Source organism: Panthera leo, chromosome C2 (genome assembly GCF_018350215.1).
Source record: "Panthera leo isolate Ple1 chromosome C2, P.leo_Ple1_pat1.1, whole genome shotgun sequence".
NCBI lineage: Eukaryota > Metazoa > Chordata > Mammalia > Carnivora > Felidae > Panthera > Panthera leo.
Window position 1 is genome coordinate 147,526,711 of NC_056687.1, and position 128,041 is coordinate 147,654,751.

At 44.7% G+C, this 128,041-nt stretch overlaps 1 protein-coding gene across 2 annotated transcripts; it reads left to right on the top strand.

Annotated features, from left to right (window-relative positions):
- The first annotated feature begins 4,422 nt into the window (after nucleotides 1–4,422).
- Nucleotides 4,423–113,150, top strand: CMTM8 (CKLF like MARVEL transmembrane domain containing 8). 2 transcript variants are annotated; one of them, XM_042955969.1, is made up of 4 exons: nucleotides 4,423–4,669; nucleotides 100,319–100,492; nucleotides 110,504–110,620; nucleotides 112,217–113,150. In XM_042955969.1, the coding sequence occupies exons 1-4, from the start codon at nucleotides 4,523–4,525 to the stop codon at nucleotides 112,298–112,300; spliced, it is 522 nt and encodes a 173-aa protein (XP_042811903.1). In that variant the 5' UTR covers nucleotides 4,423–4,522; the 3' UTR covers nucleotides 112,301–113,150. The 2 variants fall into 2 exon arrangements, with proteins under 2 accessions (XP_042811903.1, XP_042811904.1); XM_042955970.1 differs by lacking the exon at nucleotides 4,423–4,669 and adding an exon at nucleotides 75,237–75,377.
- Nucleotides 113,151–128,041: the final 14,891 nt, after the last annotated feature.

Genomic DNA, 128,041 nt, shown 5'->3' on the forward strand with positions numbered 1-128,041 from the left:
CTGAGAGATCGTGACCTGAGCGGAAGTCGGACGCTTGACCAACTGAGCCACCCAGGCGCCCCTCATTATGTGGAATTTAAAGAACAAAACAAAAGAACAAACAAAAAAGACCAGACCGTTAAATACAGAGAGCAACTTGCCAGAGAGGAGAAGGGCGCGAGGATGGGTGAAATAAGAGAGGGGAATGAAGAGGTACAGACTTCTAGTTAACAAAATAAATAAGTCAGGAACATGAAAGGTACAGTAATAATACTGTAATAACATTGTATGATGACAGATGATAACTACACTTACTGTGGTGAGCACTGAGTCAACGTATAGGATTGTCATATCACTATGTGGTACACATCCAACTATTAAAACACTGTATGTCAACTATCCTTTAACAATAATAAAAAAAAAATGTACTTTATAAATGACAACGGCCTTTATTCCTCCCTCAGGGAGCAGCTAGAAACCACAAGCTAGCCACTTATTTCATTAAATTATTAATGGGCCCTGGGCCCGCATGGAATGGCCTGGGCTCCACGGGCCATTGAGAGTTGTATGTCTCATAACTTGCTTGTTGGGTGATATGGCCTTATGGAAACCGTATCTTATATTCTATGTAAACCCTCTACCCTACTGCACCTCATGCAACTCCTTTATTCCATGCAGAGGTTGTCTTAAGATTCCTCTGTGTCTATCTGCACATGGTCTGCTCCTCCTGGCATTTCCGATATCACTTGGGCTATTCCTGTAGGCTGGGATGATGTACCACCTGTTTACCTCCTCCTCTAGTTTTAAAAATTATACACTTCCCACAAGTCCCCACTCGAAGCTTTGTTCCGCATGAAGTCTTTTATGGGAGGGTAGGGCCTACATTTTCTTTCCTCGGTATTTTTCTGCACTTAAGAACAAACTTGGGTTTCAGTATTCATTCAATACCTCCTATGGTGGGGGGGAGGCCAAAAAGATTAATTCCTAGACCCTCAAGAAGTAGAAAAGAGAAGTGCGTAAAATTAATGAATTCTAAAGCAAAGAAGAACAAGCTTTACGGAGATCCAGAGGAAATCACAGAAAAGGTAGCATTTGACATGGGTCTTGGAAGATGCAGATTTTGAGCTATGGGTGAAGGTTTAAGAAGCTTTCTAGGCCGAGAGCAAAGCTGGTTATGGGCATAAAGTGGTCGCACCTACAGAGACATATGAAAAGGTATTTGGGGCTGGAATGGGAAGCCTTCTGGACTGGTTGGAAAGAGACGGGTTGAGCCACTGTACAGAGGCCCTTACGATGTGCACAGTGGGACACTAGCCCAGCTTTGAGCCTGGGATTTCAGGATAATAATTTTTGCAGGAAGAAGAAGGGGAGATTGGATAAGGATGTTACTGGAGGCAGGAATACCAACCAGGAGAGTTCCAGACAGAAGATGAGCACCTGAACTTAGGCAGCAGTTGGAAAGGCGCAGCCCCTCTGTCAGCAACCAGTATACAATTGCTTCTTTGCAATTCCAGAATCTGAAAAGCTAAAAACTAATAGTTTGTTCTCAAGTTTGCAGAAAATGTATTTTATAGAAAACCTGACCTCCACCGATGTGATGCTATTTATGGTTGTTATTTATCCCACTTCACGGATTAAAAGATGGCCACAGTTCTTTCCCGCTTCTCCCATCCCCAGGAGGTATGTATATCCCCACTGTTTGAATCCAGGCTGCTCTTGTCACTGGCCTTGACCGATAGAATGTTCTGGAAGTGATTCTGTGTAGCTCTCAAGGCTGGGCCTTGAGACACCTACAGCTTCTGCCCCTTTTGGAGTATTCTCTTCTGGAAGACAGCTGCCATGCAGAAGTCCAACTACTCTGCACCTACCATGCTGTGAGGACACTTAGGTTTCCTGAAGGGAGAGAGGCTACATAGAGGATCACTGAAACGCCAGAATGGGAGGCAACAGAATGTCAGTGAAGCCATCTTGGACTTTCGAAGGCTGCCCATCTTGGACTTTCTGAAGCTCATCTTGGACTATGAGCTGAAAGCAGCTGAGTGAATGGCTAAGCAACACCACACGAGGCAGAAGAAACTGCCAGCCAAACCCTGCCCAAATTCCTGACCCACAGATTCATGAGCAAATAAGACGGTTGTTATTTTAAACCACTAATGTTTGGGGAGTGTTTACTATGTTGCAATAACCCAAACACACACTTATGTCATGCATGTATTTTTATTGCAGAAAATTACTGCATTTGATTAAAGTGCCTCTCTAGACCTCACCGAGGGTGTTATGTAGTATATGGCTGTGTATATTTTACCTTTAAAAAAATTTTTTTTTAAATGTTAATTTATTTTTGAGAGAGAGACAGAGCATGAGCAGGGAAGGGGCAGAGAGAGGGGGAGGCACAGAATCCGAAGCAGGCTCCAGTCTCTGAGCTGTCAGCACAGAGCCCAACGCGGGGCTCGAACTCACCAGCCGCGAGATCATTACCTGAGCCAAAGTCGGAGGCTCAACCCACTGAGCCACCCAGGCGCCCCTATTTTACCTTTTTAAGTTTAAAAAAATCTGAAGTTTGAAATCCACCTGGCCCCAAGAGGTTTTTTTTTTTTTTTTTGAGAAGGAACTGTCCTTTGTATTACAGAAATAGAGTTGTCTAGACTTCCTTCCTGTCTTCCTGCATTCACTAAATGTCATGCGTGATGTCGTAGATTGTTTCCCAGCCATTTCAGTCATGTACCTGATTTCCCTCAGCTGCATTGCCAGTTTCTCTGAACCAGTAGCTATCCAACTAAAGTACGCATCCGTCTCTTAGAGGACCCATTCAAACCCAACTTCTTGGGTTTTGTCCTCAGAGTTTCTGACTCAATGGGTCTAGGGTGGGACTTGAGAACTTGCATTTCTCACAAATTCCTAGGTGAGAGAACCATTGTTCTAGGGGAGAGTGCCTTATTTTTTGTTGCATTTACCCACGAGCGCAAGGTGCTTAGTAAATGCCCATGGCTGGAAGTTCTCCAAAGCTTCGTCTTTATAACTTAGCTTTTGAAGCCTTAGCTTTTACTCCCTGAGGTCTTCCTGACTAGGCCCTAGACTCAAAAGAAAGAAATTCCTTGTTTTGTTATTAGATTTAGTTTTTGCTTTCTTCTCACCTGATAGGACCTGGTGAATAAAGTGTCCCTTCTGACCTCTTGTTTAACCTGTCTTGGAGCAGATCGGAAGGAATGCCTTTCCTGTGACCTGGAAGCAATCCTCTATTTGTGACCAAATTATTCTTCCTTTCTTTTTGGTGGTTTCTGAATAAAATAACGTTTCTTGCCAGCCTTTCACAAAACAGGAGGAGGGACCACTCAGAAGATGTGTTTGGCAAAGCCTGCATTTTACAGATGGCACCACTGAGGCCCAGAGAGGTGCAGCCACTGGCTCGTGGTCATAGAGCGGAGAAATGCAGGTGCCACGTCGCAGCTCAGGTCTAGCTTGACCCTGTAAACGGGGCGCTCGCATCCCCTCCCCCATCCCAGGAAAGCACGCCCGTTTATCCTACACTTCGCTTTGCACAACCCACACTTTCCAAGCTTTTTTTTTTTTTTTTTTAGACATTTCCTTCCGAGGGTGACGGGACGGTCACGCTGATTGGTCTTGACCAGGGACCCCAAACAGCTAGCCGTCACCTAGACTCCACGGATCCCCGTAGAGCCCCTGCGAGCGCCTGGAAGCGTCTCGCCCTGCCCTCGAAGCCCAGCGATTAAGTCGGTTCCTCAAATTGTTCCCGACCGGAGGAGCAGGAAATAACACCGGCCTTTGGTGGCGGCCACAGCGGGCGGGGGAAAAGTTCAGGCCTCTCCCGGGCAGTCGCACAGGCCTCCCATCAATCTCGGGTCTAAGGTCCGGCCGGGCCCGGGTTCCGGCCGCTCTTTCTGGCACTCGAGTCACCACCCGACCTCCGGCCTCGGTCGTCGCCAGGGGCCCGGCTTTCCCCGGGGCCGCTCGGCCCCCGCGCGGCCGCCAGGTGGAAGAAGACAGGTCAGCGGCGCGGCGCGCGCCAGGGGGCGGGGCGGGGCGGGGGCCGGGACCCCCGCGCCCTCTCCTCCGCGCCGCCCGCCCGGCTGCCCGCCTCGCGGCCCCCGCCGCGACCGGCGCCCATCCGGCCGCGCGGTCCCCAGCAACAGGTGAAGAGGCCGCCGACCCGCGGCGCCTCTGCGGGGCGGTCCTTCTCCCTCCCGCCTCGCGCCCGCCCCTCTCCACGCCCCCTCCCCTCCTCCCGGCCTCCGCCGCGGCGCTCGGCGGCCCGGCGGTCTCCCCTGGCGCCGTCTCCTTCTCCTCCCGGGCCCCAGCGCAGCCCGAGAGCCCCGCGCCGCGGAGCGAGGGGCGCCGAGCGCTCGCACGACACGCGCCGCGGCGCCACCGGCCCCGGGGGGCGCCCCCCGGCGCGCCTCCCTCCTCGCGCCCGCCGCGCTCCCCTCCCCCGCCGCCGGCGGCCCCCGGGCTCCGGGCCGCGCGTCCGGCCCCCGACGCGCTGGGGGGCTCCGGGGAGGGGCCGGCCCCGCCGAGAGGCGCGGCGATGGAGGAGCCGCAGCGCGCCCGCTCGCTTACCGTCACCACCACTGCCAGCTCCTTCGCCGAGAACTTCTCCACGAGCAGCAGCAGCTTCGCCTACGACCGGGAGTTCCTCCGCACCCTGCCCGGGCTCCTCATCGTGGCGGAGATCGTGAGTGCCGCGCGCGCGGGGGGCGGGGGAGGCGCCGGGGGGCCCGCGCGCGGTGCGTCCGCCGACCGCCTGCCCGGGACGCCTTTCGCGCGGGCTCGCCTTCTCCCCGGCGTGCGAAACGCGGGCACCACCGCTCTGAGCGAGGTCGGACCACCTTGCGCGCCTGAGCCGCGGGATGTCTGCTTGCTGGGTCCCGTCGGGGGTCGTGCCGGGTCTCGGGAGCAGGGCGCTCGGTGGGCGTTCGTTCGGTTTGGGTTCACGAGTGTCACGGACACCTGATGCCTTCCTTACCTGATCTCCAGGTGGATGGCCTCCTCCCTGAAAGCAAAGCCTTCCAGAACTCAGGGAGAGGAGAGGACTTTTTTCTTCGCCTGCTTCTCTCCCCGGTGTTAAAATTGAGGTGAATTAAGAAACTTGTACCGAGAAAAATAAGAGGGCCTCGACCGCGTTGGGGACCGGAAGGTCTCCTGCAGGGTGCTGTGCACCTCCTGGGCTCAGCGCAGTCCTGGGGAGGAGGGCTGGCGTGCGCATTCTCCTCTTGACCGGACATGGAGGCTGAGAGGTCTAGTGATTTCTTCTAAGTCCCGGCCACTCCTTCTTGGCTGGAGGGAGCCCTGTTACCAGCTGGTGGTGGCCACTGTTTCACCATGTGCCGGGGCCTCCTCAAGACCTTTAGTTGGCCTTGTGCCCTCATGCAGGCCACACAGCAGCCCTATCCTGTGTGCAATTATTATCCTATTTTGCATGAGAAGAAATTGAGGCACAGAGAGGGGAAGTCCAGGGTGGGGGTGTGTGTGGGGGGGGGGGTGTCTGGACTGTGATTCAACCCTGGGCCTGGCACACCCCAGGGCCCTGCGCTTAACTGCCAAGGAGCATCCTTCCCAGCCGCCTACCCTTTCCACCCGATCTCACACCCATTCATTGGAAATGTGTGGAGTTGAAATCTAGCTTGTGTGGGTTTGGAGAATGGGAGCCATGGTGGTACAGAAGTGGCTGAAGACCCAGATGGTTTCTCTGAGAAGCCCCCGACAGAACCTGGGTACATCAGGTAGCTGACTCGCTCCTCCGGCGTCTCAGGCCCCGCCCCAGACGGACGGAATCGATGCCAATGCACGTAAAGTTTGCACAGTGTTGTCTGGGCTCATCCCCCAGCCAGTTCCCTTCGCTGGTATTGAGGACATCAGGAGACCCAATTAAAAAAAAAACAAACAAAACAACAACGAAGGTATTGGAATCACCTTGCAGGGCCTGGCTTATAGGAATTCGGCAAATATTTGCTGTGTGCGTTAAGTAGTTGGCAACTTCCTTGCTCCAGCAGAGCAAACAGAAACTGAAGCCGGACATGGGGGCTTCTACCTGGGGGTGGATTTGGACCCGGCACGAAGTAAAATGCCTCTTGTTTTTGACTGGTGATCCATATGCTCTGTGTTCCACGCTTTTTCGGAAAATAGCAAAGCGAAGGACACAATGCAAATGGCCCATAGTCCTGCCAGTAGAAATAACCACTGTTGATATTTTGACATGTGTCTTTTAAAATTTCAATAAATTAAAAAAAAATTTAAGGTTTTATTTTCTTTTTAAATTAAAAAAATTGTTTTAATGTTTATTTTTGAGAGAGAGAGAGAGAGAGAGAGGGACAGAGCACGAGCGGGGGAGGGGCAGAGAGAGCCTGGGAGACACAGAATCCGAAACAAGCTCCAGGTTCTGAGCTGTCAGCACAGAGCCGGACAGGGGGCTCAAACCCACGAACGGTGGGATCATAACCTGAGCCCAAGTTGGACGCTCAGCCGACTGAGCCACCCAGGCGCCCCTCAGTAAATGTTTTTAAAGATGGAAACACATGTAAGAAAAATTTCCCTTATCACTCCAATAGTTCAATTTTGATTTTTGACAACTGTGCACGTTTTAAGGAATAAAACAGTCTTAGAATTAGAAGTTTGCCCCACTGTCTTCATACCTAGAGGTGCTCACTTTCAAATCTCTTAGAGCCCTAAATAACATATTTATAATGCTGTTCCTTGATCCCCCCCCCCATTGTAGGTGTTGTCTTTGTCTTTCCACTTCCCCCTCTGAGAGATGTGGCTCTAACCCTCTCAGACCACCTCTTAGATATCCCATCCCACCCCCCTATTATACATATACTCTTTCTGTCTCCTACTATATTTTGGGTTAAATCAATACCCATTGTTGACCTTAGGACACCATAAACACTGTTCACAGCCCAGCCACCGAGCAGTCTGTGAGCACTTTTCTTTTCCTGCCCAATTTGTTTCCTTCTCTTTTTCCATTTCTTCTTTCTCTGTTTAGTCACTAATTTTACCTTCATTGTCTAAATCTCTTATCAGGAAACTGAGAGACATCGGGATTCTATCAAGGTCATCTCATGGCCAAATCCTCTCTGGGAACCTCTGACCTCCTCCCACCTGTCCTGCTCATCTGGGCACAGCTGACATCATGGGATTTCCTGCAGTATCACCATGGGGAGTCTTTGTCTCCACTTCTCTCCCACACTGGGTCCCCTGCTTCTCCTGACCGCTGTCCTTCTCTGTTTTGCCTCACTTCTGGGGGGGGGAGGGGGACCACACAGACTTTAGTAGTTTCCTTAGAAAGGATGCATGTATGAATCGAGATTTACATCTTTCAAAATGTCTTGATTTGAGGGGCACCTGGGTGGCTCAGGCTTTAAGCATCTGACTTCGGCTCGGCTCATGATCTCATGGTTCGTGAGTTCGAGCCCCACATCGGGCTCCCTGCTGTCAGCGCAGAGCCTGCTTTGGATCTATTCCCCTCTCTGTCCCTCCCCCGATTGTGCTCTCTCTCTTAAAAAAAAAAAAAAAAAAAAAAAGTCTTGATTTGACTGTTACACATAATTAATAGTTTGACTGGTAAAGAATGTTAGATTGTAAATTGTTTTCCTTCAAAATTTTGAGTGTTCTTCCATTATCATTTAACTACTCTGATTCCTGTTTTCATAAATTTCTATTCCTCATCCTTTTTTTTCTTTCCTTTCTGGAAGCCTGTAGGACCTTTCTCCCAAGAGATCTATAAGATCCCAGCAATGTGCCTTCATCTGAGTCCATTTTCTTCCATTATACTGAGGACCTACCTGGTGTGTTCTCTCAATCAGGAAAACTCGTGTATGTGTGAGGGGATTTTTTAAAATTGTTTTTTACCTTTCCGTTTTGTTTTTTTTTCTGAAACTCCTTGTACACTTTTTTTTTTTCTATGCATGCATTTTCTTATAATCTTTCTCATGGGTTCATGATATGCTGTGTTCACTTGCCATACTGTAAATGCTTCTCAGGAACTTGGATCTCTGTTATCACACTGTTCTGTTGCAAGGAAATGTCTTTGATTTCCTCTGTTTTCTATTTTAAAACTAACATGTTCCTGGGTTTCACCAGTATAGGTAGTGCCATAGCACTCTTCCTTCTTTGTTCCTCTTCCCACATTTATCCAGTGATTTTCTCAAGGGAAGGTTCCTTTAAGTAGAATTGTGTGTCAAAGAGTACTCACATTTAAGAGTTTTGTTACATATTCTGAAATTCTCTTTCTGCACAGTTCTGCTGGTTTAAATTACTATCAGTAGTGTGAGCCTATTAAACTAAAAATACTTTTTTAATACTCTCTGAAATAAAAAAGGTGAAGAACCACTTAAATGATATATGCTGATCTAAGGTACTTTTTTTTTGTTCATGTTGTAACGTCTAACTCAGGATGTGGCTTACTGTGGATGGTTTCTTGGAGGTAATGCCATATGGTACCACCGATTCTTTATGGAGGTAGCGGGAAGCAGCTCTCAAACTATTGGCCTTCCCAGCCCTGAGACTAAGATAGACGTGCCCCAGAAAAATGTTACTTTCTGCCACGGAAAAAAAAACAAATACTGAAACAAATAATTACTAAGATTACTTAGTGATTACTTCAAATTACTAAGAATTACTTAGATTCTGACTTCCCGCTGGAACCTAGGAGAAATGAAATAATAGAGAACAAAACACAGTGTTTCCTCAAATCTGTTGTCAAAATCGCTAGCCCTCGTTTTCCCACAGGAGTGAGTGGTGGTAGCTAACCTACTCAAACACTTTGGGCAGTGCCTATGTAACCTTCTGTTGAAACCAAATTGTGGCTGTTTCCTTCCGTTTAAAGTTTTACAACAAGCTAGAAGCAATCCAGTACTTGACCTGTGACTTGTCGGATGCTCTGATCTTATAACAATTACAAGTACTTGAAGAATTAACTCAGAAGCTGAGTTAATTGTACCCTTCCTGTTATTGGTGACTTCAGAATGAATTATAGCATCCGTGGAATAATGTTAGGTCACCTGTCATATACTTACGGTCATGAGCAGACTTAGGTGGGGAAAGATGAATAGTTTACTGAGAGCTGGAATCAAATTATTCTATCCTGTTGAGTTCTTATTAAAAAAAAGTGAGGGGCGCCTGGGTGGCTCAGTCGGTTGAGCGTCCGACTTCAGCTCAGGTCATGATCTCGCGCTCCGTGAGTTCAAGCCCCGCATCAGGCTCTGTGCTGACAGCTGGGAGCCTGGAGCCTGCTTCGGATTCTGTGTCTCCCTCTCTCTCTCTCGCCCTCCCCCGTTCATGCTCTGTCTCTCTCTGTCTCAAAAATAAATAAATGTTTAAAAAAATGAAAAAAAAAGTGAACATAGTTTCCTTTTCAGAAAACAATGCCTAGTCTTTGTAGAAAAAATAGAAAAATGTAGGTAAGTAAAGAAAACCCCATGTAATTTTTTGCCCCCATGGTGGTTCTTAACAGGCATGGTACTACCCCATGCCTAGGATTTTTTTTTTTTAATTTTGGTTATTGTAATATTTGAAGCTTCTACTGTTGTTTAGTTTCCTGGGGGGTCAGGGTTGCTAAATGTCCTGATGTTCATGGGACAGTCCCCTACGATGAAGAGTTGCTTTACCAGTTGCCAACAGCACCACTGTTAAGGAACTTTGAGTGAACTACTATTTAATTTTTTTTTAATGTTTATTCATTTTCGAGAGACAGAGACGAGTGCGAGTGGGGGAGGAGCAGAGAGAGAGGGAGACACAGAATCTGAAGCAGGCTCCAGGCTCTGAGCTGTCAGCACAGAGCCCGATGCAAAGCTCGAACTCCTGAACCGTGAGATCATGACCTGAGCCGAAGTCAGACACTTAACTGACAGAGCCCCCCAGGCACCCCTGAGTGAACCACCATTTAGCACTGAATAAACCATTCCAGAATTTTTCAAGTCGTTCTGTATTATTATTTATCTGTAATTTTTTAAATGCAGTCACTTGTAAACTATTTTGTTTACTGCTGTGGCCACCTGTGCTGGCTACCTCCCATTTGTCCCTCAGAGCCACTCTCCACCCCTCTCTGTTCTCCACCCTAAAGGCTGATTTCCACGGACTGTCTCGAGGGGCTCCCCTCTGATGTTTCACTGCAGTCATCCAGGGGTGGTACCCGCAGGAGGCTGTGGGGTGAGAGGAGAGCAGGCTCCGGGTATTCAGTCCCTGGGATTCCTAAGTGCTGGCTCTTAGCAAGTTGACCGTGTCCCTCCATGGAAGGCGGGCTGTCTGGCCACCCTTGCCACACAGCTATTTTCCCTGGCTCTGATCGCTGTTCACTCCCAGCTGCTTACTATTGCCAGGCACTGCGCTATCACTGTGGTTTTCCGGCACCCTGCTTTATAAATAATGCCTTTACTAAACTCCATTCAGATTACCCAATCTGAAAGTGCCCAGTGCCCTGCTGAGACCTGATAAATTACCTTTTCCTCATTAATAATTAATTTCTTATGACATTCTCTTTTTTTATGGGTCTATCTTATGACATTTTTTTTTTCTTTTTTTAATTTTTTTTTAACGTTTATTTCTTTTTGAGACAGAGAGAGCATGAACGGGGGAGGGTCATAGAGAGAGGGAGACACAGAATCCGAAACAGGCTCCAGGCTCTGAGCTGTCAGCACAAAGCCCGACGCGGGGCTTGAACTCACGGACCGTGATATCCTGACCTGATATCAGGACGCTGAAGTCAGACGCTTAACCAACTGAGCCACCCAGGCGCCCCTCTTATGACATTCTTAATGGCCACATAGTATTCCATAAATGTCCAACTCCTACTATTCAGTTTATGTTTCTTTCCTTTAAAACTGTGACAAACTTCCTTTATACTAACTCCTCCTGGTTGTTCTTTAATATTTTCTAAGGATGAGTACTTAGAACTGAATTAAAAGGTCTATGCATTTTCTTTAAAGTCGAGTTTTTTGAGGTATACGGTAAAATTCACCCTTTTTAGTGTAGAGTTCTAAGAGTTTTAGCACATGCCTTTTTAAGAAGTGGCTTTATGGAGATATATCATAAAACTGACCCTTTTAAAGTATACAATGCAAGGATTTGTAGGATACTTACAGAGTTGTACAACTATTTTAGAACACTTTTGTTACCTCAGAAAGAAACCTATTAGCAGTTACTTCCTATTCGTCCCTTCTCTCACCCCTCAGTAACCACTAGTCTGCTTTCTGTCTACACTTGTCAACATTCTGTCTACTAGGCTACATTTGTCTCTTCTGGACACTTCATAAAAATGGCCCTATAATATGTGGCCCTTTCTGTCTGGTTTCTTTTACTTAGCATAATGTTTCCAGTGGTCCTCCATGCTTATAGTATGTATCAGGACTTCATTCCTTTTACTAACACATAATATTCCATTGTAGTATATATATATGTGTATATATATATGTATATATATGTGTGTGTGTGTGTATATATATATATGTGTATATATATATGTGTGTGTATATATATATATATATGTGTATATATATGTGTGTATATACACACACACACACACACACACACACACACACATATATATATATATATATGATTTTGTTTACGCATCAACTGATGAACATCTGGGCTGCTTCCACATTTTGACTATTGCACATAATGCCACTATGAGCCTTCATGTACAAGTTTTTTTGGAGACATATGTTTTCACTTCTCTTGGGCACTTATGTAGGATTGGAATGGCTGGGTCATATGGTAACTCTTTGTTTAATATTTTGAGGCACTGCTAGACTGTTTCCAAAGTGGCTGCACTATACTGCAATCCCACCAGCAATCTGAGTTCCAATTTCTCTACATCCTCATTAAGATTTTTTATTTTCTGTCTTTAACTCTGGCCATCCTACAGGGTGTGAAGTGGTATCTCATTGTGATTTTTGTTTGTATTTCTTTTTTTTTTTAATGTTTATTTATTGGGGGGGGGGTTGAGAGAGAGAGAGAAAGAGAATCACAAGAAGGCTCCATGCTTAGTGCCAAGCCCAGTGCGGGGCTCAATCCCACAAACCATGAGATCATGACCTGAGCTGAAACTAAGAGTCAGAGGCTCAACTGACTGAGCCACCCAGGTGCCCCTGGTTTGTATTTCTGTAATGACTAATGATGTTGAATAGCTCTTCATATGCTTATTGGTCATTTGTATGCCTCCTTTGGAGAGATGTTTATTCAAATCCTTTGCCATTTAAAAAAAAAGTTATTTTGGGGCGCCTGGGTGGCGCAGTCGGTTAAGCGTCCGACTTCAGCCAGGTCACGATCTCGCGGTCTGTGAGTTCGAGCCCCACGTCAGGCTCTGAGCTGATGGCTCAGAGCCTGGAGCCTGTTTCCGATTCTGTGTCTCCCTCTCTCTCTGCCCCTCCCCCGTTCATGCTCTGTCTCTCTCTGTCCCAAAAATAAATAAAAAACGTTGAAAAAAAAATTAAAAAAAAAAATAAATAAAAAAAGTTATTTTATTTTTGAGTTGTAAGAGCTCTTTACATGTTCTGGATACAAGTCTCTTATCAGATATATTATTTGCAAATATTTTTCTTCCATTCTGTGGGTTGTCTTTTCACTTTATGTGATGGTGTCCTTTGAACTACAAAGATTCTTAATTTGGTAAAGTCATACACACACACACACACACACACACACACACACACACTATGGCTTATGCTTTGGATATTGTATCTAAGAAGACTTTGCTTAATCCAAGGTCATGAAGATTTACTTTTGTTTTCTCCTAAAAGTTGAATAGTTTTTTCTTACCTTTGAGTCTGTGATGCATTTTGAGTTAATTTTTTTTCTTTTAAAGTTTATTTTATTTTATTTTTTTTGAGAGAGAGAGAGAAAGAGAGCAAGCAAGCAAGCAAGGGCGGGGTAAATAGAGAGGGAGACAGAGAATTCCCAATCAGGTCCTGCATCGTCAGCATAGAGCCTCCTGTAGGGCTCAAACCCATGAACTATATGATTATGGCCTGAGCTGAAATCAACAGTTGGATGCTCGGGGCACCTGGGTGCCTCAGTCAGTTGAGCATCTGACTTTGGCTCAGGTCATGATCTCTCAGTTTGTGAGTTCAAGCCCTGTGTTGGGCTCTGTGCTGACAGCTCAGAGCCTGGAGCCTGCTTCAGATTCTGTGTCTCCCTCTCTCTCTGCCCTTCCCATGCTCATGCTCTCTCTCTCTCTCTCTCTCTCTCTCTCTCTCTCTCAAAAATAAATAAACATTGAAAAAAAAAAAAAAGAGTTGGGTGCTCAACCAGTTGAGCCACCCAGGTGCCCGGAGTTAATTTTTGTATATAGTGTGAGGCAGGGGTCTAAGTTGATTCTTTTCCATATGGATATCTAATTGTCCCAACACCATTTGTTGAAAAGACAGTTTTTCTCCCATTGAATTGTCTTGGCACCCTTGTCAAAAATCAAATGTAATATAAGGGTTTATTTCTGGATACTCAGTTCTATTTCATTGATCTCCATGTCCTTACAGCAATACCACACTGTATTGATTACTCTATCTTTGTAGAACATTTTGAAATCAGAAGTTGTGAGGATACCAAGTTTTTTCTTTTCTCAAAATTGTTTTTTGGCTATGAGTTCCTTGCATTTCTGTATGGATTTTAGTATCAGTTTGTCAATGTTTGCAAAAAGGGGTAGCTGACATTTCAACATGCATTGTGTCAAATCTGTAGATCAATTTGGGGGGTATTGCCGTCTTAACAAAATTAAATTTTCCAATTCGTGAATATAGGATGTCTTTCCATTTAATTAGGTTTTCTCTCATTTCGTTCACAAATGTCTTGTAGTTTTCAGGACACGTGTCTTATATTTCTTTTAAATTTATTCATATATTCAAATATACATTCAAATATTTTCAATATATTCAAATATTATTCAAATATTTTCTTCTTTTTGATGCTCTTGCAATGGAATTACTTTCTTAATTTCACTTTCAGACTGTTCATTGTGAGATCACAGAAATGCAATTGAGTTCTGTGTCCTTGACCTTGTATCCTACAATTTTGATGACCTCCTCTATTAGTTCTAATAGTTTTTTGTGGCTTGACATATGTGTATTTAAGACTTTTGATACAGCTGCCAAGTGGTGCAGAAAAGTGTACACAAGTTTACATTTCTTCTAGTGGTGTTTTAGTGTGCAACAGGGTTTGTTCCTGCAAATACTCAAACCTTCTTTTAATGTTTGCCAATTTTGTTGGACTGGGAGATACTCAAAATGATAAAAACTAGTTTGGCATGGACATCCCTACTCAGAACATCAGCTGATATTTAGGGGAGCCTTGGACATGTGAAAAAGAACAAATTGGTTTTTTGTCTTTTGTTTTTTAAGTTTATTTATTTTGAGAGAGAGAGTGCCTGTGGGGGAGGGGCAGAGAGAGAGGAAGAGAGAGACTCCCAAGCAATCGCAGGTGCTGAGCTGGATGTGGGGCTCCATCTCATGAACTGTGAAATCATGACCTCAGCCAAAATCAAGAGTTGGATGCTGAAAGGACTGAGCCACCCGGGTACCCCAGAACGAATTGTTTTTATTTGCATTTCCGTGATTATCAAAGTTGAATATTTTCAATATGCTCATTAGCCATTTATTTCTTCTTTTGGCAACTGCTTGCTTTTTCTTCATTTAAAACATGGGGCTCTTTCTTTCTTTAAAAAATGTTGTGGCAATATAAAAGAGAGAGAAAACTGAAATGAATATTACCTCCCAGGAGAGAAATAAGATTGGTTTGGGGAATGTGTTTGAATGGGATGTTTGCTTTGTAACTGTTTTGTCTTTTTATAAGTTTACATTTTTTTAGAATGAGAATATATTTATAAGTTAATGGAATTAAAGAAGCTTGCAGCAAAGGAATAAGTGTTCATTGTAAAGATAAACTTCAGATCATTTATGTATAGAATGGAAACTTAAAGTCTCTGCTGCCCCACATGTTTGACTCCCTCCCTCATCCACCCACCTGCCTTGGTGTACTTACCATTCACATTTCTCCCAGACCTTTTTCTGTGTATGTCAGATACATAGTATGACCCACATATGTGGATGAACATATTACATATATTCCGCAGCTATTTTTTATCTACTAATATCTTGGGGCACTTGGGTAGCTCGGTTGGTTGAGCGTCCAACTCTTGATTTCGACTCAGGCTATGATCCCAGGGTTGTGGGATTAAGCCCTACATCAGGCTCCACGTTCAGCTCAGATTCTCTCTCTCTCTTCCTCTGCCCCTCTCCCCCATTTGTGCTCTCTCTCTCTCTCTCTCTAAAATAAAGAAAATAATATCTTGATATTTTTCTATGTTTCGTCTTTGTCGATTTGTAATTTTCCTATATACTATGGGTATTAATTTTTTCTGTCACTTGTTACATATCAATCATGCCATTTGTATCAAAATAAGTTTCTAATTCGCATGAAATCTAAACTGTTATCTTTATTTCGCCTTCTGGGGTTCACCTTGCTTGAACATGGCTTCCCTACCCCCAGGATTATACAAATATTTGAAGAAATTATAGGATAATTTTTTTAAGTGTTAACTGTATTTACCATCTTAAGCTCTAAGTTCTTTTTGTGTGTATAAGGTAAGAATGTGATTTCACTCTTTTTCCCCAAATGGACATGTAGTTGTCTTACCATTAATCATATCATATTCCCATATATGTGTAACTGTTTCTTGACCCTATTCTCTTCTATTTCTGAGTCAACTCCAAACCTTTTTAATTACTGTAAGCTTCATCATGCATTTTAATATCCAGTAGAGTAAGTCCTACAAATTTTTATGTTTCTTTGCTATTTTTGTATATTTCAACTAACACAAGTGATTTTCAGAATCGGTGTTTCTTAAACCCCATTACAACTTTGATTGAGTTGCATTAAATTTATAAGTTAATTTGATAATATAATTATGTAAATTAATATAATTAATTATAATTAGTGCTATAAGTTAATATGATATTGACTCTTATCACCTAGGAATATTGTGTCTCTCTATTTATTTGGGTCAGTTTATGCTTTTGAAGTCCTAAGGTTTTTTCCAATGAATCTTATGTATTATTAGAATTAAGAATTCTCAATTTTTTAAATTTGTTTTTTTATTTATATCCAAGTTAGTTAGCATATATGGAATTCTCAATTTTTTTACAGCTTATTTGTATATTTTGAGAGAGAGAGAGAGTGCATGCGAGAACATGAGTGGGGGTGGGGCAGAGAGCGAGGGAGAGAATCCGAAGCAGGCTCCTCGCTGTTAGCACAGAGCGCAATGTGGGGCTCTATCTTATGAACTGCAAGATCATGACCTGAGCTGAAATCAAGAATCGGATGCTTAACTGACTGAGCCCCCCAGGCACCCTCGAATTCTCAATTTGTCAAAATTGAGATTTGTCAAAATGAATTGGATTTATCAATTTCTGATTATTTGTGGTTTTATAAGGAAGCTCTTATTTTTCTTATTTTAATCTTGTGTGTAACCATCTTATTTGAGGTACTAGTTCTAATAGTTTTATTTATTTTATAAGTAAATTGTAGTGGTATCTGTAAATAAGGGTTGTTTTTCTTTTCCTTTTTATACATATGTATATATATATATATATATATATATATTTTTTTTTTTTTTTTTCCCATTATTGCATAGGTTGGGACTACCAGTATCTTGCTGAGTGATTGGGATGATATGAGTATCCTTGGCTAGCTCAAAACTTTCAGTGGGATGTTTCCAATGTACTAATTGTAGTACAGATTTAACTATAGGTCCTGATAGATATTCTTTGTTGAGTTAAGGGAAGTTTACTTGTACCTATTTTAATCAAGAATGATTGTTGAATTTAGAAGATAGGATTTGGGGTGAGGAGCGTTTATTGATGTGATCATCCAGGGTTTTGTTTCCCTTAATTTGCTAATGGGGTGAAATATATTAGGAAAACTATTGTTGAAGTGTTCCTGTGATCTTGGAATACATCTCTACTTAGTTATAATGTATTCCTTTAATAGTCTAGTATATTTTAAGACTTTTTTTATTCTTGAATTTAATTTGTTAATATTATATCTGAGAAGCTGTTTCTATGCTCATATGTAAGACCAACCTTTTTGATTCTTTTGCTGTGATATTTTGTCTACTTTTTTGGCTAACATTTGTTATGTTCTGGTCTCTTTATTTTATTTTTTTAAATGTTTATTTATTTATTTATTTATTTATTTTTTAAACGTTTATTTATTATTGAGAGACAAAGACAGACAGAGCACGAGCAGGGGAGGGGCAGAGAGAGAGGGAGGCACAGAATCCGAAACAGGCTCCAGGCTCTGAGCTGTCAGCACAGAGCCCGACGTGGGGCTCGAACTCACAAACCGCGAGATTGTGACCTGAGCTGAAGTCAGACGCTTAACCGACTGAACCACCCAGGTGCCCAATGTTTATTTATTTTTGAGAGAGAGAGAGAGAGCAGGGGAGGGGCAGGGAGGGAGGGAGACACAGAATCCAAAGCAGGCTCCAGGCTCTGAGCTGTCAGCATACACCCCAGTGCGGGGCTCGAACTCAAGAACCTTGAGATCGTGACCCGAGCCGAAGTCGGACACTCAACTGGCTGAGTCGCCCAGGCACCCCAGCATCCAGTGCTTTTAATAAGAGACCTGATGGTCTGGTAGACCCTAGGCAGACCTGTTAGGTTCCTTGTCCATTTCCTGATTGTACATTCCCAGACTCAGCTGCAGTCCGGCCTTGCATGAAGTGACTTGCATGTTGTATTACCCAATGTAGAAAGATGTGGAATGTAGAAAGATGGCATTGGTGGTGTAGCAAGAAATTGTAGATGGAATGTTGTTTTATTGGGGTGAAATAGTTTGTGAAAGGTAGTTTTTCAGGATACGCAGTAATTAAAGTGGAGCTTCAGGTTGTTGTGGGTGGGAGTAAAAGAAGATGGTTAAACCCTTCCTTGGAGTTTCCTGACTACTGGTGAGGTCTCTCCCTGGGCAGACAGGATGCTGGTCCCCCAATCTGGGATTGATTGAGAAGACCTGAAGTCCCTCTTTCAGGACAGCTCTAGCCTAATGTCCCCTGGTGTTCCTGCTGAGAATATGTCCTTTGCAAATCTACTGCAGAATATAACATTTATAATATTTAAGTCAGAGGGCTTGTTTGCTGTAGGCTATAAACCCACTGCTCTGTGGGAATAATGTTCTCATTTCCTCTGAGGAACCAAATGGTGTTTTAAATCTCCCTAGAAGCTTTTGGAATTTTCTATCTTTAGAGATCCGTAGAGGTCATGTACTTTAACACTATGTGTCTAGAAAGGCATTCTTTATTCGTCCTCAGCCTTCATTGGACCCTATGTAACTAATATCCAAATTGATCTTCAGCACAGAGAAATTTTTTTTTTGTATTTCCTGCATCTGTTCTGTTTTCTCCTTCCAAAAAATCTTTATTCAGTCTAGAAGTTGCAGGAGAGATTAAACTGTCTTTGGTCTCTTTTCAGTTTTTTTCCTCCCAAACTTTTCCTCTCTTTGTTCTTTTGTAGAATTTTAGAGAAATAATATTTCCAGCCCAAATTCAGATTTTTTGTTGGGTATGGTTTTTTTTTTGGCATATATATACATGCATCTATCTATCTATCTATACACGCATATATCTATCTATCTATTAACGTTTATTCATTTTAGAGAGACAGAGCATGAGTGGGGGAGGGGCAGAGAGAAAGGAAAACACAGAATCTGAAGCAGGCTCCAGGCTCTGAGCCGTCAGCACAGAGCCCAGAGCCCCATGTGGGGCCCGAACTCACGAACCCCAAGACCATGACCTGAGCTGAAGTCGGATGCTTAACCAACTGAGCCACCCAGGCGCCTCTTGGCTTTGATATGTTTAATTCCCAACAGTTTGTCTTTCTTTTTACTTTGTAGCCTGATCGCTTCTTCTTTTTATTGAATCATTTTAAGAAACTTTAGTATATTTAAACTTTGCTTGCAGAGAGACCACTTCTGCTTGTTGACTCTGTTGGCCCCTTACATGGCTGATTTCCTCCATCATTTGGTGATTCATGATTGTCTGTCTGTAATTGTAGATGAGATGAGATGGCTGAGAGTGTTTGCTCAGTGTGAGTGACAATGCCTGAACCCCTGGCAGTGAACACAGGTTTTCATCACATGACCTGTATCTAGTGGGTTTGGTTTTGTGTCGTTACCAGAGGAGGAGAAACATTAATCGGGCAAAGAGAGGATATCAGGAAAGAGTGTAGCTGCGTGGACTTTTCTCTGAGGTGTGCATGTAGCCTGTTGAAGCATCTGGCAGTCTTGAAACTTTGTCTTGAGGGCTATTTCCAGAAGTAACTGCTGGAGGAAATAGGGGAGAGGATGATTAACTTGGCAGCTTTCTTATTCTTTAAACTCATCCTTGGCAAATGACTCTAGACCTATTCCTTCTCCCACTTCTCTTGTTACCTCTAGTCTGGACTTTTCGGAGGGTCTGTTTGGAAGGTCACCTTTTCGATGGGTCCTCTGTTTTCCTTTTCAGAGCCAAAGGCTAGAAACTCCACTGTTTATCATCAGTTTTCCCACGTCCCTCCCAGGAATCCTGCACTGCTCTATCTAGACTGCCCCACCGCTGCTCTATTTACCTTTTCAGCACTACTCTGTATTTTTAGACAGCATAGAGCCTGACACGGGGCTCCAACTCACAAACCGTGAGATCGTGACCTGAGCCAAAGTCAGGCGCTTAACCGACTGTGTTACCCAGGTGCCCCTATAGGTATTTTTAACATACAGACGGAATATTGACCTTCTTTCTGTATTACAAATATTTTTCCCGACTATCATGCTGTAGTTTTATTAATGATGATTTTATTTATAAGAACCAAAGTTTATCCTCAAATCTATTCATCTTATTTTTCCTCACATTCAACATGCTTAGAAGTTTGTACCTCACTAACAAACTAAATATAATTAAGACATTAGTATTTAACCTATCATTTTCTGTGCTCACTTTGATGGTACATACACTAGCCTGTTTTCTTCTTTTAGTAATTCTTAATATTTAACCTTCATACTGAAATTGATTGTAGCAGAAGGTATAAATTTGAGCTCTTTGTTTTCAAATATCTACTCAGTTGTCCCAACATGATATATTACCAACTATTTTTCATTCACTAATGTGGATTGCTTAATTTGTTTCATTTACTTAATTCTTGTATCTTTTTGGGTTCAACTCTGTACTTTCTAGTCTATTCCAGTCTTTGTTCTCGTGTTTTAACATGTTTTAGTTCTAGGATATATCTTAACATCTGATCAAGTAAACCACCCCAGACATAACTTATAGAATTTTGTTAAGTCATACACTGCTGTGTCCCCTGTCTTCTGTCAAATGGTATTGGCTTTTGATTGGCTTTTGATTGCATGGATTAATTTTGAGGCAAGGGATTCACATTACTTGAGTTCCTAAGAAGAAAACTCCTCAACAATCAAATTTGTGTTGGATATTTATTGTGTGCCAGAATCTGTGTCTGCCATTTAGAATATAGCGGTAAATAGTACCTTTCTATTTTTATTCAAACAGCTGATCAGTGACAGGATGTAAGATATACAAAGAAAAATATGCTTAGGGAGATGCCAAAAGGTAGTTTAAAATTTCAGATTTTCAAATTTGAGCTGGAATTCAAAAGGCATTTATTCCTTGTAGGCCTTGGTCTGTTACTCATTTCACAAATCTAAAATTTAACAGATGCAAAGTATAGTTTCTTTTTTTGGCCAAGATTTATGACTAGAACTATTCCCAGAAAGGTAGCAGCACTTCTCCCTAGACGAATATTTTACCTGTAACTTTCATTTAAAACTAAGTGAATTTTCACGTTTATTATCTCGGTTGATATTAAGTCAGCCCAGGTTTTGGGGAATCCCTTCCTTTATTGACATTCCTAGTTGGTCTGAGAAAACAGTTCCTAAGTTACACGTGAGTGGGCCCACCACACTCGTGGAGTGCAAGATGAAACAAACCTCCCCTGATTGCTTCTCCCTCGTCTGTACCCACCCATCAGGTTCATGGTAACCTGTCCAGTAGAATCTCCCTTCTGTGGGAAAGCAGGATATCCATTGTCTTGGCCACAGTTCAGTTGCAGATGACAACATCCACGCTGGCTGGTTGAAGCAGCAAGATTTAACTGGCTTCCAAAAATTTTGGTAGGGCTGGAAGAGCAGGCTCTAAGCTAAGCTTCCAGCAAAACCTTTCTGAATCACACTGAGGAACTCCCCTATCATGGGCAGAAAGGCCACGAAGTAGGGTTTACTCTCAGCACTGCTGGATCCTGGGCCTCCACTGCTTCCAGTGTGACACATGGCCCAAATGTCTGCTCCAAATGTCCGTTGGTCTCTCAACACTAGGAAGCAAGGGATGGGACCCTGGGATTTCAGTACAGATGCTACAGACAGTCCACTCCTTGGTTGACTTTGCAATGGGAATACAGAAGCAGCCAAGGCATGTGTAGCCCCATGATGTTGTCTTTTGCTTTCTAAGCCTCGGATGAGTGCGTCTGCCAAAGCTACATCGTGTGTGGAACCTGGGCTGTAGACTGGTTTCCAGCCTCTGGTGAGCAGGAAGGCGTGTGCTGCAAGGGTCACGAAGTGGAGCTGAGTGGATCCACGTGCCGTGCTTATCACGGCCACTTTCGTTGGACTCTACTAGGCTCATTGTGTTGGAAGTGAAAGACCTGTGATTTTTCATACTTCTAGGACACTCTAAGGGCTTACCCTTTTTCAATTTAGACGTGCATTCCATTTCTGGCTGTGTGACCTTGCACAACTGGCCTGATAGTTCCTGAACTTCCATCTCTAATAATGAGAAGGGTGATGATGACTTCATAATTAGCAGAAGAGAAAATGAGCTAAAATACATGTAAGCCCTGTCCCGGAGGTAAACACTAGTTTATTTCTTGGCTACGTATCGATTTCTTTCTTTCCTCTTTTCTCAGTAGATGCAGAGTATGTAGATTAATCCCACTTGGACAGGGCTGCATTGAGAATGAATGGCCTTGTCTTAGCTTCTAGGATTTTTTTGTGCACCCAGTGATGAGCATGAACGTAGAATTTAGCTTCTGTGGTATGTACTGAGGTTAGGGATACGATGATACTTCTAACTAAAGAAAGCTTAAGGCTACAGTAAGAACCACAAAGCCCTGCTTATTTTAACTTTTAACATGGTCAGTTCACTTAGACTGTGAAAGATTAGGAGAATGGCCTAGGCACAATTATGAACGATGCCAGCTTCGTAGGTGCAGTGGAAACATTTCATCAATTTATGTTCCTGTGTAAACGCTATTCAAAGAAGGTCTCAAAAGCTATGGGGTAGGTCAGCTTTCCGGAGGTCTGGGTTTAATGGCCTGTTTTGGAAAAACATGCTAAGTTCTAACCTTCTTATCTGGCCTTACGCTTTCCTTCATCTTTCCAAAACCTAATTATAAGTGGTGCCACTTTCTGGAGGGAAAATAATTCAGAGGAGAAAAACCTCTTTGTTGTTGATTTATAACCCACCTTGTTTCCAGAAGGGGCTTGATGTGGGACAGACATCTTTAAATTGAGGGTACAACAAGAATCTATACAATCTTTATCAGTCAAGGATTGGCAAACATCAAAGATCACTTTAGAAAGAAAAACTTTGTCTTAAGTACTTAACTGAGAGCAGACGTGAAGGGGCATTCTCGAACAAGATTCTTTAGACAGAGGAGTTGTGTTGCCTGACATCGTGTGACAGTCAAGAGGAGAAAATATCTAGGACTTGTCAGCAACTCTGCCTTCAAGTTTAGGGGAAAAAAAGGTCCATGTGCTTTGAGGCTCTGGCCTCCTTCTGGTGTCACAGACCCAGAAATTTCCTTAGAGATGGAGATGTTTAAGAAGAACCATAATCGCTGTATTTAATATTCTACTAGCTCATACTTTGGAAATAATGTCTCAGGTTCCTTTAACTGTGACATGAATCCTGAGTGGTTTTCCTATTCATTCACATTTCAAATCACGAGCTTATGTTCGCGCTGCCCTGGGAAGCTAATGTTGGATTTTTTATTTTTATTTTTTAACTTCCCTTTATGTGATTAAGTTGATTAGTGAAAGGTGGAAGACCAAAGCTCAGTTCACTAGGTCACTGGTTAGTACCAGCCTGGCTTAGCTGCTAGCCTGTGGCAAGGGAGCTCAGATGGGAGGTAGTATTTGGGTTTCCTTTCTCTTGGGGTACTTGAAAAGGTTGAGCCACAGTCATTCTATTGCTGACTTGCATGATTAAGACGTAGGGAAGTGTCTTCTGCAGACTTGTACCATGCCCCTGGAACTAAGATTCCTTAAAACTTTTTGTACGTGGGGCGCCTGGGTGGCTCAGTCGGTTAAGCAATGGACTCTTGACTTTTGCTCAGGTCATGATCTCACAGAGCTCATGGGTTTGAGCCCTGAGTCAGGCTCTGAGCTGACCATGCTGAGCCTGCTTGGGATTCTCTCTTTTCCTCTCTCTCTGCCCCTGCCTCACTCACTTGCTCGCTCTCTCTCTCTCTCTCTCTCAAGGTAAATAAACATTTAAAAAACAAAACAAAACTTTTTTGTATGTGCATATTGTACTAAACTCATATACTATTTAAAGAATAATAAAACAAGTAACCATATGCCCACCATTCAGTTTAAGAAATAGAACTCTGCCATATCTTAGAGGCATCTTGTGTGCCCTGTCCACTTTCCCAGAGGTAACCCCTGTCCTGGCTTTGTATTCTATAAAGTTCAAAGTGTTACAGCCATTGTTTAGCCTTGACTCATTTTGAACTTTGCAGAATATAGAATCACATGATGCTTTCTTCTGTTACTACTTTTCTTCTGTTGCTACTTTCATTCATCATTGAGTGTTTTCCACGTTGACACATGTAGCTGCTCATTAACTTAAAATTGTCTTCCGGTATAGGAATGAACCATAATTTGCCCCATCGACATAGAAGGATGTTGATGGCCGCCAGGATTGCCATGTTTTGCAATGATTCAGTTTTCCTTTTTGTATTTCTTATCCTTTCTTTTTTTCCTTCTGCTTGTTTAGAAGTCACGGTCTGTCTATTCTTTAGTGGATTCCTTAGCTATCTTAACATGAATATTTAGGGGCGCCTGGGTGGCTCAGTCGGTTGAGTGTCCAACTTTGGGTCAGGTCACGAACTCACAGTTTGTGAGTTCGAGCCACACATCGGACTCGCTGCTGTCAGTGCAGAGCCCGCATTGGATCCTCTGTCCCCCTCTCTCTCTCTGCCCCTCCCCTGTTCACACACTCTCTCTCTCAAAAATAAAAACAAAACAAAAAACATGCGTACTTAGTCTGCTATCCAGGTTAAAATTAATGCCTATTTTTAACCTGCTTGTAAGCAAAAACAAAGACCTCAGAACTCTAATTCAGATGACATCTCTCACAATTTGTAATATTTTCTAGTCATTTAGCGCTGTACTCTTTTCTACCTACATGTTAGGCATTATAATTTTTGTATACAGTCAACAGTTTTGTTTTACCCACAACCCACACGGTTGCCTGGTATCCTTGCTCATTGTTTTTTCTTATATTTCAGGCCTACCATCTGTTTTTATTTTTATGAAAATCTTTTTTCTTCCTCATTCTTGAAAGATAATTACACAGATTATAGAATTCTAAGGTGTCCATTTTGTCTCCATTCATTAAAGGTGTTATTCTTTTGTTTTATTGGTTTCCATGGCTGCTACTGAAGTTGGCAAATTACAATTTGCCTTTCCTTTTTTATTTGGCTTCTTTTTCTTTTAAAATTGTCTTTGCCTTTTTATACAACAATCTCATTATATGTCTAAGGATTTCTTTTTATTTATCCTTGTGTTTAATAGAGATTCTTGGACCCAATTATACATCTTTCAACAATATTGGAAAATTTTCAGCCATTATCTTTGAAATGTTGGAAATATTGTCTTTCTCATGTTATTTCATTTTCTTCTAAAACTCTACTTAAATATGTATTAGATCCTTAGATTCTATCTTCTATGGCTTTCAAATTGATAACTTCCAACTCTGTGTTCCTGGCCTGCATTTTATTAATTATTATTATTATTATTATTTCCTCTATTTTAATAATTATTTTTTAGCTGTTTAATCCATACATTCAAATTTTAATTTCAATCCTTTACATTTCTAGAAGCTTTTTAACTTTTCCAGATCTACTGTGCTCTTTATATCCTAACTAGACTTAGACCCAACCCAAATGAGAGACTGAGTGTGTCCAAATTGAAAAGGATATTTTTTGCTCTCTACCCTTTGCCAAGTCTGAGATAGCTGTTATCTTGCTGTTCCCTCTGGACAGTGAGTTAATTCTTATCTGAAGGGATGTCCTTTAAGATTCCAGCTTTACGTAGGGTGGGGGTGGGAGGTTGTTTCCTGTTAAAATTTTCACCTTGTGTGGGCCCTTGGCTTTAATCGTCTTCTGCCATCTTGCACCAAGATGGAAGCTCTGCAAAGGGTTTGAATGGCAGTTTCTTAAAGAAAATATACAGAGAAAATATGCCAGTAGGCACGTGAAAAGATGCACTTTCTCCTCAGTCTTTGGGGAAATGCAGATCCAAAGCACAGTGAGATATCTCTTCACACTCCGTGAGATGGCTTTAATTAAAAACACAATAATAAGGCCCGGTGAGGATGTGGAGGAATTAGAACCCACAGGTACTGCTGTTAGGATTGATAAACGGTCTCTGTGCTGACAGCTCAGAGCCTGGAGCCTGCAGCCTGCTTCGGATTCTGTATCTCCCTCTCTCTTTACTGCTTCCCCGCTCGAGCTCTGTCTCTTTCTGCCTCTCAAAAATAGAGAAACTTAATTAAATTAACAACAATGACTGATAAATGGTGTGGCTACTTTTGGAAAAAAAATTGGCAACTCTTCAAAAGGAAAAACAGTTATTATATGACCCAACAATTCCATGTCTAGGCATATACTCAAAATAATCTAATAAAACAAGCTTCCATAGAAAAAATTGAACATGAATGTTTACAACAACTTTAATCACAATAGCCAAAAGGTGGAAACAACCCTCATGTCCATCAACTGATGAACACTACCTGATAAAACCTAATATATTCATAGAGTAGATTATACATTTAGCAATAAAAAGGAATGAAGTATTGATACATGCTACAGCATAGATGACCGTTGAAAACATTATGCTGAGTGACAGAAGCCAGACACAGAAGGCCACATGTTGTAGGATTCCATGTATGTGAAGTGTCTAGTGTAGATAACTCCATAGAAGTAGAAAGTAGGTGAATGCTAACAGGGCCCGGCTTTGGAGGGGCGGGGGAAGGAATGATTGAGAGAGTGACTGCTAATGGGTATGGAGGTTCTTTTGGGGATGATGAAATGTGCTGATCTTAGATACTGGTGATGGTTGCCCGGCTTGGTGAGTATACTGAAACCCACTGAACTGTACATTTTGAACAGGTGAATTCTATGGTATATAAATTAGATCTCAAAAAAGCTGTTAAAAAAAAAAAGATGGAAGCTCAAGGTCCCCATGAGGTTCAACAAACTGTCAGCATGAAAACTCCCTTTGGCATTCAACTGTTCCCCGGGATTCCCACTTTATTTCATTTTTGGCCTCTTACGGTTCTTTCTTTTCATGCCAGCTCAGCAACATGTTTAAAAATATTTAATGTTTTATCTATACTTGTTTCATTTGGGAAGATAACCAGCGTGTCATATCACTAGAAATTGAAGGCAGAATCCTTTAATTTAAAATTCTTTTTAGTAAAGACATTGAGCACCATTTATTTTTTTATTTTTTTATATTTGGGGGGGGGAGGGGCAGAGGGAGACAGAGGGAGAGAATCTTAAACAAGGTCCACACTGAGCATGGAACCCGTTTTGGGGCTCAATCTCACAACCTTGAGATCATGACCTGAGCCAAAATCAAAAGTTGGCAGCTTAACCGACTGAGCCACCCAGGCACCCCATAATTTTTTAATTTTAAAAAAGTTAAAGTTGCTAAGGAAATTGTAAGAACAGTACAATGAATTTCCTCCTCCGTTCACGGTGATTTCTCAAATGTAAATATACTACTTCATCCTCCCTCGCTGTCTATTTAATATTTTTGTGGAACCATTTCAGAGTAGGTTGCAGAATTCATGACCACAGATACCCCAGATATTTTGGCTTGTGTCTCCCAAGGACAAGAATATTTACCTATGGAACCATAGTATAACTGTCAAGTTCAACAAATGTACCCTTGATACTAAGACAGTTCACACTTCAGTTTTACCATTTGTCCCAATAATGCCCTTTATATTTATTCACTTTTTCCCTATCCAAGATATATTCCAGGGTCATGCATTGCATTTAGTGTCATGTCTCTTTAGTGTCTTTTAACCTAGAACAGTTCCTCAGTCTTCCTATCTTTCATAACTTTGACACTTTTGAAGAATCCAGGGGAGTTGTTTTGTGGACTGCTCCTTGAAGTGGGCCTGTCTGATGTTCCCACGTGAGTAGATTCAGGGTACATTGTCAGAAATACCACTGTAGTGATATGTGCCCTTCCTGGTGCAGTGTATCATGAGGCACAGGTCACTGTGGAGTCTCCTGATATTGTGGAGTCTCATCATTAGTAAATCTAATTTCTAACCTGAAGCCTTTTCTTAATGCTAAACATGGCGTATTTCTGAGCAGAAATGGCAGAATTTGGAGTCCAACAGATCAAGCTTTCAGTCTTGGCCTAGCAGCTATTAGCTCTGTGATCATAAACAAAATACATGACATTTTGAAGCCATCTGTAAAACGTGTCAAATAATACCAACTTCTTGAGACTATTGAAAAATTAAATTCAAATTCATGTAAGTTGTTTAGCATAGTGACTGGCACAGGAAGAACTCATAACTGTTGTTTGGGGGGAACTGATGTTACCCAGGTGTGATAGGGGCCTCCTTTTCCCTCAAGGGCATTGGTGAAACTACTCAGAATCTCAGGATAGGAGCCTGAAGGCCTCCCATAGGCTTCCCTAATTCACAAAGAGCCAGTGTGCTCTTTGTCTTCTCTGCCTTCTCACCCACATCCCCTGACCCTGGCTATTCCCATTTTCAGCGTCCATAGGAAGCCCACTTACCCGAGTGTTGGGCTAGTTTCAGGCATTGACCAGTGATGGGCAAGAGGCTCTTGGCAAATGCAAGTGGACCTCCCACTCCGTTCTCCTCTCCCTCTTGTTTTGTCACCTTCCCTCCTGGATTACTCATCCTCCTTACCTCCAAATCCTTCTCCCTCTATTATGCAGGGAAACTCTCCAGTTTCTACCTCCAAATTTGTGTATCTCTCCCAGTGGGAACACCACAGAACAGAGGCTCTTCTCCCAACTGGACACCAGCCCCCTAGAGGGCAGATGGTGTCATGAGTAGGAACCTCTTTTCCTGGAACGTGATCTTTTTTTAGTCTGTTCATTGTGCTGCTTCTGCAACAGTAACTCCATGGTATTTGTCTTATCTTTAAATCAGCTTGCGAGGACAGTGCGCAGTTTGAACCTGTATGGTGAGTACCTTCAAGGAGACGCTGCCCTGCTGGAAATTAGAGCAATCAATTGCCTGTGGCTAGCCTTGGACGCCATGGACGTTTGCATAGGCATTTAAGCCTGAATTCCAGGGGAAGATGGGCTCAGCTGAAGTTGTATCACACAGGATTTTACTTTGTAGAAGTGAGTGTGAGCGAGGGCCCTGCAGAGTGATGATGCCACCTAGTTTATTTCCTTATAACCTGTCTCATCGATGGGTCCCACAAAATGAGCATTGGATGTTGCATCTTCCGCGTCTTATGCCACCACCCACTCCTTCTCCAGGGAGTGGTTTGTCTGGGTGAACTTGTTTGGTGAGGCTACCAGACCTTCTGTATGAAACTGAGGGATGTCTTTTTCACCTTTGATATTTTTTGCATCAGTGGGTGATATTTGCATGGTACTGTTGTCCATTCCTATCTCATGAGAAATTCCTTAATCTTGAAAAGGAGGGGGAAACGAGAGACAGAAAGGGGCAGTGTTCAGCCTGGTAAAGGCCACTGGTATCCCGGGAGGCTGTGCAGTAGGCCACGGGCAGGTAAGACCTATGGTTGTTGCTGCTGCTGACTCACAGGCTTGGGGAGTCCATGCTCTAAGGAATGGAGCCACCTTGGAGACTGTATTTGAGGGTAATGAGGATTTGTGAGAACTCTCTTGTTTTGCCCAAGCTTGCAGGACTCTGAATATCTTGTCATTGTTATCACCCTAAATTGTGTTGTTTTTTTCTAATAAAAGTCTTCGTTTCAGAGAAGCCTGTGAAACAGAAATGAGAATGGCCCCCAGACTGGTTTTGTTGGCCTGAATAGTGTTGAAAATCAGAATTAGTTGCCAATATGAAAAAGATATTTTAAGAAAACCTACATTTCCATGTTCTCTTGGAAAATGGACAAATGTACAGCATTGGACTCACTGTCCCTCTTGGCAATAATTCTTTGGAGCCAAGAAATGGCTGCCACCTGCATGTAAGAGTGTTGGTCAAGATGCACGTTTGACTGTTGTGACAAAGACCAAAGTAAGTGGCTTAAACAAGATAGGAGCTTGTTTTTCTCTCATTTGACAGTCAAAGTGCTAGTTGTCCAGGGCAGATAGAGTGGCTCCATAGCTCCAGAGTTCCAGCAGTTTCTGTCTTATTTTCTCTCTGTCTTCCACAGTGGGTTCTATCTCGTGGCCCCCGATGCCGCTTTGTTTCCCACCATCACGTCTGCTCAGTAGGAAGGGGAAGGGGAGGGTGCACCATTCAAGCCCCAACCTGGAAATTGTGTGTATCATTTCTTCTCCCATCCTGTTGACCAGAATGTACTGGTGTGACCGCATTTGGCTGCAGATAAGGCTGGAGAAGCATGGTCTCCATCTCAATGGCCACGCGAATGGCTAAAATCCAGTTCTCACTAAAGTAGTGAGTAGGCGAGAGTGGGTGTGTGGACAACTAGCGTTCTGTGCCGCCACAGACCAAGAGTCATTGCCATTCACTGCTTTAATCCTGATGTGTTTCATTCAAGGATGTTACCTGTTTGGTCCCTGTAAACAGTTGAGGTTCCATTCTTAGCTCTGCCTTGATGTTCTCATGCAACACACTTCTGTGTTTTTATACTCTCTGCTGTTTAGAATTCCCTTCCTTCTCTTTTGGGCCTGGCTAACTCCTCCTCAGGGCAACTTGCCCCTTCCTTCCCTTCCCAGATTGAGTTTTCTCTTTGTCTCATCCTAATACATAAATGCTGATTTCTACATTATACCTTTTAGTTTACGTACCTTTATATATTCAGTATACCAAGTGCCTGGCAAAACGCTTGGCACATCACAGACTAATGATCCCTACCATTTACTGGACTTTGGGGTTACTGTCCTAAATTTGGTCTCTTGTATCTGACCGGATGTGCTTCTTATCTCCCCAGCTGTATGCACAGGAATGCCAGGGCTCAGGCCTTCCAACATTTCTATGCTCTGTCTACCCTCATTCCCTCAGTGCTTTCCAGAATCATGGCTTTACACTCTCTATGTCCAGGACTCCCAGTTTCTACTTCCAGCCTGGACCTTTCCCCCGAATCCCAGATTTATAATTGCCGACACACCATCTCTCCTTGCGTGTCTCACAGGCAACTCAACCCCAAGTACCAATTTTGGGGAGATGCAGGGGACAGAGAAAACTGTAAAAGAACCTCTGAGAATGCAGTCAGTAAAATCCAGACTGTGTCATTAGGACAGTTTCTCCAAAAAACAAATTTTAAACTAAAAAAACAGAAAAGAGTAATGGAGGAGAAATGTATAGATTAAGAGAGACTTAAGAGACAAATGTCAATCGGTTGCAATATAGAGACCTTACCTATTTGGATGCTAATCCAAAGAAACAAATGATAAAAAAAATTATGAGACAATCCAGGGCTATATGAATATTAATAAGTTTCGATATTCAATAATTATTAATTTTTTTAGCCGTGACAGTGGTGATTTGGTTGTGTTAGAAAAAAAAGTTCTGAAAAAATCTACCCAGAGTGTTATCAGTACTCATCACTTCCAGAATTTCCACCCTCAGCCAAACTAACATCCTCTCTTATTTTGACAATTGCTCTCTTTTTTTTTCAAGCTTGTTTATTTTGAGAGAGGGGTGGGGAGGAGGGGCAGAGAGAGAAAATCCCAAGCAGCCTTCGCGCAGTCAGCACAGAGCCCAATGTGGGGCTTGAACCCATGAACCATGAGATCATGACCTGAGCCGGATGCTCAGGAGTCGGATACTTAACCAGCTGAGCCACCCAGGTGCCCCGACAGTTGCCTCTTCACTGGCCTTTGATCCCCCAGTCTTGTTCTCAGCAGAGCAGCCAGAGACCCTACTAAGATGTGTCACATTATGCCACTTCCTGCCTCGTTTGGAGTCAGAACCCAAGGTTATTCAATCTGCAAACTCCCCTCCTGGGTCAGCCCCTCCAGCCACTGTGGCCTCCTGCAGTCTGGTTTACTTTTCATGACATTTATATCACCATTGGATGATCCTATCTTTTTTTCCTGATACTCCCTTTAGAACGTGAGCCATGTGAGGGTAGGATCTGTATTGTCATGACTGTATCTCGAGGGCTTAAAAGAGCTCCTTGCTCATAATGGTCACTAAGTAAATGTTCGTTTAAGGAAAAAAAAATTTTTTTTTGATGGGAAGAGGAGTGGAGGGCATTAGGAAAGAAGTTTTTTTTTTTTTTTTTTTAGCGTTTTTATTTATTTTTGAGACAGAAAGAGACAGAGCATGAATGGGGGAGGGGCAGAGAGAGAGGGAGACACAGAATCGAAAGCAGGCTCCAGGCTCTGAGCCATCAGCCCAGAGCCCGACGCGGGGCTCGAACTCACAGACTGTGAGATCGTGACCTGAGCCGAAGTCGGACGCGTAACCGACTGAGCCACCCAGGCGCCCCAGGAAAGAAGTATTTTTACAAAGGCTCCTTGGAGCGAAGAGGCAATAATGAAAAAACAAAGCTGTACGTAGCCCAAACTATGAGGAAGCACGTGGTCATCTAGAACCTACTCTTGTCACTGTATTTTTCTTTGCTCTTTTCCCACCGTGGGACAGTCTGTGTTGTTTTATCTATGACATCTAGTTGTCAAACGGGAAAATTGCTAATCGGCTTTCAGTGGCGAAAGGCCATTTGAATTTCTTTTTGGGCTGAACCACTGTCCCTTGAGCTCTTCGTGTGTGGCTAATACTCCACTAGTTGCAATGGGGGCCCACAGGAGGCGGCGTGCTCTGCCCTCTGGAGAAGTCGCAGACTTGCAGAGACAAGGCTCCCGCCCATACTGGGCGTATGCCAAATGAGCAGCGCACGGTAGGGCAGTTAGCTTCCTTTCCCATATGTGAGCCAGGGCATGAAGTAACTGGGCGGGGTGCCATCTTCCATGGGACATTCAGCATTTCAGGCTGGGCAGTTGACTTTTGTGCGGGACTGTCCCTTCCGGGGCAGGATATTCACCATTTATGGCTCCAAGGATTTTATCTCGACAGCAAAAACATTTTCAATATGTTTCGCACATGGGCACACATCTCCCCAACTTTGAAAGCTGAGGTAGCAGAGGAGGAATAAGGAAGATACGAAGGCAATCCGTTTCAGAGACTCAAATACACCATTAGTTTGTGGCCAGAAAATGATGCTCTAGATATGTTGAGGTGCCTCTGGAATCTTTTCTGAAATTGTTTGTAATAATTTGTAATTACAGCCCACTTCTTTCCAAAAAGGGTGTGAAGGGGTTCCTGGGTGGCTCAGTCAGTTAAGCATTCGACTCTTGATTTCAGCTCAGGTCATGATCTCATGGTTCATGAGATCAAGCCCCACGTAGGGCTCTGTGCTGACAGCTCAGAGCCTGCTTGGGATTCTCTCTCTCCCACTTTCTCTCTCTGCCCCTCCCCCACTCATGCTCGTTCTCTCTCTTAAAATCAATAAATAAACCTAAAAAAAAAATTAAAAAGGGTTTGAAGTGCTTTATGAGTACATGTAAACCCCCATTTAAATATACACTGAAATTTAACAAAACAGAAGTGGAAAAATAATCTAATTTGAGAGAACAGGAGGAAGGAGGTAAGTGAGCCCAAGGGCTAGGACAGGGCCTCTGGTGGGGGACCACATGCTGCCTGTCACACACTCTCTGGTGCACAGGCTGGGGGGATCTGTCCTTCTGTGGCCGCCATACTTTTTCTTATCATGCCTATTATTTTTTCCCCTTTAGTCCTCACATTGTATTATTTTTTTTTAATTACGTTCTACACCCAACTTGGGGCTTGAACTCACGACCCCAAGATCAAGAGTTGTATGCTCCACCAACTGAGCCAGCCAGGCACCCCCACATTGTATTTTTTATTGAAAAATCTAAGTGACTGATTCTATGACATTATTTTAAAAGTGGAAATAAACAGTAGACATTCTAGATGCTTCGTGTCTGTCTTCAACACCAGCCTGTGATCTCAGCTCACAGAGGCCACGAACTGTGTCTATTCATCTTCGTACTCCAGTACCTGGAAGATAGGAGGAACTCGATAAATATTTTATTGAATAAATGAATGGTGTTACAGTTCTTCTTACTGGAAAGGAAGGAGCCAGTCAATTGAGGGAGAGTTTTTGTTTTGTTTTGTTTTGTTTTGTTTTGTTTTGTTTAATCCTGAGTCTGTTTTGAGAGTTCTCTCATGTGGGCAGTTATTTTTTTGTTTTAAGATTTTAGTTTTAAAGTAATCTCTACACCCAACGTGGGGCTCGAACTTACAACCCTGAGATGAAGCGTTGCATGCTCTACTGACTGATGCAGCCAGGCGCCCCTCATGTGAGCAGTTATGTCAGGAATGTCGAATGGCGTCCTGGGTCTTGTTCTCAAGAAAACGTGGGAGAAACTTTTTAGGATTCATGTGGCCTTTACTTGTAGAGGGGAAGTTGAAGGCCTGACACCGAAGGGCAGTTTGGTTTAACAGAGGAGAGTCTCCAGGGCCCCAGCTAACGCAGTCTAGGTGCATACCTTCTGGTCATCTGACCTGATCCAGGAAGGGAGCTTAGAACCCTTAGGGAGGGTGGAGAACAGTCCCTAAGTAAACTGCTTCCAGGGCAACAGTGTGTATACACTCTAGGTGGTTCTGTTTGAGGTTATGTAACATAGCGGAGAAGAGCAGGCACCTTGCATAGAATTCTATACAAACGTACACCCCCGTCCTCCTAAAAAAGGCTGTAGATGCAAAAGTGGGTGAAACCCGTAGATTCCGTAGACTCGTTAAGTATACTGTGCCTATATCAGTGTCTTCGTTTTGGCAAAGCGCTGTTGTTACGTAAGCCCCCACTGTTGGGAGAAGCCGGGCCATGGGTACAGAAGGCTTCTGTCCTATTTTTGCACCTTCTTATGAATCTGTGATTAATTCAAGATGAAACCTTTTTTAAAAAAAGCAGGGTCATTGGCAACAGAGCTGGATTCGGTGCCGCAGTACCCCGTGCTGAGTGGTGACTCTTCTCTTAGCACGTACCGGGACTGGAAAGTGCACATTTGCTCTTTGCCTCGGGAATACAAACTCCATGAAAGGGGAAAGGGATCCATTTTGTTCACTGCCAAATTCTCCAGTACCTAGCATGGGGCCTGGTGCCCATTTTTTTTGTACTCGAATGTTTGAGTGATTTAAACTCTCAGAGTGTTCTGTCCTTGTTACAGTGAGAACAATGCCACTTCCTCAGGACCTTGGGAGAATTAGAGGTATGTAGTGTTAGTAAAGCTCAGGGCCTGCTGGAGAGCAAATGCTCGACTCCAGAGGTCAGCAGACTTTCTGTAGTGGACCAGTCGGTGTATTAAGCTTTGCAGGCAGTATAGCCTTGACTGCCCCTACTCACCTCTGCCACTGTAGCACAAAAGCAGTCATAGATAACGTGTCAGTAGTGAATGTGGCCATGATCCAATGAAATCTTATTTGTGAACACTGAGACTTGAATTTCATATACTTTTCGGGGCGCCTGGGTAGCTCAGTCGGTTGAGCATCTGACTTCGACTCAGGTCATGATCTCCCTGGTTTGTGAGTTCTAGCCCCGTGTTGAGATCTCCACTGTCAGCACAGAGCCTGCTTTGGATCCTCTGTTCCCGCCCCCCCCACCTCCTGCCCCCCGCTTACACTGTCTCTCTGTCTCTCTCAAAATAAATAATAAACTTTAAAAAAATAACTAAATGAATATCATACAGTTTTCAAATCATGAAGTATTCTTTTTTTTTTCCCCAGCCATTTAAAAATATAAAAACCACCGTTAGCTTGTGAGCCATAAAAAACTAGGCAGTGGGCGAAATCTGGCCTCCAGGTCCCAGTTTTCTTGGTATGGTAGGCATTGCCATTTGGGGCAAGTTTGTTCTCCATATTGCTGGCCACAGGTGCACACAAGCTGTGGAAACTAGGTCCTTTGGTGGCAAAGTTAATTTTCCCTCGCAAAAGGGGATCTGTGTAATGGATCATCTCTGGGCCGGGAGCAAGGCTGCCCTTGTGGCCTAAGTCAGCCCAGCCTGCATTGAACTCTGGAAGCTCCATTCTCCGTGCGAAGCTCCGTTCTCCGTTGTCGAGTATTCTCCACATGAACTTGTCTTGTGGAAAGGTCAAATAGATTCGGGTTCAAACCCTGCCGGAACAACCCGTTCAGCTCCACGAGCTTGGGAAGGTCCCTCAGACCCTCTGAAACTCATCGGTCTCCATTTAAAAATCCGAATGGTGACGTAGAGTAGAGCCATGTTTGTGGCTGCTTCGTGTCTTTTATTTTGGGCCGGCTAACATCCATTAGGTTCTTTTTGGGCTAGCTAATATTGCTTAAGTTCCTTTTCTGTCTAAAGTACTTTTGCTCACCTAGTACATTAATAGGTTGCTCTGAGAACTGACACAAAACAATATATTAAGGACCTAACACTTAATCACCATTTCAATTGGGCACCTTCCGTAATATTTAAACCTAGATGAGGTAAAGGAGTATCTATCTAGAACAGAATGAGGTAAGATTGTCACAAACACACACACACACACACACACACACACACACAGCTACTCAATTCACTCAATTTGAAGTTTTTCTTCAATTTTTTGTCTTTCTCAGAATTAGCCTGACACATACTCATATTTTTTTTCAGAGTTTTACTTAAACTTCTCAGATATTTTGTTCCTGAACAGGTTGGAGACCAATGTGATACCGTTTTTACTCTTAAAATCACGAAACACTTCAGCTGTTAATACTGTTAAATTATTACTAGCTGAATTATTTTCTTTGTGTTCAGATAAATTGTAGATAGATTGATTGGGTGACGCCCCCTAGTAAAATTTTTCTTTTAATTTTTTTTTTTTTTTACATTTATTCATTTTTGAGAGACAGACACACAGCACAAGCAGGGGAGGGGCAGAGAGAGAGGGAGACACAGAATCCGAAGCAGGCTCCAGGCTCTGAGCTGTCAAGACAGAGCCCAACGCGGGGCTCAAACTCACAAACTGTGAGATCATGACCTGAGCCGAAGTCGGACGCATAACCGACTGAGCCACCCAGGCACCGCGCCCCCCCACCCCCCAGCAAAATTTTATATTTTGTCTTTGTGTATGCTAGGAATTACGATTTTCTGCCAATTCAGAATAAAGTTAATTTAGAACATTAGGGAAATAAAAGTTTAGTGGCATATATAAATGCCTCTTGGAAGGCTTTTAAAAGTTGATTAGATCAATAGAGTCAATACATTTTTTAAAATAATTTTTTAAATGTTTATTTTTCAGAGACAGAGAGAGAGGGAGGGAGAGAAGGAACTTGAGTCGGGGAGGGGCAGAGAGAGAGGTGGACGGAGGTTCCAAAGCAGGTTCCGTGCTGACAGCAGCTAGCCCGATGCAGGGCTCAAACTACGAACCATGAGATCATGACATGAGCCGAAGTCAGATGTTCAACTGACTGAGCCACTCAGGTGCCCATAAAGTTTTTTTAAGCCCCAGTGCAGGGTTTGAACTCATGACCCTGAGGTAAAGACCTGAGTTGAGATCAAGAGTTGGACACTTAACCAAATGGCCACCCAGGTGCCCCAAACCAGAGTAAATATTTTATTTTATTTTATTTTATTTTATTTTATTTTATTTTATTTTATTTATTTATCTATTTATTTATTTATTTTTTAACATTTATTTATTTTTGAGACAGAGAGAGACAGAACGGGGCATGAACGGGGAGGGTCAGAGAGAGAGGGAGACACAGAATCTGAAGCAGGCTCCAGGCTCCGAGCTGTCAGCACAGAGCCCAACGTGGGGCTCGAACTCACGGACCGTGAGATCATGACCTGAGCCGAGGTCGGCCGCTTAACCGACTGAGCCACCCAGGCGCCCCCAGAGTAAATATTTTAGAAAATTATTCGTTCAAAAAAAATCCACATTATTTCACGTGTTCCCTCAACCTTACAGAGATGGCCAAAATGAAGCCTGTTGAGTCATACTTTGGTTGTGAGTGAAGATGTGAAAATTATCTGGAGGCTCTTGGTAGGAAAACCAGAGAATCTGAAAGTACACTCATATGCCAACTGATTCTCACAAAGCAGTAGTGTTCTGTGCTTGAGGTTTGTCAATGAAAGGGACAATCTATCCAGGGCTTTTAAACAATTTTTTAAGTTTATTTATTTTTGAGAGAGAGGCAGAGAGAGAATCCCAGGCAGCCTCCATATACCGTCAGCACAGAGCCTGACGGGGGGCTCGAACTCATGAGCCACGAGATCATGACCTGAGTTGAAATCAAGAGCGGGACATTCAACCAACTGAACTGCCCAGGTGCCCCCATGTAGGGCTTTTTAAAAGAAAGCATTTATGAAGGGGCACCTGGGTGGCTCGGTCAGTTAAGTGTTCGATTCTTGGTTTCAGCCCAGGTCATGATCTCACAGTTCATGAGATTGAGCCCCACGTCTGGCTTTGCACTCACAGCACAGAGCCTGCTTGGGATTTTCTCCCTTCCTCTCTCTCTGCTTCTCCCCTGCTTGCTCTCTCTCTCTCGCTCTCTCTCAAAATAAATAAACATTAAAAAAAGCATTTATGAAATCTTAACTCACATGATATATACTATTCACTTGACATGATGCGTTTTATTGTGGGTCATAAAACTAAGGTTCCAGAAGATTGGGTCACTTGCCAGATACCGCATGGCTAGCCCTGGGATCTGAACCCATGCAGCCAGACTGCAGAACCCATGATCTTTTTGCAACATCTATGTGTCCAGGAGTCTGCAAACATAGGATTATACGTAATAGATCCTTACCCTCAAGGGACTTAGAATTAGCTGAGGAACTGACTTTCATGCTTGAGGGTAACTAGATGAAAATACAGCTGTCATTTCTAAAGCCCTTTTTTCCAAACAGGCTATCTCATTAGAATTTCCTGCAACTATAAATCAACCGAGGGGCGCCTGGGTGGCTCAGTCGGTGGAGCGTCCAACTTCAGCTCAGGTCATGATCTCTCAGTCTGTGAGTTCGAGCCCCGCGTCGGGCTCTGTGCTGACCGCTCAGAGCCTGGAGCCTGTTTCAGATTCTGTGTCTCCCTCTCTCTGACCCTCCCCCGTTCATGCTCTGTCTTTCTCTTTCTGTCAAAAATAAATAAACATTAAAAAAAATTTTTTTTTAATAAAAATAAATAAATCAACCGAGGCACATGCCATTAGCTTGTTTTCCTGGTGAGGAAACCAAAACTCAAAGAATTAGTGGCTGACCTAAGGTTATACCAGCAAGTGGCAAAACCAGAGTCCTGATCCTTTGTCTCTAGCGATCTCCTTCATACCAGAAGTTGCAAAATCATCTACAAACAGGGAGCAGGCAGGCAGCGTAAATGAGCAAAGCGGGCCAGTCATTGGGCTGCACGGAGCAGCGGGTTTGTGGAGAACCAGAGATTGTGCCTTCCGTCTTTGAGGCCCTGCCTCGTGGCTGCAGCTGATCGTTGCCAGGGAGGAGTGAAGGGCTCAATGGTCGCAGATCTTTTGATTTTCAGAGAAGCTGTAAGTCTGAATTTTTTTTAAGTTTATTTATCTTGAGAGAGAGCGTGCGGGAGCCGGGGAGAAGCAGAGAGAGGGAGAGAGAGATGTTTTAGCTGTTGTGATTAACGCTACTACAGACATGAATGTACGAATATCTCTTTGAGATCATGCTTTCAATTCTTTTGGGATTAAACCCAGAAGTGACATTGCTGGATCCTATGGTAGTTCTAGTTTTAATTTTTTGAGGAACCGCCTGCCATACTGTTTTCTACAGGGGCAGTACCATTTTTACATTCTCAGCCACAAATACAGTGGTTTGAGAATTTTTTTTTTAATTTTTTTAACGTTTATTTATTTTTGAGACAGGGGGAGACAGAGCACAAATGGGGGAGGGTCAGAGAGAGAGGGAGACACAGAATCTGAAACAGGCTCCAGGATCTGAGCTGTCAGCACAGAGCCCGACGCGGGGCTCGAACCCACGGACCACGAGATCATGGCCTGAGCCGAAGTCGGACGCTTAACCGACTGAGCCACCCAGGTGCCCCAGTGGTTTGAGAATTTTTAAGAGAAGGTTCGTAAGAAATAGTATATTAAAATTCAGACTTATGGGGGCTCCTGGTAGCTCCGTTGGTTAAGTGGCTGACTTTGGCTCAGGTCAAGGTCTCAGGTTTGTCAGATCGAGCCCCACATTGGGCTGTGCACTGGGATTCTCTCTCTCTCTCTCTCTGCCCCTCCCCTGCTCACGCATGCTCTCTCTCAAAACAAATAAATCAACATTAAAAAAAAAAGCGTTCTGGAGATCGATGGCCATGATAGCTTCACAACAATGTGAATGTATTTAATACTACTGAACTATACACTTAAAAATGGTTAAGGTGGTATATTTCATGTGGTGTGTCTTTTACTATAATTTTTTTAAATTGGGGAAAAAACACCACTATTGAAAAACACTATGTGTGCTAAACAGAATTGGCCATTGGTCCTCAAGTTTGAGAATTTGAAATTTGGTGGATACTCTGTGGCCTCTAAGACAAACTCTGATTGCTTTTCCCCAAATGAGTAGGAAGTGAGGTTCAGACAGCCATGGTGTCAGGGAAGGCTTCCGGAAAGAGGTGAGATCTGAAAGGAGGCTTTAAAGACAGATAGTAAAAAAGAGGAGAGTGGTCTTTCCAGGCTAGGAGGGGTAGTGTGAAAGGAGAGAGAATGTACAGTAAGTGCTGAGCACAATAGCGTGCAAAATATTAGCTGAAGTAACAACATCCCCAGTGATACCAATTATGCTCTCAATGGCATGTTAATAAGAAACCCAGTCTGATTGAAATGGGTGCATAAAAAATGTGGGACCAACCACCAAAAACCACCGGCAAATTGCATACCTAATGATGAAACTTAGAAGCATTCTGTTCTGAAATCAGGAACATAAGTATGTATGTCCATTATCACCATTTATATTCATCATAGTATTAGAGGCTCTCACCAGTGTGGCAGAACAAGAAAAAGAAATAACAAATATAAGGATTGAAAGGAAAGAAATCGAGCTGTCATGATTCATAGCCGATATTAATTGTCTACAGACAAAACCTACCAATGATGAGAATGACGGTGTTCAGCAAGGTTGCTCGACATGAGATCATAATACGGAATTCAATCCCGTTTCTGTATACAAGCAATAAACGGTTTGCAAATATGATTTTTAAAACTTACATATGACCTTTATGGAGCAAAACTATGAAACTTCATTGAAAGCTAAAGATGGAAAACTATACCATATACATGAATGAAAAACATTAATACTATAAAGATGGCAATTCTTTCCCAAATAAATACATTCAAAGTAATTATTATCCACGTCACAAAAATTTTGTGTGGGTAAGTATAAGGGTGTGTCACTTAAGCTGTTTCTAAAATGTGTTGCATGTGAAGCAGTCTGAAGCCAAATTTAGAGGACTTTGGTATAAGAATATGGAATTTAGATCTGATCTAAACACTAAATGGCAGTGTTTCTTTTTTTTTTTAATTTGTTTTTTTTTTTATTTTTTTTTTTATTTTTTTTTTTATTTTTTAATATATGAAATTTACTGTCAAATTGGTTTCCATACAACACCCAGTGCTCATCCCAAAAGGTTCCCTCCTCAATACCCATCACCCACCCTGCCCTCCCTCCCACCCTGCCCTCCCTCCCACCCCCCATCAACCCTCAGTTTGTTCTCAGTTTTTAACAGTCTCTTATGCTTTGGCTCTCTCCCACTCTAACCTCTTTTTTTTTTTTTTTTTTTCCCTTCCCCTCCCCCATGGGTTTCTGTTATGTTTCTCAGGATCCACATAAGAGTGAAACCATATGGTATCTGTCTTTCTCTGTATGGCTTATTTCACTTAGCATCACACTCTCCAGTTCCATCCATGTTGCTACAAAAGGCCATATTTCATTTTTTCTCATTGCCACGTAGTATTCCATTGTGTATATAAACCACAATTTCTTTATCCATTCATCAGTTGATGGACATTTAGGCTCTTTCCATAATTTGGCTATTGTTGAGAGTGCCGCTATAAACATTGGGGTACAGGTGCCCCTATGCATCAGTACTCCTGTATCCCTTGGATAAATTCCTAGCAGTGCTATTGCTGGGTCATAGGGTAGGTCTATTTTTAATTTTCTGAGGAACCTCCACACTGCTTTCCAGAGCGGCTGCACCAATTTGCATTCCCACCAACAGTGCAAGAGGGTTCCTGTTTCTCCACATCCTCTCCAGCATCTATAGTCTCCTGATTTCTTCATTTTGGCCACTCTGACTGGCGTGAGGTGGTATCTGAGTGTGGTTTTGATTTGTATTTCCCTGATAAGGAGCGACGTTGAACATCTTTTCATGTGTAAATGGCAGTGTTTCTTAGGTCAGTTTGTATTTTCAGGGATTAAAAAAAAAATGTGTTATGTTAACATGATAAGCAAATTCTGAACATTCTGAATTTTCCCAAGGGCTTCCAGGTGACTTCAGGGTAGACTCTTGTGTTTGTAGTCACCTTGGTGCTAAGTTATAGTAGAATGTCATAGGCTCAGGAGAAGAGAACAAGCAGACTTGTGTAGGCCATGTGGGGTGACAGTCCAGTAAGAGGCTTGCAGCCACTAGAGAAAAGTGATCAAAAAGTTCTTATCACATAGGATATGTCAGATGATACTGGCATAGTGAACACAAAAGAACGAGTGTGACTGCTGTTAGCACCATATTTGAGTTGCAAATAGTGGTCCAGTTTCATGAAATCTTACTGCCTAATAATAACTAATGTTGATTCCAATTTCATTGGGTTTATGGTTTTGTGTTCTGTTTAACTTGCAAATTTGGCTTGGTTTCATCCTTGTGGAGGAACCGTAAGTAAGATGTGTACATTTGGTTCTTGCTCATAATGGCACTACATGGCTTAGCCATGACTGGAGGTTGTTTTGAGAATTATTTTCGCTTTTGGGGTGCCTGGGTGGCTCATTTGGTTAAGTGTCTGATGCTTGGTTTCGGCTCAGGTCATGATCTCACGGTTCGTGGGTCCGGGCCCTTCATTGGGCTCTATGCTGACAGTGCAGAGCCTGCTTGGGATTTTCTCTGTCTCCCTTTCTCTCTTTCTGCCCCTCCTGCTCTCGCTCTCTCTCTCTCTCTCTCAACATAAACTTAAAAAAATTATTTTCACTTTAAAGAGGCCCATACCACTATTCGAGATTGAGAAATACTAAAATAGGCTGAGCAGGACTGGGATATGATGTAGATTTCGTTTTTGTTTCTCTGCTGGCAATCTGCAGGATAGGTGGGAGGTGAGAGGCAGAGGTGAGTTTTGGGTAGAGAATAACATTCGTTGAAGGTCGACTGTTGACGGGGCTTTAAGCAGAACAATCCTGTGGGTTGATTTCCTAATTTTACCAAGAAAAAAAAAAAAGACAAATGAGGAAACCGAGGCTTGGAAAAATTAAGTGACCAGAACTACAGAGCTAGAAGTGAAGCAAGTGGGATGTCCATTCTGACTGCATCCCTTTGCTACCAAATTATAATCCAGGGATGAATGATGGCCTTCCTGGGACAGTCACAGCTGCATCCAGAAAAAGGAATGAATCTGGAAACCTTGTATCTTGAATTTTCCTTTCCACCTAAAGGTCTGAGGTACCCAGCACCTGCCTAGAGTATGACGAGGTAAGCTAGTGACCCTGGCATTGGAAGGCCTGGTCCTCAAACTCTTCCCCTTAAACCACATTCCTCTCATGTGAGTTTACTTTTTAGAGGAGCAGGTGACCTCTGTCCCCACTCTGGGTACGGCTAGTAGAAGTTAGGTTCATGGCCTGTGTTACTGTGGTTTTTTATTTATTTTTTAATTTTTTTAAACGTTTATTTATTTTTGAGAGACAGAGTGTGAATGGGAGAGGAGCAGAGAGAGAAGGAGACACAGAATCCGAAGCAGGCTCCAGGCTCTGAGCTATCAACACAGAGCCTAATGCGGGGCTCGAACCCACGAACCGTGAGATCATGACCTGAGCTGAAGTTGGACGTTAAACCGACTGAGCCACCCAGGCGCCCCCTGTGTTACTGTCTTTTTTTTTTTTTTTTTTTAAATACTTCGTGATTGAACACAGGATGTAAACTTTTTCATGGAGGTTGGAAAAATAAGTTAAGGGAGATGCTACGTCCTTAAACCCTTCCGGTGATCTTTTGGTCTCATTATCTTCTATCCAGATTTATCTTGTGGTTTGATTTTTAACAGTCTGGTCTGGAAACAGAGACTGTTTCATGGCTTTCAAGGCGATTATTGGGCAAAATATTCAGAAAAATCTAAGCATTCCTGTGCTTGAGTTTGTGTGTGGTAGAAATGCCTGCTTCCCTCATTCAACCCACGTCACCTTGGGTTGTACCTCCTCCCTCCCCCATGGTGCAGGCCAGCTTGAAAGCGGGGCAGATTTTGAAGAGCCCATCAGCTCCTTGTATAGAGATGCCATATTGCACAGTTGAGAACGCTGGGGGCTGCCTGTTTGTGAAGGACTTGGATCCCCAGCCCAGGCTCCTGACTCCCAGTCCGAAACCCTCATGTTGCTTATACATTACAACGTTGTGTTTCTTTTTTCTTAAACTTAATTTCTAAATAGCATATACTAGGTACTATGTCTGCATGGCTTAAAAGGCAAAAATTAGGAAAAGCTGCATAGATATCTTGTTGTTCCCCGCCACCCTCCCCCCCACTCCTGCCATTAACCCCATATCTTACATAGGACAACTTTGAGTTTCCTGTTTATCCTTCTGTTGTTCCCTTAGGCCAGAGTTTCTCTACCTCAGCACTACTGACATTCAGGGATGGGTAATTCTTTGTTGTGGGGGGCTGTCCTGTGCATGGGGGGGTGGGTGGGTGCTTATCAGCGTCCCTGGCCTCTACACACCAGATGCTGGTAGGCCCCTGCCACCCCCACCCCAAGCGGTGACAGTCACAAATGTCTCTAGACATTGCCAAATGCTCCCTGGGGAGCAAAATTGTTCTTGGTTCAAAACCACTGCTTTAGGCAAATAGATATACCTGAATATATATCTTTATTTTCCATCTCTTGTCCATTTAAAGGTAGCAGTCTATATTCAATTGGCCCTTGAACAACACGGGTTTAAACTGGGTGAGTCCACTTACACTCAGATTTTTTTCAATAAACACAGTACAGTACTGTCAATGTATTTTTTCTTCCTTATGATTTTCTTACCATTTTCTTTTTCTAGCTTACTTCACTGTAGGAATATAGTATACAATACATATAACATAGAAAATACATGTTAATTGGCTATATCAGTAAGGCTTCTGGTCAACAGTAGGCTATCAGCAGTTAAGTTTTGGGGGAGTCACAAGTTAGACATAGATTTTTGACCGTGTCGGGGGTCAGTGCCCTTAACCCCCACATTGTTCAAGGGTCAACTGTACACAGTTCCTCTTCCTGAGATACCTATCTATATTCATTACCTTTCCATGTAGAGATATCCTAGAGATCCCTGGATCAGTAGCTGGAGGTCATCCTGGCTTTGGCAGCTGCCTAGCATTCCATGGTGTGGAGGCGCCATAACTGAATCAACCAGTCCCCTCTTGTTGGGCGCTTCTTTCCGGTCTGCCGTTACTCAACTGTGCTCGGTTCTTCCTTGTGCAGGTGTACCTGTGGGATAGACACCCAGAAGCGGGGCTTCTGGATCAAGGGTAAATGCATCTCACCTTGGTAGCTGTTGGCAGATTTCCCCTTCACAAGGGCCATGACCTTAGATGTTCCCATCAGTGATGATTGGGAGGCCTGCTTCCCCATGGCCTCACCAGCCGTCCTATGAAGCCTTTGGATTTTTGCCAGTTGTAGGTGAGAGATGCCTCATGTTTCCTAATGGAGCAGCGTTGCATTTATTTTAATAGTCTTATTCATTCTGGGCAGGAGCTCAGTGAAACCCCGCCTTGTCTGCTTCCCCCTGAGGGGCAAGTACCCTATGCTGCTCTGTTTGGGGGGCCTCTATCCTTGCCATGCCCTCCACTAGGAATGTTTTCCTCCTTACTTTCAAAATTTTCACCGTTCTTTGACTTCCAAATGGCACCTCCTCTGAGAAACTTCCCGATTTTGCTTTATGCCCCACTTAGCGGTCCTTTCCTCCTCCTCCATTTTCCCTCTGGCTTTACTACAGCTGCCTTGTGCTGTCGCCCATCACAGGGTTGTCACGTTGCCCAGAGTCAGGTGGGAGTCCAAAGTTGGACGGCTCTGGTTTCGAATTCCAGCTTTGCCACTTACCGTCATAGGCCTTTGGTCCAAGTTCTTAACCTCTCTGAGCCTCACTTTCCTCACCTGTAAAATGGGAACGATGCTTCCTTATAAGCCTGTGGAAAAGAGTGACCAGAGAACCCACGTGAAGTATGCAGTAGCATATGGGCATGTAATAAATGTCAGCTCCCTGAGAGCAGAGAATGTCTTCCGTATATTCCTGAACACAGTAAATAAAGGTATCGCATCTGTTCCTTAAAACAACAAAACTATAAGGGGATAGTAATTTATTCAACAAGTATTTGAGCACCTATTGCGTTTCAGGCATTGATCTCAGAACTGAGGATTGAGCAGTGAAAAGAGACAAAATCTCTACCTTTGTGGCTTACATTCAGTTGTGGTGACAAGCGATTAACAGAAGTGACTGACACCTAATCAGTATAGACACATCCATTTGATGACATTTCTATGGCACCATCCTTTTTGTTAACCGCTTCAAGAAGTATTCATTTTTGCGTTATGGCATGGTATGTTCCTTGGGGACAGGAATGATGACTGCTTTTTGAGGACCCTCCTTGGTGCCTTGTATGATGGAGGGAGCCCCTCCAAGGCGATGCCGTCCAGACTCCTTCTGGGGCCTGCCTGCTTTTACAGTCTGTTACCTGCCGGTTTGCCTGCTCCTGAGCCCTACACATGCTTTCACTCCACTGGACGGACCTCTAAGTTCTAGAATGCCCCTTGCTGTCTCATGTCTGCGTCTTTGTACATCCTGTTCCATTTGCCCTGAGTAGTTTCCTTGTCTGCTTCTTCTGGCCTGTATTCTTCGGGTCCCTGTTAGATGTCCCTTCCTTCAGGAAGCTGTCCTTGATCAAGGACCACCTCCCATCCCTGTCTGGGTCACATGCCTGGTTTCTGCTTTAGTAATGATCAGGACTTCCTTTTCATCAGACTTTGGCAGCCTTATTTTCAAATTGCCAGTTTGCTTGTCTCGATCTAATTGCTAAGCCCCCTGGGAGTAGGGACCTGCGTCTCTCTCATCTACTAGTGTGTCCACAGTGAGTACCTGATGGCGAGTGGTGGATGTACAGATGGATAGTTGAAACATGCATACATGTTCTAACTTGTCTTTATGCGAGTCAGCCCAGTTGGAACCTGTGTTCCTTTGTGGGAATCTCGTTTTCCTTTGCCACTCCCTGGAGATAGGCCATGCATATTCTGCTTCTGGCTCTATTACTGGTCTGATGACCCTTGAGAGATCACTTATTCTTTTGGAGCATTTATTAAATGACCTACTGGGGCTGCAGAGTTGCTTAGGTCTGAGGGCTCTGTTGATATCGTATCCTATGGGAATAGGGTTGCATGATGCACCGTGTTGCTTCAGATGTTCCTGCTGGATTTGAGGTTCCACAGGTCAGGCCCCTGACTTTTCCACCCAGGTTTTTCTCTGGAAGAGCAGTGCCGCATTCAAACACAGGGGGACATGGGGCGCCTGGGTGGCTCAGTTGATTGAGCATCCGACTCTTGATTTCAGCTCAGGTCATGATCCCAGAGTTGTGGGGTCAAGCCCCATGGCTGGCTCTGGTGCTAAGGGTGGAGCCTGCTTGAGATTCTCTCTCCTTCTCCATCTGCCCCTCTCCCCGGCTCCTGTGCTCGCTCGCTTGCTCTCTCTCCCTCTCGGATAAAACAAAACAAAACAAAACAATAACCAAACACGGGAGGACAGAAGGAGCACGTGTGTGCATGGGTGCGTTGATCCTGGGCCTAGCCAGTAGAGGGCAGGAGAGCAACCCACCATAATGTCCACATTTTAATTATTTTGTTAAGCCATCGTGAGCTTCCCTTTTCCACTCACCTCCTGTGTGTTTGCTCCCAAAGGATGGTTGTTTTCCTGGAAGATTTGTGGTCTAGCCACTGACCAGAGATAATAAACCCTCCTGTTATGTGTTCACGTAAGGAGATGATGCTGGGAGAATTGCTCCCTACTTTTGAAGAGGGATCACACCATTTCCTTGCTTTGAATTGACGCGGTCTACCTAAACCTGAACTAAGCCTTTCTCTTCTGTGAGCCAACATTTGTGACTGAAACTCACCTTGTGGAATGAATGGGGGCCTCCCGCAGAGAACGCCCCTGCTGGTGTCAGCCCCGTTCACTACTGGGGTGGATGTCCCAACCTGCTCTGTTGCAAACCCAGCGGTATCATCACAGCGTCTTGTGGGAAACGGTGATGCTGAAGGAGATCAACTTTTTCTGTGATTCACCAGCCTTATCTGGAAGAACATTTAATTACCAGCTTGGCGTAGTCAAGGAAAAATAAAATTCTTAAACTCAGGGGGATTTGGCAATTTAAAATAAAGGGCTGTGTGGAGGAAAGTAAGATCTGTGTGTGGGAGGGATTTGGGGAAATCGTTTGGGTGCTAATTTAAGGACTGGGAGTGTTGGTTTATGAAGGAGCCCTGGATAAGAATAACATTTTAAAAGTCAAAGATGGTGAGAAACTCAAGGGCAAAGAGGTCTGGTTTGTGTCCTCCATCAGGGCTCATGGTCATTAGCCATGTGCATTGCTCATAGAATTCCAACAAAATCGTTATAATCTCCAAACTAACTACAGACTTTCTGTGGATATTGGAATATGTTAAATGTGAGAAATGCTATAGACATGTGACTTTACTTTTTGAAATCTTTCATTCTCCTAGAAATTCTCAGAATAAGAGCTCGTGGTGTGTTTCCAGGGAGACCCTAGGAAGGGATGTTCCTTACATTCAGCTTCTGCTTGTTAAATTAAAACAAGTCCGATTTCGTATTTCATTTGTTCTCCTGTCATTCAGCCCCTCATCAGATGAGGTTCACATCTCAAAGAGTACTGTTTCCATAGAGAATATTCTGTGGGAAGTGAGAGAATGTCAAGGCACCATTTCTAAATGTAAACACTTCTTCTTTCTACCCCTCCTTTTTGAAGAAGAATTCAAAAGAGAGCATTGGTTTAAATCAATGAAAATATTGGCGTAGGTTCCCCTGTATTGTGTAAGCATGTTGGAATGCTAGACTTTTATCTGCTTGCCTCTCCCTACTCTGGAGATATGTTTCCCTTCTATAGGAGTCATCAACTCCAGGGGGAAAAGACATACATAAATCAGTAGGAAGGCATTTCTTTTTTTTTCTTTTTTTCTTTTTTTTTTTTTTTAACGTTTTATTTATTTTTGAGACAGGGAGAGACAGAGCATGAACAGGGGAGGGTCAGAGGGAGGGAGACACAGAATCTGAAACAGGCTCCAGGCTCTGAGCTGTCAGCACAGAGCCTGACGCAGGGTTCGAACTCACGGACCGCGAGATCATGACCTGAGCCGAAGTCGGCCGCTTAACCGACTGAGCCACCCAGGCGCCCCAGTAGAAAGGCATTTAAAAAAATTATCTGAATGTTGGAAATAAGGCAAAAAAAAATTACTTGAGTACCCTTTCAGTATCCTACTTGGACATTGTTTAACAAGTTCACAAAAGATCATCTGAGGTTCTAGGGCAGAAGTTAGCAATTTTTCTGTAAAGTGCCAAATAGTAAATATTTTAGGCTTTGCGGGCCATATGGTTTTTCTGGCAACTACTCAACTCCTCCATTGTATTGTGCAGGCAGCCATAGGTAACATAAGCAAATGCATGTGACTGTGTTCCAATAAAACTTTATTCATGGACATTGACATTGGATTTCATATGATTTTCATGTGTCACGAAATATTTTTTTTTAATTTTCAACTGTTTAAAAATACAAAAATCTGGGGTGCTTGGGTGGCTCCATCAGTCAAGTGTCTGACTTCAGTTCAGGTCATGATCTCATGATTGGTGAGTTCGAACCCCACATTGGGCTCTGTGCTGACAGCTCAGAGCCTGGAGCCTGCTTCAGATTCTGTGTCTTCCTCTCTCTCCTCTCCCCTCCCGCTCATGCTCTATCTCTGTCTCTCAAAAATGAGTGTTAAAAAAACGAATAAAAATTTAAAAAAATAAAAATATAAAAATCATTCTTCACTCACAGGGGCTGCTATGAAAACAGATGGCTGATATTAATACATTGCAAATGATTTTTGTCCAGTTGAGATGCAGATGATTTCTCCCAGGTAGAAGAGGACCGTCAAGGGTATTGCTTTATGTCCCGCAGCACATTAACTTAGTTTTGTATCAGTTTCCAATCTATTCCAACATTCATTTTTCCACAGGTTTTTTTCCTTTGAGCCAGTTTTGACATCCTGTTGATGCCCTCATCAGTGAGTTAAATAAATCTGTTATGTGCTTCTGTATATTCATATAAGAGTCAAATGTTTACCTTTTTGGAAATTATAGTTTGACAGCCACATATACAAAAAAAATGGGTAACATTTTGAACAAGATATAAACTTCAGTTCATTGATTTTTAGAACTAAGAACAGGCCAGTTCAATCAGTCATTCAATATGAGGGTAAAAGGTTTATACCTCATCTTCCGTCCTGCCAATTAAATACAGGAAGTAGCCAAGGGAGGGTGAAGGTAGATGAACGGGGGCAGACACACAGGGCGGGGTCCTCTTTTGTGCCCCCTTGGACTTGGTGGGGTTGTAGTGTTGCTACTCTAGGCAGAGTGGGGGCAATGCACTGGGGATGCTTGACATCTCATACAATTTTCCAGGCATGATTTTGGTTTCCAGTCAGGGCTTCTTATTCATAATGTTTTTAAAAAGAAGAAGAAAAGAAATTTTTTCTTTCAGAAAGCATTAATGTGAAGAAGCCAGGTGAGATCCCAGAGCACGTTGGATTGGGTGTCGAGGTTTGTAGTTTTGAGTCTGTGACCAACTATATGACATTGGGGATCACATGACTTTTGCATATGTAAAATGAACAGCTTGGATGCTGTAGTCATTACTATTTTTTCTGGTGATGAAATTTTATCATGAAAAGTGGACTCAGATTCCATTCGGTGGAAATGAGTGGTCGCTGATTCCTAATTTTTTTTTTCTTCTAAGTAAGAATAGTCCGTGTTCAGAATCTAGATTTACAGATTTGACTTCTTTTTTATAAAAGCTATAGAAGACTTCTGTTATAAAAAATAAAGTGGCCACATATAATAAAATAATACGTGAAAGGTAACCACTTTCAAGGTAATTCTCTACTTGGAACAAATAGTGGTGGAAAAGTACAGAATGGAATCGGCTGCCTTTGTTTGCTATTCGCATTATGGTGCCAAGTGCCTCTAACAAGATCATTCTGTTCCTCAGACTTTAGGATCACTTCCCTGTTCAAACTTGGTTTTAAGTCTGAGAGCAAAGATTTCCTTGGCTAAGGGAGGAAATGATGCAACAAAGCCCCAAAAGGCAAGTTGGCACCCTGACAAGTCAGCACGTTGGTGAAAGAGATGGAAATAGACGATAAGGAATCAGAGGCCCCTTTGAGTTTAAAAGTACACTGTGGGTGCTTGAAATTCCACGGGTATTTCAAGCCCAGGTAAGAGATTATAGCAAATCTCAAAAGGCATTGCCTCTAGCCTTTTGGGGAGGTCAAAGATGTGTTGAGAACTGAGGAAAACAGAGGTCCTATTCCTCATGAGCATGTGCGCATGTGCGCACAACCTACAGACTCCTCCCCCTCCAGGTCCCACCATCCCACACCCACCCACCAAGTTTTTCCTTATCTTCAGGATCTTTTGAGACCCCGGAGACAAAGAGATTACTTGCTAAATTTGAACAAAGGGGCCAAAGCATTTGGTGTAGAAACTTATCTCTGAAGAAGGACCTGGTCTCAAAGTTTTCACACTCAAGTGGCCCTATTGAAATATTGAGCTGGTTTTTTTTCTAACTCCGAGCCCTTGCAAACAACGGCATGCCTGATTGTGCAGCTTTCTCCTTTTTGCAGCAAACTGTTCTAGATGACTATTGTGTGAACTCTAGACTGAATGTCCAAATTGCACAAGTCCAGAATCCAAAATAAATAAGCTTAGGCTGTAAATAAGGTTTACTAAAGAAAATCTTTGTTATCTTCTTCTAAGTTGCAGATAGTTACTGCTTGCTGGAAATGCAGCCTTTCCTGGCAAGGTTTCTCCATATCCTCTTGAGAGCATTTGCGTTAACAAATTACAAAGATTACTTTAATCTTTGTTTGGGATTCATTTAGTGTGTGCATAAATCTTCAAGCCCATTATCATACCGATGAGAAATTTCTAGGATTTTTAAGAGCTCTGATTCATCAAAACTTACGATTTCAGCTCCTTCTTAATGTGACAACAGAGTCAAAACATATTAGATTGGATTCGGGGATTTTTTTTTTAATCTTAGGCTTTCAAACACTTAAAGTAACTCAGGTTACTTATCTTCAGATTTGAGGCAGAACATAATATTTGGTTCTTAATACCCTTTTCCCCTGTGTGATGCATCTCTGAAGCATTCTGGCTTGATTACATACTCATAGCAACAGATCTGTACCTAAAGATCTTCTCCGCCCCTCCCCCCGCCCTCCGCCCACTTTAATTTTGTAAAATTTCAGATCTGTAGGAAAACTGAAGGAATGATTCATTCTCACATAAATTTTGTAGACTCCTTCGTTTACATTTGCAGTTAGCATTTTGCCACGTTTGCTCTATTTCCGTGTATGTGTGTGTCTGTTTATTTTTGTTGTTGTTCAACCACTATGAAGCAAGTTGCAGACAGGAGACTTATTCCCTAAATCCTTCAGTTTCCATCTCCCAAGAACAAAGATGCTGTCTTATATCATTGCGATACTTTCATCACACTGAAGGACTTTAGCATTGATGTAATGCTAGATAATGCAGCCCATATTGAGATTTCCCACAATGTCCCTTAACCACCCCCCCCCCCCACTTTTTGTTCAAGGATCCAATCAGGGTCAGTAAATTGCATTTGGTGGCCACATCTTTTAGTCCCCTTTAATCAGGGAAAGTCCCCAGCTTTTTCTTGTGTTACAGCGTTGACATTTAAAAGAGTCCAGGCGATTTTCTTCTAGAATGCTCCACAGCCTGGTTTGTCTGTTTCCTCATGAGGAGGTTCACATTGGACTGTTTGGGCAAAAAACAACCTGAGTGGTGCTGGACATTTCTGATCATATCACATTAGGAGGCACAGGATAACAGGTTGTTCCCATACTGCTGTCACTAAGTTTGGTCACGTGGTTACAGGCGTATCTGCCAGATCTTGTAAAAGGGACCCATTCACTTGTAATAAGTCTGTGGGACCTCTTTTGAGGCCACATGAATGTAGTTGTTGCTAACAATCTTTCAGGGGATTTCGGCACCCAGTGACGATCTTAGCATTATTTTGATTTGTCGTGCCATAGGAGGAAAGTAAAAATATAAAGGAAGAGTGCCCAGTCAGATCTTTGTAGAACCATGCTTATTACTTCTTTATTTGTATAATTGCAAGATGTGAATGATGTGAGTGCTCTGCATTTTCCAGATTGTTACACTCAATCTATATGAACAAAAGAAGCGTAGTTTAGCTCTGTCTGCCCATAGAGAGACCTCCAAGGCAAATACTTGTCTGGAGTCAGTAGCCTACAGTGATTACTGACAGTCTGAATGAGGTTATTAAAATGCCTGATGTTTGCCCTGGTGGCACACACAAGACAAATGAGGCAGAATTCTTTTAGCTTGGTTACACATTGGTTTTCATGTTTTCGTTAATAGCATAGAGCAGAAATGTCTGCTTCAGTAGCCTCAGCCAGTTAACAGCCTATGCAGTGTAGTAGGAAAAAATGAGTGGCATATCTCAGGGACTTAAAGAGACAGATTTAAACTTTGTAAGTAAAAGGTTTAACTAAAACTTGCAAGAAATATTTGTGTGGATGAGAAAATTCATGTGAATTTTGTATTTCATCATTCCCCACAGGGGTAGTGGACTAAAACAACTTTGGGCTAGTGAGTGAGAACCATCTAAGAAGGAAACATGTTGGCAATCTGAGTCCTCCTTGGGAAGTACTATATATAAGATGATGTCATTTAAAAAAATGCTTTAATTTATTTTTGAGAGAGAGCAAGCGAGTGGGGGAGGGCCAGAGAAAGAGGGGGGCAGAGGATCCAAAGCGGGCTCTGTGCTGACAGCCTGACATGGGGCTCGAACTCACAAACTGTGGGATCATGACCTGAGCCGAAGTCGGACGTTTAACCAACTGAGCCACCCAGGCACCCCTACAATGTTGTCATTGTAATAATCTTCAACATTATTTGTCTCAGACATGTTAAATGTTTCTACAGCGCTGTCTCAGAATTGTAGCGTCGTGTAGCCCAATCCTTAATGTCAGTGGTCCCCAACCAGGGAAGTGATTTTGACGGTCAGGGAACAGAGGGTGATGCCTGGAGACATTTTTGACTGTCACAACTGGGAGGGCACTGTTGGCATCTAGTGAGTAGAGGCCAGGGATGCTGCTAAACATCCTGTAGGACCCAGAACAACGCCCCTTCCACACACACACACCACTATCAACAACAAAGAAATGTCAGGTGCAAAAGGTCAGTAGTGCGAGGCTTGAAAATGCTTTTCTTACAGGATGATAGAGTTCTATTATTTACAAGTGTTTGCAGTGCCTGTATAGGCACTGGATGTTCCAAGAAAATAAGAGTCTACACTCACAGCGAACATCTAGTTAGGAAGACAGACCTGTAGGCCATCACAGAATTGTGATAAATACACTTTCTTGTTCTTTTATAAGCTTTCTTAACTCTTTAAGAGAAAATGGTGCAGCAGGCTGTACACAGAAGCCTCATTTGGACTGGAGCTTACCAGATGAGCAGGCATTACTACGTGTGAAGGGTTGAGAAGTTGTATTCCTCGGTTCGCACCATTATCAATGGCACACGTGAGGCTTCATGTCGTTTCCCCATTTATCCCCCCTTTCCCACCATACCTTTGGCATCTGTACTTATGGGTTAAATGCAAATCTTTAATTTTGCATGGTTTTTTAAATAAAATATGCACTGTTGACTTGTATGGCTATCTTAACACAAGAGCATTTGTATAAATGATCTCATTCCGTTTCTTTCCCAATTATCTCTATGCTGTTAAAATTAATTCGTGTTGCTATGGACCCATCTATTCTGTTACTTCTAATCGCTGCATAGTAGTACTCCTTGGGGTATGTTTCAGGTAGTTACACTTTAATAAGCCACCCCCAACTTAGTGACTTAAAACAATAGTCATTCATTTTTCATGAGTCTCTGTCGGTTGAGTGGTTTGGCTGATCTGTGTCTGGTTCTGCTCATCTCAGCTGGTGTCACTCATTAATCTGTGGCCTGCTGGGGGCTGGATAATTTAAGAGGGCCTTGTACATTGTACATCAGGCTAGCCCAAGCTTGGGCACATGGTGGAAGGGAAGGGGTCCAAGAGAGGGAAGATTCACAAGGTCTGGACTTGGAACTTGTACACAGTCATTTCTATCATATTCTGTTGGCTAAAACAAGTCACAAGCCTGTCCTCGATTTGGAGTTTTGGGGGAAAGATTCTACCTCTTGATGGTACAGACCAAAATGTCACATTGCAAAGGGTGTGGTTATGGGGAGGGTCATTAGGGCCACTGATACACAGTCACCCAAAGCATGCATCTGCCACTTTTCACCTGTCCAGCCTTCCAGTGACACCTGTCCAAGTTGCCTCCAACCTGCATATTGGGATAAACATTCTTGTATATGTCACGGATGGACCTTATGGACTTCAATGAGAAGCTTGGGGATATATTCCCAAGAATAGGATTGCTGAGGCATTGTACACAACAAAGTTTGACCACACACTTTCTCCAAGATGCGTACTGTGGTCCTTCCTCCCACCAGCAGTGCTCAGGGCTCCTATATTCCCACACTGCAGCTGACTCCTAACACTGCCCAACTTTTAAATGTTGGCTGGCTTAATATGTGTAAAGTGGTATCTTGTTGCCATGATTTGTTATGCATTTCTCTGGTTCCTGAGTTGGGACATCTCTTCATGTGCCTGTTAGCCTGCTGGCTTTTCCTGGGCAGAGATACTGAAGAGAGAAGCAGCGTGGGGCAAATGGTTACATCTGTCTGGTCTGGGCTGCAGGAACAGCAGGAGGGAAGGCTGGGGACTGAACGAGACTCCCTTGTCAACAGGTGGGGACTCTGCCCTGAGAGCGGCGGACGGCCTTCGGTTTTAGGCAAGGCCCTTGCATTTAGGTTCTCGTCATAGAGGAGTTCTCTTGACAGCAGTATGAAGAATCAGAAGGGACAGATGCTGGATTATTAGGTGTTGGATGCACATGGAAGCTGGTTTAGCCAACTGAGAAATGACAAGGTGCTGAGGTAAGGCCATGGAAAAGAAGAGAACGGGTACAATCCACCCGACCTGGTAGCTGATCAGAAGAGGGAGGTAAGGGAAAAGCAGGAGTCTGGGATGTCTCGGTGGTTTCTGTCTTGGGTGGGAGGGGATGTGGTGTTGGCATGTGTTGTTGGGGAACGTGGGAGGACCCAGCATAGACCCTGGGGGAGAAGAGATGTCTTTTTGGGGTAACGTTAAGTTTAAAAGCCTATGGAGTGAGAAGCAAAGATGTCTAGAGAGCACATCCACACATGTGGATGTCCAGCTTGAGAGGAAGTTGAGGTTAAAAGTGAGGGAATGGAAATTACCAGACAGTGGGAGCAGGCACCTGCTTAGGCACGGGTTCATCAGAGGCAATGGTTCTCAATCTTCCGCGTGCATCATAATCGCCTGCAAGATGGTTAAATCACACGCCACTGGATCCCACCTCCAGAGGCTCTAACTCAGTAGGTCTGGAGTGGAGCCAGGGTAAAAAGCTTCCAAGTGATGCTGCTGCTGCTGGTCTAGGGACCACAGTTTGGGAACAACCAATGCAGAGCAAGAGTACAAATGGAGAAAGGCCCTGGAGGCTCATGTTCAAACAACAGGCAACAAAAAACAAAGCAGCGAAGGAACCTGAGACGGTAAGCCCTTAGAAGGCAAGAGAATAGTGTTTTAACAAGGAATTGAGATGCAGTTTAAGGCCACTCGTTTTAGAAGCTCAGTTCAAAAGGAGAAAAGAGAAGGCACGAAGCATATTTTCCTTGCCTTATTACTTTTAGTGTTAGTAACATGATTTTAGGATGGAAGAGACCTAAGCATCTTTTTAGGATAGATTAAAAACCAGGTGAAGGGTCACTCCTGCCTCAGCAGGGTCACTCCACCCCACTGCTGTCTCTAAGTTGGCACGGGTGGGAGGGGGCCATCGGGCTAAATAAATGGTCCTGCCCCCTGCAGCATCAGAAAACGCAGAAGCAGCTTCGTGTCTGTAGATTGCCAGGCCCATTAGTGATATATTCCAAAGAAAAAAAAAACAAACCAAGCTGTGGAATAATATGTTGAGTTTTCTCCACAGGGAAGAACAAATGTATAAACTCTCCCTTCCCATCTCTTTGTGTATTTGCTTAAAGGAAAACAGATATATTTTCAAGAGAACTCTTTTATTTTTTTTAATTTTATTCATTCATTTTTGAGAGAGAGAGAGAGAGGGCGTGATAGCTTTTTAATCAACAATGGCTAGAGGTGAGTGGCACTCATCCAGGGACAGCCAAGGCCTGGGGACTGATGGCATTAGAAGGCTGGGAGGATTTAGGACGTCTGACTATTTCCTTGATAGGACCAGAGAGCCTTGTGTCCTGGGGAGAACTGTGTCTTGATCATATTCACTGAGCTGCTAATTTCTAGACAAACATCTTTAACCCACCGCCGGCTCACTGATATATCGAGTGGCTGCAAAGTGTTACCTGGGCCTGCCTTGGCTTCCCCTGGTGCTGCAGCAAGACCAGCTGATTTGAGTTTAATCTTGGAAAGGCTCATGCACGCCTGAGCTGAACACCAGTTTCTTCTCTTGCTCCCGTGCTGGACTCATGTGCCTGCAAAGTGTCCCAAACTTAGGGCATCCGGGATCTCATTTTTCCTCAAAGGCCAGCCCAGTGAGAGCCCAGTCATGCTTTTAGTAGTTCAGCTGTTTTACCTGAGACTTTGGTCCGTCAGGAAGTCCAGAGTGGATGTTCAAATGCTGTGCTAGCCCTGTCTGTGTGCCCTGAGCTTTGTGGCTTCCCAGCTCACAACAGGGACCGGGAGCTTTGCAGGTGACACCACGCCCACTGGGGGCTCTTTGTGTTCGAGGTGGGAGAATTTGTTTGCTCCCTTGGGCATTCTGATGACGGCGTTCAGTCTCCCTGGGCTGTGTTCGGTTGCCTCTGCTGTCTGCAGGATCACTGGAGACTCTCACAGCCGGTCATTACATTCCTAACTCAGTCTTTAAAAAGGAAAAGAGGAAGCAAACAAATGACATTCAAAACAGGACTAAACCAAACAGAGCAGGAAATTCATCCACTCTCATTTTTACCACATAAGCTACATGTGTAGAAAGGAGTGCTGGAGTTACGGATGATTTTTAAAATTGTGTGGGGTTTTTTCCTGGATAACTCAAATATCTCAAGGCGAATACGTAGCTTTGAAAAAACCACAGCCGTACTCTTCTGTGGGGACGGGTTCGGGAGAGGGTGTCCTTGGGAGGAAGGGCCCGTCAGAATTCTGTCACAGCAGCGGTAAAGCAGAGGAATTTTGCGAGCACTGTTAGGCCGCAACTAGAATTGACAGTCTAGCTGTGTTTTTGCTCCAAGAAAAATTATACCTGAGCTGTGGATACACTGTCTGGAGTTGCTTGAGAAATCTCCCATCCAGGGGTGTCTGGGTGGCTCAGTCAGGTAAGCGTCTGACTCCTGATTTCTGCTCAGGTCATGATCTCACCGTTCATGAGATGGAGCCCCACATCGGACTCTGTGCTGGACAGAGTCCGCTTGGGATTCTCTCGCTCTTTCTCTCTCTCTCTCTGCCCCTCTCCTGCTCTCACATTCTCGCTCTCAAAATAAATAAACTTAAAAAGAAGAGAAAAGAAATGACCCATCCGGTAAATAACTTATTAAAAACAATAGATTTGAGAGGCACCTGGGTGGCTCAGTCGGTTGAGCATCCGACTTCAGCTCAGGTCATGGTCTCGCAGTTTGTGGGTTCGAGCCCCGCGTCGGGCTCTGTGCTAACAATCGGCTCGGAGCCTGGAGCCTGCTTCAGGTTCTGTATCTCTCTCTCTCTCTCTCTCCCCCTCTGCTGCTCATGCTCTGCCTCTCTCTGTCTCCCCAAAATAAATAAATGTTAAAAAAAATTAAAAACAAAAGATTTTATTTTTAAGTAATCTCTACACCCAACATGGGGCTCGAACTCACAACCCCAAGACCAAGAGTCACACGCTCCACCAACTGAGCCAGCCAGATGCCCCCGGTAAATATCTTAGTAGGAGGCCTCGTCCTTGCCTACAAAGGGCACCAAAGGAAGAAACGAGTTTAATGAAAGTAGTTCAAACTTAGAAGTAGCCCTTTACCCCTTCTTTCCAGGGTTATTTTCCTGCAACATGAGGAAGAAATCATATTGCTGGGTGCAACACTGCAGTTGTGGGTTTCTCCTAAGAACCTGACAATCTCACTGTCAGGATTATGTGTTAGTAATTCTTTATCATCAGCTCTGGGCACAGGCCTCGAGGGGTGCCAGGGACCAGCTCTGCTTCTGAATGTGCAAACAAACCATTGAGGAAATACTCTGACTTGTTTTATAGGATTGGTTTGCATTCTTATAAGTATAAAGAATTTTAGAAACTTGGAAAAAGTTACAGAAATTTAAAAAAATTTTTTTAAATGCCTATGCTAGTGTGCTTTTTATCCTGGACATTTTGTAGAGTATAGTCTTAATGTTTTAACAATTAATAAAGATTATGGTAAAGAAAATCTAAATACTCGGGCCTTTTTATCCACTGGTAAACAAATCAACAGTTGTCAGGGTGCCTGGGCGGCTCAATCGGTTAAGTATTTGACTTCAGCTCAGGTCATGATCTCACAGTTTGTGGGTTCAAGCCCCGTGTCAGGCTCTGTGCTGACAGCTCAGAGCCTGGAGCCTGCTTCGGATTCTGTATGTCCCTCTCTCTCTGCCGCTCCCCTGCTCATGCTCTGTCTCTCTCCGTCTCTCAACAGTAAATCAATGTTTAAAAATTAAAAAAAAACAAAACAAAAAAACCAAATCTACAGTTGTAGCACAGCCATACAGCCGGATACGGCACAATAATATGAATTACTGGCATATGCAACAATACAGATGAAATTCAGGCTAACGTTGAATAAAAGAATCTAGACAAAGTAGAGTCCATACTGTATCTGGGGTTGGCAAAGCACAGCCTACAGGCCAGATTGGGTCCACCGCTGGTCTTGACAAAAACACTGAGAGGGACGGTGACATTTTTTTAGTGGTTGCGGAAAAAAATTAAAATAAAAATGCTATTTTGCGATATGTAAAAATTACATGAAATTCAAGCTTGCGTCTGTGAATCGAGTTTTACTGGAACACAGCCACGTCTCATTTGTGTGCTGTGTGTGGCTGCCTTTGTGCTCCTCGGGGACTGTGTGGCCTGCGGAGCCTAAAATAGTTACTGTCTGGCCCTTCGCAGAAAAAAGTTGTGCTGGCCCCCGTACTGTACGATTTTATCCATATGGAATTCAAATACAAATAAATCGATAGGACAGAAAACAGATCATCACAGGCTGCCAGGTGGTGGCAGGAGAGTTTAATTGTAAATGAGCACAAGGGAGTTTTGGGGGCGACAGAAATGTTCTGAATTTTGATTGTGGTGGTGGCTACACGGATGTATATACCTTTGGCAAAACTTATAAAGCCGTGTATTTAATTATTATTTTTAAAAATATGTATTTGTTTCTGGGAGGGTGCAAGCTGGAGAAGGGCAGAGAGAGGGGGACAGAGGGGATCGGAAGCGGGCTCAGTGCCGACAGCAGCGAGCCCGATGTGGGGCCTGAACTCATAGACCAGGAGATCATGACCTGAACCGAAGTCGGATGCTCAGCCTACTGAGCCACCCAGTGCTCTAAATGGGTGTCATTTATTGTATGTAAATTATACTTCAGTGAAGCTGTGAAAAAAAAATTTTTTGACTCTGAATCCTCCCACCTGCAAGGTAATTCAGCTTTTCTAAATTTTTAGTTCCTTCCTCTTTATACAGATGTATAAACATTTTCTGCAGTTGGGATGATAAGCTGTGTCATTTTTTTAACGTTTACTTATTTTTGAGCAGGAGAGGGGCAGAGAGAGAGGGGGACACAGAATCTGAAGCAGGCTCCAGGCTCCGAGCTGCCAGCACAGAGCCCGACGCGGGGCTCGAACTCATGGACCGTGAGATCATGACCTGAGCCGAAGTCGGACGCTTAACCGACTGAGCCACCCAGGCGCCCCAAGAGTATCATTTTAAAAAAAAAAAAAATTTTTTTTTTAACATTTATTTTTGAGACAGAGAGAGATAGAGCATGAACGGGGTGGGTCAGAGAGAAAGGGAGACACAGAATCTGAAACAGGCTCCAGGCTCCGAGCTGCCAGCACAGAGCCCAACATGGGGCTTAAACTCACGAACTGCGAGATCATGACCCGAGCCGAAGTCAGACGTTTAACCAACTGAGCCACCCGGGAGCCCCAAGAGTATCATTTAAAAAAAAAAAAATTTTTTTTTAATGTTTATTTTTGAGACAGAGAGAGATAGAGCATGAACAGGGTGGGTCAGAGAGAAAGGGAGACACAGAATCTGAAACAGGCTCCAGGCTCTGAGCATTCAGCTCGGAGCCCAACGTGGGGCTTGAACCCACGAACTGCGAGATCGTGACCTGAGCTGAAGTCGGACGTTTAACCGACTGAGCCACCCAGGCGCCCCAAGAGTATCATTTTTAAAGACATTTGTAGTATATTCATTCTTTTGTGTCCATTCCTGGTGGAATGGTGGAAGGAAGTTCTGGTGGAAGGAAGTTTGTCACCTTACTTGGGATGATGCTTTCAAAATGTGCTTCCTCAATTCAGATCCGCAGTTGTCCCCCATGGCACTTGGGCACCACACTCCAGTTTTGCTTTCTGATTGGAGAAGATTCAGGCAGAGAACAGGCATGTGGCCTTTGGGCCCTCGAAGCTGTTCCAGAACTTTCTGCTCAGCAGCCAGTCACCCGGGCTCCCAGCCTACCTGTGGCCCCCATGTCTGGTCTAACTCTTTCCCTCCACCCTCTAGGCCGTTTGGTTGAACTCACCCCTTGCTGTGTGCAGCTTAGCTACTCCAGACCTCCTCCTTCCCCACAGCACCTCCATCGCAGGCAGCTAGCTTTCCCTCCCTCAGTTCCGGCTGCCCCTCCCCACACTTTCCTAACCCAGTCCACCCTCGGTGACAGTGACATCTGTGTTGCAGCTTCCACCTCCCTCTTCCTCTCAGTGATGTGCTGTCCTGCCCTGCAGAGTGGTAACTGCCTGATGGAGTTGTGAAGACGAAACGGTCTTGCCCGTAGAAGAGCTTAGGACGGGGTGCCTGGCACACAGGGAGAACCCGGGGCACCACCACCATCAGCGGCACCGCTGTCGTGCCCCGCAAGCTGTTCCCGCCTCTGTCTTCTTCCGTCTGTACGCCCAGAAGCATTTCTATTCTTTTGGCTGGCTGGCATTTTTCACTTAAAATATCTGCCTCTTAGAGGGGAGATATATTTGACATCTGGGCTACAAGCTTAGTACAGTCCTGGCTTTTTCAGGTTTCTCGTTGTATGTGTGTGTGTGTGTGTGTGTGTGTGTGTGTGTGTGTGTGTGTGTTCGTTTCCTATTGATTCTATAACAAATTATGACAGACTTAGTGGCGTAAAGCAACACAGATTTATTCTCTTACAGTTCTGGAGGTCAGAAGTCCAAAATCAGTCTCACTGGGCTAACACCGAAGTGTTGGTGGGGCTGGTTCCTTCTGGTTCCTCGAAGGGAGAATCTGTGTGCTTGGCCCATGGCTTCTTCCTCCATCTTTACAGCCATTTCCAAATCTCTCTCTGACTCGGACTCCCCTGCCTCTGTTTTTCACTTGTAGGGACCCTTATGGACCATTGAGCCCATCTAATAATCCAGGATAACCTCCCTGTCCCAGAATTATTAATTTAATCATGCCCGCTGCGTAAGGTGACAGCCACAGGTCCTGGGGACTAGGATGTGGACATCTCTAGGAGGCCATTATTCTTTCTATCACAATGTCATTCCTTCTCCCGCTTTGCCCTCTTCACTCGGTCTTTTAAAGCAGCGGTTGTCAAAGTACCGTGCATCCATGAGTCACACGTAAGTTGTTAAACGTAGCTTCTTGAGCACCCCCCACCATGCACCCAGAGATCCTGACCCAGGAGTTCTGGGATGGAGCCCAGGCACTTGCATTTTTTACAAACTCACCAAGAGATTTGGGTGCTGGTAGTCTAAGCATCACTTTTTAAAAGGAAGACCACTCAGCCTCAGAGATGCTCCCAAAGCTAGTTCCTGTAGAAGGTTCTACATGATTTATTTCTCATCTTGGAGGCTGGTACAGCTACAGTAGCAGCCAACCCAGAAAAGTAAAGCATTAATGCTTTGTTCTGCATCAGCAGAACCAGGGATGCGGAAAAAGGGGAGCAGTGGACTCAAGAAAATGGCACCTTTGTTATTCTATGGCTGTGCCGGGGTGAGAGGAAACACTGTGTATGGGGATGCCTGGGGAAGAAGGGGATGAGGGGGAGCACGTTGGGAGCACCGGACCCACAGTCCCTCTGTTAGGAGTCGAGGGATGGTTAGGATGTGTCTGAGAGGAGCCAACCCTTCACGGGCTGAGGGTGTGAAGTCAGGTCTGGCTCAGGGGGGACATGGGTAAGAGGAGTAAGGCAGGATTTTTTTTTTTTTTTTTTTTATCTACTTAGAGAACATGAGTGGGGAGGGACAGAGAGAGAGGGAGAGAGAGAATCCCAAGCAGGCTCCGTGCTGTCAGCACGGAGCCTGACGTGGGCCTCGATCTCTGCGAACTGTAGAGATCATGACCTGAGCCGAAATCAAGAGTCGGGCGCCTAACTGACTGAGCCACCCAGGCGCCCAAGGACTTTTTTTCCTAATATGTCCATTTTCTTTTCTTTTTTTTTTTTTTTCCAACGTTTTTTATTTATTTTTGGGACAGAGAGAGAGACAGAGCATGAACGGGGGAGGGGCAGAGAGAGAGGGAGACACAGAATCGGAAACAGGCTCCAGGCTCCGAGCCATCAGCCCAGAGCCTGACGCGGGGCTCGAACTCACGGACCGCGAGATCATGACCTGGCTGAAGTCGGACGCTTAACCGACTGCGCCACCCAGGCGCCCCGTCCATTTTCTTTCTTTCCGTTATCAGTAAGGAGGGAGACTTTTCTGGGGTGGGTCCAACTGAGGCATCGCCGATGGAGACATTGACAGCCTTTTTTACAGAGACCTTGAATTGTGTGTTCTCGTGAACGTAGCCTGACACTTTAGTAAGTGCTGGAAATCCCCATCGCAGCTCTCCTCTCCAGTTTCTCTGTTCGTGCTTCCTGACTTCTGAGTGCCGCTGTGAGTCTTTGGGGTCAGTCGTTCAGTGGTAAACTGAGTGCTGGGGGAAACACAGAGGTAGCTAAAGCACATTCCTTGTTTTCAAAACTTCACATTGCAGGGAAGAAGAGAAGTGGACAGTGACCCTGAAACACACGGCAGGGTGAGGATAGTGATGGAACAGAGGTGTACCTGTCCAGGTGCTCCAAGAGGACTCTGCACAGTGGGATCCCTGGCATGTTAGGTTTTGAATGAAAGGCATTCCATGGCCAAATAAGTTTGGAAAAGGCCAGGTTAGACAAGGTCAGTTTTATTACCGTGAGCCCCTTTAGAGCCTTCAGTGTGCTACATCTCCAAGGGTTGGCTAGAATCCACCTTTCCCAAACGAATCTAACCATAAACCCTGTTTTCATGGAGTACCTTTAAGAACATACTTTGAAACATGACTTCAGGAGCAGGTGGCATATTTTTTGGTGGCTTGTGGTATTATTCCTAAATTATCTGGAATTGATAACGTATACTCGATTCCTTTTAGGAAAGCCAAATGGCACCCTCTCTCTCTCTCTTTTTAATGAGTCAGTTGTATTTTGAGACTCTCCTGACATTCCTTGAAATAACTAGACATCCTCTGGAAAGTTAACAAAAGGAAATCGCTGAAATCTAAAGCTTCTATGATTCTACCTCTTTATTTGCTCAGGTCCATCGACTAGTTAAGCAGTTTTGATAACGTTTTGGCCACTGTCTTTGAAAAAAAAATTCCTCCAAGATTAACTCAGACTTTTCCAGATGCCCAGTGTTTACATGTTGGGTCTCAAGACTTGACAGATGGGCAGCTTTTTCAGAGCAACTTAGAAGACGGTTAACAGAAGGCATGACAAAAACGTGACCTTTATTGTGAGAAGGTTTGTGGCTAAATATGTAAGACCTTATGGAGACGTTGAATCATTTGTCGATCGCTGCACTACCCGAATATGAAATGAGAGCTGAATATAAAAATGCTTCCTTGCTGGCTCTAGGGTTCTTTTTTCCAAGACAGCAGTGCATCGAGACTCAAATGTAGAAAAGGGAATGATGTTTGGGGATGAGGTGGGAAGGCAAGTGGAATGATTTGAGTTGAAAGCTAAATTTTTTGGTAAAGTTTTTTAGAAACCAATGGGTTATATGGCAAGAGAACTCCTCAGGGCTAACTTTCTTTTCTTTCTTTCTTTCTTTCTTTCTTTCTTTCTTTCTTTCTTTCTTTCATTCTTTTTCCCCTAAGTCATAGAATATATGGACTGATGTGATTTTTTTTTTTAATGTGAATCATTTTCTTTTTTTTTTTATTTTATTTTTTTTTTTTAACGTTTATTTATTTTTGGGACAGAGAGAGACAGAGCATGAACTGGGGAGGGGCAGAGAGAGAGGGAGACACAGAATCGGAAGGAGGCTCCAGGCTCTGAGCCATCAGCCCAGAGCCTGACGCGGGGCTCGAACTCACAGACCATGAGATCGTGACCTGAGCTGAAGTCAGACGCTTAACCGACTGAGCCACCCAGGCGCCCCTATGTGAATCATTTTCCATTTATAAATATTTCAGGGCACGGCACTCAGATCAAATCCCTGACTGACTGTGAGCCCAGATTTGGAGGTCTCTTTGCCAATATGGTAGATGTTTTCCTGTGATAAGAAAACGCTTTTGTGTTTAATTTATCCCTAACAGTATAGGACAAGCCAGTGTTTGAAGATTGAATCCCAAACTTATGTATTACTGTAAGAGACCTGAATATTGGGAAGTGGCTTGGGACCTAAATTTGCACATTTTCTGAGTCTCTAGGGGGTTGTGCACAGAAAAGCCACAGAGGGAGAGGGTGAAGTGCATCTGACATCAGCTTGTCACTCCCAAGCTGTGTGATCTGGGACAGTTACTCGTGTGCAGCCTTCTTTCCTCGTCTCAGTTGAGGTTGGTAATAGAATTGGCCTCAAGGCCGTGTAATGATTAAGCTTAGAGCATTGCCTGGCCTTCAGGGGCTGCTTAGTAAATGTTAATTTATTTTTTATGCAAGTACTTAAAACACGGATTAAGCAGTAAGTATGGACAATTGTGATGACTTTTCTAAAGTAAATTCTTCATGTCCAACTTGGTCCGTCTTCCTTGAATACTGCTGTAGAGGAGAAGGCAAGCGATGGTCATAACTCTGTCCAGGGTTTATTTTTACAGTCACCTATTATTGGTGGTAAAGCAAATAGAAGTAAATGAAAGTCTAACCTTTATGAACAGCCATTTAACAATAGCCATCACCAGGATTAAATGCAAATATTCTTTGACTCAGTAGTCCCACTTCTGTATACATTTGCCCACAGCACACCCGAACACCTACAAAATGGTATGTGTATGAGGTGATTCTTGGCAGCTGCAAAATGTGCACCAACAGGGAAGTTATCAGAGACACTGTGTACTCAGGAAGAGTATGTAGCAGTTGATTGAGAAACAAGGATGCATTCTAAGATCTTGGAACAGGTCTCCAAAATGCATTAAGTCAGGACAGCAAGGGGTGGGGAGTAGGGGAGCTATGTATAATTTTGGAAAGGTACCCAGGAAACTGATAACAGCGCTTGCCTCAAGGGGTTAGGGAGGGAAAGGTGTAGCAAGAGAGGGACCCCAAAGGGGATTGGTGATAGCCTTCCCACTGTCTGATTTCTTACACTTTTCAGTTTCTGAGCCATGTCAGTATAATTGCCAGTTCGAAGAATTTAATCAGGAAGAATTTCAACCCCAGTCTTCCTCCTTTGATATCAAGGTGTCTGCAGCCAACAGTTGCCCTGTTGGTGGTGCCAAGACCCTGGGAACTTCTCTCTGCATCTAGGAATATGTGGTTTTATTTTTACTTCTTTACGGGAAGTTTCAAACTGAGCATAATAAACTCCCACGTGGCCACTGCCCAGTTTCAGTAATTGCTAATTTATAGTCAATGTTGTTTCATCTCTATTCCTACCCACTCTTCCTCCAGGAGGATTTTGAAGGGAATCCTAGATGACGTCTCATTTCATCTGTAAATATATTAGTCTGGAGCTCTGAAAGATAGGAATTTTCTTTCACTATTTTTTAAATATTACGTTTTAAGGTAGAATTTTTTTTAATTAAAAAAATTTTTTAATGTTTATTTTCTGAGAGAGAGAGAGAGAGAGAGAGAACGTGAGTGGGGGAGGGGTAGAGAGGGGGAGACACAGAATCAGAAGTAGGCTCCAGGCTCTGAGCTGTCAGCACAGAGCCCGACGCGGGGCTTGAACCCACAAACTGTGAGGTCACGACCTGAGCCGAAGTCAGATGCTTAACCGACTGAGCCACCCAGGTGCCTCTTTATTTTTTTTATTTTATTTTATTTTATTTTATTTTATTTTATTTTATTTTATTTTATTTTTTTATTTTATTTTATTTTATTTTATTTTATTTTATTTTATTTTTAACATTTTATTTATTTTTGAGACAGGGAGAGACAGAGCATGAACGGGGGAGGGTCAGAGAGAGAGGGAGACACAGACTGAAACAGGCTTCAGGCTCTGAGCTATCAGCACAGAGCCCAACGCGGGGCTCGAACTCACAGACCGCGAGATCATGACCTGAGCCGAAGTCAGATGCTTAACCAACTGAGCCACCCAGGTGCCTCTTTATTTTTTTTTATTTTAGAGAGAGAGTGCACATGTGTGAGTGGGGGAGAGGGACAGAGGGGGGGTGGGGGAGGAGGGGGGAGAGGGAGAGAATCTTAAGCAGATTCCACAGCCCGCGTGAAGCCCGATGCAGGGCTGGATCCCACACCATGGGATCATGACATGAGCCAAGATCGAGAGTCAGACACCCAAATGACCGAGTCACCCAGGCGCCCCATGCTGGATTATTTTTTGAAGTATTAGTCCTCAGCCCATGCTTTTAAAGGTTTTATCACTTCATCACCTTGCTTTGCAGATGCTCTTTGGAGAGTGACTTTCAGCATTTCCTACATGTTAAGCTTGTCCTTCTCAGTTGACCAGCCCAGTGGCTTTCATCCTGTGAACGTGTGGTTAACAGTATTACCACTGGCACCAGCAATTCCAGTTTTCCACTTCCCACCCACTTTAAAAGCCTAATAAGGCTAAGAGGCCACAAAATATTCAGATATTTGTGCAAACTTGCTCTGCTGTAGAAGTAGGCATGACAGACAGAGCTGTCAAAACCACCCTAGGAAAAAAACAACCCTTGGTGGAAATATTGGTTTGTCAGCTGACGTCAGGATGCTTAACGTTAAAGGCCTTTGGGGTTGCAATCAGTAATGTGCCAAAATTGAACTTGAAAGTTGAGGCCCATGTGTATTTCCTCATACAGTCCTGTTCTGCTCTGAGCAGCTGTGTAGGAGAGGGAGTATCTGGAAAGACTTCCGCTCCTTCTGACTAGAGATCCTGTATGTCTGTTATCTAAACATCTAACCTGACCCCCGCCGGGCCACACCCTCAGATCCTCAGCAGGCTTCCCTTATACATGCAAAATAGGACTAGATTTAAGAGAAACGAAGAGGGGCGCCTGGGTGGTTCCGTCGGTTAGCGGTTAGCGGTTAAGCGTCTGACTTCGTCTCAGGTCATGATCTCGCAGTCCGTGGGTTCGAGCCCCGCGTCGGGCCCTGTGCTGACAGCTCAGAGCTTGGAGCCTGCTTCAGATTCTGTGTCTCCCTCTCTCTCTCTGCCCCTCTCCTGCTCAGGCTCTGTTTCTCTCTCTCTCTCTCAAAAATAAATAAAAGTTAAAAAAAAAAAAAGAGAGAGAGAAATGAAGATATATGGTAACATACAAATTTTTGTACGTGAGGGTTTATAGCAGCATTATTCACAAGAGCCAAAAAAGGGAAGCAACCCAAGTGTTCATCAGCCGACGAATAGACAAAATGTAGTTTATCATACAGTGGAATGTTATCCAGACATTGAAATACATGCCACTGATTCCTGCCACAACATTGCTGAACGTTGGCAGCATTATGCTAAGTGAAGGAAGCCAGACACAAAGGGCTGTGTGACGTATGATGCCACTTCCATGATCAAGTGCCCAGCAGAGGCAGAGCTGTAGCGATAGGCGAGTGGTTGCTTAGGGCAGCGGATGGCAGTGGTAGGGGAATGAAGAGTGGCCGTGGATGGGGAAGGGGTTTCTACAGTGTGCCGAAAATGTTCCCCAGTTGTGGTGATGGCTGTACAATTCTAAGGCACTAAAACCCATTCAGTCGTACCCTTTAAATGGGTGAATTTTATGATGTGTAAATTACATCTCAACAAAGCTGTTATTAAAAAAAAAAATAGGGGCGCCTGGGTGGCTCAGTCGGTTGAGCGTCCGACTTCGGCTCAGGTCACGATCTCACTGTCTGTGAGTTCGAGCCCCACGTCGGGCTCTGTGCTGACTGCTCAGAGCCTGGAGCCTGCTTCAGATTCTGTGTCTCCCTCTCTCTCTGACCCTCTCCCGTTCATGCTCTGTCTCTCTCTGTCTCAAAAATAAATAAACGTGGGGCGCCTGGGTGGCGCAGTCGGTTAAGCGTCCGACTTCAGCCAGGTCACGATCTCGCGGTCCGTGAGTTCGAGCCCCGCGTCAGGCTCTGGGCTGATGGCTCGGAGCCTGGAGCCTGTTTCCGATTCTGTGTCTCCTTCTCTCTCTGCCCCTCCCCCATTCATGCTCTGTCTCGCTCTGTCCCAAAAATAAATAAAAAACGTTGAAAAAAAAATTTAAAAAAAAAAATAAATAAACGTTAAAAAAAATTTAAAACAAATAAAATTTAAAAATTTAAAAAAATAGAATTGGATTAACTTACATTTCTTCAAGACGTACCTGATTCCCTTCCTTGGCATTTGTCTTTGTTTTTTCCTGGAGTCAGGGTGTGGTGCAGGCCCGGGGTGGAGGTGAGGGGGTGTGTGTGGTAGTTAAGATGAGGGAGGAAGGAGATGTTGTTTCCTTTCACCTTTGAAACTCTGTGTAAACTTAGTTTCTGTCCCCCCAAAAAATCACCTGGAAAACAGTAGTGACTTTCTTTGACTCCATCATCTTATTTTACTTCCAGTTCGTCATTTGGGGTAACTTCCTTCCTTCTCTACCCACCCCCACCCCTGCCAAACTTACTTTTTTTTTTTAAGTTTATTTATTTTGAGAGAGAGCGCATGAGCAGGGTAGGAACAGAGAGCGGGGAAGAGAGAGGCTCCGTTCTGTTAGTGCAGAGACCGATGCGGGGCTCGAACTCATGAACCATGAGATCGTGATCTGAGCCGAAATCAAGACTTTGATACTTAACTGACTGAGCCACCCAGGCACCTCTCCCAACCCCCGCCAAAATTATTTTAAAGCATCTTTGTGCTTCTTGGGCGACAATGGCTTTCCTTTTCTGGAGGTTTCATGCATTGGAAATTGCTTTGGGCTTCAAAAACCAGCACTGGTATCTGCTAAGGACAGGCCCTTTTACTTATATGGCCCAGCCGGAAGACAGAGTATAAAAATGCACATGTCAGAGGTGTAGTTTCCTGTTAGAGAAAGAGCCACGCCAGCATTGTTTCCCAGGAAAACGTGGCGCTATTTAAACAATATTGCAGACCTCAGTGAGACTCGGGTCAGACCTCGGCTCGTCCACTTGAAAATCTGCTGAGAACAAAAGACCAGAGAGGGAAGAGAGAGAAAAACAGACAGCTAGCAAAAGCGTGCGTGTGCAATGTGAGTGTGCGTGAGCGTGGACTGATGAAGGGGTGAAGGCCCCTCTCAGGAGCGTTGGGAGGAAGGAGAGGCAAGTCCTGACTTCTTCCCTGAAATGTTCCGGTGAGGAGGAATGTGCCTTCCTGGGTAGGGAGCCCCACCGCATTATCCCAAACCTGGTTTGCTATGAAGGGCAACTGTAATCTGCCAGATCAGGAGTCAGCAAACTACAGCCTGGGGGCCAAATCTGGCCTCTGCTGCCTGTTTTCAGAAGTTCTTGTTCAAACACAACCATGCCCATTTGTTTACACGTTGGCTGCTTTCAGGCCTCAACCACGGACATGAGTTATTGCAACTGTCTGTCCTGCAAAGCCTAAAATATTTACTATCTGGCCCCTTGCAGAATAAGTTTGCTGACCTCAGTGCTAAATGATGCACTTCTCTTCCTGTGGGGAAAAAGTGTTTATTCAAGGTACCTGGAACTTGAGCCTAATATGTATTTGAGAGAAAAAAACCTACAGGTGCCAGAGCTATTCAGCTAGCGGTTCAAGAACCCAAGTTAGCATGCAATCCGATTTAGATTATTCCAACATTACATACTAACTCTGTATTAATCAGATGGCTTCTTGTGTTTTTCTGCTTGGAGTGGTCAGGAAGGCAATTATTTGGTCCTCTTTCAAATATTCTTTAGTAGTGTGTGCATCACTTATTGGGAGCATTTGGAGTCAGTGAGGAGCTGGCCTGAAAATAATTTAAATTTTGCTTGGACCAAGTTTAGTATTTTCCCTATAAGAGTTTTAACCTCCTCATAGATAGCTAAGTCACTTCTCCCTCTTTTTGAGAGAGAGAGAGAGAGAGAGAGACACAGAATTTCAACAGGCTCCACACTGTCAGCACAGAGCCTGATGCAGGGCTCACAAACCCTGAGGTCATGACCTGAGCCGAAGTCAGACGTTTAACCGACTGAGCCACTCAACTGGCTGGGCCACTTTTAATGCTGTCCTGGTCATGAACACCTGTTGAGTTCTTTGCTCACAGAGTTTCTAAGAATTATCAGCCCTTCTCTTTACATATCATGGCAGCAGCAATAGCCACGTTCACTCCTGGTGATATTTCACCCTCCACACCTGGCCCAGCCAGGCCACTGTTGTGTGGTTGAGGGGCAGGCACCTGACCCAAACTGGGTCACTCAGAGTGTTCTCTAAGAACTGAGACTGGAGACTGAGTTGCTGTAGTCTCTCCCTAAGAGGCTAGCGCCCTGGCATTGACCACATGGGCAACATTTTCCTTCCATGTGGCTGGGATACAAAGAAATCCAGAGACAGAAGCAGCAGAGGGGACGTCTTGTGTTCCCCACAGCATCTTGGTAGATCTTGGTTCCTGCTTCTCCAAAGTAGATGTTTTGGGGGCTGGGCAGGGTTAGACCTCACGGAGAGCTTCATGCCCTCTTACCAAAGACATTGACCCAGGTGCCAGCCCTTTCCTACAGAAGCAAGGAGGCAGTGAGGTCCGGCATAATAGTTATCAAGTGGCCCAGGGATGTTCAAGCCAAGAGAAATTCAGATGGTCTGGTGGGAAGACTGCGGGGGGGAACCCCCCGGGGTGCACATCTGGCAGCTGCAGAGCTCCTGAGGCCAGCATGGCGCTTGGGGAGGGGGAGTAGCAAAAGGAACAGCCGGTGGCTGTCATGGGCCTCCTCTGGTAGCTTTCCACTGGTCACTTGTCTGTCAGGCCGCCTGTCCCCAGTTTGCTTCCTGGAGATGCATTCATGGATTTCCTAGACTCAGCTGCAGTGATGAAACAACCATTTCCACGTTTTCCCCGGATTCTCCATCTCTGTCTTAGGTAGTTTGTTTTCTCTCTGCATAAAAAACGTATTTGTAAGTTAACGTCAACATGGCCAGACTTTGACTCTCAAACTTGGTAACGTTTGCCCACAATGTAGGTCTGTGACTTTTATTCCTAATAGTGCTTGCACATAAATAGTTCCCTGTTGTTCCTGAACCAGAGACCAAGTCATCCCGCCCTTGTCGCCTAGAGACTGAGAGCTTTGCGACAAGAGCCCCTTTTGCACTTGAGCTTGTCTGGGACGGTGTCTGTTACCCAAGGAGTCTGGACAGCCAGATCCCTTTCTGGTTTTTTGAGCATAACTCAGAAGTGGCCAAAGATCTTATAAGTGAGTACGGCCTTTTGATGTTAGAAAATCAGGTGCAAATCCTCCACCTGTTGTTGGCTTTGGGCAAATTGCCAACTTTGCCTCTATTTCTCCGTTTTTAAAACGTGGACAAAATTGCCAACACCGTCAAGCTGTTGTCGCGATTGGCGGTGATCCTTAGGAATCCTTTCGTTCGTGATATGGACTCAGGGAGTGCTAGCTGTTTCTTTTTTTCTCCTCTACAATATGATGCAGGCCAAGGCCAAAGCTGACCAGCTCTGCTAGTTACTGACATCCCTGCAAAAACTTTGGTGGATGCAGCCACGAGTGGCCTTGAATCTGGAACGTGAATTTTGGGGATTTTTGGCAAACTTTGACTTGGATATGTCAGCCCCATGTTGCTCCCCTTCATTTCTATTTTGTTTACAATGATCAGGCTTTTAATTTTTCACCAGTGGTTTGCAATATAACCTATTGCACCATTAAGAACAATCAAAATGTGTCGTGGAGCCTGGGTGGCACAGCCAGCATCCGACTCTTGATCTCAGCTCAGATCTTGATCTCAGGGCTGTGAGTTCAAGCCCCATGTTGGGCTCTGTGCTGGGCATGAGACCTACTGAAAACAGTAATAACAATAAAAAAACCCAATAAAGTAAGGTGTCGGGAGTCTGGTTGTGAAGCTGTTTGCTTATAACGTAAAACCATTTTATATATATATATATATTTATATTTATATATAAACAATATATTATTATATATATAATAACCTATTTGTTAACATTTTCTGCCTCCAGTGGACAAGCCACAGTTTACATAGTCCTCTCAGGCTTACGGGCTTGTTTTGGTGTGGCCTTCTCTACATGGAACTGTGCCTCCCGCTTCTCTAAGACAGGTGAAGAAGGTAGCAGTCTCATTTTCCTCAGTTAGGGAATTATTACTGTTAAACTCATCTAAGGCAAAGGAGACTGGGGTCTCCCGCATCATCTTGCCCAGGAGGGAGTTTAGCGCACTGTTTAAAACGTCAGCTCCACTGGCACTGGCACCTTGTTCTGGTTTTAATGGGAGCACTGACCTATGACCACCCCTGGGGATCCTTACACACCTATTTAAATTGTGAAATAGACCAAGGGGCGTTTAGGTATAACTAGTTGCAGGAGGAAAAAGAGGTTCCAATAATAATGCAGTGTTACTGGCAACCTTTAAAAAGCCCCCATGATCAGCTGTCCTTCAGAGAAAAGTCCATGCTAAGCCATGGATAATATGCTTGCTCCTACAGTAGTGGAAGGAGCTTGTCTATTTTTGAACACTCAGCAGAAGAGAAATGTCACAGTAGGTATCTAAATTCACGAGTCTTGTTTCTATAAGCCTGTGTTTATTACATTTTTTCAACCAAAATATCCCAAACCTCTGAGAGTAAAGCTCATTCTCTCAGGGATCTGAGGATGAAGCTACCCGGGTAAAATTTGGGGGAGGGCGTTTTGTATTTGATGTTTTTAATTCCTGTGAGCTTTTTCCTCTGCGATATTTCTGGCTTTGATTTTCAATTTCTGTCTTCGTCCATTTAGGCTGCTATAACAGAATACCATAGACCGGATTGTTTATAAACAACAGAAATTTCCCTCTCACAGTTCTGCACGAAGGCAGATTGGATGTCTAATGGGGACCTACTTCCTGGTTCATATTTGGCCATCTTTGTTGGCACAAGGAGAGAGTGAGCTTCCTAGGGTCTCTTTTATAAGGACGCTAATCCTGTTCATGAGGGTGGAGCCTAATCACCTTCCAGAGGCCCCACCTCCAAACACCGTCACACTGGGGATTAGGTGTGAACATAGGAATTTCAGGGGCACACAAACATCAGGTCTGTAGCAGGTGCTGAGTAGGGGTTTATCTATGATAGTACCTCTTCCCCACCTCAGCCCCAAATCTTCGGATAAAACCGATGCTAAGGTAACATGGCTTCCTGTACTCCCAAAGGTCCTTTCCTTCCCAAAGATTAGTTGTGTGCTGTATACTATTCCTTCTCATTCCTCAGTAGTCTCAGGAAAAGTCCCAAAGGACCAGCGGCCAACTGTAAAATACTGCATTGAGCATTTGAACCCACCAAGTGGAGGAGTATCACTTTCCCAGGAGGATGGCATCACCCAGGGTGGAGGCTCTTAGGGGGACCCATGAAATAAGCCAGCTTGGGACATCAGGCTTAGAACCCTCTCCCAAGAATGCACGTCTGCTGCCAAGATGCAAAGGCAGCCGGGAGAAGTGTAGAGGCCAGCCGGCCAGCCCGATCTGCTGCTGTCTGCCCATCCGCCGGCCTTCTAGGCAACATGGCATTGAAACAAATCCTCCTGATGACTAGCCCACCCTCAGTCACGTGACTTTCTCCCATTGCCAAAGGAGATTTTGAAGATATGCCAACTCCGAAACGCTGATGCCAGAGATAGCTGTTTCCAAAAAATGCCGCTGGTTCCATCATGCCTGCCTGGTGAGTAAATTCTGAACTCCTTAGCCCGCCATTCCAAGGGTGGCCCAACCGCCCTCTCCCTCCACAACTCCTACTGCCGTCCCGAGCATTGCCAACCCTCTGGCCTTTTGCCCACATCCTTAAAGCATGTAGATGCCAAGTCCCAGCCTCACCCCTGCCTGGAGAGCAGCTACACCCATTGAGGTCCTGGCCTTCCTGATGCCCTTAATCCTCTCTGAGCACCCGAGTTATTTATTGCTGCCCCTGAAGGAATCATTCAGCATTTCATGACATGATTGCACTTCTCTGGTCCTTACCATTGGCCTTGCTGCAGCAGGGTTTTCTGTTTGCTTTATCTCCCTGGCCACACTGAATGATCTCTCTTGTACGCACTGGCCGTGTGCAGTGCCTGTCTCTTTGGTTGTCCTGGTGTCCAGTAACCTTTGTGACCTCCATTCAGTTGCTGGAAGAATGAGAAATGGAGTTTTACACAGAGGTGCTATAAATAGATGCAATCCAGGAAAGTTTGAGTTTACGTGGAAACTAAATTAGAAAGTGATTATTCTCCCAAACAGGATTCTGTGCATCCTCTTGTGAATAAGCTTTTTAAATAAATTTTGATTTACAGCAACCTGATAACATCTTCTAGAAAAAAAAAAAAGCTCTTAAAATATTGGGGCTCACCTGTATTTAAAACATAGCTGTTGGTGGGGCACCGGGGTGGCTCCATTGGTTGAGCCTGTGACATCGGCTCAGGTCATGATCTCGTGGTTCGTGGGTTTGAGCCCCACGTCAGGCTGTGTGCTGACAGCTCAGAGCCTGCAGCCTGCTTCAGATTCTAGGTCTCCCTCTGTCTCTGCCCTGCCCCACTCGTGCTCTGTCTCTGTCTCTTAAAAATGAATAAATGTTAAAAAAAAAAAATTAAAACATAGCCATTGGTGCATAGGAGGGGATGCCAGGGTGGCTCAGTCAGTTAAGCATCCAACTCTTGACTGCAGCCCAGATCTCGATCTCGGGGTTGTGAATTCAAGCCCCTCATTGGACTATGCTCTGGGCATGGAGCCTACTTAAAAATAAATACAAATAAACAAACAAACAAATAGATAAGTATTAGGAGGAAAACGTTGATGATCCTGCTATTTAGAAAGAAACTCTTGGGGTGCCTGGGTGGTGCAGTCGGTTAAGCATCCGACTTCGGCTCAGGTCATGATCTCACGGCTTATGGGTTCAAGCCCTGCATCATGCTCTGTGCTGACAACTCGGAACTTGGAGCCTGCTTCAGATTCTGTGTCTCGCTCTCTCTGCCCCTCACCTGCTTGCGTTCACTCTCTCCCTCGCTCTCTCAAATATAACTAAACACTAAAAAAAAACAAAATGCAAAGAAACTCTTACAACTCAATAATAAAAAGACAATCCAACTACTGAATGAGAAAAGGGCCTGAATAGATGTTTGTCCAAAGATAAACAAATGGCCAATAAGCACATGAAAGGATGTTCGGAGTCGTTAGCCATCAGGAAATGTAGATCAAAACCATGGTGAGATACCATTTCCTTCCCACTAAGATGCCTAGACTCAAAAACACAATGAGTGTTGGCAAGGATGTCCCTGCAGAGAAATGAGAAGCTTCACCTTACTGCCGGTAGGAACGTAAAGTGGTGCAGGCACTTTGGGAAACAGTCTTTCGTTACCTCAAAAGGTTAAATATGGAGTCATGTGACCCAGCAATTCCACCCCTAGGAAGGTGCCCAAGGGAATTGAAAACCTATATCCACATAAAACATGTACACACAAATATTCACAGCAGTATTATTCATAATAGCCAAAATGGAGAAACAACCGAAATGTCCATCAGCTGTCTGACAGATAGATAAACGAAATGTGGCATGTCCATACAGTGGGACGTTTTTCATGAATAAAAAGGAGTGAAGTATTGATACTTGCTGCAACATGGAAGAAGGTCCAGAATAGGCAAATTGATGGAGACGGACAGTAGATGGCTGCCTAGGACTGGGAGGCTGGGATGGAGTGTGGTTGAGGGGAAATGGGGAGTGACCGCCAGTGGGTACAGGATTTCTTTTTAGGAGGATGAAAATGATCTAAAATTGATTGTGGTGATATTTACACAACTCTGTGAATATACTATAGTCCATTGAATTGTACATTTTTGTGTTTTATGTTATATGAATTATAGCTCAAAGCTGTTATTTTAAAAAAACTGAAAAAAAGAGAGTATATTCTCTACCCGACCAGATTGTCAGTTCAGTACAAACACAAAATAGGCATTTTTAGATAAGGGACCTTATTAGGAAGCTGCCAACAGTAGCTTCCAGTAGCAGCCTGAATGCTGAATGCTTCGACTTACCTGATTATAAGGATGAGGTGAGGAAATGCTTAAAATACAGATGCCCAGGCCTTCTTCAGAAATGCCCCTTTTAGGGGCGCCTGGGTGGCTCAGTCATTTAAGCGTCTGACTTCAGTTCAGGTCATGATCTTACAGCTCGTGAGTTTGAGCTGACAGCTCAGAGCCTGGAGCCTGCTTCATATCCTCTCTCTCTCTCTCTCTGCCCCTCCCCCACTGTGCTTTGTCTCTCTCTCAAAAATAAACAAACATAAAAAAGAAAGAAAGAAATGCCTCTTAAACAGTCTGGGGTATACCCAGGGATCTGCATTTCTAACAAGTGCCCATAGTATCTCCCAACAAGTTACTGTACCAGGCATAGTTCCCGAGAGCTTTACAAATGCCAGCCCTTACTTTTCATGACCCTAAATATTATGCTTATAATGTTCTGTATTGGAAACATTCTTAAGCATTTGAAGCACCTTTACCAGAGTGTTAGGGTTAGTTTTCTCTGACTCATAAAAGAGCATGAATGATTTTTGTTTTCTTAATGTTTTTCTAGATTGTCCAAGTTTTCTACCATAATTATGCTGCTCATCTAATTGAAAACAAAGTTCTTGGGGTACCGGGGTGGCTCAGTCGGGTGAGCATCTGACTCTTGATTTCAGCTCAGGTCATGATCCCAGGGTCATGGGATCAAGCCCCACGTCAGGCTCCACACTGAGCCTGCTTGAGATTCTCTCTCCCTCTGCCCCTCTCCCCTGTTCATGGTCTCTCTCCTCTTGCACTTTCTCTAAGATAGATAGATAGATAGATAGATAGATAGATAGATAGATAGATACAAACAAAGTTATCAAACTTGTATAGATAGTCGGAATGCACATGCTGAATGTGACAAATGACTACCCTGAGAAACCCTGATTAAATAATTGGGACTCACTGCGTGTCTGAGTCCCAACAGAGAGAAGCCAGGCCAGTATGTCATCAGGACAGTGTTGAAGCCAAAAGACCCAGCTGTCTGAGATGATGTATGAGCCATCGTTCCCTTTCCGGTTGGTGGCTCTTTTGGCTTCTGGAAGCAGAGCTGAGGCTTGTCTGAACTTCCAGATGCTGGCTAGAGAATGAAGTACAGGGGAAGTGTGCTTTCTCACCTGGGGCTAGTGTCTGCGTGCTGGGGGACAGTGCCTCAGTCAAGTATCACACTGCCCTTCACCTTGAGAATTGGGTAATTCCGACCATTTTGGTGAGTCCCTCCTCAGCCCTTGACTAGCTTCTTGTTGGCAGTCCCTACTGAGACTGTGTGAGCCACGGGAGATAGAATTTGGTTGTCTCTAGTTGCCTCTGGAAGGTAATGTGGAGGTGAACCATTTGTCTGAGTGTGAAAAACTGCTGACTTGTTTTAGAAATTCATTAGCTGCCAAGGGGAATTTTATTTTTAAGGAGGTTGTCTTACTTTGATTTTTTTGATTGCCTGAAGGTTTTGGTTTTTCACTCTGGGAGTGAAGTTTGAATTGGAGACTCCCAGGCAAAATTGCCAAAATGATCCCATTGCATTTTTCTTAGTTATGAAATAGCAGAGTTGGCACATGAGGTGTTTTTGAAGGGCATCTGGAGGGTTCCATTCTGAACTACTAAATTGTATATACAGTGCCTAAGCCTCTCCTAGCCCTTAATGTAGGTAGAAATTGCATTTTTTATATGGCAGGTCAAAAAGATTGAAGTGTGGAATGTATTGAAACTGCCTGGGCAATCTTCAGCAATATGACAAATCGGCCTCCTTCTCCATGAAGATTCTTTTCTATTATGGTAATAGGTGAACCTTTAGTCAATGAATATTGGAACCCATGAATACATACAGGTATTTCTGTGCTGTAAGGGTATGAGAGTCTTGCCATCGAGAAAGCGACACTTAATTGGTGCTTTCAAAGGATCAACAAAAGTGACAAACCCTTAGCTAGGCTAAGAAAAAAAGAGAAAAGACTCAAAGAAAACAATCAGAAATGAAAGAGGAGACATTAACACTGAAGTCACAAAAATGAAAAGGATCCAAGAGACTACTAGGACAATGATATGAATATACGTTCTAGGATAATCTAGAAAGGGATGTATTTCGAGAAACATGCAGCCTTCCAAGACTGAATCGTGAAGATTTTAAAAATCCAGACAGACCTATGATTAGCGAGATTAAATCAATGATCAAAAACCTCCCAAGAAAGATAAAGCCCAGGGCCAAATGGCTTAGCTGGAGAATTCTACCTCACATTCAAAGAGGAATTACTCCAATCCCCCGGCAGCCCCTGGCAATGTGGAGGGGAGGGCTACGTCTGTCCTTAAGTGTCTGCCCACTCGAAGTACGGCTCTGGTAAGTTGTGCATCTCCCATAGGAAGCAGACTGGCTTGCCTGGGGGAGAGGCTCTATGAAAATGTGGAGGTCAGACTCCCTTTGAGCCACAACTTGACATTCCTAAACTTGTTTCTAGGGGCCAGATGTTTACCTTTCTCCATATCTGCTGCTTGACTTAACTGCCCATGGCCATTGGACCCCACTGGGCCTCGTGCATCTGCTGCTATTGGGGCGAAGGCTAACGGGGTAGCACAGGTGTGTTGACGATTACCCGATTCCAGTGTTTCCTGGACAGACCATCATGCTTTAGGGCCTCCTAAATTGTCTTCTGTTTGAAACAAAAAGGCCTGATAATCCGGACACCACAGAATTAAGAAGAGTGGACACAACAAAGGAGTATAGATTCCAAAGAGGCAAGCGTGTCTGCTAGGGCCCCTTCGGCTCCGTGGAAGCAGGGAGGCCTGCAGGCCAGGAGACCAGAACTCTCACTCGAAGATGAAGCATCTTCTGTCCTGCCCTCAGAGCCAGTTAAACATCCGGGGGTGAGTAGACCCCAGAGAAGAGCAGCCCAGACAGACAGCTAGAGAGCCTCCTGCCCAGAGTACAGTGGTCCTCCCACATGAGGGCTCAGCTCTTCACACCGTGCATCTTTGGTGGAGGGAAGCATTTCAGAGCCCTCCCTGTTTGATTTTTATTTCAGTTCTTTTGAGATGGACATTAAAGAGTGGCCGTGTGACTTCTGGTATTATACTGTTTACCACTGTGTCAGAACCTTTTGGTCTGATCTCCTCCTTCCCTGGTGCCTAAAGGTAGGACAGAGGTGGAGATGTCCCAGGGAGAAACAGGTTCACCCTGTGAGCCGTCCCCGCAGGGCACCTGTGATGAAGTGCGGTCAACACAAATCAAGGCTTGCACGCGTAAGATCTCTCCTTGACCGCCAGCGGAGCCGTGGACCTGTGGGCAGTGCTGGGAGGTTCTGTAGCAGAAAGCAGTCCTCGGACCTGGCTTTGAGCCATGGCTCTACTAGCTTTGTAGAATGTGGTTTTGGAGATGGCCGTTCACTGCTCTGAGCCCAGAGCCTGGATGGGGATTGTGATTATCTACGTCGTGTGGCTGTTGTGTGGCTTGAGTGGGAGGAGAGTGTGTAACTGGTAATACTTTAGGTCAGTGTGGTGCTCAGAGGCAAGACGTTAGTGTTGTTATAAGATCGAGTGTCTCCCACAGACAAGTGGCAGACGCTGTTTTACAGCATCCCATCCCCTCCCATCCTATTGCTTCTTTCCTATCAACCTTTCATCTCTTCTGTTCCTTAAGAGATATCCTTTGGCCTCTGCCTCCTTACCTTTTATACCCCCACACGTCACTAAAACAGAAGGGATCCAGCCTTCGCATAAATTTGCTGAAAGAAACAAGTTGGGCCGGGAGCCATGTTGGCATCTGACGGCAAAGGGTTCCATCCATCCAGGCCGCAGGGAAGGAGAGGCCTCGAATTATTGCCACTTCCCATCCCTCTGCTCCTGGGTGCCATCACCACACAGCTTGCTCTGGTTCCTTGAGCTATTTGGGTAGGACTGGCTGCTGCATTGCTTATTGGTGACCCAGGACAACCGACCAAATGCTTTTCACTGACTCATGAGAATCCTGAGGTTCCGGGTGTTCTTTATAGACCCGAAGATTGTTGATCGGGTCAGTGCCGTCCGAGATTCCTCTTGGGTCCCTGGGGCATGGGGCTTCAGGTGGAAGGGAGGGGTGGAAGGTGAGGCTTCTCAAACATGAGCGGCAGGGGGACTTGTGAAAACCCGTTGCTGGGCCCCTTCCCCACGAAGGCTGATTCAGCAGAGCGGGGTGGGCCTGAGTGTTGGCGTTTCTGGCAAGCTCCTGGGGATGCTGATCCTGCTGCTCTGGGACCACACACTTGGTGAAGAAGCAAGGCTGGAGGGCAGAGGTTGGCAAATGATAGCCTGGCAGCCAAATCCAGCCTGCTGCCTGTTTTATAAATACAGTTTTAGTGGTACGCACTTACTCCCATCCATTTGCATAATGTCTGTGGCCGCTTTCATGAAACAGTGGCAGAGTTGAGTAGTTGTGACAGAGACCATATGGCCCGAAAAGCCAAAAGTGTTTACTATGTGGTCCTTTACAGAAAAAGCCTACCAACTCCTGCTCTAGTCGTTCCTCTGCACCCTGATCCTGTTCTAATTATGGGCACAGACCCCTACCCCCCACCTTCTTTCACTAGCTAGGTGTGCTAGGACCCTTACTGTCAAATTGCCAGCTATGCTGAGCATTAGGTCATGTTTCCTGGGAGAAAAAACATGAGACCAGTAGTCACTGCTGTTCGCCTAGATCTTTGCAGATCACAAAACACCTTGAAACCCTGAGCAACCTAGCTAGTGCTGTACCCATCTCATGGGGTTACAAACCGAGGCCCGGAGGTGAAATGGCCTACCTCTCCTCTCACAGCAAGTTCGTGACAAACTTAGGTCTTCTGTCCATTCTGCCTACTACACTGCCTCTTGCGTATGAGCCCAAATTGGCCGAAACTTGGCGTATTAGTCATCTATTACCATGTAGCAAATCACCCCCAAACTTAGCTTCAAAGAACAGTAAACATTTATTATCGCTCACAGTTTCTGTAGGTCAGGAGTCCGAGAGCACCTTGGCCAGGTGGTGGTGGCTCAGGTGTTTTCCTGAGGCTCAGTCAGCTGTCATCTGGGGCTGCGGTCATTGAAGGCTTGACTGAGCCTGGAGAATCCACTTCCACGATGGCTCACTCACCTGGCTGGCAAGGAGCTGCTGGCTGCTGATGGGTGGCCTCTGTTCCTCTCCATGTAGACCTCTCTGTAAGACTGCCTAAATGTCCCCACAACGTGACTGCTAACCAACTGACTTCCCCGGAGCACGATATTGAGACAGCAGCAGGTAGGCTTTACGACGTAGCCTCCCAAGTCACATAGCATCATGTCTGCCATACTTTGTTCACCAGAAGCAATTCACTACATTCAAGAGGATCCTACATTTGAGAGGCGTGTCAAGGAATCTGTGGACATATTTTAAAGCCAGCCCTGTATTTGCATTCTATTTCCTTCTGGGAATATTGGGGTCCCGAGGTGTTGTCTCAGGGCAGATCTAGTTGATCATAGACTGAAGTCCTAAGCAAAAGCAAGGTTAAGTCACAAATTCTTAGCAAGACCCAGGCCTGAAGCTTCGTTTTGCTCCGGAGTACCCAGGGGTTTCCTACAATCGTATTTGAGGAGGGGTCAAGGAGGGCCAGAGAGAGACACCCACTCTCATGGCGTATATGGAAAGTAGGATGAAAACCACATGGGTGAAACCCCAGCTGATTTGATATGCTCCTCCCATGTGCTGGCCTCCCCACTCCCACTGGAGAACTGGGTTTCTTATCCCATTCTTCCCGTTTCCACATTGGGAAAGAAGAGGCCCAAAGAGGCCAAGCTTCTTATTGGGGAATCAGCAGCGTCTGAGGCCCCTTGGTTTCGCCGGCCGATACTCCCCATAGTCCCTCCTATAGAATATTAAATACACTGCAGTAAAAATCTCATAGGGGTACACAAAGAAGGCCATGAACTTGTGGGATTAAATTTGCCCTTCCAAGTCTTTCTCTTAATTAATCCTTATCTCATTTGGCTGGCTACATTTCTTGTCAGATCTGTTTCTAGGCAATGTCTGGTTCAAGTGAGTGAATACCAGATCAAGTTTATTCTTCCACGTCCTGCCACCTCTGTGGAATGCGCTTTAAGTGTAGGAACTCATCCAGACAGATGGTAAACTCTGCTGTCTCTCCATGGAACAGGTATCAGAGGGCCTTAATCTTTCATAAGCGGTGTTTGGCCACCCTCTAGTGGATAAGTGGAGAAGGTCACATGCTTACTGAACAGAAGAGCTACATTATAATCCTGAAGGGGCGTGGAGAGGACTGCTGTAAAGATCCCTTTTTTTTTTTTCTTTTAATGTCTTTATTTATTTTTGAGACAGAGAGAGACAGAGCATGAGCAGGGGAGGGGCAGAGAGAGAGGGAGACACAGAATCTGAAGCAGGCTCCAGGCTCCGAGCTGTTAGCCCAGAGCCTGACGCGGGGCTCGGACTCACAGACTGTGAGATCATGACCTGAGTGACCTGAGCTGAAGTCGGACGCTTAACCGACTGAGCCACCCAGGCGCCCCGTAAAGATCCCTTTGACTGTATAAAGAAAATACTCGGCAGGTGTAGGCAGCAATCAGCCTGAGGATGATGCAATTCTTTGAGGTGCAGGGAAAGGGTACATGCTTTTATCCTATCACCTCCTCTGGCTCAAGGGATTAATAACCTGGTTTGTTTGAATCAATGCAGGAACCAAAAATATTAAGTACATGTATATAGGTGCATGTGTGCGTGTTTCCTGGGCAGACAGTATGTGTGCTGGTCAACAGGAGTGGCTAAATGTTTTCTGTAAAAGGCCAGATAGCGAAGACTTTAGGTTTTGCAGCCGAAGGCCACATATAGTACTCTGCCACTGTAGCATGAAAACAGCCATAAATAATATGTAGATTAATGAGCATGGCTGTGTTCAAGGGCTTTATATACAGGCAGCGGGCTGCATGTGGCCATAGTCCATAGTCAGAACACCCTGGTGAAGGAGAGTTGAACTGAATTGTGTTTGTCTCACACTGGACAGTACGTTCCTTGGGACAACAACAGCGTGCCTTGCCCACCTTTGGACCCTGAGCACCCGGCACTGTGTCTGACCCAAGATGGCTCTCATGTCAACCTCTGTAATGTATCAACTTTCTTCCTGGATTTCTTGGAATTCATTGAATTAAAAGCATACTCTCTGCATTGGGTGTTTGCACCATCAGAGAAAATAGGATTAGCTGCTATCCCTATTTTCTTTCTACTTGTCCCTGTTTTTTTTTTTTTTTTTTAAGGCTTTTAAAATTTATTTTTGAGAGAGAGCACACAACGGGGGAAGGGCAGAGAGAGAAGGGGACAGAGGATCCAAAGCAGGCTCCACCCTGACAGCAGGGAGCCCAATGCTCAACTGACTGGGCCACCCAGGTGCCCCTCTGCTTCTCCCTATTTAAAATGAACCAATGTGTCATCTGAGAGACTAATAGATAAAAAGTTTCCATGCCACCCTCAAGATGGCACCCCCTAGTGGCCCAGCCTTAGTGGGCAGCTGCTGGGAATCTTGTTTGCAGAACCAGGGATGGGTTTGTATCAAGGCATCTGCTCACTTTACCAGAACCTATTTCTGCCCAGAGACTTGGACCTGGGGGGGGGGGGTGGCGGTGGAGCTGGCTGGTGACATTCTAGGTAATGCTGCCTCCCTAACACAGAAAGAGCACAGCCTAAGAGCCAGCTTCTCTGTCTCCAACACCAGCCTTTTTAGCCCTGCATGTGTCTATTCCTCCTGGGCAGGTTTGTGGTTGGCCAAACCACTCTGTTTCTGCTGTATTCACTCATGGTAGTAGCTGTCCTTTATAGAGTATATTGTCTCATCATGTGAAATACTGTTATCCCTATACTGCAGATGAAGAAACTGAGACACAGATAAGTTCAGTGATTTGGGCATGATACTGTTATTGTATAACAAAATATTTAAAAGTTTGGACTGTTAACACACTGTGCCTCAATTTCCCCATAAAATGATAAAATGGTTGTGAGAAGCTATTTTAGTTATGTGGGTTAAATGAGGGAAGGCACAATAAGCACTTCCTTACTCCATAATAGATACTACACTATTGCTGTTACCTGGAGCTTGGGCATATAGTAGGTGCTCAATAAATCCTGGGTAACTAAATTAATTTGTCCCGTCACACAGCTGGTAAGACTTCAAAGCCTGACTCTTTCTGCCAAATCATATGGCCATGGCGTCGTATCATTTAACCAAATAGGAGCAGAGGACACGATAATGGTGACATTGAAGGTGTCCACACTGGGCAGAGAGGACAGAGCTTGAGGGTCAAACACCCCCAGTCCAGTCAGCCTGCCATCGTGTTGGTGTTATTGCTTACAGGAGAGCCCTCAAGCTCAAGCCACACATCCAGGGAGCTGGAAATAGATACGACTCCTTGGCTCCATGCAAGTGTAAAGATTTTGAACTACAGAGAAAGGCTGCTCTTACCTAAGAAAGGAAGAGGGGAGGTACTCCTGAGTCTTTGTAAACCTGCTAATATAATACTAGCATAATAGTAATAACAGACAGGCACCTAGCATTGTCGTGCGTGTGTTACTTAACTGTGTGGTCTTCCTACACCCTGCAAGGAAAGTCTCTATATCCTTGTGTCGATTTTACAGTTAAAGAAACTGAGGCTCTGGTCAGTAATTGCCCAGCAGCAGGGAGTGGAAGGCAGGCAGGCTGACTCCAGAGTGTGTGATTTCCTCACCAGGCATACTCTGCCTCTCAGTCTGAATTTCCATGAGTGGTAGCGTCACTCCAGACAGTGAGTGGGGAAGGAGAAGGAAGAAATCAAGACCTTACAGTACAAAGTAAAGCATCACCAGACTGGAAGTCACAGCTGCGTGCTGATTCTGCTTTGACCGCTAACTAGCCTCGTGATTCTAAGCTTGTTGCTTCTGAGCATCTCCGGAACTTCTCGTCCAGCACTAACCTTCTTTGACCCTCAGACCACCTCAGAGTGAGCCTTGACTTTGAGAGAGGATGCTGTCTGGAGACTGATATCCATCCAGTGCTGGGCCATGAATCAGCTTCTTCTGGAACTGGACTTGCTGTTGATCTTCCCGTGTTAGGACAGAACCTCGGGAGATTCACAGCGCCAGATGGGGTGTCGTCGCAGTGTCAGCATTCCCGCTACCGTGCAGATTTGGCCTGGTCGACTCCCATGCACTGATTGCATCTCAGACTTCCTCTGACCATCCATGCTTGGGTCCTTATGCCTTACATTTTCACATCAGCCTCATTCCTTTCATAGGACTCACACAGTTTATAGTTAAATACCCATCCGTGTACCTACTCTGAGGACAGCAAGGACATCTCCAGTAGCTGATATCCGGTGCCCCTTCATTGCAAGGAATAAGTATGTAAATGATTTAAAGCCCAGTGAGGTACATTAGAGGTGTGCTGAGCTCACGCCTGGAACAATGTCGTTCCCCTGGGCAAAGCCAGCTGGGAGCAGCTGGTACCTTGCTCCTAGAGTAGCCTAGTGGATCGTCACGAGTCACCTGTCTGTCTTCCAGGCTGATGTACAGATGCAGTAAGCGATGCTCATGCCAGTCAATGCTAAAAGCAGAAATAAGTCCGCCAACCTGTTTGCCATAGCAATGTGGCATTTCCTGCCCCACCAACAGTGCCAGAGAAACTCCTGGCGCATAATAGATGCTCTGCAGATGTTCGACTAAATGAGACACTTTAGCACCACTGTCAGGTAATTCTTCTGTAGCTGTCACAAAGTTCACAGGCTTCATAGACTTGACTTCACAGGAGAGGCCTCACAAGCAAACTTATTTTGTGTTTCAGTGTGATTTTTAGAAGTCTAAGGCATCCGATTTCTTTGTGTGGGGGCCATGTACATACAGGAGACAGAGAAACACTGTTGCAGTCAGCTCATTGAGAGCCTCAACAGGTGACCATTGACAATTTCAATTAAAAAAAAAAGTTCTTCCGGGCGCCTGGGTGGCTCAGTCAGTTAAGTGTCTGACTTCAGCTCAGGTCATGATCTCGCTGTTCGTGAGTTCAAGCCCAGCATCAGGCTCTGTGCTGACAGCTCAGAGCCTGGAGCCTGCTTCGGATTCTGTGTCTCCCTCTGTCTCTCTGCCCCTCCCCCACTCGAGCTCTGTTTCTGTCTCTGTTTCTCTCTCTCAAAAATAAGTAAACATTAAAAAAAAATTCTTCATAGAAAGGCACGTGTATCTGGTACCATTAAGAGTAGAGGCACACAGCCTCCTGCCAAAGCACAAGGCAGTAATTGAAACATTCAATGTTCATAATGACCCTGGGTCATCAAAAGGTTCAGCTATATTAGGAATACTGTACTTCATTTTAAAAGGGAGATACAAAACATTCATTCAACTGAGCTCATTACCCTGTTGTTCATGAGGGAGGTTGGAGAAGAAACCTTAGTTCCCTAAAAAATAAAAGTCTTTAGCTTGATAAAGGGCACCCACCAACTGTCAACAACAGACCTCATACAAATGTAAACATGAAAATAAATAAAGTAAAATAGAATAAGGATGGTCACTGTCATGTGGTAGATGGTTCTGGAGATTCTAGTTAATGTGGCATAAGAAACACAAACAAGTCATATAAATATTGGAAAGCATCAAAACTGTTCTTGTGGGTATCGTAGCCAGAAAATTCTAGGGAATCAGCTGAAATCAGTAGGGTGGTCAAATACCTGGAGAACTGAAAGGCTGATGACAAAAGGCGGTTCTCACCCCAATACCTCCTTACTCCGGGGTCTCCCTCCCAAGAGACAGAGGTCTCTACTTGGGACACCTCTGACTTTACTCACATCCACAGCCACAAATAATATGAGCGGTGCCACAATCTTATGTGTCAACTAGTAACCTTCTGTTACCATCTGCCTTAGCTTGGGCTGCCATAACAATATACCATAAGCTGGGTAGCTTAAACTCATACTTTTGGATGCCTACTGGAAGTCCAAGGTCAAGGTGCCAGCAGAGTTGGTGCTTGGTGGGACTTTTCTCCTTGAGTTGGAGACAGCTGCCTTCTTTTTCCTTTCTTTTCTTTTTTTTTTTTTTCTTTTCTTTTCTTTTCTTTTCTTTTCCTTTCCTTTTCTTTTCTTTTCCTCTTTTCTTTTCTTTCTTTCTTTCTTTCTTTCTTTCTTTCTTTCTTTCTTTCTTTCTTTTTACCACCAAATAGGTTGTTTTTTTTTTTTTAATAATAATTTCAGGAATAGAATTTAGTGATTCATCACTTACATGTAACTCCCAATGCTCATCCCAATAAGTGTCCTCCTTAATGCCCCTCATCCAACCCAACACCTTGCCAGCACCCCTCAGTTTGTTCTCTGTATTTAAGAGTCCCTTATGGTTTGTCTCCCTCTCTGTTTTTATCTTATTTTTGCTTCCCTTCCCTTATGTTCATCTGTTTTGTATCTTAAACTCCACATATGGGTGAAATTGTATGATATTTGTCTTTCTCTGATTTATTTCGCTTAGCATAATACACTCTAGTTCCATCCACATTGTTGCAAATTTCATTCTTTTTTATCACTGAATAGTATTCCATTATATATATGCCACATCTTCTTTATCCATTCATCCATCAATGGACATTTGGGCTCTTTCCATACTTGGCTGTTGCCTATAGTGTTGCTGTAAACATTGGGGTGCATGTGCCCCTTCGAATCAGCATACCTGTATCCTTTAGGTAAATACCTAGTAGTGCAATTGCTGGGTCGTAGGGTAGTGCTATTTTTAACTTTTTGAGGAACCTCCATACTGTTTTCCAGAGTGGCCGCACCAGCTTGCATTGCCACCAACAGTGCAAAAGAGATCCTCTTTCTCCACATCCTCGCCAACATCTGTTGTTGCCTGAGTTGTTAATGTTAGCCATTCTGACGGGTGTGATGTGGTATCTCATTGTGGTTTTGATTTGTATTTCCCTGATGATGAGTGATGTTGAGCATCTTTTCATGTGTCTGTTAGCCATCTGGATGTCTTCTTTAGAAAAGTGCCTATTCATGTCTTTTGCCCATTTCTTCACTGGATTGTTTTTGGGGTGTTGAGTCTGTTAAGTTCTTTATAGATTTTGGATACTCACCCTCTGATATGTCATTTGCAAATATCTTCTCCCATTCCCTCAGTTGCCTTTTAGTTTTGCCAGACAGCTGCCTTCTTGCCGTGTCTTCACATGACTTTTCTTCGGTGCCTGTGCAGGGGTGGGGTGGGATGTGCTTTCTGGTATCTTGTAAGAGCACTAATCCCATCATGAGGGACCTGCCCTCATGACCTCACCTAAACCTAAGTACCTCCTAATGGCCCCATCTCCAAATACCATCCCATAGGGGGTTAGGGCTTCAACATATACATTGGCAGGTGGTGGGGGGCTTGGACACAATTCAGTCCGTAGCACCATCCCTGTTGCTTCTGTCCTCCATGTTATGATGCATTTAGGTTGATATTTAGTGTTCATTGTTATCTCTGTGCAAATATTATTTAGGGTGGAGGGTTGTAGTGAACACCTAACTACAGACAACTGTTGCAGTTTCTTTCTTTTGGTTTTTACTTAAGTTATTAACATAGTACAACTATTTTTATTTGCTTAGGGTTTTTTTTTTTTTTGTAGCTAATTTGTCTCACATTTTTCCCGTATTAGCCTCTTAGTAAAGTTGCCCACAAGGGCTGTCACATCACATAGTCACAGGGTCATCTTTATCTTAGATGATAAAAATCATCGTGGGGCCTCCCTTCACTTTGGAATTCCCTTTACCTTTGTATTGGGCTGAATTTCTTGGATCCCTTATCTTCCTGTTTCTTGGTTTCCTCCCTCACTTTGGTAGAGCAAGTTTCCTAATAGCCTCACCAGGTTGAAAAGAAAGTAAAGTGACATAAAGCAGGTGGTGATAGCCTTTGTCGTGCCTGTCTTCTGAGTCACTGTCCCAGTCTGGCATGGAGCACCTGTCCTGTCTGATTTCCCCTCATCTTGGGGATTGCTCTCACCTCTCTCCTGTATAGCTTTCCTCTTAGTCTAGTCCATGTTTCCTTTTTAAGAGTTTCTACCCTCATTTTGGTGAATCACATCCAACATTGCATGTTTGGGGGGAGTGGAGAGAGGAATGTGTTCTTCTCATGCTCTTCATTGATAATTTTCCTGGGTAATTTTGGGGCTAGAAATCATTTTCCCAGGGTGCCTGGGTGGCTCAGTCGGTTAAGTGTTCGACTCTTGGTTTCAGCTCAGGTCATGATCTCATGGTTCATGAGTTTGAGCCCCGAGCCAGACTCTGCCCTGACAGTGCAGAGCTTGCTTGGGATTCTTTCTCCCTCCCTCTCTCGCTGCCCCTCCACCCCCAAAAATAAATAAACTAAAAAAAAAGAAATAATTATCTGATTTGAAGGCATTTGCCTGTCTTCTAACATCCTATTTCTTTTAGAAAAGCTTAAAAGCTATTCTTGTTTCTGATCTTGGGTAGGTGACCTGTTTGTTCTTTGGTCCTTTAAAAAAATCTTCTTGGGGCGCCTGGGTGGCTCAGTCGGTGAAGCGTCCGACTTCAGCTCAGGTCACGATTTTGCGGTCCGTGAGTTCAAGCCCCGCGTCGGGCTCTGTGCTGACTGCTCAGAGCCTGGAGCCTGTTTCAGATTCTGTGTCTCCCTCTCTCTCTGACCCTCCCCTGTTCATGCTCTGTCTCTCTCTGTCTCAAAAATAAATAAACGTTAAAAAAAAATTTTTTTAATAAAAAAAAATAAAAAAATCTTCTCTTTGTACCTGATGTGCTGAAATTTCATGATTTACCTTCCTCATTGGTATCTGTTTTCATCCATTGTGCTGGGTTCTCAGGGGAGCCCTTTTATGTGGAAATTCATGTCCTTAAATTCTGAGATTTCTTCAGTGATTCTGTGGTTGATATCTTTCCCTCCATTTTCTCTAGTTTGTATTCCTAAAACATATCATTCAGGTGGTTGACCTCCTGAACCTGTCCTCTAATTGCCCTCTATCCTGGTTTCTTTTTTTTTTTTTTTTCCATCTTTTTGTTTCTTCACTATCTTTTCTAGAAGGTTTCTTCAATTTTATCATGTAACACTTTCACTGCATTTTTAAATTTCTGCTATCCTATTTGTAATTTCAAAGCTAATTTTGTTTCTGAAGGACTATTTGTGTCCTTTCTGTAACCTGTTTTTGGTTCACCTACTATAATGTCTTTTCTCCCTGAGGTTACTGATTCTTTTTCTCCCTCTTCAAAGTTCCTTTCTTCCAGTTTGTTTTTTGGTCTCAGCTCTCTGCCCCATTATACAAGCTTTTTTTTTTTTCTTCCCCCATCACAGATCTGGTAACCTTGGTTGTCTGCCTATGTTTTAAGAGTACAAAGCTGTTGGGATGCTCGAAGCACGTAGGTGGGGCTTATCAACTTGGAACTTCATTGTGGGTTGACCTGCCCAAGCTGTGTGTTGGTGAATCCCCAAGGCCTTTTCTCTTGTGGGAGTGAAGGCTTGGCTGCCAGTACCCCCAAGAACCCATGGAAGGGAAAGGTTAGGGACTGGGAGGGTAGGGAAGTCTTCACACAGAAGAGTCATAGAAGTCTCTTGTTTTCAGGTCGTTACTCAAACCTTCAACTGTGCCCCTCAGTCCAAAGACCTCCGCCCCCCCCCCTTTTTTAAACCTTCTTTAGAGTGGTTCTCAAACAGGGTGATTTTGCCTCCCAGGAACCAGTTGGCAATTTCTGGACACGTTTTCGATTATCAGTAAGAGGAAGAGGGAAAGCTTAGTGCTGGCATCTAGTAGATAGAGGCCAGGGATGCTGCTAAATATCCTGCTCAGGACAGCCCTCTGCAACAATGAATTGTTGGCCTCCTGTGTCAGTAGGACTGAGGTTGAGAATCCCTACGTAGAATAAACTTGCAGACCAATGACAAAGGTGGGGCATTCACCCAGTAGCTTAAAGTAGGACAGAAGGTTAGGACACAGCTACTTTCTTTCTCCCCCCAGCGCTCCCCCTCTTTTGTTACACAGTCTGTGCCCAATATGGGGCTCGAACTCATAACCACAATATCAACAGTCACATGCTCTATTGAGTGAACCAGCCAGGCACCTCCACCCCCCACTTTTTTAAAGTCATCTAGGACACAGCTACTTTCAAACAACTTTCCACAAATCCTCCTTACTTGAGCAACACCCCCCTTCTCTCCCAGTCCCCCTCCCAGAGGTGCCTGAGTCTTTTCAGACTTTGCAGTGAGCCTCATTGGTTCACTTTCCCTGTCAACCAGCTTAGCATTCAGCTTTCTCGTAGTGGCCAAGTCCATTATCCTTTATCCGTTCCAAGCTTCTAAAAATGTGTCGCTTTTGTCTCCTTTCCTATTCATCCCATTCTCGTGATAATTTTAGAATGGTTTTGGGAAGGAGCAAAATTAGATTCATGTGTTTGACTTGACATCTTTATCCAGAAGCCTAAAGTACGTGCTGAAGCTATGGTAGCTGGCACTCGAACGGCAGTCACAGAGACGGGTGGACTAAAATAAAGATTCCAGAAACCCACCCAGTATGTGAAAAATCACCAATAAGTGATTACGGATCAATTGACTATGTGTTAGAAAAAAATTAAAATTAGCCTTTACTCACCCCATATATGGAACTTAATTCTAGTTGGATTAAAGATCTGAACCTATATACAAACTGTAAAAAAATAGATGAGGGTTTTTTAATTTTAGAGAGAGAGCGTGTACATGTGCATGAGCAGGGGAGGGAGGGAGAGAGAGAGAGAGAGAGAGAGAGAATGAATCTCAGTCAGGCTCCACATTCAGCACACAGCCAGAGGAGGGCCTTGATCCCACAACCCTGGGATCATGTTGTGGGCTGAAATCAGGAGAGGACACGCAACTGACAGAGCCATTCAGGCGCCCCTATAGGACAATATTTTTATAATCTTGTGTTGAAGACCTTCCTAAGCAGGTAAGAATAGAGGCAGGCTTAAATGGGGACCAATTAACTATGTAAAAGTTTGGGGTACCTGGATGTCTCAGTCAGTTAAGCGACCAACTCTTGATTTTGGCTCACATCATGATTGGACCTGCTTTGGATTCTCTCTCCCTTTCTGTCTGCCCCTCCATGGCTTGTGCGTGTGCTCTCTCTCTCTCTCTCAAAAATAAAAAGCATTGGGGTGCCTGGGTGGCTCAGTCAGTTTAACGTCCAACTTTAGCTCAGGTCATGATCTCACGGTACATGGGTTCAAGCCCCACATTGGGCTCTGTGCTGACAGCTTAGAGCCTGGAGCCTGCTTTGGATTCTGTGTCTCCCTCTCTCTCTGCTCCTCCCCTTCTCATGCTTTGTCTCTCTCACCTTCAAAAATAAATAAAAACATGAAAAAAATTTTTAATTAAAATAAATTAAAAAATAAAAATAAAAAGGATTAAAAAATTAACTATGTAAAAGTTTAAAACTTCCATATGACAAAAGACTCTGTTAAAAAAAGATAGTTAAAAAGCAAACCTGGATGGGGAAAATACTGCCACAGATATGATCGGTTACCATCCCTCGTATGTAGAGAACTTTACAAATCAGGAAGGAAGTGATGTTTTAAAAAACGTAGCAATAAATAAGGAAAGAACTCAAAGTGGCTAACAAGCATTTGAAAAGGTGTCGTGCCATCGTCACCACTGATCAGGAAAATGCAAACTACAACAGACAAGGGGAATACTATACACCAGTGGTTCTGAGCGTGTGGTCCCCGGACCCACAGCATCAGCACCACCTGGAAATTTGTAGAAATGCACATCTTCAGATCCCATTCTAGATCAACAGAAACAAACTCTGAGGGTGGGGTCCGTCCATCTGTGGTTTAACACTCCGGGCAGGTGATTCTGATGCTCACGGCCCAACTGTCAAAATTGGCCTAGATCGGTATGTTTGAGAACCACAGCCATGTAGCCAGGAGAATGAAGAAATGGCATTCGGTTGTCGTGCTTGAATCACACCATGCTGCGTGAAAGAAACCAGATGCAAGAGTACATACTGTGGGATTCCATGTATGTGGAGTCCAAAAACAAGCAACGCTAATCCAGAGTAATAGGAATCAGGAAGACGGTCAGTTACCCTCAGAGAAGGGAAGGAGTAAGTAGAAGTGAGGTTACAGCGTCCGGGACACTGGTCACATTCTATTTCTTGGTGCAGGTGCTGGTTACACAGGTTTGTTCCCGTTCGTGAAAATTCATCGTTCACTTCAGATTTGTACACTTTTCTCTATGCTGCATTTCAGTAAAGCAGGGAAAGGCAAAATGTGAGATCTCTTTCTTTTTTAATCGGGTTTGAAATATTTAAAGCGAGGGGCGCCTGGGTGGCTCAGTCGGTTAAGCAGCCGACTTCGGCTCAGGTCACGATCTCTCGGTCCGTGAGTTCGAGCCCCGCGTCGGGCTCTGTGCTGACAGCTCAGGAGCCCCGCGTCGGGCTCTGTGCTGACAGCTCAGAGCCTGGAGCCTGTTTCGGATTCTGTGTCTCCCTCTCTCTGACCCTCCCCTGTTCATGCTCTGTCTCTCACTGTCTCAAAAATAAATAAAACGTTAAAAAAATTTTTTTAAAAAATGAAATATTTAAAACGAGGGAACTTGGGGTTGAAGGGAAGACCATGCTTTAGTACAGTCAGTCCAAGCCTTGGATGAGTAATTGGGCAGTATCTCTAACACTTCGTATAGCCTAGAAATTTCACTTCTCAGAATCCATCCTGGAATTCAGGTATAAATTAAAAGAATGTTCCCTGGGCATTTTTATACAAGCATGAAGGAGAAAACTTAAATTTCTCTCAGTCGGGAACTGGTTACATGAATTATAGAAAACCGGGCAACTGTCAAAATTGGCCTAGATCCGTACGTAGTAACGTGAAAGGAGGTCCCGCATCGTATGTGTACTCAGAGAAGCAAGTTATAAGCACCGTGCACAGCGTGATTCATATTTTCAAGGGAGAAAGAAAAGGATATACTGGTGGTAGTTACAGATGCAAAGGAAAGAAGAAGGGTAGATTTAAAATTTTTATATTGGTTTCTCTTGAGAATTTACAGTTGGCAGATGGGGGTTGTTGCTTCTTTGTATATTTTATATAGCTGTGTTTATTTTTACCTGCATTTATCACTCCCGAATTTTGAGTCTTAGCTTTACCATTCAAAAAAGTCTTAGCCTAAAAAAATGCTCATCAGTGACAAAAACAAACACTGTTTTTGTAGTCTAAGCAAATAAAGAGCTAGAGTTTGTTTTGAACGCACACATACACCCACACAGCAGGAGCTGAATAACATTTTTGTGGAGTGATTTTCATCAGTATCAGTTATAGTAAGAGACAAAAGGCTTGCTTTTTATTTCTGTTACCTAGGAAATTCACTTGGGTAGAATTCTTTTCTTGACAGGGGCATTCTTTTAACTGTGTTTGCTGGTGAGGTCATGGGTCAGGTACTCCTGCTCTTTGAGAGATGGCTCAGTTAACGACACTGTCCCTGTGTGTAAAAGATGACCACTGCTAGCACATTAGACAAAGCGTCTCTAGGCAGTGGACTCTGCTTTAATAATGAAAAACGTTTCACATTCAGAGCCAAGAGCTGTTAGCTGAGCCTGGTGAGCTGGACACGGGCTTCTACTGGAGACTCTTAAACCCTTGCACTCCCCTGGAAAGACACCCTAACCCTGTTTGCCATGCTTCTTTCACACACCGTAATGTTTCCTGGGTGCATCATCAACAAAGGGCTGTTCTGACCCTTTCAGTTGGAATCAAGAACGCCGTGATGTTATTTCAGGCACCACCACGCTGGATTACATCTACTGCCTGTCTCACTGATCCATGAGTGTCACATATATGTGTGTAGATTACCTGTCGGTTATGCTGAATTCAGGCCCGAAATCCCATTAGTGTGAGGCTTCGCACTTTCCGGAATTCTGTCCCATTTTGTACATCACTTTCGATAAATTCTGCTGCCACAAATGTAAGCATAAAAACACATCTCCGTTAAGCATTGCTTTGGAATTCGTGTACAGTATCAACTAGATCAAAAGAACAGCGACTTTCAACTCTAAAGAAGGGAAACAGCAACATTTAGAGTCTGTCTAGTGCTCTCCAGCACAGCATCCAAACTGTACCAGAGAGGTGGGCTTCTCTCCATGAGCAGTGTAAAATGTCCCTTGGAAACCTGTCTGAGGGCTTCGGTGTCTTTTTTTTTTTTTTTAATGTTTATTTTTGAGAGAGAGAGCTCTAGCAGGGGAGGGTAGAGAGAGAGGATCTGAAACGGGCTTCTTGCTGGCAGCAGGGAGCCAGATGCAGGGCTTGAACTCATGAACCGTGAGATCATGACCTGAGCCGGAGTCGGACGCGTAACTGACTTGGCCACCCAGGTGGCCCATATGTGTCTCCCTTCTTAAAAAGGGGCCTGCACTCTTGTCCCTGCAGTGTCACCTTCTAATCGCTATCTGGAGTCCCTGACCACCTCAGATTGCATGGGTTGAACAACTGAGGAACTGTTGTTCAGATCAGCCTGTTAACCTGTTCCTGTTTCATTGTTCCAGGTGAGGAAACGACACCCTAATGCACATCGTGTACCTTTCCAGAGACTCTGCATGTCTTTCCACTTTATCCTGGTCTAACCTGTGAAGTCTATTAACGTCCTAGCTGCTGCTGAAGTCTGTCTCGAATTCCCTCACTTGCATATTCACTGCCACCATCTCGGTCTTGAATATGTCATCTTTTCTCACTGAGACTATTGTGACAGTCTCTGAGCTTGTCTGCTTCTGAGTGCACGCGCACGTGAACACACACACACACACACACACACACACACACACACACCCCTTTCCCCTCCATGTGTCCATTCTCCTCGATCTGCCAGAGTGGTATCACAACCAAACTAACATGAGTTCCCTCCTTGGTGAGGCATAGAAGGAACCACACCTGGTGGAGTTGTGGCACAAAGGAAACTTTATCTGCAACAAATGAGATCAAGGGGAATAACTTCAAAGCCTTGACTCCCAAGCAAGGTGAAAGGGTTCCTTTTATTTAGGGTTAGGATGAATATTTAGATAGGGGAGCCTTGTCATCGTATGTAGAGGCGGGCATAAGGCCACACGTGCGCCTTAAGGAAACATGCCTGTACATAAATGAGGTGAGGCTTGCCCTCTGACTTGGAGACTGGGTGGAGGTTTAGTATTACAGTGAGGTAAAGGTAACTGTTGGTCATTCCCTGGGTCACTCCATGGTCTATCTGCACAGGCGTGAGTGGAGGTTAAGTGCAAACCTGTCTGTGAGTGGTCCAGCCACTTCCTGTTGCTTGAGGAGTAGTTTCAATTTCTGTCATGGGATGTTATGCCCGTCCGGTCTTTTGCCTGAGTTAAAAGATAAGCTAGAAAGAAGAGCTTAAGGAAAAATGAGGGATAGAGGTTGATAAGTACAAGCAGGTGAGGCAGTAAAGGTCAGGTTCTGGGTCTATAGCTGGCGACAGTATAAAGAACTTACGCCTGGGCCCATATAATCTGACCCTTCCCAACCTAACATTTTGCACCAGTGTCCTAACTTTCTATACTTTCTTTACAGGTTCTAGAAGGCAGCAAAGCCCTTCCCCACTCCGGACGAAAGTTCTGTGCCTAGAACTCTGTCTTCCCATCTGTCTCTCTCGCTAGCTCTTACTGGGTCTGGAGGGTATTCTTCAGCATGGCCTTCCCTGACACTTCCCATGCCTGCAACAAGGTCATATCTGTTATACACCCTTACTACAGCCTTCATTTTCCTTCACAGCATTTGTCACAATTAGAATTATGCAGATATTTCCCCCCACGAGGCTTTAAGTTATGTACAGCAGGGTGTGTTCAGTAATGTGTGCCTGACCCCGTCCTTGGGGCCTGATAGCAGGAAACCTGGCAGAGTTTAGGTGCTCTCAAGGGTTAAACAAGTGAGTGAAAACCATCTTCCCAGCTTTGTGATTAAAGTCTCTCTAGTATTTTGTTCCCTACACCTTGAACACAGCTAAAGCAGAAATGAAATAATTTGTCCTGAGTCACACAGCAATCCAGAACTTGCAGCCAGAGCCTGCCTGGGCTCCTGATGCTGTCTCCTGGGGATATGGTTTGGATCTAACTTCTTCATGGCTTAGGAATAAAGTCCTGGTCACTGGAAGGTACTGGAATGCGAGATGCATACTTTGTTGCTGCTTCCCTTTGTTCAGGGCTAAAGACGCCTGCAGTTTGGATCGGTTTCTTTTCCCTTGATGAAACCTGCCTCTAGTCCATGGGTGACATTCATTTGGCTTTGGCTTTGGTCTTGTTCATCAGCAGTGGTGAAGATTTGGATGGCTGTTACCGGAATAAATGCACAACTTTTCTGTGTCTTCCTCTCTTTCTGCTCCTCCCCTGTTCATGCTCTGTCTCTCTCTGTCTCAAAAATAAATAAACGTTAAAAAAAAATTAAAAAAAAAAAAAAAAGGGGGCGCCTGGGTGGCTTGGTCGGTTAAGCGTCTGACTTCGGCTCAGGTCATGATCTCACGGTCCACGAGTTCGATCCCCACGTCGGGCTCTGTGCTGACAGCTCAGAGTCTGGAGCCTGTTTCAGATTCTGTGTCTCCCTCTCTCTCTGCTCCTCCCCTGTTCATGCTCTGTCTCTCTCTGTCTCAAAAATAAATAAACGTTAAAAAAAAATTTTTTTTTTAAATAAAAAAAAATAAATGCACAACTTACATTAAAACGCTGAATGCCGGCATCTGCCCTGGGCCCTTGCTTGTTCTTCTTTTCAGAAGCTCTCTCAGGCCACGTGTTACTTGCCCTCTGCAAGGAAGAGGGGGAGGGGCGTGAGGGAAAGTGGGGGGCAGGGGGAGGCAGACCATAGTGGCCGTGGGGTATCCTCAGAGATTCATCCCCTGAGAGCGGATCAGTCCCAGTAGACCTCAAGTACACCTGCAGTCTTGTTTTCTTGACAAGTATCGGCCTGTGAGCAGATTCCAGCCACAGATGTGTGTGGTTTGTCCCCTCATGGCGTTTTAAAAATCATCATGAGTGCTAACATTTAAAAATCAAGATTATCGGGGTACTTGGGTGGCTCAGTTGGTTGAGTGTCCGACTTTGTCTCGGGGCACGATCTCTCAGTTTGTGAGTTCGAGCCCCACGTCGGGCTTGCTGCTGTCAACCTGTCAGCACAGAGCCTGCTTTGGATCCTCTGTCCCCCTCTCTCTGCCCCTCCCCTGCTAGCACTCTCCCAGGAATAAATAAATATTTAAAAATCAAGATCGTCATGTACAAACTTGAGTTGCTGTGTTTTCTTGGAGGAAAAAAGAAAGATCTAAGAAAACTGGTGCACCACAGGGGTACCTGGCTGGCCCAATCAGTGGAGCGTGTGACTCTTGATCTTGGGGTCGTGAGTTCAAGCCCCACACTGCGGGGGGGGGGGGGGGGGGTAGAGTTTACTTTTTAAAAAATTGGCCCTCAAACCAATTTGACAATAAATTGTACCTCTGGCATTTATGGGCACCTGAGTTTGCAACCCGTTTTATATTTGTTAGTTGTGTGTGGAAATATGAATAAAAGCTGCAATGGACACTTGATATAATTTTTTTTCCCTCTGTCTCTGCTTCTTTCTTTATTTTCTCCTTGTGTCTCCCTTTTCTTTTCCACTGCCTCTACCGTTTTGCAGGTTCTGGGACTGCTGGTATGGACACTTATCGCCGGAACCGAGTACTTCCGGGTCCCTGCTTTTGGCTGGGTCATGTTTGTAGCCGTGTTTTACTGGGTCCTCACCGTCTTCTTCCTCATCATCTACATAACAATGACCTACACCAGGATCCCGCAGGTGCCCTGGACAACAGTGGTAAGGAGGCCTGGGGTGTTGTTATTGTCCATTGCCCGCTATGCAGGTTGGAACTTAGTCCTTCTTTCCTCAATTCAGTTGTCTCCCTGCCGGCAAAGCAGAGGGCAAAGCCAGGGAGAACCCAACACAGCAGATAATCTTTATGTTATTCTATTGTCTCTAGGGTGATTATACCTGAGTGTGAAACTGGGCATATGGGAAAGTCCAGGAATTTCTTCTTTTTTTTTTTTTTTTTTTTATTTTTGTTGTTGCTGTTGTTGTTAATGTTTATTTTTGAGAGAAAGAGAGACAGTGTGAGTGGGGGAGGGGCAGACAGAGAGGGAGACACAGAATCCGAAGCAGGCTCCAGGCTCCGAGGTGTCAGCACAGAGCCCGACGCGGGGCTCGAACCCACGAGCCATGAGATCGTGACCTGAGCCGAAGTCGGACGCTTAATCCACTGAGCCATCCTAGAACCCCCAGGAGTTTCTTTTAGGCAAAATATCGGACCAGTTCTCAGAAGACTGAATGAAGAGAAGTTCAGTTCTTTATTAGTTCCCTGGAAAACAGGTACGTCAGGGCCCCAGCCTTGGCAGATCTCACTTTCTTGCACACAGAGCTCTTTGATGTTGGGATGCATAGCGTGTACAGGATTAGAATGAAAAATGAAACTACTGTTAGAATAAATAGATGTCCTAACATTTGGAAGCAAGTGTGGTCAAGGGGGATTGGAGGCTTGTCCTGGCTCCAGGCACCATGCTGGGTGCAGGATAATCTAAGGGGAACATACAGTCTGGGGTGAAATAGGTAAGAAAATATACCTTAGTGTGCACTGGCACCATAACAAAATACTACAGACTGGTAGCTTTAAATGACAGAAATTTATTTCTCACACTTCTAGAGGCTGGAAGTCTAAAACCAGGCATCAGTATAGTTTGATGAGGTTTTGGAGTAGTGGTGGTTCGGAACTGACAGCCAAGAAAAAATTCTTGAGATGTCTTTCATGCAAAAAAGGGTGATTTTTATTAAAGCACGGGGACAGGACCCGTGGGCAGAAAGAGCTGCACTGGGGTTGTGAAGAGTGACCAGTTATATACTATGGAACTGGGGGAGGTAAAGACAAAAGGGAAGCCTCCCAAAGGACTTTCATATGCTAATGAGGACTCCAAAGATCTAGGAGGACTGCTATTTTCAAACTAAGGTTGTATTCCCTCTAGTAAGACACTGACATTAGGATGGTCGGGGGCTCCTGGAGAAATGTTACCCACTGTATTTGCCTCAAGTATTTGTCAATGGACTGCCGGTTGCAAAGAAATTTAATTTTATCTGCTATTTCCTTCTTGCCTTTGTTCCCCACAACTATGGAGGGGAGGGGTGATATTAGGGACTCCAGGAAACTGAGTTTGTAAGGTTTCTGGAGATTAGGCTATTGATGAGATTGCCTTTTTCTTGTAATTTACATCCATCTTGTAAACTGATGGAGACTCAGTCTTGCAAGGCCGTGATCTCGATCAGTTAACCATTTGTTTTTCCCTTTTCTTTGTTTTTGGGTAGACAGGAGAGCCTGAGGAATGTCACACATAGCCTACCTGGAGGGCGGGGGGTGTGCTAGCTTGTGCTTTGCCCTCCGCTTGCCTTATGGTCCCTCATCATAGCTGGTCTCTGGTGAGAGCTTTCTTTCATCTCTTCTTATAAGGGAGCCGATGCCATTAGGAGGATCCCACCTTCATGACGTCATCTAACCCTAATTACCTCTCAAAGGCCTCATCTCCAGATGGCATCACTCTGTCAATTAGGGCTTCAACATGTGAACGTTGGGGGACATAGGCATTCAGGCCATAACATTCTGCCCCTGGCTCCCCCAAATCTTGCCCTTCTAACATGCAAAATACATGCATTCCATCTCAACATCCCCCAAAGTCTTAACTCATTCCAGCATCAACTGAAATCTGAGATCCAGAGTTTCACCTATAAATATCATCTAAATCAGATATGCTGAGATTGGAGGTAGAATTCACCCTGAGGCAGAATTCCTCTCCAGCTGGGAGCCTGTGAAACCAGACAAGTTATGGGTCCCACTGGTGGGACAGGCACAAGATAGACAGTCCCTTCCAAAAAGGAGAAACAGGGAAGAAGGAAGGAGTGGCAGGTCCCCAGGCAAGCCCAAAACTTACAAGGCAAATTCCATTGGATCTTAAGGCTCCAGAATAAGCCTCTTTGGTTCAGTGCTCTGACCTCCAGGCCCACTGGGGTGGCATCGTCACCCCCATACCTCCACAGGGTGGGCCTGCTCCTGAGGCACCAGGTGGAGATGTCCTGGCTCACACCAGGGAAGCAGCCCAACTCATTGCAACTGAGGAGCAACCAGTCTGTCCCCTGGGCCCGATGATCTCTGAATGGCCTTTGGATGATTCATTCTTTGTTCTTGAAGATAGGCGCATATTCACAGCCAAATAGCTCTATCATTCTATCCTATAGAATCCGAGAAATTTGACAGAGCTCCTTTATTTTGTCCCATCTCCACCCACTTTCATTCAGACTGGCAGTGTTTCACGGGTATAATCCCTTACCTGTTTCTGACTTCTGCCTGTACAAAATTAGATCTGTGGTTTGCACCCATGATCTCTTTATCAAATGGTTGTTCGGCCACACCTCTGGTGTTCTCTTCAGAGCAAGCTTTCTTATTTTTTACAATATGGATTAAGCCAAGGATTTTCCAGACCATCAAGTTCTGCTTCTTTTTTGCTTAACGGTTTCTTTTTTTTGTAAGTTTATTTATTTCGAGAGAGAGAGAGAGAGCAGGGGAGGGGTGCAGAGAGAGGGAGAGAGAGAATCCCAAGGAGGCTCTGTGCTGCCAGTGCAGAGCCCGATGTGGAGCTCGATTCCACAAACTGTGAGATCATGTACCTGAGCCTAAATCAAGAGTCGGACACTTAACCAAATGAGCCACCCAGGCACCCCAACAATTTCTTCATTAATTCATCTGTTTCCGTTTGCATTTTACTACAAACAGAAGGAACCAAGCCTTGCCTTTCACACTTTGTTTTAAAAATCTCCTCATTTAAATATCCAGTTAATCCAGTTTTGTTGCTTGTAAGCTCTATCTTCCATGAAACAATAGAACCCAGTTCAGCAAAATTCTTTCCCACTTTATGACAAGGATCACCTTTCCTCCAGTTTCCAAAAACGTGTTCCCCACGTGTGCATTGAGATCTCTCCACAGTGGCCTTCAACATGCACACTTTTACTAAGATTCTGTTTGTGATTATTTATGTATTCCCTAAGAAGATGGCACCTTTCTCTCTAGCTCTTCTCTTTTCTTTCTGAGCCCTCACCAGAATCCCCTTCAACATCCGTATTTCTAGTATGCTCCTCAAAACTCCCCAGCCATTACTCATTATCCAGTTCCAAAGCCACTTTTACATTTTTAGGTATTTGTTATAGCATCAGTTCCACTCCAGGCTCCAAATCTGTCTACCCCACTCTCGATACAAAGTCTGTATTAGAGTGCTCTAGAGAAGCATAGGCAATAGGGTGTGTGTGTGTGTGTGTGTGTGTGTGTGTGTGTGTGTGTGTGTGCGCGCGCGCACCCACATGAAGAGATTTATTAGAAGGAATTGGTTCACATGATTGTGGAAACTGGGAAGTCCCAAGATCTGCTGTCAGCCAGCTGGACCCCTGGCACACTGATGGTGTGGTTCCAGTCCGAGCCCGAAGGCCTGAGGACCAGGGAACCTGATGTTTCTGTTCAAGCCCAAAGGCAGGAAAAAAGACTGATGTCCCAGCTCAAGGCGGTCAGGCAGGAGCAGTTCTCTCTTACTCAGCCTTCTTGTTCGATTCAGGTCTTCAACTGATTGGATGAGGCCCACCCACATTAGAGAGGACAGTCTGCTTTACTCAGGCTGTAGATTTGAATGTTAATATCATCCAGAAGCCCTCATAGATAGACCCCGGATAATGTTTGACCAAATATCTGTGCACCTGTGGCCCAGTCAGGTTAACACAGAAAATCAACCCATCATGGCACCCTATGACATATAGCAAAGTGAAGGTATGTACAAAGTGTGATGGAAACTACCACCTCAGCTTGGGACAGCTGGGAACTCTTGAGAGAGGAGGCAGCATTTAGTGTCATCTTGAAGACTGATCACACACATCCTGAGGGGAGCTCAGAGATAAAAGGTGAGGTCCCCTTTGCCTTTGGAGAATTTATAATCTTTTTGGGGAGTTGGACTGGCTGCACGATTTAAAAAAAACAAAAAAAACCCCAAGTGGTACCACACGTATGTGTGTACAAAACAGGGCTCGGAGCGATACTATCTTTTTGTTTGCTTATTTTCAACCAGTGGATCAAAAAACTATCCAGTTCCAAATAAGTGACTGATAAGCCAGATTTGAAGCATCGCGTGTAAGTGTGGTATAGACTGAAATAAAGCTGGCAGGCTTTAGCGGCCTCACTGCTCAAGTGGATCTGGCCTGGTTCTTTCTGGGAGCTGCTTTCAGAGTTAGCTAAGTTAACCCCCCCACACGCACACACACACACACACACATACACAAATAACAGGTCTCATTTGATTGCACAGAACACACTGACGGACTCTTAACAGTCTCCCCAAATACGAACGTGAGGATTTTCCGTTATGATTCTCGGAAACGTGGGGCAGGCTCTGAAAGTAACTCCAGCCGAGGTGCCCGTAGCTGCCTGGGGCAGCCCACGCAGCCTGGTTGGAACTGGCGTCCTGCCTCGCTGGGTGGGCACCGGGAAGAAAGACTCATCTGGATGTGGGGAATCACAAAAGGTAGAAAGCACCTCGAAGTGACAGCCACGTGGGAATACGGGGAGAGGGCATCATTCAAGTGACCTGGAGGAACGGGAGGAATGCCGTTTGGGAGGACGATGGGTCTTAGAGGATGTCTTGAGGAAAGTACTTGTGAACTTGGAGGAAGAGGACTTGGAAACTAACGGGAGGGGCGCCTGGGTGGCGCAGTCGGTTAAGCGTCCGACTTCAGCCAGGTCACGATCTCGCGGTCCGTGGGTTCGAACCCCGCGTCGGGCTCTGGGCTGATGGCTCGGAGCCTGGAGCCTGTTTCCGATTCTGTGTCTCCCTCTCTCTCTGCCCCTCCCCCGTTCATGCTCTGTCTCTCTCTGTCCCAAAAATAAATAGAAAAAAAAAAAAACCAAAAAAACAAAAAAACGTTGGAAACTGTAACGGGAGAGCCAGTGGTTAAGATGCAAGAATGAGCAGTACCTTTAATTCCCCTTCTGCTGAGTCTCAATTCCTAGGCATGTTTTCTGTAGGTTCTTTTTCTTTAAATTTATTTTCTAGAATTTATTTATTTTGAAAGAGAGAGAAAGAGAGAGAGAGAGAGCACATAAGCAGAGGGGAGAATCCCAGGCAGGCTCAACACGGTCAGTGCAGAGACTGACGTGGGGCTCGAACTCACAAACCTTGAGATCATGACCTGAGCCGAAGTCGGATGCTTAATTGACTGAGCCACCCGGGCGCCCCTAGGCCAGATATGTTTAGAATCAGGATTTCCACCCCCTCAAATTTTAGAAAGATAAATAATCTGGTGCATTTACTGCGTAAGATCCTGAGTCTGGGGGCGGCACTTTAATCAGACACGTTAGCATTTCTGCACGAACACGTGCATTTTCCTGCAAAGAGGGGTAATAAAGACTGCATTGCCCCCATGTCAGTACAAGTCAGCTTTTGCTGCCAGATGACTTTTGGATTTACTTCTGGTTCTCAGAGCATTTGGGGAATCTGAGATTGCCAAGAAGGGATGAGCAGACCAGGCTTTCATCCACTGGGAACTTGGCTGGGAGACCAGCCCATGGGACATGACAAAAACCAGTCTCCTAGTTTTGCCTGTAGCTCTTTGCTTGATAAGGCATGAGCTTTGCACTGGAATTGACTCAATTGTAGGCATGTTTTCTGGGCCATATGAGTCACCCAGAGAGGCTGGGATGTGCTTTGTGACAAACCTGATTTGAGCTAAAACTTCAAGGCAATACCGTTTGTCCTCCTTGGGGCACTAAGCACCAGGACCTGCACAAATGCATTTTCTGAGGATTCATCCTCCACAGCTCATCCCCGTCGGCCTCGTTGCAAGCACTCTGAGCAGTACAGGGCAGAGGGCACAGCTTCCTTTTATAGGCAGTAGCGGCCACCATTCATGAAGCACCTACTGTGTGCCACAGGTCAGGCTGGGTCCTTCATAGATGACATCATTTCACCTCACACTAACTGCAAACACGGAGTGGATTATTTCCATTTTGCAGGTGAAGAAATAGACACCGAAAGGGTTTTGATAGCCAGGGAATGGGAAGCAGGTCCCCTGCTGCCAACCACAGCCGTCAACCCTGGAATCTCCTTGGTGGCCAGGGTTCACAAATGCCCTGGTCCTAGCCTTTGGGAAATCGCTGGAGCTGAGAGGACCTTCCTCCTCTCCACTGTGAAGGGATGAGGAGTTCTCTCTCCGCAGTTAGGTTTGGTCAGTCGTGGACACCAGTGCTACACGGTGGAGGGCCAACAAGGAGGCCAGCTATTTGAGAGTTTTTATCTGTGTGCCTTTATTTGGGGTGGGGGGAGGACATTCTGTACCAAAGAGGGATCAAATTTCAGAAAAGAAGAGCCTCCCTCCACCTTCTCCCAAAACGGAGTAGTTGGGAAACTTTGGTAAGACACTGTATTTGTTCTGGGTTCCCTGCGGCCCGGGGATGCTTTGAGAACTGGCATTTGAGTTGGTGGGGGGCAGGGGGGGTGCTCTAGGGTCTTTTCAGCCTGAGCAGTCTCAGACTCGGGTCCTGCTTCTCTAGAGCAGTGCGACCTTGTGTTTCGACGAAGCTCAGTGATATTCCAGAGGCTACCGAAGCTGTGTGTTACCATCCACCACTTCTGTAGCCACACAGATCTCTGTCCTTTAACCTCTATAGCAATCTCAGATCCTGGGGCACCTGGGTGGCTCAGTTGTTTGAGTGTCTGACTTTGGCTCAGGTCATGATCTCGCGGTCCATGAGTTTGAGCCCCACATCGGGCTCTGTGCTGACAGCTCGGAGCCTGCAGCCTGCTTTGGATTCTGTGTCTTCCTCTCTTTCTGCTTCTCCCCTGCTCACCCTCTGTCTCTCTCTCAAAGTAATAAATAAACATAAAGGAAGGAAGGAAGGAAGGAAGGAAGGAAGGAAGGAAGGAAGGAAAAGAAAAAAACAATCTCAGATCCTGATTTCTTTGCCCTTCTTTTTTCTTTCCTCTCTCCACCTGTTTTCACTAGTTTCCCACTCCAGGCATCCCCCATACATACTTAATTTGGGAGTCCTAGGAAGATGGTGTGGGGGGAGGCGGGCAGGAGGAGTTTCCACACTGAGGTAGCAGGAATGGAGGCTGTGATTACCCAGCAGGGGGGAAGAAAGCCCTTCCCTGCTTCTCTCCAAGGGAAAGAGAGCCTTGGAAAAATGGATTGGGCCACACTTACTAAGGGACGGGGACACATATCCTCAGGGAGTCTTGTCACCACTCCGTCTCCGGCCCTTCACCCACCCAGCAGTGGGGACAAGGCCCAGGGCCACTGTCAGGGCAGTCCTGACCAGGCTGGCCTCTGCGAATGCTGTCTCCGTCATCTCTCCCCTTGTGTGGGGACTGGACATGCATGGGCACCCCCAAATACTTGTTTAAAGACATTCGTCACAGTAGCCATTTGTGACCCTGGGAAAACTAGGAACGTGAAATGCCCATCGATAGGGGAAAGTTAGATTCTAAGGTATTTGTGTTATGACAACAAATGAGGTCATCTGTTTGGACAGGCATGCAAAATTGCCCTTGGTATCTTTTTCAGTGAAGAAAAAAAAAACAACACCTCTAAGTTTACATAACTCTATGACTCCTTTTGTATAAAATTGGGTGTTTGTTTATATCCCAAAGGAAAAAGCTGAGGTGAAAAAAATAGACTGACTTTTTACTCCAGATTCTTCTATCCACACTGGATTTTGTTTGGTTACCATGAATATGCATTACTTTTAAATTTTTTTCTTAAGCATGTAAATGTTTCGAATGTAAGGCGTGACTAGTTTATTAAATAAAAATAAACTTAACCACTACCTGTGGAAAGGCCACAAAGTGAAAACTAAGGTCCCCCACTCCTCAGAGGTAATTACCTTTAGCTGTTTCAGTATTAAAAATATGTATGAAGAGTCCTTTATTTGGCAGATAGCAAATGTATAAAACTCTGGAGGTAATGTGTAATTGAAAAAAAAAAACTTGGGGGAGGTGCCTAGGCAGCTCAGTCAGTTGAGCATCCGACTTTGGCTCAGGGCATGATCTCACGGTTTATGGGTTCGAGCCCTGCATCGGGCTCTGTGCTGACCGTGCAGAGCCTGCTTGGGATTCTCTCTCTCCCTCTCTCTGCCCCTCCTCCATTTGTGTTCTCTCTCTCTCTCTCTAAATTAATTAATTATAAAAACTTTTTGTAATGCACAAATGTGTTTCTGGACCCAGAAAAACCCCACAACCAGCAAACATAATGAGTCATCCAGGGAAATCACGTCTTCTTGGGGACACATTTCTATGCAGATGAGCACCAGGGGATACCCTGAATCCTGGACTACCCTTATCAATAAAGGTTAATCTCGTTAACCCGGCATAATATAAGTGTGGAGGAGGCAACAGGGATACACAACCCACCTCAGAATGCTAGGACCTGCATCTGGAAAATTCTACATGCCTTTCTTTCCCTAAGAAGAAAAAGATATTGCTTCCTCCCCTTGCCCCTATTTGTTCCTGTCTCTCTGAATTCCTGAGGGAGAGCTGTTAGACCACAGAGGATCTATTCCTTGAGAGCCACCTTCTTCCTACCTGTATAAAGCTTTGGTTTCTGCATCAGTTTTGCCCCACCCCACCCCCTCCTCTCACCCTTGTTCAGATAGGATCAGGTTTCGCACATTTCACATTTCGTATGATTTCCTAGAGTTTAAATATAGCTGAAAACCAAATACCTGCTTGGATTTACATATCTGTCTTCTCTAAGAATAGGAAAAAATAAGGTGAAGCCAAGGGAAAGATTAATTCCCAAAGGGCTCTATTAACATGTATAATCTTCTTTTTAGTTTGAAGAACTTGTTGCTAGGGTTGAGGAGTTCACCTAAATGTCCCGCCCTGCTTAGAGCAGAGATATGGATCACCTCGCCTGCTTTGGGAAAGGCTGTCTCCCAGCTCTGGGTCAGGGACAGGTGCTGAAGGGCTGTACCTGCTGGGGCCATGGGCCAGGCAGATCTTGCTGGGGCCCCCAGCTACCTGCCTTCCTCAGCCAGTAGGTCACCATGGCTGAAATCTGGGTGAAGCAAGGATTAAGAGCAAATTGAGAGAGAGAGAAGTGGCTGAAGGGATGAGCAGGCAGCCCGAGTATCTTGGGGGACAGGTGAGGGGTGTCTGGTTGTATTGTATATAAGCTGGTGTTAAGCCCTCTCCTCCTAGAGGCCCTGAAGAGCTGCTTCGGGGGTGGGGGGCACCTGGGTAGCTCAGTCGGTTGAACATCTGACTCTTGATTTTGGCTCAGGTCATGGTCTCATGGTTCATGAGATTGAGCCCTGTATCGGGATCTGACAGCAAGGAGCCTGCTTGGGATTCTCTCTCTCTCTCTCTCTCTCTCTCTCTCCCTCTCTCCCTCTCTCCCTCTCTCCCTCTCTCCCTCTCTCCCTCTCTCCCTCTCTCCCTCTCTCCCTCTCCCTCTCTCCCTCTCTCCCTCTCCCTCTCTCCCTCTCTCCCTCTCTCCCTCTCCCTCTCCCTCTCCCTCTCCCTCTCCCTCTCCTCTCCCTCTATTTCTGCCTCTCCCCTGATTGCACACGCTTGTGTATTCTCTCTCTCTCTCTGTCCCCTTCAATAAAAAATAAACTTAAAAAAAAAAAGCCCTTCCCAAGCGTCCAGATGCACCCTTTCCACACCCGGCATGCGGTCCTGGCCACTTCTCAGGTCCAGAGGTGCCCAGACCTTCCACACTCCCTGACCACCCCACCCCTCACCCCTCTGTCTCTCCCAGGGTCTATGCTTTAATGGCAGTGCCTTCGTCTTATACCTCTCGGCCGCTGTGGTGGATGCCTCTTCTGTCTCCCCGGAGAGGGACAGCCACAACTTCAACAGCTGGGCAGCCTCATCGGTGAGTGAGCCCTTTCAACACCACCACCCCCCCCCCCCCCCACCACCAAACCTCCATGGTCAGGATCACGGTCTCCTCCTCCCACTGGGGCTGGAGATCCAGCAGGAGGCCCAAATTATCTGCAGGAGGGGGAAAGCACCACCCACAGTTGTGACACACTGGCCATTAGCTTGTGGTTTGAAAGCATTGAAAATTAGTGGGGCCTCCCGACGGCCTGAGGTGCACAGAGGCTAAAAAGACCCAGCTTGAGTGAAAGCCAGATAGTTTGGAACAGAATAAGTATTTGAGGGAGGAAAGCTATTTGTGGCCGTCTAAGAATAATTCTACTGACTACAGTTCAAGTGGGGAGACAGTTGCAAAACAATGAGCACACTATGATTCTTTTTTTTTTTTTTTTTTTTTTTTGAGAAGTGGAGATGTTTGTTTATGCACTGGGAATGCGGAGGAAAGTACACAGTAACAGAGGTTCCTTCCAGAGACTGTGGCTGGGTGACGAGGGGAGCGGCCTGAGGGGCTTCTGCTTTGTGATATATATATATACACACACACACACGCTTCTGTATGGTTTGCATTTCTAAGCCATCGTGTGTATTGTTGCTCTGGTTGTAAAAACTAAATCTAGAAGTTTCTCTGAGATTGGCCTTAAAATATTCCATCCCCCAAAGAAGCCATTGGCAGGGGAGTGGGGGGCAGTTAGACAGGAATGCCAAAATGATAGTGTGAAGGCTGACTGATGATAATATAGCCATTCATTATATTCTTGTATTTATATTTGAAAATCTCTACTCAAACGTAGAGAGTGTGGTGTGCATGACATTAAAAATCACAAGCTTTGGGGCACCTGGGTGGCTCAGTCAGTTCAGTGTCTGACTCTTGGTGTCGGCTCAGGTCATGATCTCATGGTTTCGTGAGTTCAAGCCCCACATCCAGCTCTGCACCGGCAGCGCAGAGCCTGCTTGGCATTCTCTGTCTCCTCCTTCTGCCCCTCCCCCACCAGCACTGTCTCTGTCTCTCTCAAACTAGATAAATAAACTTAAAAAAAAAAATCACACGCCGTAGCAGCACATGGCTCAAGCTATCCTACAGCAAGAATCCACCGGAACTGGGCAGTAGCTGCCCCTGCAGAGGGGCCTGCATTTTCCCTGCTCCCCATTCGTACCACGTGGGTTCATCGCTTCCTCCTACAAACTCGACTCCTTTATTTAACTGATCGTATGACAGTCTGAGGTTAAGCCCTGGTCTAAAATTGCCTGTACTAAATTAGGAATTGATGTGCTTTTCTCGGATGCCACCCCACCATAGTCAACCCAAAGTGAACAGCCTGTGGTTATTTGAGCAGAACTACAAGCTTTCCAGATATGTTTCAAAACAAAAAAAACAACCAAAAAAAAAAAAAAAAAAAAAAAAACCCAAACAACCAGCATAGCCAGAGATCATTTCAGAAGGAAGGTAATTGAACCAATAAAGCAGTTTTAGATGAGGAAGCCTGGAGTTAAGGGATGCTGTGAGTGCCTGATTCAATGGAGGCGAAATGATAACTTTTGCTAATTAGAATGTGCCCTAAGCCCTCTTTCTATTATGCTTTGTTTCCTGTAGTTCTTCGCCTTTCTGGTCACCATCTGCTATGCTGGGAACACATATTTCAGTTTTATAGCTTGGAGATCCAGGACCATACAGTGATTGGCCATTTTGAGAATTAAAAGGGAGGGAGAAAACACGAAGAATCTCCTTGTAAAAACGAAAACAAAAAACCCGACAAACTGTAGGTATGATGTATATTTCCAGAGAATTGTATTTGACTAATGTTTTTATATACCTAGTTAAATTTGCTCGTGGCAGTTTGTTACAATTAAACTGGATACTTATCTGCAGCTTGCTGTAGCTTGTAACGAACTCTTCAATATCTTGTAATATCTTGCGGATGTCTTCACAGACCTTATTTTCTTAGACAATGTATAAATAGATAAATTGCTAATATCAAGACTGTGTCAAGTTTATCAACCTAACTTTTCAAATGCCAGAGTCTTTTCTGATTAAATGTTTCAAAATCCCCGGGTAAGGTGTCTGATTTGAGAAAGGAGACCTGTTACCACAGCCTGAGCTGGGGTGCTGTGGATGCATCTTCGCCCTCACGGACTGTCCAGTTGCAACGTTGCCCAGAGACCCTTGTCCACAGCCACTGGACCAGGGTGGCAGGAGAGACCCATCTCCCCGAGCCCGGGGATCGTCAGTGGCCATGATTCTCATCTGCTAACCAGAGGGCCCAGAAAAAGCACCTAGTGAAACTCTGGCCTTGCAGTTCGTTAAGATGCTCACCCTACGTGGTGCTGCTGAGTGCACGGACTGATGTGCTTGCTGGTGGCATTTTTTCCTGACACGTATTAGAATTAGTGCATAACCATGAAAATAAGTACTTGCGTGTCCCTTAAGATACTCACTGACCGCAGGGACTCACGTACCCTACGTTGTGGAAAATACCTGACCAAAAGTTCTCCAGAACGACTACTTTGTGGCATCGTTGTTAGCTGTCTTCAGAGGGTGGAAAGAACCCCAGGCAGCAAGGCAGATGCGTGTTTAGAGGAAGTGTGTTCAGTTAGGATGGTTCTTGCTGGTAAGGCAGTGTGCCGTGGGTGATTTTTCAACACGAGCTTCTTTTGAAAAACAAAAAACCACAGAAGCGTTAATATGGTTGATGACAGTGAGCCGCGTTAGCTTGCGCACTCTGCGGACGTGACCCCCGGGGCCTCACTCTTCTGCTGTTGTTTAGCAGTACTGTTTGTTTCTGTTGTGAGTCGTCTGCTTATTTGGTCCGTCCTCCTGTTTACCTGTAAGTTCTGATCCAAGTTCTGTTTGCCTCTGTAGAGGAGAGGTGAGATTTCTTCAGTGTCCAACACCCACCACCGACCTTTGAAAGGAACAATGAAGAATGTTCCCGGGTTCTGGATCCAAAGAGCTAGTGGGGAGACGGGGACCGAGAATGAGGGGAGTGTAGGGGACAGGTGTGTGGGAGTGGGTGAGGGTTGGGGGTACCAGAGGCCACTCTGAGTCCGCCATCCAGCGAGCTGTGACAGTCGGATTTTAGCAACACAGACCCACAGGTGATCAGCGCTCAATCCTTGGGGGGCTGCATTCCTGGTCACCCGCAGGACAGCCTCCGACTCGCTGATTTTGCAAGAAAAGCTGAAATCACTAGTCAGAATGTGTTCCTCTCTGTCTCACACTCACAGAGGCATATTCATCCTCTGTGTACTGGGTGTTTTAAGTACTTGGTATTGCAACCAAAGCTCGACAAAAGGCAGAAAAACTAGAACTTCCAGATGCGTGTTTCAGGGAACTTCTGGAAACAGCCATCAAGAAAGAAGCCTGGGAGCGCCTGGGTGGTTCAGTCTGGTTAAGTGTCCGACTCTTGATCTCGGCTCAGTTCGTGAGTTCGAGTCCCACATCGGGCTCTGTGCTGACAGGATGGTTGCAGGGAGCCTGCTTGGGATTCTTATGCCTTCTGTCTGCCCCTCCCCCCCCAAAAAAATAAATAAATACACTTTTTAAAAAAGAAAGAAAGAAGTCTGTTTTATGTCCTCACCACCCACTGTGGTGTGTGTGTGTGTGTGTGTGTGTGTGTGTGTGTGTGTGATCTCGTATCTATAATCATGGCCCCATTTATAGGAAGCAGCTTCTGGGGTGAAGAGTTCCATAACCCACTTTGGAAATATTCTCCGTAAAGACTACAGCTATAGGTCTTTCTTGAGCCAGCAGCCCCAATGAGATCTATTTCTAGAGAACAGTACTCATTTGTTTCCAGGCAGGAGTGCTTGTTGTCTTTATTTGTGGCTTTTCAGGAGCTTGACCCTTTGTGTCATCCTGAGAGTTTGCCCAAAAACAAACACAAAGCAAAACCAAGTATCTGTTTTTTTAACTGAAAGGAAATTCTTATTTCCTCTTTTGAATGCTGACTTTGTTCGTGCACTTTTTAGTGCGGGTTTTGGGACAATACAATGATTCTCTGCTGTTCAGATGAAGCTATAAGTTTTTGAACGGCTTCCATTTTTCTCTTAAGAAAGAAAAGCCACATGCGATATAGCAAACATCATAAAAAGAATAGGTTTCTGAGGTTTGAAAAATATTATTACAAGGACAGGATACAGAGTGCTTAAACTATTCTCTGGCATAGGTGGCCACCAACCGCCCTTCCAAAAGCATCACGTCCTCTTTGATGGAGCTGGGTGGGTTTTGAGTTTGATGTATTTACCCACTTATGGCAAATCAGTGACATGCTTTAGGCAACCAGTCTCTCTCCATTGCAGTGTCCCAACTCATAGCCCCCAAGATACGTAGCCAACATTTGAGAACTACAAGAAAACCCAGAGACAAGAAGGTTCAATACTGTTTATTTTGATACATTTAAAAGTTGCTGCTTTCTTAGAAAAATCCCCCCAGGGTATCAGCACACAAAAGAGTTTAAATACATAAATACATAAAGTTATCTCTGCACAGAGCACAGATATTTGAAAGTACTAACTGAAGGGGCTCCTGGGTGGCTCAGTAGGTTGAGTGTCTGACTTCAGCTCAGGTCATGATCTCATGGCCCGGGAGTTTGAGCCCCACATCGTGCTCTGTGCTGACAGATTCTGTGTCTCCCTCTCTCTCTGCCCCTCCCCGCCTTCTCTCCCTCAAAAATAAATACACATTAGATTTTCTTTAAATACTCACTGAAGCTACAGCCTTGGGTAGAAAATCAATTAAAAGTTTGTATTTCTGTCCCCTAGACAATTATTATTTTAATTGAAAAGATGGATTTTTCACAGAAAAAAAAAAAGTTGGGCATGTAAGGCCAGGGGCACAGGAGCAAACACATACTGTGTAAGACGACAAGTTAAGAAGCATTTGTTAACTTGGCCTTGCGTAGAAGTTCTGACCACGGGCTTCTGCCAAATGTGACTTGTAAGCAGATGGCAGTGAAGGAAGGTGACAGCTATGTCCATGGTGTTGAGAGCAACGAGGAAGATTGGAGTGAGTATGGTTACAAGTTAGGGGGTAGGTGAACTTAGGTGTTCGATCTAGAAGGTGTTTGAGGGCGAGTAAGGAAGGTGAGTAGCAAGAAAGTTGTTGGCCAGGGAGACATTGCATTTGGAACGTATGTGTTGGGAAAACTTGTGTGTCCATGGCAGACGGTTTTTTTTTTCCTAGAATATTCAGAATAATTCTAAGTCCAGGCTGCTGTGGACCTGCCTGGCCCACACCTCTGGTTATCTGTCCTAGTTCTCCTCCTCTTATTATCTGTCCCTCCTCTTGTTATCTGTCTTAGTTTTTATTCAGTAACCACCCACCCACTCATGCCCCAGCTTCCTGGGGGGAAGGGGGCTTTGCCTAAGCTGCTTCCACCCCCTGGCCACACCGATTGATTGGTTCAGGGATAGGCATGTGCCCCAGGGCTTGGCTGTTGTCAGAGTTCTGAGGAAGTAAGTAGGCGGGGAAATTGTTGGTAAATATCTTGTGACCACAAGGGGGAGCCAGTCATAGGACGAAGGTGATGGAAGGAAGAGCAAAGAGATGGAAAGAAACTTCCTGGTTACATCGTTGAGTCACTGAATCCTCTCAGCCCTGAATGCTGTCAAACTCTGGGCTTTGCAATGACATGAGCAATGACACTCACTTTGCCTAAACTAATTCCTATTACTTGGAACAGCACATATCCTAACCAATGCACAGGACATCCTGGAACGTGGCTTTCGAGCAAAGGCATAACACCTTGGTTCTGATTTACTTTCTAATAGTCACCGCAAGGCCCTAAGTAGATGGTAATAGTGCTGCTGTAAGTCCACGTTAGTTCCAGTGCTTTTGAGCAACAGAAGGGTAGAAAAAGAAAGATTTGAGGGTCCACATGAGAGAGTGGCTCAAGCCTTCCTGAAGCTATCGTTGAAGGATGGTGATAACATGAGGGCGCCTGCGTGGCTCAGTCAGCTGAGTGTCCAACCTCAGCTCAGGTCATGATCTCACAGTTTGTGAGTTCAAGCCGCACGTCGGGCTCTGTGCTGACAGCTCCAGCCTGGAGCCTGCTTCCGATTCTGCGTCTACCTCTCTCTCTCCCCTTACCTTGATTGTGCTGTCTCTCAAAAATAAATGTAAGACATTTAAAAAATTGTTAAAAAAAAAAAAAAAGATGGTGATAACATGGAAAAGTCTTAGAAAGAGAAACAGCAGGGGGATGGGGACTCACAGAAATTTTCATGACCTGGCTTGGTCATGACCTTGCAATAGGAAGGCTGCGTGTAAATGCAGCGTGAACAGCCTGGCCTCTGATCATTTTAACTTATAATGAGAACTCTACCTTTTGTCTGAAAGACAGTAGTCATCCATGAGAAATGGCTTCCCTCTTTGGAAGTAAGTTGGCCATTAGTACCGAAGAACACTGAGCTTCTAAGAGTGAGGATTAGGCCTCAACTCTTGACAGGAACAAGGTACATACTTTTCCAGTTAAAACCACAATGAGATGCTACATCACACCCTCCAGAAAGGCCCAATTTAAAAAGACTGATGGTACCAGGTGTTGACAAGGTCTCGGAGAATCTGGACTTCTCATTCATCGCTGGTGGGACTGTAAAATGGTACAATTATTTATAAAGTTAAACATACACATGTGATATGACCCAGCAATTCCATTCTTCGATATCTACCCAAGAGAAACATGTCCACAAAAAGACTTTTATGCAAGAATATGCACAGCTGGCTGCATTCATAATTGGCCCAAACTGGAAACAACCCACATGACTGTCAAACAGTGAATAAACAAACTATGGTATATTCTCACGATGGAATGCTACTCAGCAGTGAAAAGGAGCAAACTCTGGACACATGCAGCAATGTAGATGAGTCACTGAAATATTACACTGAATGAAAGAAGCCAGACCAAAAAACATATGTATAATGTTTGATTCTATCTATATATGAAATTCAAAAAAAAAAAAAAAAAAAAGCAAAACAAATCTATCGCGATAGGAGGCCAATCAGCAGTTGCCTGGGGTTAGAGGTGGAAGAGATTAGCTAGAAAGGGACACGGGGAAATGTTCTGAGGTGACAGGAACAGTGTGTGTCTTGATTATGGTGGGGGCTGCATGCGCATATGCATTTGCCAAAATCCACAAACTATTTACTGAAGATGGTGTGTTTTATTTTATGTGACGTATACCTGGAGAATGCTGGTTTTAAAAGAAAAACACTGTGGGGCATTTTGAAATGTCCTTGTGGCTCCTGTCCCCTCTGCCCTGCTGTCTCATGATTCACTACCACCCGTCTCCCACCTGGTCTGTGGTCTGTTGCAGAGGCGGGCATTTTCATGTCCATCTTCCCTCTGGAGCTCAGCACAGTGTGCGGAACATAGTATGTGTTCAACAAATGTCTGCGGCGGTGAAGGTGCTGGGAAGTTAATGCCGGGTCCCAGGAGACCTTGAAGGAGTAGCTGGTTTAGAAGACAAGCCGAGGGAAACCAACAGAAGGCAGTTCTGAACGTGGGCCGTGACAGTAGTGCCGTGAGAATTCGAGACTGTTGAAGAAATGTCAGAAAGCGCTTAATAAATGAGAGCTGCCAAGCGATTACTGAGCTAGGTACCTGGGAAAACGCGCAACTAGCTGATTAGTTTCTGGAAAGCACAAATGAGTAATTGCCTAACAACTTCTAACCACTTAATGGTAACAGTGTTGGGTTGAACCGTATGAAATTGCCAATATTTGACTCTTTGGCCTACAAAAATGTCATATGAGTCAACCTACGATTTTATACTTGACAAAGCACTTTCACACATGGCGTCAGTTGGTCCTCAAAAGAGCTTTGCCTTAGCAGGCGTCAAGAGCTCCATTTATCTGATAAGGACAGTTGAGGCTTCATTAAGTATCAGCAGTTTGCCCAAGTTTACACCATGAGTAATTGGAATAGCTTGGGCAGATATGCAGGTTTTCTTACCCCTGGTCTGCAGCCCCTCTAGCCTAGCCGACTGGAAACATCTGTAACGTGAGGAAAAGAAGCAGGTGGAAACGTTACAGGCTGTGGGGATAAAGCGGTACAACATTTTCGGAAATCTGTTTGGCAATATATATGAAGAGCTTAAAAATATTCCCTTGGATTTGGGGTTGCTTCGGTTAGGAGCCTGAGGTCACGCACGAAGATATTAATCCCAGTCTTATGTATAATAGGAAAAAAAAAAAGAAAGTTCAGGGTGCCTGGGCTGGCTCACTCAGTAGAATATGCAACTCTTGATTACAGGGCTGTGAGTTTGAGCCCCTCATTATGACATAGAGTTTAATTTAAAAAAAAAATTTTTTTAATTACATACACACACACACACACACACACACACACACACACACACACTGCATCAACCTAAAACCCTAACAGAAGGAGAATGGTTAAATAAATAAGTCCATCTAATGAGCCTTTAGAAATGAATTCACTCCAACCCACCCCCTCCCAAGTTTATTCCAAATCAGAGTGGGTTAGCACTGCCATTAATGATTTAACTTTGTATTTTTAACACATTTCTCAAGCTGTGCTGAACTGTGGTTGCTAAATTGGTTATTAAATTGAAGATCAGTTGTTAAAGTGCTGTCTTTCTAAGAATACATAATAGAGAAAAATAAATTGTGTATGAACACATAAATCAATGTTCCCACGGAAAACTGTGTGAGGAATTCTTATTAGAACACATTTAGAGTCTAACTTGGGGTTGACAAAAGGCAGAGCAAACTAAATTGTAAAGAGTGGTGGGATCATGGGGTGATTTTTATTGTCTTTGTTGGTTTGAATTTCCCCTAATTTTCTATAATGAGCAGGAAATACATTCATCATCGGGAAATAACAAATATTTTTAAATCAGAGACAAGAGAAGGCAGTGGTTTCAGCAGGCTGGAAAAACCAGGATCCTCGTAACTAGTGGGAAAATGAACCTCTTCAAGGCCCCCTTATGAAGGCAGACAAATGACCAGGGCAATTGCATGAAAACTATGCAGGGAACTATACCCATTATGTTTGTCTCCTTTTGAAGGGAAGCGTAGTCATCTTTGGCCATCATTTCTCTCGTTTATGAAAGATTCCATGGATAAAGTAGGAGAAAGAGACTCTCCCCTTTCTTGCTCCCCCTCCTCCCTACCCCTCCTCTCCCCTGTATTCTCTTGGTAACTTCATAGAAAGAATACTGATTCTGGTAGAAAACATTGGCATAAAAACAAATCGTTCCTTATATTTGTACGTTGCTTTATTACCTAAGCCAGGTGGTACCTGACCTCTTCACAAAGAGAAACACTGAGGTTCAGAACCTCGCCTGTGGGCAGACCAGCAGCCAGAGTCCCCTCTCATTCCAAAGGTCAAGCAGACAAAACCAGGACCTTTATGCAGACCCTCCACTGCCTAAGGGGATGGGGTGTCTTCTCCTGGTCCCACCCCTCCTAAATGCACAGCCCTAAGGCATGGGTGAGCCACTCTTGAGCAAGTTATAGCCCCTGGGGAGTATTCATATAGCAGATTGTCTACAGGAAGCCTGCAGGCTACGTGAGACCTGGCAAACCCACCGGGATGAGAGAAAAGTGTCTAAGGCCAGGATTCACTGCCTAATTCACTAGATGTCACCATGCTCACATTGGCCCACAGCAAACCTTCTCTCCTTGCCGTTCGTATTGGGGCAAACATGAGTGGCAATCAGTCTGCTCAGTGACAATCCACCGTATGGTGGTTTTTCCAGAAACACACTGGGCAGGAGGAGGAACTAATAAGGAGCCACCTGTGCAATTCAGTGTCAAATTCTCAACTGCAGGCTGGAACCAAGGACAAAATGGCTTGAGTGGGCCAGCAAGTGCTAGCAATGTTTCTTGTCCCTCAGTTATGCACAGACCTCTCTTTGGGTATCTGAAGGACGTGGGACAAGGCATATAAACTGGATGAGGGGGGCGTCTGGGTGGCTCAGTCGGTTAAGCGTCCGACTTCAGCTCAGGTCACGATCTCGCGGTCCGTGAGTTCGAGCCCCGCGTCGGGCTCTGGGCTGACGGCTCAGAGCCTGGAGCCTGCTTCCGATTCTGTGTCTCTCTCTCTCTCTGCCCCTCCCCCTTTCATGCTCTGTCTCTCTCTCTCTGTCTCAAAAATAAATAAACATTAAAAAAATTTTTTTTTTTTAATTTAAACTGGATGAGGGTTATGAACCAAGAGGGCAAATATGAACCAAGGGCAGCCCCAAGGTTTTTTGGGTTGTTTTTTTTTTGTTTGGGTTGTTTTGTTGTCTTTCTCTAGGTCCTGGCTTAAAATGCTGTTTGCACCTGTTTGCCAGTGCCCTAACCTGCCAGGCCCAACCACCTTTCATGCCAGCCTATTTCACATCGCACTACCTCATCCCAAATGCCCAAACAGGCATGATATCATTTAGTCTAGCCCCACAGAAGCCCTGGGAGGAAAGCAGCATCACCTTCCACTTTGCAGATCTGGAGATGCTTGGTCAGAGTGGTTCCGAGGCTCCTGGTCTCCAAGACGCGTCTTCTAACTCTGAATCCAGTGCTCTTTCCACACTACTCTTTTCTTGAACCCCTAAATGTGTCTTCCCTCACTTTTCCCCCGTTTTCGAGTAGACGGTTTTTTGTGTGCACCACAGTAACGCAAACGGAGCATGCGTGTTCACTCAGTTTTCATTTAACAGTGAAATTGATCTGACCTGTTTCATGAGAATCACAATTATTCTTGGGCTGCATGGCAATTAAACATAAATAAATGGTACACAGTTTTTCCACTGTCAAATCTAAAAATGATGAAGATGCACCATTGTGCACCGGGCACTACGATTGGTGCTGAGGATGTCGGGATAAAGGCAAGAAGAGTCTGCATGCTTCGGAGGACTTGCTATGTGCTAGGCATGGTGCGGAGAGTTGCCCGTGCCTTAATTTATCTAATCCTCATGGGAGGCATGACAGGTTGCGTTTTTGAAAGATGGCTTGACAACGTCACCCTGCAACGTCCTCATCAAATGGTGGAAATGATCTTACCACCCTCTAAAATCCGGGCGGGTCCTGTGAACTCATTGACCTCCAAGATTATGGAGGAATATTCTTTAACTGGCCTGGCATCTTCCTTGTCCTGCCTCCTGGGATGCTCACTGCCAGTGCTCCCTCTCAGAACCCCGCTGCCATGCTCTGAGAAGCCCAAGCCACATAGAGTGGCCACATGCAGGCACTCCCTTTGACAGCCATAGCTGAGCTCCCGGTCAACGGCCAGCATCAACTGCCAGACATGTGAGAGAACCTTCTAGGACGTTCAGCACCATCAAGCCTTCACGTGACTATAGTCCATCTGATTTGCTCCCATCTGATTACAGCTGCATGTGACCCCAAGTGACAACTGCTCGGCTGAGCCATGTCAAATCACGAGAACCATAAGAGATGGTAATAAATGATTGCAAGCCCATAACCCTTTGGGGTGGTTTGATATGATGCAGATGATAATTGGATTAGAAAGTAGAGATAGAAGCTTTTGTCCTCATTTTACATGTAGGGAAACTGAGGCCCAGAGGGGCTTAGAAACTTCCCAAGTTCACAGAGTTAGTAGGCGGCAGGGTTAGGATTCAAACCCAAGGCAGCGTGACCCTGACTGCAGATTTTCCACACATAATTTCTTCCATCTAGAATTGCCCAGTCTGGGAACAGAGACTGCTAAGCCTGAAGTGTGGTGCGTCAGACATTTGCATGCCCAGCTGGGTGCACTGAGGGGACCCATCTGTCTTTGCCATGTTGTCTTGCCACCTCTTCAGCCTCATCTAGCTCCTTCCCCTCCTTTGGACCCCTGTGCTCAAGACTCAATGAATTTCATGTCCTCTGAGACATGCCTCTGAGTGTTTATCTCAACTCTCCAACCACCAGTAACTGGTTAACAGCTCGTTATCATTCTGTGTGTGGTTAAGATGGCCCCTCGTCCAGGAAGCCTTACCCTATGTCTCCCATTGGCTCCCATGGCACATCTACTTTTACCCTGTCAATTAGCCTTCACCATAGTCTATTAAAATTGCTAGCTTTATCTGTCTACTTCCTTCTTATTAGGAAGTTCCAAAAGGGCAATGAACATGTACTTCCGTGTCCAACACGGAGCCTGGCACTTTGTAGATACTCAGTAAATTCTGGTTGAATGAATGCCATGGAAGATTGCTCATTGCTCAAGGAAGGCTTCCCACAGGCAGTGACATTTCAGCGAGACTTAGTTGGACCGTTGGCAATTTGCCAGGTCAACAGTTCTCAGCCAGGGGCATCAGTATCACTTGTGGTGGGACTTCTTCCAAACACAGAGGTCCAGGCTCCACCTGAGCACCCTGAATTGGGATCCTCAGGGCTGAGCCTCGGCAGGTGTATTTTCACAGGTGATTCTAATTTGCAAATCACAACACAAACTAGGGAAAGATAAGCAAGACATTCCCTGCAGAGAATCACGGGAACCAAGATGGGAATGTGTCAGAGCAGTAGCTGCGATCAGGGAGGCACCATCACGACAGTAGACACCTCATTGTCATCATTATCAGTGTCAGTAGCAATTCCTGGAATCCTCTGGGGCAGTTTCATGCCTCCTGCCTAGGCATATTCCATTCCCTTTTTTGCCCACCCAACACATTTTTAATCATCCTTCAAGACACAGTTCCAAGCACCAGCTCCTCTGTGAACCTTCCTCCTCCCCTTTCAGGACAAGCTGGTTCCTCCCTCCTGTGGGCCATCCCTGCAGTTCTGTATTAATCTCACAAATGTGTACTGCATACTACTTTGGGCCAGGCACTCTGTTTCACACTGGACATGAGCGGGGAACCTTCCAGTCCAGACCTGGACTCCGCCCCATGGAGGTGACAATCACAGCTCCCTCTATCACCTGGCTCTATTCCCCCATATTCCAAACTCCCTGGGCAAGGGCGTTCCTCACCTATGAATTGTTCTGCCCGGCATGTGGAAGGGTCCAGTAACGTTTGCTGAATGATGCATGAGTCACAAATAACTAGGTGAGTCCTCTTTCTCCCCCTCTGTCCCTCCCAGTGAAATTTCCCCCCAGAAGCTCTTTTAGTTACCCAGATTGCCTGACATTGCATTACAGATCCAAAAAGCCTTTTATTTCCCCCTTAGAAAAGATTTCCGATGCTTATGGTTATGGAACAGCGGCCCACTGGGGAGTCCCTCAGCCTCCAGGTGGTAGAACCTTCTTGTTTAAATACATAAGGACAGAAGGAATAATAACTTTTGAATGTTCGGTGGAACTCTCCAATGAAACCATCCAGACTTGCAATTTTCTTTATCTTGCTTTTCTTTTTTCACAACCTGGAGATCAAGAGTTTCGTGCTCTACCAACTGAGCCAGCCAGGTACCCCTTGGAACAAAAACTTAAAAAAAAAAAAAAAAAAAGTAACATATATTACTATGAGCCAAACACTATTGGAGGCACCATCTGTCCATGTATATTATTCCCATATTTGCCCTGAAAGTCAGTTCTATTGTTGCTCCTCTTTACAGAGGAGGAAATGGAAGATCAGAGAAGTTAGTAACTTGTCCAAGGACATAGATCTAGCAAGGGATGGAACTGGGAGCCAAATGCAGGTGGTTCGGTTCCAGAGTCCTGCCCGTCAACCACACAGCCAGGTAGCACAGGCAGAGGTTTCCTGCCCAGCTCCAAGGACCAGGTTTCTTGTTGGCCCTCAGTGGTGAGCACACACTGCTCTTGATCCGCTGGGTTTCAGCCCCTCTGTTCCACTCAAGTCTCCGTAGTTCCAGCCTACAGCTTCCACCTTCTCAGTGTCCTCTGGCTTCTGCTGCCTCCACGTGCCAACTGCTGACCCCTCCCAGTGCCTCCAAGTCAGACTCCTCAACAGAAGGGATCTGATGGGCTTCTGTTGGGCTAAGCTCTCATGTCAGGCTGTTCCAAATGCTGCTGGCTGAGTCCTTGGTGGGCTACTTCTGGCTCTAGGGCCATCCTGGTCCACTCACAGGAGGCTGATGTTCCTCAGAAGGACTGGAGAGTCTGGCTGGTCCTCAGAGCCTGAGAAACTTCTAAAACTTCACTGGAAAAGGATTTAAAAGGCAGGTACTAGAAAAGGGTCATGGACATTGATGCTTTTGCCCTTCTGTCTTAGGTTGGGCTGCCATAACAAAACACCTTAAACTTGGTGCCTTAAACAACATACATCTATTTTCCCACAGCCTTGAAAGTCCATGATCAAGGTGCCAGCCAATTCCGTTTCTGGCGAGAGCTCTTTTCCTGGCTTGGAGGTAGCAGCCTTCTTGCCGTGTCTTCACATGGAAGAGAGGGGGGGAAAGAGCTCTGTGGTGTTTCTTATAAGGCCATTAATGCCATGGGCACTAATCCCTCATGATCTCATCCAACCCTAATTACCTCCCTAAGGTCCCATCTCCAAATACCAAAACATTGGAGGGTAGAGCTTCAACATTTGAATTTGTGGGGGACACAAACATTCAGTCCGTAAGACTGCCTAATATTCACTCCCTTTTCAGGGACCTGCACCCTGATTTTCCTTTTGGGAATCACCCCTCCCCAACTCAGTTCCTGTGGTTCTGGAGAACTACCCACACAAAGCTATATGGGTAGGTAGAAATTGGCCTGTCCAATAAAAATATCTACCCCCCCCCCCCCGGGACATAACGATTGTTTAAAGGAAACATGGCCCATATTTGGACCAATCAGAGGGCCGGTTATGGACTGACTTATGTGCCCCCAAAATTCATATGTTGAAACCCTAGCCCCCAATGTGACTGTATTTGGAGATGGGGCCGGAAGATAATTAAGATAATTAGGTGGGACCCTAATCCCATTAAGGCCGGTATTCTTACAAGAAGAGGAAGAGACACCATACCCCCTTCCCCCTGCCCCGCCCCGCGCCAACTCTCACCCCGTTTCCATGCACAGAGGAAAGACCATGTGAGGACACAGTGTGAAGGTGGCTGTCTCCAAGCCAGGAAGAGAGGCCTCACCAGAAATCAACCCTGATGGCACCTCGATCTTGGACTTCCAGCCTCCAGAACCAAAAGAAAATAAGTTCTGACTGTGCCTGATTTGAGCACCTGTATTGGCCTGTGCCTGCGATAGGTTTTTTGTCTGCATACCGCAGTCACACAAGCCAATGAATTCTTTTTTGCTTGAGTTTAGTTTCTATCACTTGCAAGCCAAAATACTGACTAATACAGAATCAACTCTCATTATATTCTTTCATTCTATCTGAACTGAGATATCATCATAATTACATTGGTGTAAATGAGTTATAGTCAGACGGTGACACTCTAATTGAAGCCTTGGAACCTATACTCCTTCAGGGTAGGTGAACAGAGAAGAACTTGGAAATTCTTAAATTTTCACCAGCTGCTTGGAGACCATGCATCTGGCTGACTTTCTCTTAGAGTGTGAAGTCTTTCAAGGGGGTTATGGAGTCCTTTGCCCCTCCAAGGGGCAGTCCATCACACCAAGAAGGCCTCACGCCGGTGTAGAAATCTCAGCATCCTTGACGGCAGGTCTGGTCCGTGGGGCCTTTTCTTGCCCACCAGGCCAGCACACGGCCCTTGTGCTGCCAGGCATCTTGCTCAAGCTCTTAAGTGTTCATGATGAAGTGATTAACAGTGTGGCCACCAGCAGCGAATATTTCCCTGTCTGGACTGGATGGCACATTAGCCGATAGAGAAACGCAGCAGCCTCAACTCTTAGTAGACTCAGGAAATGACAGAGGTTCTCAAACTTCAGCATGCGTCTGAATCATGTGGGAGGTGGTGAGGGGCGGGGGGCGGGGGGGGAACAACTTGTCAAAACACAGATTGCTGAGCCTCACCCCCAGAGTTTCTTCTGATTCAGCAGTCCTGGTTGGGGCCCAAGAATTTGCATTTCTCAGAAGTTCCCCGGTGTTGCTGGTGCCGCTGGTCTAGAGACAATACATTGAAAATCACTGATTTAGAAGATTGCTAGAGAATTGGATGAAGCCCCCTCAGAGGAGGAGAAATTATCCAGTGCTAGGTTTTTGTGCTTCCCTGAAACCTTCGCTCCAATAAAGACCCCCTATCATCTCTATTGTAAGTTCTGAAGCCTTGTAAAAGGACAGGAATGAAAAATGTAAATCTGCATAAAAAACGATACACAATACCAACTTTATGCCTGTGGGCATAGAGCTGGGAATGTTACAGAATGCCTGTGCGCCTGTCGCAGTGTCACAGCAACTCCTAGGTACACTTATCTTTGTTTTATGGAGAAAGAATTAGAGGTAGCAGGTACTGTGACTATTGTCTAAAAAGCAGACAGACATTGGAGTTAAATTTTTTTTGGTCATGAAAATTATCAGATGTACACAAAAGTAGAAGAAATAGGGTAATGAATCACCAAATGCCTCAGCTTTGGCAATGACTGGTTCTCAGCCTTGAGTGTTTGTTAGATTCACCTGGGAGACTGGTCAAACTAGAGACTGTGCGATTATCTCCACATTCTCGAATTATCAGGACTTTGCCACACTGATGACAGTCTTCTAACAGGACGGCACCGGCCTCCTAGAAATCTCTGAGAGGCAGATTTGTTTTGGTGTTATTTACAAACGAAGTTAGAAGTTAGGCCACAGGGACACTCTGTTCAAAGGGAACATTGATAACCTATCTCTCTGCCGTAGCCCCGTTTGGGCCTGTCTTCATTCAAAAAATAATACAGAAGGGGGGCAACATAGCATGTCACTTGAATATCTGTTTCACAGCTTTTTTTTTTTTTTTTTAATGTTTATATTTATTTTTGAGAGAGACAGAGACAGAAAGTGAGTGGGTTAGCGGCAGAGCGAGAGGGAGACACAGAATCCGAAGCAGGCTCCAGGCTCTGAGCTGTTAGCACAGAGCCCGATGCCGGGCTTGAACTCATTGAGGGTGAGATTATGACCTGAGTCGGACCCTCAACCGACTGGGCCACCCAGACGCTCCTGTTTCAGGGCGTTTAAAGGAAGTAAATGTAGGCTCATCTGTGACCCAGTAAATCCTCTCATAGGTATTTACCCTAGAGAAAGGAGTGCTTATGTGAACGCGCGTGGGCGCGCACACACACACACACTTTTACCTGAATATTCACCATAGTTTTATTAGGTATAACAGGAAGATCTCAAATGCACTGTGTTTAGTGAAAAAAAGCCGGACACAAATGAGAATATTCAGTCCTATTTCAAGTAGAGCAAGTCCAAAAACAGGCAAAACAAACCCATAGTGGCAGGAGAATATTGTGGCTGCCTGAGGCTTGGGGCTAAAGGGGTGCGACGGAGGAAGGCAGATTGGGAAGAAGCACGAGAGATCTTTGGGGGGGTACTAGTGATCGGGTGGTGGTTACGCAGGTGCACACATGCGGGAAAATTAATGGAGCGGAGCCCGCAGGGTTCGGGCATTTTAGTGTGTGTGAGCCATACCTCAGTCAAG

Coding starts and splice junctions, on each gene's coding strand:
- CMTM8 (XM_042955969.1), top strand. CDS start 4,523: ATGGAGGAGCCGCAGCGCGCCCGCTCGCTTACCGTCACCACCACTGCC. Junction 4,670..100,318: donor TCCTCATCGTGGCGGAGATC/GTGAGTGCCGCG, acceptor ACCGTTTTGCAG/GTTCTGGGACTGCTGGTATG. Junction 100,493..110,503: donor AGGTGCCCTGGACAACAGTG/GTAAGGAGGCCT, acceptor TGTCTCTCCCAG/GGTCTATGCTTTAATGGCAG.